The sequence below is a fragment of the Neolamprologus multifasciatus genome, chromosome 12 (genome assembly GCF_963576455.1).
Source record: "Neolamprologus multifasciatus chromosome 12, fNeoMul1.2, whole genome shotgun sequence".
In the NCBI taxonomy this organism is placed as follows: Eukaryota; Metazoa; Chordata; class Actinopteri; order Cichliformes; family Cichlidae; genus Neolamprologus; species Neolamprologus multifasciatus.
Window position 1 is genome coordinate 37,447,193 of NC_140450.1, and position 126,353 is coordinate 37,573,545.

At 43.7% G+C, this 126,353-nt stretch overlaps 4 protein-coding genes, 3 long non-coding RNA genes and 2 pseudogenes across 9 annotated transcripts in view; 4 read left to right on the forward strand and 5 right to left on the reverse strand.

Annotated features, from left to right (window-relative positions):
• Window positions 1-2,965, reverse strand: part of LOC146507508 (nuclear factor 7, brain-like) — a 5,064-nt gene extending 2,099 nt beyond the window's left edge. For both annotated transcript variants that reach the window (XR_014877123.1, XM_085179526.1), the window contains exons 1-3: window positions 2,368-2,965; window positions 1,835-1,907; window positions 1,475-1,558 (exon numbers count right to left, since the gene is read on the reverse strand). Coding sequence is in view for 1 of the 2 variants with exons in the window: in XM_085179526.1 (XP_085035652.1) it covers window positions 1,475-1,558; window positions 1,835-1,907; window positions 2,368-2,871 (661 nt within the window). In the remaining variant the exon portion in view is untranslated. The remainder of the gene's footprint in view (window positions 1-1,474; window positions 1,559-1,834; window positions 1,908-2,367) is intronic.
• The window catches only part of LOC146507506 (uncharacterized), a 138,279-nt gene extending 102,501 nt beyond the window's left edge, over window positions 1-35,778 (forward strand). Inside the window, exon 2 of the long non-coding RNA XR_014877393.1 lies at window positions 35,596-35,778. This is a non-coding gene — a long non-coding RNA (uncharacterized LOC146507506). The remainder of the gene's footprint in view (window positions 1-35,595) is intronic.
• LOC146507509 (uncharacterized) lies at window positions 24,989-36,261 on the reverse strand. Its single transcript, XR_014877390.1, has 3 exons — window positions 36,115-36,261; window positions 25,387-25,567; window positions 24,989-25,288 (listed from the first exon to the last, which is right to left on the reverse strand). It is a non-coding gene; the product is annotated as an uncharacterized LOC146507509 (long non-coding RNA).
• On the forward strand, window positions 33,999-35,253 carry LOC146507510 (uncharacterized). Its single transcript, XR_014877394.1, has 2 exons — window positions 33,999-34,749; window positions 35,001-35,253. It is a non-coding gene; the product is annotated as an uncharacterized LOC146507510 (long non-coding RNA).
• A 22,326-nt stretch (window positions 36,262-58,587) lies between the features above and the next one.
• On the reverse strand, window positions 58,588-60,491 carry LOC146507511 (uncharacterized; annotated as a pseudogene).
• Window positions 60,492-63,576: 3,085 nt separating this feature from the next.
• LOC146507512 (tripartite motif-containing protein 16-like) lies at window positions 63,577-72,010 on the reverse strand. 2 transcript variants are annotated; one of them, XM_085180806.1, is made up of 5 exons: window positions 70,807-72,010; window positions 69,667-69,739; window positions 69,307-69,390; window positions 65,132-65,176; window positions 63,577-64,637 (listed from the first exon to the last, which is right to left on the reverse strand). In XM_085180806.1, the coding sequence occupies exons 1-5, from the start codon at window positions 71,914-71,916 to the stop codon at window positions 64,393-64,395; spliced, it is 1,557 nt and encodes a 518-aa protein (XP_085036932.1). In that variant the 5' UTR covers window positions 71,917-72,010; the 3' UTR covers window positions 63,577-64,392. The 2 variants fall into 2 exon arrangements, 1 of the variants encoding a protein (XP_085036932.1); XR_014877274.1 differs by lacking the exons at window positions 63,577-64,637; window positions 65,132-65,176 and adding exons at window positions 65,251-65,329; window positions 65,417-65,678.
• Window positions 72,011-73,373: 1,363 nt separating this feature from the next.
• On the reverse strand, window positions 73,374-74,351 carry LOC146507513 (uncharacterized). Its single transcript, XM_085180809.1, has one exon. The coding sequence runs from the start codon at window positions 74,234-74,236 to the stop codon at window positions 73,574-73,576; it is 663 nt and encodes a 220-aa protein (XP_085036935.1). The 5' UTR covers window positions 74,237-74,351; the 3' UTR covers window positions 73,374-73,573.
• A 1,124-nt stretch (window positions 74,352-75,475) lies between these two features.
• LOC146507514 (interferon-induced protein 44-like) lies at window positions 75,476-108,213 on the forward strand. Its single transcript, XM_085180808.1, has 8 exons — window positions 75,476-75,640; window positions 76,050-76,106; window positions 76,214-76,247; window positions 78,222-78,423; window positions 93,851-94,003; window positions 95,311-95,479; window positions 107,135-107,235; window positions 107,652-108,213. Exons 1-8 carry the CDS (start codon window positions 75,637-75,639, stop codon window positions 107,832-107,834), a joined length of 903 nt encoding a protein of 300 aa, XP_085036934.1. The 5' UTR covers window positions 75,476-75,636; the 3' UTR covers window positions 107,835-108,213.
• Window positions 108,214-119,748: 11,535 nt separating this feature from the next.
• On the forward strand, window positions 119,749-120,961 carry LOC146507515 (uncharacterized; annotated as a pseudogene).
• Window positions 120,962-126,353: the final 5,392 nt, after the last annotated feature.

Here is a 126,353-nt window from a genome sequence, read left to right on the forward strand (position 1 = left end):
CAGGTTTTAGGTGTGTCCTTGATCCAACACAGCTGATCCAAATGGCTAAATGACCTCCTCAACATGTCTTGAAGTTCTCCAGAGGCCTGGTAATGAACTAATCATTTGATTCAGTCGTGTTGACCCAGGGTGAGATCTAAAACCTGCCCTCAAGGCCTGCAGTTCGACACCCCTGCTCTAAATGGATGACATCAAGCTGTACACAAAGAGTGAACGAGACATCAATTCACTGATCCACACCACGAGGACTAACAGCAACAATACTGGAATGCGATTCTGGCTGGAGAAGCATAGTTAGATGGTAACTAAGAGAGGGAAGGTAGAACTGAGGGGATCAAACTACCAGAAGGCAAAATTGCAGACATTGGGGACATGTTCAAGTACCAGGAAATCCCACAGGACAATGGGAACAATTAAGAGGCTGCTAGTAAAGCTGCAACCACCAAATACCTGCAGAGGGTCAGGGAAGTCCTGAGGAGTCAGCTGAATGGCAAGAACAAGATCCAGGCAATAAACCTACACACTGTCAGTGATCAGATACTCTGCTGGGATAATAAGCTCACTGAAGGAGGAAATAGAAGCCACTGACATGAAGGAAGGAAGCACCTTTCCATGCATGGAGGGTTTCACTCCAAATCCAGAACCATGAGGCTGTATGCTAAGCAAACGGAAGGAGGCAGGGACTAGTGAGTGTCAGTTCCACAGTCCAGGATGAGACAGCAAACATGAGTACATCAGAAAGATGGTCACAAGTGACCATGTTGTCAGTGAATACCTCGGCCAACAGAAACCCACGAAAGAAGAGGAGGAACCATTATGGAAGGACAGGCCCCTTCACTGTATGTGCCACCAAAAGATAGAGGAGGTGGCTGACATTCAGAAATCCTACCAGTGGCTGAACAAAGGTGGACTGAAAGACAGCAAGGAGGCACTAATCATGGCAGCACAGGAACAAATTCCATAGAGGCTGAGTCTATCACACCAGGCAAGATCCCAGGTGCAGGCTGTGTAAAGATCCCCCAGAGACAATCCAGCACATAACAGCAGGGTGCAAGATGCTAGCAGGCAGTGCAAACATACAACGCCATAACCAAGTGGTATCAGCGGTCCCAGTGGTAATCGGAGCACTCGGGGCAGTGACTCCCAAGCTACATGAGTGGCTCCAGCAGATCCCAAGAATGACATCCAAGATCTCTTTGCAGAAGAGCGCAGTCCTGGGAAAAGCATAGATACTGCCCAGGGCCAAGCTCCAAGGCCTCTTCCCAACGTGTATCATACTGACGATTTGTCACGCCACTAGGCGTCTCATGGTAACGCGAAAGGTGCCCTTCCACATCCTTATGAAATGCTCTGGGTTCTCAATTGAATCTAATAGATAGCCGCGTGCAGTGGTAAGACACTTCGTGCAGAGGCACCAGCCTTACATTTCAGGCCTATCGAGAGGGATTTTTTTTAAAAAAACTTTTGAGTATACCTTGCAGTTTCTCTGCAAAAACCTTGTAGAGTTTCAACAGCTCAAAGTGGGAAACTGACTTCGACTTCAGCAACTTTTCAGCATCTACAGAGATGGAACACACACACTTATACATAATCACACATCTCATATATTCAATAACCTTTATATTAGCATTTACAAAAATATTTGTTTAAATCTAGAATATTTTTTAAGACAAAAAAGGTGAGTAAAAAGAAACATTCAGTGCATCATCTGTTAATCATTAGCTGGCTCTCTTCCACCACATGTCTTTGACCTGCTTCCTTTCCCTGAGCCCCAACCAGTCACAGCAGATGGCCCCTTTTTAATAACTAAACAAATATGAATAATTCTACATACATTCAAAACATTCTGGTGGTACCACTGACTTCAGGTTCTTAAGCACTTCCTCTTCATCCCCATCCTCAACCATCTGCATTTAAAACACATGAAAACACAGAAACCAGGTACAGCAGTAAACACACTCAGATTCAGGAGTTGTAGTTTCCCAGCAAACACTTTGATAACTTTGAAAACTGAATATATTTTAAGATCCGCTAAATTATGAGAACAAAATGAAATAAGCTGAATATTCTGGACTGAGAATACATTAAAACTCTACACAGCAAATTCAAACTCCTAACCTCTGGGCTGACTGACTGCATAGTCAGAACCAGAACCTGCAGTTTATCTGTTGCAGGACAAATAACCGTATTTGAGTTTATGAACTATTGTTTGATATTAAACTGAGAGCTGAATTTTAAAATGTTTCTTTTTTAAATGTTTTCATTTTGGTTCCATTTTGGCACTGACCACTCTGGAGTGTCCATTGTGTGGAAAAACCCTGGAGATGAAACTCAGAACGAACTCTCCAGCTCGTTCAGTTGACTCACTTCAGTTTGCTGCTGGGATCTGATCTGCTGCTGCACCTCACAGCTTTTTTCCTCCACCGGCTGGAGCAGCTGGCTGAACATGGTCTGGCTGTCCTTTAGATATTTGCCACAGATGGCGTCCAGCTGCTGCTGAAGCTCCTGGTTCCTCAGCTGGATCTCATCCCTCATCAGCCCGAGCTTTCTCCCACTGCACAAATCACAGGCCACATCTCCAGGTCCAGCATAGGGCTGAGGATGAGGAGCAGCCTCGAGTCTGGTCTTCTTCAGCTCTTCCAGAAAGTCTGCTAACATGGTGTTTTTCCCCAGAACTGGTCTTGGTGTGAACATCTGTCTGCACTGAGGACAGGTGTAGATTCCTCCCTGACTCTCTTCATCCCAGTGTTTCGTAATACAGCTCATGCAGTAGTTGTCCCCACAGGACAGAGTAGTTGGATCCTTCAGTAGATCCAGACAGATAGGACAGGAGAACCTCCCATGATCCAGCTGAAGTCCTCTTTGAGCCATTTTCACTTCTTTCCAGAAGATCAAATCTGAGCCTAAACTCTGTAAACAGCTAACAAGTCGATTCACTGTGGATCTGAACACAGAAACAGGAAATATTGCATACATGAAGAGATGACTCACTGTGTTCGAGAGAAGGCAACAGAGGGAGGAGTCATCAGCTTTCATGTCATTCAAGGAAGAGGAGCGGCTTCAGTATGACGCTGAGCAACAGTCTCAACTGTGAATATAATCCACATAAAACACGTACGTTAGCCAGCTTCTGGCTCTGCAGGTTGTACTGTTTCCTGGTGTTTATTTAGAAAATACTCATAATGAACTGTGATTCTCTCTGTAATGTGAACAATCCTCAGCTGGTAAACTTAAAGAACAGTGCTGTGTGACATTGACAACAGTAAAAAGCATAAGAAATGAAACATCACTTACACACATTCCAAACTATTAAAAACTATTAAAGGATTTGTGAGAAAACACACTGCCTGATGATGAAGTTTAGATCAATTTCATGCTGTACAGATGCAAACCAGATATTGGGAAAGTGTAGCGAAAGAAGAGGTGCAGCTTGAACACAGAGTGTCTCCTAATGTGATCCAACATATCAGGTCTGTGAGAGTCAAATGTACAAATGTTTTCAGATTCATTAGTGTGACGTACACTTGCTGCTGACCTTCACTTTCTGCTATGGTTAACTTAAAATGTTTGCATATTTATTAAAACTCTAACAATTATGACAATTACCTCCTCATGCTGAATTTATTCCTTACAATCTTTAAATCAAAGTCTTATTTATCTGATATTTATATATATTATATACCTATCTAACTCACACTAAACAGAAGGAGCATATAACCCCAGTTTTAGCCTCTTTACACTGACTCCCTGTTCCTTACAGAATCCAATATAAACTCTTACTTTTTATTAAGTCACTTAATGCCCAAGCCCCTTCTCACCTGTCTGAGCTCCTATTTATTTATGTGCCAGAGAAAACCATGAGGTCAATTTCAAAACTGATGTTATCCATTCCATGGACTAAATGTAAGTCTTGTGGTGACAGAGCTGTCTCTGTGGCAGGGCCACACTTTGAAATAGTCTACCCTTGAAATATTATGTCTGCACAAACACTTGATCAATTTAAATCGTTACTTTAGACTCATTTTTTTGGTCTGGCTTTTAACACACTTTGACCTAAAAATTTTGGTTTTAACAGCCTTAGTTGCTGTTTTAGTTGTTTTTATTTACTTATTTTATTCATTTGTTTGTTTTTTATCTATATTTTACTCCATCATTGTTTTACTTTTTTTAGTGGCATTTTACATTGTTAAGCATTTTGTGCAGCATGGAAATGTGCTATATAAATAAACTTGACCTTGACCATGAGCAAATATATTATCTATCTGCTTCTGTTTAACAAACTGGACTGGATCACTGTAGTGTATTATTGGTTACTTTGTAACCGTGGTTCTCTGATTGAGAGACTATCGCTCCACTCCATTACATATTCCATATTTGATTGACTGATTGATTGAATCTTTATTTTGAACATGTTAAAAAAGTACAACAACATAGAATTAAAAGAGACAAATAAACAAAGCAAAACAAAAAAGAAAACGAGCAACCACAACTACAAATATCTGTCATGTTCAAAAAGGAGCAGGAAGAAGCATGAGCTTATTTAATCCCGCCCCTTTTCCACTATCTAGTAATCTATAGACTCCAGAAATGCCTCCTTGCAATCACATTATATGTCATGTGTATTTTTTTTTTTAAATTATTATTCTTTTTTTATTTATTTTTTTATTTTAATATATATACATATATGTTTCTATCTATCCATACATACGTATATACACATACGCACATATACACATTTTCAATAACCCCATTAACACCTCAAAGGATACACAACCTACAGATATATATATACCCATACCAACATACCCGTGCACCCGCACACACATGAAAATATTAGACAAGAACACCCTATCAAATCTCTACCTCTTCCCTGTACCCTGTAAAAACCATCTCCTTAAACCGCTTTTTAAACTGCGCCATGCTCAGACATTGCTTTATATCTTTACTTAGTCTGTTCCACAGTTTCACTCCACACACAGAGATGCAAAAACTTTTTAATGTTGTACGGATACGAGGATGTTTTAAATTTAATTCCCCCCTCAAATTGTGTCCCCGTTCCCTTTTAGAAAACATTTTTAGAATATTGTCAGGAAGCAGGTTATTTATTGCTTTATATATAATTTGTGCAGTGAGAAAATGAACCAGATCTGTGAATTTGAGAATTTTTGATTTTAAGAATAGTGGATTTGTATGATCTCTGTAACCGGTTTTATGGATTATCCTTATGGCCCTTTTTTGTAATATAAAGATTGATGATAGCGAACATTTGTAAGTATTGCCCCACACCTCTGCACAGTAATTCAAATACGGTGCAATCAGGGAACAGTAGAGAATGTGGAGTGATTTGTGGTCCAGAATGTGTTTTACTTTACTCAGGATTGAGACACTTCTTGAAATTTTGTTATGTATATGATTTATATGAGACTTCTAGTTTAATTTATCATCTATAATCACACCAAGAAACTTATGTTCAAGTACTCTTTCAATTTCCACACCATCTATATGAATCTGCACTTGTGCATTTCTAAGGGAATTCCCAAATAAGATTATTTTAGTTTTACTTAGATTTAGCGATAGTTTGTTCCTGTTAAACCATTTTTTAATTTTGCACATTTCTGATGTAATTGTATCCAGCAGCTCCTTTAGGTTCCCCCCAGAACAAAAAATATTTGTGTCATCTGCAAATAATACTAATTTTAATATATCAGATGCCTTACAAATATCATTTATATAAATAATAAATAATTTTGGACCCAGTACAGAGCCTTGTGGAACACCACAAGCAATGTCCAAGCATGATGAGGAATGGACACCCAGCTTCACAAATTGTTTCCTGTCACTTAAATAATTTTTCACCCATTGCAGTACAACCCCCCTGATCCCGTACCGTTCCAGTTTATTAATTAATATGTCATGATTGATTGTGTCGAATGCTTTCTTGAGATCCAGAAATACTCCAGCTGCATACTGTTTCTGATCTATAGCATTCGTAATCTCCTCAATTGATTTGATTAATGCCAGAGATGTTGATCTTTTTGATCTGAATCCATATTGACTGTCAGAGAGTAATTTATATTTATCTAAGAATTTGTCTAATCGTTTATTAAACAGGTTTTCTAGGATTTTGGAGAATTGTGGTAGTAAAGAAACAGGCCTGTAGTTTGTGAAGTGGCGTCTATCCCCAGTTTTATACAGCGGCACAACTTTAGCTATTTTCATTTTGTTTGGCACTTTTCCCGTCTGAAATGATAAGTTGCAAATATATGTTAGAGGTCCTACAATTCCTTCAATGACCTTCTTGACAATTTTCATGTCAATATCATTACAATCAGTTGATGTTTTATATTTACACATGTGTACAATGTCAATTATTTCTTTTTCCTCCACTGATGTGAGGAACATTGAGTCAGGGTTCCTATCAATCAGGTTTTCACTACAGTCTACTGATGGCAGTGACTCAGGAATTTGTTGTGCCAGTTTTGGTCCAATATTTACAAAATAATGATTAAAGCTGTTGACCTTATCAGCAGTGTTTTCCATAATATTGCCATTGTCGATAAAGTATTGAGGATAACTTTGCTGTCCAGAATTATTTTTAATGATACCATTTAAAACATCCCATATTCCCTTCATATTATTTTCATTGTTGTTCAATATTTTACTATAATACTCCTTTCTACATACACGTATAATATTGGTCAACTTATTTTTGTATTTTTTATATTTATTTTCAGCATCTTTTGTTCGTTGTTTTAGGAATTCCCTATAGAGTGTATTTTTCTTTTTACATGCATTTTGTAAACCCTTAGTGATCCATGGTCTATCTGAATATTTGTGCTTTCTGTTGTATTTTATTGTTGGACAGTTTTTATCATACAATTCCATGAATATTCTTAAAAATATGCCATATGCAATATCAATATCAGTTTCTTTGTACACATTGTCCCAGTCGTGATTTAATAGATCATTCTTAAGTGCATTCATAGTTTCTTCTGTCCTTACACGTCTGTATCTCAGTTGTTCTTCATGCTGATTTTTCTTATAATTAGTGTCATAAACTGCAAAAACTGGTAGGTGATCACTGATGTCATTAATTAATATTCCGCTCACAATGTTGTTTTCCATATTGTTAGTGAAAATATTGTCAAGTAAGGTGGCACAATGTGGTGTAATTCTACTAGGCCTGGTTATTTTAGGATGTAAACTCAAACTGTACATAGTGTTTAGGAATTCGTCGGTCATTTTATGCTTTTTTGGATTCAACAGGTCAATATTAAAATCCCCACAGATAAACATAACTTTTTGATTTGTTTTAGAGAACATTTCCTCTATGAAGTCATTAAATACTTGAATACTAGAGCCAGGTGTTCTATATATACAGCTAATTATTACATTTTTCTCTTTTTCCTTAAAAATTTCAATTGTTATACATTCTAATAAAGTATCAATTACAGTTGTCATGCTTTCTACCACCTTGTAATTTAGATTTTTATCCACATACACAGCTACTCCCCCTCCACTCTTGTTCCTTCTATTTACAAAATTCACTTCATATCCCTCCAGTCCAAAGTCCAGTCCTTTCTCCGCATTGATCCATGTTTCAGAAATGGCAATAATTCCAAATGGATTTGTCAACTCATTTAGATATTCCTTTATATTGTTGAAGTTGGCATACAGACTTCTGCTATTAAAATGGATTATTGATCATTTATTTTCCGTGTTGATGGTGTGCTTAAACTGTTCATCAGTGAAGTAGCAGCAGTTACTGCTGATGTTGTAGAAGAAGTTATTTTCCGGGTCTATATCCTTTTCTAAGTCTAGAACATTATGGTCTGTGTATCGAAATGTTTTCAGTTCCAGATTATCATAAAGAGAATTCCAATGAGTTATATTGATATTGTTGTCGGATGCAGATGAAGTTCTTTTGGACTGTGCCATGTGTTGTGTTTTGTGTCACGTCACATGTGTATTCATACCTCCAGAGTAAGTTGAACCTCAGTATTTGTCCAGCTCCTCCATATTTCTGATGACCAACACTTTGGCTTGTTCCGGTGTTCCGTTGAGTTTAATGAATACTTTGCAGTTGGTGGTCCATGTATTTTGAATTTTTCCCTGTTTCTTCAAGTAACGTGCTTTCCTAGCAATGTCCGCATTTCTTTTTATCAGATGTTCATTCATGAAGACATCGGATCCTTTCAGTTTCTTTCCTTGTTTTAACAGTGCTGTTTTGTGTTTTCTGTTTGCAAATCTCACTATTTACAGCATATGACCCTCCCCCACCTTGGGTCATGCTGCATGGATACTTTTTTAAAGACATTCCAGCTAACCTGGCCGTGCCCCACAGCTTCCCTTTAAAACAGCTATATAGATGTGAAACCAGTGATGGTTTTAATTGGAACGTGTCTTAGAGTGACCTGAAGCTGGAGAGATAGTTTCTATCTCAGAAAACAGATGTTAACCCTTTATTGACCAAGCATCATTTAGGCTGCCTGGACTTATTTGGTAAATCTTACATGTGATTGGACCGTTGCTGCTTATCCTTTCTAATGATGCACCATGAAGTTTTGTAAAGCTCGCCTTCTTGTCTTTCAGTAACCATTTGAAATGTCTCTCTAGCCCAAATGGTATACACCAAATATACTCCAAATATCCCCGTAAAGCTCAGCCTCTTTTCTTTCAGTAAAAGAAAACCATGTGAATTTTTTTTCTAGCTCAAATGGTTGGTGAGTTACGGTAGTGCAAACCGCACATGGTAAAGTCTAGGGGGAGTTGACTTTTCTTTTTGCAGAAAGCAGTAGCTTTTCGAATGGTTTGTGCTACCTTAATACACCAAATGTCCCCATAAAGCTCAGCCTCTTTTCTTTCAGTAAAAGAAAACCATGTGAATTTTTTCTCTATCTCAAATGGTTGATGAGTTACGGTAGTGCAAACTGCACATGGTAAAATCTAGGCGGAGTTGAGTTTTCCTTTGTGTTCACACAGCAGTAGCTTGTGAACGCTTTGTGCTATCGTAATTCATTGAATATCCCTGTAAAGTCCAGCTTCTCTTCTTTTCGAAGCCATTCACATCTTCTCTCATGTGTAAACGACAACTAAGTTACAGTCGTTTAAAGAGTGCTTTTGAAAATGGGCCCGTTGGCCATCCTATCATCAATAAAGGGTTCAAATATAACCAACAATTCTCTATCATATCGACACTATCTTTTCACTCCGTCCCACATTGCTTATGTACGGGCTAACTCTTTAAGACACCACGTGAGGAGACAGTGCAACTGAAACCCCACAGTGTTGCAAAGCAAAGTATTTACAAATATACATATAGACACACCAGCCCGGTCAAGGCCTGGGCGAGATACAGAGGCCAAGCCAGGGGTTAGAAGGCAAGAGCCTGCAGATGCACAACTGGCCTCAGAGAAAGCCGCTATGGTTGATCCGTATGACACTAGGCTGACAGAGGAGAGGAAGGCTGCCAATGATGGGCACCAAGCACCCAGTCCCAAAGAAGGGCTGACTGACACAATCAGGCAGTTGCCCAGAGAAGGTGATGCCACCACAGTTGGAGCCATAGGGTCCCTGGTGCCCCGGAAGATGTGCCTATCACAAAAAATACTTAACTCCTGCCCAAGTCTGCCACAGGGCAGGTCGTAGCCTCCTTCGTACTAGGGCCCCAGGCTAGAACGTCAGGACCAGGCTCGAGTGCAGAAACCCTGTGCTCCCTTGCTCTAGAAGAGTAAATGCATAGGCTGCTCCTCATCTCCTGAGCAGTACAGCATCTGTCCCAAGCCTCTTGCAGGAGCTGCCCCTGGGTTGACTGCTGCATCCATAGGTAGCCTTGTCAGGCAGTCCTGGTCGTCTGGCCGGAACTGGGACTGAGACAACCGAAGATGACAATGAACCACCCAGAAAGAGACCTAGGCAGGCCACAGGCTTTGGAGGAGAAGACGAACCTCCAGCAGAACCAGGCTCAAGGAGGGGCGGGGCCATCTGCTGCGACCAGTTGGGGAGAGAGAAAGAAGACCGGATAAAGACATGCTGTGGAAGAGACCCAGAGATTAATAATAAGTGTGATTAAATGCAGAGAGATCTATTAACACATAGTGAGTGAAGAAGAAACACCCAGTGCATCATGGGAATCCCTCAGCAGCCTACACCTATTGCAGCATAACTAAGGGAGGATTCAGGGTCAGCTGGTCCAGCCCTAACTATATGCTTTAGCAAAAAGGAAAGTTTGAAGCCTAATCTTGAAAGTAGAGATAGTGTCTGTCTCCTGAATCCAAACTGGAAGCTGGTTCTGTTAAGTCAAATTGCTGAATGTTGTCATTGTGTTTCTTAAATTTTTAAAGTCTCAGTTCAAACTATAGAGCCAAGACATTACTTTGTCCCTCTCCCCAGCCTCTTGAGGTTCTAGGAGGAGGCTGTAGTGTTTTATCACAAGGACATCCCTTGTGAAGATTCTGTTTGATGTTTGGTAAGCTTCCTGCTTTTATGATCCTTTTGGTGAGCAGGAGGTCACACAAACGCACCCCCATACACACACACACACACACACACACACACACACACACACATTCTCACATACACACACACAAGTTCTTGCACACACATAGTGCCTTGTCTTAGAACCATTGGGGGGGGGGGGGGTGTTTTACGGTGGGAGGTGCTTGTGCTGTGATGGGTATTGTAACTGTCATGTCAATAAAAATGCTACGAGGAGAGCTACTCTTTGAAGGATTTGGGCTAGAAACAGGTGAAGAGCATTGCTCCACTGCCTGGTTCTGACCACAGCCTTTCCTCGTTAGTGAGTAAAAGACCGGTTGAAGATTTTCTGTCTTGTTTTTCTGTGGAAACACAGACCCAACAGGTTCCACAGAAGAGGGGCCTGAAAACTGAAGGCTCTGCCTCCCATTCTACTTTTAAATACTCTAGGAACAACAAGTAGGCCTGCAGAGCGAGAGCGAAGTGCTCTAATAGGGTGATATGGTACTACAAGGTCATTAAGATAAGATGGGGCCTGATTATTTAAGACCTTGTATGTGAGGAGCAGGATTTTGAATTCTGGATTTAACAGGAAGCCAAAACAGGAGAAATCTGCTCTTTCTTTCTAGTCCCTGTCAGTACTCTTGCTGCAGCATTTTGGATTAGCTGAAGGCTTTTCAGGGAGTTTTTAGGACTTCCTGATAATAATGAATTGCAGTCGTCCAGCCTGGAAGTAATAAATGCATGAACTAGTTTTTCAGCGTCACTCTGAGACAGGATATTTCTAACTTTAGAGATGTTGCACAAATGGAAGAAAGCAGTCTTACATATTTGTTTAATATGTGCGTTGAAGGACATGTCCTGGTCAAAAATGACTCCAAGGTTCCTCACAGTGTTACTGGAGGCCAAGGTAATGCCATCCAGAGTAAGAATCTGCTTAGATACCATATTTCTAAGCTTTTCAGCGCCAAGTACAATAACCTCAGTTTGATCTCATAGATAAGATAAGAGATAACTCTTTATTGTCATTGCACAGTTATACCTAATACAATAGCACAACTGAAAATTGGAAAACTGTCTCTCGTCGGCACTATGCACAAACAAAGGTCTTGATTACTTCAAGTTTGTGTTCCAGAGGGCACAACGGTGATTTATGGTCACGGGTTAGGATCTATTTTTCATGGCTGACCAGCCGGTGTGTTTGTGATGCGGACCCAAGAGCAGACATAGAAGAGACTAATCTTAGGTGTAACGAAAAATGAGCTGTTTATTGGGACTGAATATCAAAACAGAAAATACAGCAAGGCGAATGGAGGTAAAACTAAACTAAAATCTAAACTGGGATAAACTAGGACAAGAAACATGAACATGAATCTGAGCAGGTGCATGCGAAACTAAGACATGAAAACATGAAGAGGAACATGGACTAGGACCTTACCAGAATCATGAAATAAACCTGAGACCTGACGAGACATGGAGAGAGGCAAACAAAAGAACCAACTATGAACAGAGGGGGAAGGAGGACTTAAACACACAGGAGGGTAATGAGGGAAGTGAGAACACCTGGGGAAACAACTGACATACCACAGGGGAAGTACAACTAAACCAACTGAACATGAAACACTAGACTCTTCACAATAAAACAGGAACAAGAAAGACATGTAGACAAGAGTACATAGGCTTGAAAGATAGAAAATGGAACATGCAGACAAGAAATACATGGAGAGACACAGAACACAGAAAAGAGACAAACAATGAGACATAGGAGAAGCATAACTAGACCAAAACTCAACTAAACCCTAACTAAAACAACAACAACAGTAGAACTGTACTCAATATACATATGATATATTTCAATATAACAATAAAAAAACCTCAAAATGCTCGGTAAACTGACCCAGCTCCCGGACACTATTTTCTCAAAAATTGTTCTGATTTGTTACACAGATTTGTAAAACAAGGTACCTCTGTTGCAAAACCACTTTTGTTTGTTTTTAAAAGGCACCCCAGGAGGACATGACTCTCACTTTGTGAATAATGGTCATGACAACATTGACTACTTAAGCTGGGCATATACTGTGCAATTTTTTCAGTCACATTATTCATCTCCTTCTCAAACTGTACGATTGACTCGCAGGGGTTAGAAGTTCATAGGTCATGATGCAGGGTCTTACGCTATACGGCTTGATTTTCTGATGTGACCTGAGTGCTCACACTGTGCGTCCATAACATCAAGGCTAAAACACGAAATATCTCTCTCGCTTACACAGACATGCACACCACCCCCATCAACTTTGCTAAATTGCTAATAAAAAACATAGACCAGGCAGCTGTGATGGAGCAGCAATGTCCATCCAACTATTTTCACAGTTGGTGCGGTCGTGATATTTTTGTGAGGCCATGTCGAAAAGGCTCATATGAGCTTGCCAAAGTTCTACAAGTTGTGCGTCCATTGCTTGTGTCCAGATCACATGCTACACTGCCGTGCTATTCCATCTTTTCACTTTCATTTCTGTTTTTGCGCATGCGCAGTGTGAGAGGCTGCGGTGACACCCTCACAATGGCTGACAGGTTTTCAAACAGGTTTGATTTTCTTACGACCAAACGATTGATGATCGGGAGCTGGTCGTGAGGTGTTAATTGCTTCTCGTTACCTAGTGTATACTACATGATGCACGACACACGATTAAGGGGAAACTCGGGCTGATTCCCAAAACAGTTGCACAACTGAAAAATTTGCTTAATATGGGCCAAAAATTGCACAGTGTATGCCCAGTACTAGTCAAGCGCACAGTGTACAGAGAGGGTTCAAAAGAGTTTCATGTTTTGGGTCCTTCGCATGCTGATATTTTTTATGCAAAAAGTTATTGTAAACAATGTTGATTTAAGGATAAAGCTCACCAGAGCAAATGACCGTCTGCATGTTTTAGGTGCATCCTTTTTCATTAAAAAGGTGACTGTCTCCCCTGCTATGCGTGTAGGCCATGCAACTGGATTGATACATGCAATTGCGTTGCACCCCTTATCTCGCATTGATGTGAAAAAGTTTTCCATACCTGAGAATTCCCACACCATGAAAAACTGTTTCTGGGACGTTACCTAGATATCTGGTATGGTGAACCATGAGGCTATTACTGGGAAGTATGATTTATGAGCCCCTTTTAATTTTCAGCATAACGATGTTGAGTTTCTAGCTCTGTGTCATGAGAGTAACCAAATATCCTGATAATAATGAATTACAGTCGTCCAGCCTGGAAGTAATAAATGCATGAACTAGTTTTTCAGCGTCACTCTGAGACAGGATATTTCTAACTTTAGAGATGTTGCACAAATGGAAGAATGAAGTCTTACATATTTGTTTAATATGTGCGTTGAAGGACATGTCCTGGTCAAAAATGACTCCAAGGTTCCTCACAGCGTTACTGGAGGCCAACTTTGCTCTTTCTCAACAATCAGCCCATGTATTAATGCATTGCCTAACTTTCCTGACACTCAGTCACCAGTTCATACAAGGAGAAAACAAAAGCTTGAAATATGAAGATCCTTTGTTATTGTTTTTAGTTTAAACTGCTTCAACAAGCAGCAACTAAAGTCTGTGAAGCCCTGCCCTAAGTTTCTATTGTTTTGATTGTGGCTTAACGTTAGACTGGTGTCCCTGAACTGGTTTTTCATGTTACCTGATTGTCACATGGTTTCTGTGAAGAACTTTTCTGGGAAAACACCTTTTACCTGTGTGTGTGACTGTGTAAAATGGGTTCTTTCCAGCTGAGGACACATGCAGTTTAAATATTTCTGGAAACTTTCCAATGTAACCATTTTAAAATGTAACAATGTGAAGAGTATTTTTAAAATGGACTTCATAGAGTGTGTCAGGATCCTGGGTCTCCTGACCCAGCATTTTCAGTTCTTTGTGATCTTTGGATTATGTCAAGTTCATTTGTGATTTATTCTGTGGTTCCTAGGTTTTGATCCCCTGCCCCTCATGTTTCTCTGTGCCCTCTGTTCTGTGTTTAGTCTTCTCTGCCCGTATGTTCCCCCTGTGTTGTTGCCTTCTGTGTCTCCCTATGTGTGACAGTCTACATAGTGATGTGAGTTATTGTCCTCCCACTCCTTGTGTTCCGTGTTTTCCTCTTCCCTTCGTGTATTTCTTCATGTTCTCTCCCCCTCTCTCTCCAGGTTGTCTCTGTGTACTTCCTTTGTTACGTTTAAGGTCTACATCTTGGTGTCAGCATTTCCAGTTTCGTGTCCTCCCCGTCCACTTAGGTGTAATTGACCTCAGCTGTGTTCTCTGTGTGCTTCCACTTCCCTCCTTACCTTCAGTGGCTGTATCCCAATTCAGGGTCTGCAGCCTTAAAGGCTGCATTTTAAGGCCGATTACGTCACAGTGGCTGAAGGCTGTCCCAATTCAAAGGCTGCTCGAAATGCGGCCCTCAAATGCGTCCTTCATTTCCCTGAATTTTAAGGCTGTGGCGGTGTAGACTTCGTGGCCCAACATATCCCACAATTCATAGCGCGGCAGTCGGTGTGGATAATTTTGCCGCAGACGGCAGAAGCGGAGCGGCCGAAGAGTGAACTGTCAAAAGTAAGTACTGAATATTATGTCACTTATTTATGTGCAAATGTTTAATAATGAGGAACATCAAAACATTACTGTTGGCCACATGTCGGCAAAGTTATTTGACATTAGCGATGTTTGTACGTTTAGCTTTTACTTGCTTTTAAAGCCTTTAAAATATAATAATACAATAGTTGACCTTAATCTTACAGAGAATGTGATGATTTTGTGGATAATTAAAGTCAGTCATATATCCACAAACACAAAAAGCTGAAAGTCAGTGATGCTGCTCAGTTTGCAGTCCTGAATATCACGGCACAAGCAGGATTCACTGCACTGGTAATTCATCCATCCATCCATCCATCTTCATCCGCTTTATCCGGGGCCGGGTCGCGGGGGCAGCAGCCTAAGCAAAGAGGCCCAGACCTCCCTCTCCCCAGCCACCTCCTCCAGCTCATCCGGGGGAACACCAAGGCGTTCCCAGGCCAGCCGAGAGATATAATCTCTCCAGCGTGTCCTGGGTCTGCCCCGGGGCCTCCTCCCGGTGGGACATGCCTGGAACACCTCACCCAGGAGGCGCCCAGGGGGCATCCTTACCAGATGCCCAAACCACCTCAGCTGGCTCCTTTCGATGTGGAGCAGCAGCAGCTCTACTCTGAGCCCCTCCCGGATGGCCGAACTTCTCACCCTATCTCTAAGGGAGATGCCAGCCACCCTTCGGAGGAAGCTCATTTCCGCCGCTTGTATCCGCGATCTCGTCCTTTCGGTCACTACCCACAGCTCGTGGCCATAGGTGAGGGTAGGGACGTAGATCGACCGGTAAATTGAGAGCTTCGCTTTTACACTCAGCTCCCTCTTCACCACGACGGACCGGTGCAGCGCCTGCATTACTGCAGCTGCAGCCCCAATCCGTCTGTCGATCTCCGGCTCCCTTCTCCCATCACTCGCGAACAAGACCCTGAGATACTTGAACTCCTCCACTTGGGGCAGGACCTCATCCCCGACCCGGAGTGGGCACTCCACCCTTTTCCGGCTGAGAACCATGGCCTCAGATTTGGAGGTGCTGATCCTCATTCCCGCTGCTTCACACTCGGCTGCGAACCGCTCCAGTGCGAGCTGGAGGCCCTCACCCGATGAAGCCAACAGAACCACATCATCCGCAAAAATCAGAGATGAGATTCTGAGGCCACCAAAGCGAAAGCCCTCCGCCACTTGGCTGCGCCTAGAAATCCTGTCCATAAAAATTATGAACAGAACCGGTGACAAAGGGCAGCCCTGGCGGAGCCCATCACCCACCGGGAACGAGTCCGACTTATTGCCGGCAATGCGAACCAAGCGGTTGTAATGGGATCGAATGGCCCGTAGCAATGGGCCAGACATCCCATACTCCCGCAACACCTCCCACAGGACACCCCGAGGGACACGGTCGAATTTCAATTCAATTCAATTTTATTTATATAGCGCCAAATCACAACAAATGTCGCCTCAAGGCGCTTCATAGATACAGAGAAAAGCCCAACAATCATATGACCCCCTATGAGCAAGCACTTTGGCGACAGTGGGAAGGAAAAACTCCCTTTTAACAGGAAGAAACCTCCGGCAGAACCAGGCTCAGGGAGGGGCGGCCATCTGCTGCGACCGGTTGGGGTGAGAGAAGGAAGACAGGATAAAGACATGCTGTGGAAGAGAGACAGAGATTAATAACAGATACGATTCAATACAGAGAGGTCTGTTAATACATAGTGAGTGAGAAAGGTGACTGGAAAGGAAAAACTCAATGCATCATGGGAATCCCCCGGCAGCCTACATCTATTGCAGCATAACTAAGGGAGGATTCAGGGTCACCTGGTCCAGCCCTAACTATATGCTTTAGCAAAAAGGAAGGTTTTAAGCCTAATCTTAAAAGTAGAGATAGTGTCTGTCTCCTGAATCCAAACTGGAAGCTGGTTCCACAGAAGAGGGGCCTGAAAACTGAAGGCTCTCCCTCCCATTCTACTTTTAAATACTCTAGGAACAACAAGTAGGCCTGCAGAGCGGGAGCGAAGTGCTCTAATAGGGTGATATGGTACTACAAGGTCATTAAGATAAGATGGGGCCTGATTATTTAAGACCTTGTATGTGAGGAGCAGGATTTTGAATTCAATTCTGGATTTAACAGGAAGCCAATGAAGGGAAGCCAAAACAGGAGAAATATGCTCTCTCTTTCTAGTCCCTGTCAGTACTCTTGCTGCAGCATTTTGGATTAACTGAAGGCTTTTCAGTGAGTTTTTTGGACATCCTGATAATAATGAATTGCAGTAGTCTAGCCTGGAAGTAATAAATGCATGAACTAGTTTTTCAGCGTCACTCTGAGACAGGATATTTCTAATTTTAGAGATGTTGCGCAAATGGAAGAACGCAGTCTTACATATTTGTTTAATATGTGCGTTGAAGGACATATCCTGGTCAAAAATGACTCCAAGGTTCCTCACAGTGTTACTGGAGGCCAAGGTAATGCCATCCAGAGTAAGAATCTGGTTAGATACCATATTTCTAAGCTTTTCAGCGCCGAGTACAATGACCTCAGTTTTATCTGAGTTAAGAAGCAGAAAGTTAGTGGCCATCCAAGTCTTTATGTCTTTAAGACATTCCTGCAGTTTAACTAATTGGTGTGTGTTATCTGGCTTCATGGACAGATAGAGCTGGGTGTCATCTGCATAGCAGTGAAAATGTATGCTATGTCTTCTAATGATGCTGCCTAGGGGAAGCATGTATAATGTAAACAGAATTGGTCCTAGCACCGAACCCTGTGGAACTCCATAATTAACCTCAGTGTGTGAAGAGGACTCTCCATTTACATGCACAAATTGGAGTCTATTAGATAGATATGATACAAACCACTGCAGTGCAATACCTGTAATACCTACAGCATGTTCTAATCGCTCTAATAGAATATTATGGTCAACAGTATCGAATGCTGCACTAAGGTCTAGCAGGACAAGCACAGAGATGAGTCCACTGTCAGAGGCCATAAGAAGATCATTTGTAACCTTCAATAAAGCTGTTTCTGTGCTGTGATGAGCTCTGAAACCTGACTGAAACTCTTCAAATAAACCATTCCTCTGCAGATGATCTGTTAGCTGTTTGACAACTACTCTTTCAAGGATGTTTGATATAAAGGAAGGTTGGAGATTGGCCTATAATTAGCTAAGACTGCTGGGTCTAGAGATGCTTTTTGAGTAAAGGTTTAACTACAGCCAGCTTTAAGGCCTGTGGTACATAGCTGATTATTAGAGATAGGTTGATCATATTTAAGATTGAAGCATTAATTAATGGCAGGACTTCTTTGAGCAGTTTTGTAGGAATGGGGTCTAAAAGACACGTTGATGGTTTGGAGAAAGTAATTATTGAAGTTAACTCAGAAAGATCGATTGGAGAAAAAGAGTCTAATAGTAATAGTAAGCTGTTCTGGCTTTGTGGAGGGCTTTCTTATAAAGCAACAAACTATTTCTCCAGGCTAAATGATGATCCTCTAAATTTGTGACACGCCATTTCCTCTCCAGCTTACGAGTCATCTGCTTTAGGCTACGTGTTTGAGAATTATACCACGGAGTCAGGTACTTCTGATTAGAGACCTTAGTTTTCACAGGAGCTACAGTATCCAGAGTTGTACGTAGTGAGGAGGTGAAATTATTAACAAGATAATATTTGATTATGGACATATTTTTTATGTTCATCCAGCTATTTAGTAAATTCCATCTATTTAGTAATATCTGTCAGCTATAAAATGTAATATAAATATAAAAATATCTAAATATCTCCTGTCCTTTATATTTTAATGATGTAAGTCTGTTATTGTGTTACATTAGCATTCCTCACATATCAATGAGATGCTGTACAGTACAATCCTACTGACACAGCAGAGGGATAACGACGGCTATTCAACATCGTTACACGACACATTCGAGCTGCATGATGCAGACAAAGTGACTAAATCATCTTTTTTGTGGTTTATTGTCTTCAAACCAGCAGACAAAGCCGATGGCAGAAGATGTCGGAGAAGAACTAAAAGCCGTGTACTGAAAAGGTATTTTTTTCTTGTTATCAAAAGACATTTGGAGTGACAGTTTCTACAGCTGGTTGCACTAAAGTAAAGCTTACAGTCTAAGAAATCACAGTGTTGATATTCAGCACAAAGAGAAAAGCTCACTTGTTTGAATTTATTTACAATCATAGTTTTATAAATTCTGACTGTAAACAGCTTTTACAGCTTTGATATTGTTTGACACTAGATATCAGGTTTAATTTAAAGGTTTCTTTGTCCCAATGAGCCATTTACACTGACAGATTCAACAAAGAAATAACTGAATGTAAAAAATGGCAGCCCTCAGGCCAGGTTTAATTGATAGAGATATATGCATGCATTATGAAATTTATGTATCCCAGATAATTGTTATTCATCTAGTCATGGCAGACCCACCCCTTCCTCCCAAGTTAACTGCAACCCAAAAGAACTAGTGGGGGTCATTACACGCTCACAACCAGTGTGGGGTAAAAAGAGCCACCAAAAAGCTGTCAGCCACAGATGTGCTAAAAGAGTTAGAAACTCTACTTATGGAGAAACTTACATATAAGTCTAAGTCTAACAGGGGACAGGTACTCCTGCCCAAATAACATGATATAACCCCACAGGATGTCTGCTGTGTTGCCTGGGATTACTCCTTATCCCCTACCCAACCCTGTAGCTGGTCACGTGCTCTATAATGTTGTACTGTGGACATTTATGTGCTTTTCTGTGCAGAGGAGTTTTTTTGTTTCCTGTTCTCATCCTGTCCTCTATAGCCCAGCATGAGTAGAGGTCTCTTTTTTTCCTCTTGTACTTTCCCATTGTAGTGTACATTTCAGTGTTTTTCTGTAATGCAACCATTCTCTGACTTGTATCCCCATGTGATGTCTGTGTTGTGTGTGTAAGGTCGGGGGGCGGGTTCATTCCACTGCGGGGCAACCTACCTCTGCATGTGGCGAATAAAATTTGAACTTGAACTTGAACACATACAGCCCAGCCATAAAGTGAACCAAGTCATTTAGTTAAAGACAGCATGGGACCAAATGCATGTAACCAGCCTGCACTAACCTGGCATTTCTTCCTCCTGAATTAAATGAATGAATGGATGAAAGTTAAATGACTACAAACCTAAAGCCACTAGTTCCCACACTGGAGCTCCCCAAAACTGTGTGTTAACCGTATTTAGCTTGTATCAACAGTTGTAACAGGCTAAGCCACCTGAGACACTGCATTGAATGATTGTTCCTGTCTTAATGATTTCAGCTGACTGGTTTCAGCTCAGATATTCTGCTTTTTCTTTTCTGTAGATCAAACAGCTCGTGCTCTTTCTGCTTCCATTTTAATGGCAAGAAGAAGAAGAAGAATGCTTCAGCGAAGTGGCGTTCATGGTCTCAGTGAACAGTCATGGTCACACACTGCATGTGGTTTTAAAAGCAACATGTCTGTTCACTACAACGATCGAGATGTGTAATATTAGTGCAGCTATGGTTTGTTCTTGAACATCAGTTCTGTTTTCTACTTTGATCACTTAGACCAAAAAAGTGTTGTTTTCAGATTCTTTCTTTTAAATCTATAAAGCACCTGCTCATTTTTTATTACAATTAGTTTCACATAAATGTTAGTGTTTCCTTTATGATCTTTTAATGCTTACACTACACTGTACATGTCTACATTAGAGATATTTCTGTTACCTGTTTCTGTTGACTCAGAGTTGTGAAATGTTCTTTTATTTGATGCACAATATGAAGTTCATAATTTTCTTACAAATAAAACTCCAATGACGAACATGAACAGCTGTGCTTATTTCTGAGACATGAGTTTTTGAATGTGTTGATATTTAGACAGTGTGCATCTGTATGCTGAAACTGTAATGGTGAACCTGAGGTGATGGTCAACAGAAGGCAAATATATATCAATATAAAACAATATTGAAGTTATGTCTTTACCCTGTGCAGCGTGTGGATGCTGTGCACACAATCACCTTATTCACTGAGGTAAACGTGCGCCGCTAGCTCACGTGACTGACTGTCTCCATGGTTACATCGTATATTATTAGCTATGTAAACAGCTTCCAAAGATGCCGCCATAGCCCTCTGCAGCTGTAACACTTTCACGCTTTGCAAATCATTTCATGTTTTTGATAGTTATGAAGACAGAATATGTTTTTAAGGTCATGCTAGGCGGTTGCTATGGTGGTTGCTGTGGACTTGGGTGGACCGCGTCCGATTCCTGTTATTAGCTGTCCGCCATAGGGAGGCTGTGTTCCATTTACAAGTAGTGACAGTCTGCTGTAACTCGAACTCAAACCCCGCTTTGTTCTGTAATTATAGGCCTTTTATAGCCGTTCATGACACGCACACACACATAAACCACTTTGCCTCACCATGAGAATGCAACTTTACCTAACCTAACCTTTAAAGTATCTGATATAGGATAGAAAAATGAAGCAACCAGAGATTTAATGATGAAGACTCTGGGTTCTGTAGTTCACGTTTTACAGTCCTGAATGACTCTTTGCATATAATTTATTGAAGAGGACTTTAGAATGCACTTTACATTTAGAATGTTGCTGTTTAATTTTTTACATTGTTGCCGTGTTATGTCATGAATAAGGTTCAGCTGCTGGGGGTTTGATGGATCAGCTGGACAATACAGTCAAAGACAGACTTCATTCATCATATGCAAGAATCCTAGTTGGATTTTTGTTTTCACTCATGTTTTTGAACCAAATATTGAAAACAATTCTGACAGACTGGATACCTGGCCAGGTGTACATTACCTTGTACTCAAGCATCCCAGGACAGAGCCCTGCCCCACCATGAGCCTGGGTGGATATGTGGTTATAATATAAAAGGACCGATACTGAATATGAATATTTCATGAAAATTGAATTATAATACAAATTAGTAATAAGGGTTTCTCTGCGCCCTTATCTACCCCATACTCAAAGAGCTGCGGGCAGAGAGGGTGACAGGAGAGGATGGCACTGAAGAGAAGATGCTCGGTTTCTGGAGTCTCCTGGTCCTGTCAGTATTAGTAGGATGCATCTGCTGTGTCTTCTCGTGGATGCTCACCTACCTTGACTCGTTCCAGCCTGGTATGGATTTCCCAACACTGCGGACAGTGGCCCACATCCGAGACATTTAATATTGATTACATATGTCTGAATTGCTAACCCTAACCCTAGCTCAACAGACCACAATGCCCTGGACTGTCAGTATTATTACATGCTGTGAACATAAGTAGCTTTGATCACAGTTTATATTGTAAAAGAGAAGGATTATTGAAAAAAAGATCAACATTGTGATATTATTTCTTCCTAACTGACCAGAAACATGCTTGTCATACTCTCACAGCAAAAGATCAGACTCACTGTGCATGACGGCTCAGGCCAATGATGTCTGTTAGATTGTCAGTTGTTTAGTGCTTCTGTGCAGTTAGGGTCACCGTCTCTATTTCAGAATAATTAATATGCGGAAAACACTAAAAGTTGATTGTCTTCCAATATTCTAGCCTAATTTAAAAAATTAGACTTTGTAAGTACATATTGTTACAGTCCTAATATGATTCTTCATAACTCCTGCTTTGAAATACTGAACTTTAAAATTTACCTGATGAAAGATAATTTACAGTGGCACTCTGTCAGGATCATTCTGACTATAAGATCACTGTATTAATCTGAATCCTTCTGAAATGTGCTGTGAATGAATGCTGATGCAACTCACTGTGGGAAAGCTGTTAATAAAATGAATCTGTGACACATGCAACACATTCACAGAGGAAGAGGACACAAAGGGAGGACACGCAGAGGCTGTGTTGAAGTCAGAAATCCAAATCTTTAGTCAAAAACAGGAAGACAAGCAGTCCATCAAACAGTCTACAGGGTCAAACATTCAGAGAATTCAAACAACAGTAAAAAATAACTGGACACTGAAAAACTTAAAGCAATGTGTGATGCAATAAAAGGAAGCAGCGCAGTATATTCACTGAATTATCATCAATTACAAAAGAGAAAAAGAGAAAAGGAGAAAAACAATGATTTCTAAGAAAATAAACCTTGATGAAAACATACAGAATGTAAACTGTGTGAGTTTGGTGAACTTTGTTAGTAACAGACGAGGTAAAAACCCAAAACAGACAAAACACAGAAAGAGGCTCTCAGTATTCATTAATAAAGAAAGCATCTAAACATTCTGGTCGTGGATTTTTACAGTCTTAGTTCCGCTCGCTGTCATCATTATAATCATCATAATCAATGGCGAGGTCCTGAGGTGGGCGGGACTGTCTCTGGTGATGTCACCATGAAGGAACAGCATCTGGCACGTGTTGGTGAAACATCCCAGTACACTGGTGTAGTTTCCTCTCCAGCTTGAACATTAAGGGGAAGAAGAAGAAACAGTGTTAGGTCAGGTGACCACATGGTTTCTAAAGTAACTGACAGGAAGTAACCAGGCCGTTGGATGGCATGTGTTTAGAGTTACTGGAGGTAACTCTACTTACCAAAACCAGAAGCAAAACGGATGAAGGATCAGATGCTGAATGTTGCAGGAACATGCTCATGTGTGGTGATCATTCAATGCTGCTCCAGCAGGTTAGACAGTCCAAGACTGATATACTGCCCATCTGAGAGTTTGAAAACACACATGCAAAGATTTATTTTGTATTACAGTCAAAGTTGGATATTCATTTTTGTCCCACATATGTTTGTGTATTTGAAAGCACTAACATTTAAGGATGACTTGGATCGTCTCCTTTAAAGGGGAGACAAGTTTATCCACTGATCTACGTCACTTTACCTGGATGATGACTCCTCTCCCCCTCACTCAGAAACACTCCTAATATAACCAAGCAAATATATAATATTGAAGATTTACTCACAACATTACAAAAACATCAAAAACATCTCCCTTTGATTCCATATCTCCATTCCTGCTGAACATCGGGCAACAAATATCTCAATAAATCACAGTAAAATGTAAAGCACATATTTTCTCTGCTTTGTCTAACCTCTGCAGAGCCTCTGTCAAGAAAAACATATCTGTAAGCATAAAACAAATATACATTTCATAACACGTCACTGGACAAACCTCGGCCAGTTGATTTCTTCTGTGCAGTGCAGACAAGCATCGGTCAGCAAGTCAAGGTGGTGAGATGGACTGGTGTCCTTTGTGACTCTGCTGGTTCTTCTGAGGAAACACCACCGTCTCTTCACACCGTCACCATCTGTGAGCACAAACTGCCGCTCTGCTCTGCCAGCATGTAGGAAATCACATATCACACACACAGTTTGGATACTTTAGATCTAAACAGATCAAAGTAGCTCTTAGTTTCAACAATCAGTGAAACTGATAGACAGATAAACAATGATACCATACTGATTCTGTATGAATACAATATAGTATTTTCAATACAGGTGTCAAATTAATTTATTAAAACTAATACAGATATATGTATATATATATATTTTTTTGATAAATTAGTTTGCTAAATTATAAGAATATATTTGTATTTTTTTCATTTAACAATTGCAACTGAAAGAAATTAAATATTGAACAAAAATATATTGTCACATTCTGAGCATGCTCAGCATGCTGACAGACTTGAAGTTGCTACAGATTTTAAGAAGTGATAATTATAGGGAAGAAACTTCTGTTTTTCATCCGTTTAATCAAACGTTTGATGCCTCAGCTGTCTCAGTCCTATAGCGTCCTGCAACTACAACTAACCTGAGGCTTGGATTTGGCTGCAGGTGCCCCTGTAGATCCTTCTCAACATGTGGGTCCCATTTAATCACACTTCTTCCTGAGCTTTACTTCATCACAAGACCAAAGGTGGCATCACGTGTCACAGTCATATCATCATCCAGAAGAAACATTTGAAGAAACATCATGGAGAAGTGACATTTACGCGGCTCCTGGTTTTGTTTTCTGATCCTGCAAAAAGACTGAGGACAACAAAGCCCAGAGAACACGAGATACACAACATCCAACATTCAGACTCAACAGCCTCCATAAATGAAGAGCAGCAGGTTGGTCCAGTTATAGTAGATATAAACATACTTCACATTACTGGGTATGAATAATAATGAGGAGGTAAACTTTGAAGATGCAGAGCATGATGTCCCATCATCAGACTGCAAACAAACATCCACCAGGCTTCTTTGTTGGCAGAGGTGATGATTCTCATATCAGGGATCAGTAGAGTGTATTAACCTGTGGTATAAGCAGCAGTCACTGAAATATTACTGTTTCACATAAGAAATCTAGCACATAAAAGCCAGGGTGGGAGGGATCTCTGCAAACTGACTTACCTCTGCAAGTGTGAAGCTCAACAAAAATCTGACTCTCCAGTCACAGACAAACCAAAAACTCCAGCTGGGAGATAGAAAACGCTGTCTGGGTCTTGCTGGATGTTGCTGGTCAGAGTCCCACATTAGCAGAGTGCTTCTTGGTCCCACTGACCCATGTGGACAGTGACTGTGGAGAACTGTTCTGGAAAATGGAAAAGAGAATTAAAATAACAAAAAGCCAAACAGGATTTCCACAAAGCCTCTCTTGGAATCAGCAATAAAAAAAACACTGGTTCATATTACAATTAAATATGACCAGGTTCCTTAAATGTACGCAGTTCAGATCTGATTTAATTTAATTTCCTTCACACAGCACATTTGTCATGGCTGACAGGTAAACATAGAATTAATCTCAGGTAACATGACTCATAGTAGAGATTCAGTAAGAAAGATTGCAGGCTCTAATACTATTACAACACAATCCAAGGACACACCAACAGCTCAGATTTCTAGAACTATTTAAACAAATGTCTTCTGAATATTCAATTCGGGTTCACAGTTGGAGGGTGGGGTGTGTGTGTGTGTGTGTGTGTGGGGGGGGGGTGTCGTGGAATTTTTTAAATAAAGTCTGCAACACAGAAAGAGCTGTGATCAAGCTATTTATTACTGCGCCAACACACATCAAACATCACAGTTCAGTCATGTCAGCGCTGCCACAGAAGTCCTGCTTCTACTCCCTTATGCATTCCAAGGAAGAGGGAGGAAGCTACAAACTGATCCTACCACACTTCACGTGTCTCGCTATCAACGGATCAATGGTTACGCTGTTTTGTGCCCTTGGCCTTATCAGCACCTGTAAAGGGAGTTGTTTTCTCAAACTGCTGAAGTAAGTTCATCTAGTTTTAGAAACTTTCACTGAACAGTCTATAACAGTGTCACAACTAAGCATATGCATAAGCACTTAAATACTTTAAATGAGAATAACAGAAAATTTCTATTACAGAGGCTGGAGCCTGTCCCAGTAGTCATAGGTAGAGCACACCTGGACAGGTCACCAGCCTGTCAGAGGACTAACAGAGAGAGACATCAGAGTAACAAATCTATTTAAAATGAATGTAAGTTTGCTGCAGCTGTATGTATGAACATGTGTTTCTGTGCTCACAGTCCACCTCTCAGGAATCTGCAGTTCATTTTAAGTCTACTTTAAACAGACCTCACAAAAGGCTGATGTGGCTGGATCAGTAGTCTGATTTAAGTACGATACCTTTGGCCAGGGATTAATCTGGTACATCGCTTCACTGCAGTCTTACATATTTTCCCCACACTTGAATTAAAAAAATATTGATATATACAAATAACAGCTTCAGCTGATGCAGCCTGACTCAATCCTAAATGTTCAGCACACAGAGAGACACAGAGGTGCCGTTTAAAGTTTAGTGTTAACCTGAGTCACTGATCATTTACAGGATTACAGAGTCTGGCAGTCTTTGCATGATGTCGATGTAACGGGTGTATTAGAAAATAATTTATATTTCACCAAAGATCCATCCTGCAGTGTTATCTTGCTTTGTCAGTATTGGTTATGTATATGTGTTTATTTATATATGTTTATTTTCTGTATTTATATTTTGGGAGATTTTATTTTGTTTGTGTGACCTTTGACTTCCCGCGAAGTCACTTCCTGTAGCTGCGCGCTATTTTCCTCAGTCGCCTAGAGGCCCCGCTGAGGAGAGGTGAGCATATGCTAGTGTTCTCAGTTACAGAGCGAATAAACCCAGTTAAAGTAACTAAAAGTAATTCAAACACTGCTCGTTCCCTTTGTGCATTTTGTCTCACAGTTCTGTTTGATGTTTTAGTGTAAATTAGTTTTTCTGTCAAGTACAGCACTTTATTGTAACATGCTAGTTAGCCAATCTCAGATGAGAGCATAGGAGCATGCACGTGGCTTCACATGTGGTCCGCTATCCTTCTCTCTCCCTTGAAGGTGTTCATGCAGAAGTCCAGTAGTGAAGTGAAGTCGCTGTACTGTTTTGTTTTTATTTTAAACAGGTATGTGAGCTCCCTCTTTTATTTTTGTGTCATGTGAATTGGTTATATCTTTTGTCTGTGATTCATGTTCACTGTTTCAACTTGCTGTTAGATGCATGTAACTAAAAAAATATGTAAAATTGCCACTGGTAAATGAAGTCTCCCTAAAGTATAATTTTGTTGATGAGGTAATTGTCACTATATGTTCACGATGCAGTGCATTTTCGTTTGTTATATATGATTATAAATACATTTTAGCAGTATTGTTTGTTAATTGGATTTATTGTGATGTTGCACCTCGGTCGCCTAGAGGCCCCGCTGAGGAGAGGTGTTCATGCAGAAGTGCAGTAGTGAAGTGAAGTCGCTGTACTGTTTTGTTTTTATTTTAAACAGTTCTGGGAGAATAAATCCATCCAGCTGGCAAAGTGAGAGCTGACTCCTCTGGTCATTCGCACAACACAACGCAGAGAATTAACAGCAATAAGAGTTTTAGGCCAGACCGGCTACAGTGGTGCCGTGACCCGGATCCACACCACTTCAGACTTGCTCATCGTGGTTCGTGGAGACGCGATCAACATCAGTTTGGCCACCAGAGGTTGCTGTAATGGACAATGTAATGTAAGCTTTGAACACAAATCCCAAGCATTCTAGGAAACACTTGCACCCTTTTTTTTGGACTGTTGTTTACAAGGTAAATTTAATTGTGCTGTTTGCATTGTACATATGTTAGAGCAATGGATGATGAAAAATCTTCAAGTGACGGGTTCAGCTTTGCCATGGGAAGAGGGAGGGTAATTGAGGGGTTGCCTAGTACACCAGTTCGTAGTGCAGGCTCCCCAGCTTTCTGTTCCACTCGCATACTTGGTTGCACATCTTCCAGTAGTGGTAAAGGTAAATCATTCTCAGACCCGTCAGCCACAGCAGACCCAGCATTAAATGACCTGATAACACACATAGCTCAACAGGTGGGGCAGACCATTAGGGATCAGTTGAAAAAGGAATGTGGGGAAAGGGATGACGGGGCCGCACAAGCTCAGAGCAGTGTAAGCCAGCCACCCAGTGAGCCCACTTACCTTAACCTGACTGGGGCAAAGCTAGTCCTGCAGTCAGATGTGAGAGAGCCTCCAGTCTTCAGAGGAGATGGGTCGGATAAACATACAGTCTGTGAGTGGGAGGAGCTGATGAGAATGTATGTCAAGAAGCGAGCAACACCCCTTCAGGAACAGTACCAAGAAATAATGTTCAAGTTGATGGGCAAAGCTAAGGACATTGTAAGAATAACTCTGAGAAGCACCCCATCGTTAAAACCTTGTGAGAATCCAAATGTTATATATGACATACTGAGGCAACATTTCAGTGACATGACATATTCGTGTATGCCTATGGCCGATTTCTACAGCACAGTTCCAGTGCCAGGAGAAACTCCTGTAGAATATTGGGTCAGACTGAATAAGGCAGTTGATACAGCAGAGGAAAGCCTGAAGAGGCTCTGACGACACATAGAGGATCCCTGCCAGGAGGCAGCCATGATGTTTGTGAAGTACTGCCCTGATCCCACCCTTGCTGCTGTTTTCAAGTTCAAGGCACCAGATAAGTGGACAGCCAGTGAGATTCAGGAGCATGTGAATCGGTACCAGCTTGAGATGAAAGAGCGTATGCTCCCCAGGTCTAAGTGTCTCACACCAGTTAAAGCTAACATCCAGACCCCTGCAGCTGAAGGTCTAGCGACATCAATGCACCCGGGAGAAACACAGGTGCAGGTGGGATCAAATGAGACAGTAAAGGCCCCTTGTAACGACAGTTGCCTGAAATTACTAATCAGCCTTTTTGACCATGCTTTGTCGCAGAATAACCAGGTTGCAGACAAGCAGCTTCCTCCAGGTCAGGCCCGACCCAGATGTTGTAGAGTATGCCAGTCCCCTGAACATTCTACCCTTGCGCATTGTAGGCAGAAACACCTATGCCTTGCATGCTTTGAGCCAAACCATATTAAGAGAAACTGCCCTTGTCGCTCACCTATTCAAAGGCACCCTGCCTCCCAACCTCATGACACCCAGCCTTTAAACTAGCTGGCCCGCATTTGGTGAGGGGATGTGTGGGCACAGATGTTGAAACCCTCGGCAGTGATGATGTTGAAAAGCATTACATTAAAGCATGTGCAGCTGCACCAGATGGTGTTAAGGTGGTAGTACAAAACACACAGAGAGTTGGCCCGTTTGACAAACTGTTTTACACTCCTGTCAGCATTAATAACAGACACCACGTGCAGGGTATGCTTGACTCTGGTTCCATGGCGTGCACACTCAGTGAGCAAGCAGAACAGAGTATGCTGAGTGAGAATATACTGCCAGAACCCACTCCCCTGCCTCAAGAAATAGTGCTAGTAGGCTGTGGTGGCACACTTACCAAGCCCAAATGCATGTATGAAGTTGAAATGAAACTGTATGGAGAGACCTGTATTGTTCCCATCCTTGTAGTGCCAGGTCAACGTGATGATATAATCATTGGCACAAATGTCATCCGGTTTCTCATGCATCAGTTGAAAATAACCAATGACTATTGGCGCCTCCTGTCAGATGGCGGTTGTCCCCCAGAGTGTGAGCAGTTTCTTGACCTCATGGCTAATTCGTCCCGATGGAGAGGTGAAGAACTCCCAGACAAGATCGGCACAGTCAAGCTTCAACAGTCAGTCACCTTGTTAGCAAGACAAGAGCATCTAGTCTGGGGCAAGCTGCCGAGTAATGTTTCTATGTCACCAGGGAGCACAGTGATTGTTGAAGCCACTTCATCAAAGTCCATGCCACGTAACATCATGGTTGGCCGCATCATAACGCCATTGTGGGGTGATAGGTGGGTTCCCATGAAGGTCACTAACCTGTTGGATAAACCAGTCACCCTGAAAAGAAACAGTAAGTTGGCTGATGTGTCCCCTTGTGTTGCTGTTGAGGATTTTGAAGTTTTCCAGGGCACCTGTCGACCCCAGAAATCTGTGCAGGAGGAAGAGAAGGATGATGCACACCTCACTGATCTTAAACAGAGACTAAAACACGTTGGGCTCAGTGAAATTGATATTGACTTGTGCCATGTTGGTCAAGGGGGGAAGGAGAAATTGGTTAAAATGCTTGAGAAGTACAATGACATTTTCTCCAAGCATACACATGACTGTGGCAAGGCCGAAGGCTTTTTACACCGCATCAGGCTCACTGATGAGAGGCCATTCCACCTTCCTTACCGCCGAGTCCCTCCAGCACATTACCAAAAGCTGCCACAAGTTTTGTCTGAAATGGAGGAACAGGAAATCATCAGAAGGTCCGTGAGCGAGTATGCCTCTCCACTGGTGTTAGTGTGGAAAAAGGATGGTAGTTTAAGAATCTGCACTGACTTCAGATGGCTGAATGCAAGGACCCTCAAAGATGCACACCCACTGCCACACCAGTCTGACTGCCTTGCTGCATTGGGTGGAAATACCTACTTCAGCACCATGGATCTGACCTCGGGATTTTATAACATCCCTATGGCAGAGGAAGACAAGAAATACACAGCATTTACAACCCCAATGGGATTGTTTGAGTACAACAGAATGCCCCAAGGACTCTGTAACAGCCCCGCCTCATTCATGCGAATGATGCTCAGTATTTTTGGGGATCTGAACTTCAGTAGTCTGCTGTGCTATCTCGACGATCTGCTTGTATTTGCTCGGACAGAAGAGGAGGCCTTGGAGCGGCTAGAGACTGTGTTTCAGCGCTTGCGCATCCATAACCTCAAACTAAGTCCTAAGAAATGCCACTTAATGAGGTCATCAGTCAAGTTTTTAGGCCACATTATAGATGGCAATGGAGTGGCTGTGGACCCAGCAAAGGTTGAGGTCATAGCAAAGATGACAAAGGCTGAATTGATGGAGGATGATGGCTGCACCCAGTCAGTTAAGAGGATTAAGTCATTCCTGGGGATGATATTCTACTATCAGCATTTCATCCCTAGCTGCTCCTCTATGGCCAAGCCTTTGTTTGCCCTCACTGCTGGACAAAAGAGGAGAGGGAGAGTTAAAACAGGCACCAATGCTGGTGTATACAGAAAGCTGAAGCCCTCTGACTGGACAGATGAATGTGACGCAGCTCTGTCTAATCTGAAAGAGAAGCTGTTGAATTGTGTAGTCCTTACACATCCAGACTTTTCTTTGCCTTTGATATTGTCCATTGATGCTTCATTAGATGGGCTCGGTGCTGTATTGTCACAAATACCAGCTGGACAGCAGAAAGCTCGTCCAATTGCTTTTGCAAGTAAGACCCTGAGCAATTCACAGAAAAAGTACCCAGCCCACAGGCTAGAGTTTTTGGCATTGAAATGGAGTGTGTGTGAGAAGTTCAGTCACTGGCTAAGAGGTCATCCCTTTACAGTGTGGACAGATAACAACCCTCTCACCTACATCATGACAAAACCAAAGCTTGATGCTTGTGAGCAGCGCTGGGTGTCCAAGCTTGCTCCTTACACATTTGATCTGAAGCACATACCTGGTACCAAGAACGTTGTAGCTGATGCTCTCAGCAGAGACCCCTTTGCAACAACAGTCAGCCATAGGCTGATCACAGAGCAGTACAGTCACCTCCTTGCTGAATCTGAGAGTGTCAGTTCTGAGGGAATACAAAATGCATTCCGGTTGAAGGTCCAAGGTCAACGCGTGGACACACCACCTTTCCGCACCACAGGACTGCAGCCGCCCTCGTCTCAGCCTGGGTGTGATGCTATGGATGTTAAGGCAATCCTGGATTTTCACAGTGAGTGGGATCTGGCTGCTGAAACAAGGGCTGTGGAACTGTTCCAGTCAGTTCAGGACCCAGTGTTGCCAGGACAGGAGTCATTTCCTGTGTCCACACTAGAGGAACTCCAGCATAGCCAGGAACTTGATCCCAGTATTTCAAAGATCTTACCATTTGTCACAAGGAGAAGGCGACCTTCCCGGCGTGAAAGGGCAGGATTTGATGCGAAAGCCATGGTGTTATTTAAACAGTGGGAAAGGCTTAGGATCCAAAATGGAGTTCTCTATCGGATCACAAAAGACCCCCTGAGTAAACAAAGGAGACATCAGTTTGTTTTGCCTGACAGTTTCAGAGCAAAGGCATTGAATGGTGTCCATGATATTGCAGGACATCAGGGGCAAGCGAAGACTTTATATCTGGCAAGACAACGGTTCTTTTGGCCGAAGATGGAGTCTGACATAAAAGAGTATGTCAAATGTTGTCAAAGATGCATCCTGGCCAAAACACCAGAACCCTCTGCTCGAGCCCCACTTGAGAGCATCAGAACCTCCGCCCCTATGGAGCTGGTGTGTTTGGATTTTTGGAGTGCGGAGGATAGTAAGCAATGCTCAGTAGATGTTCTTGTCCTTACGGATCATTTCACTAAGCTAGCCCATGCCTTCCCTTGCACAAACCAGACTGCAAAACAGGTGGCTAAGAAACTATGGGACCATGTTTTCTGTGTGTATGGGTTTCCTGAGCGGATTCACTCCGATCAGGGGGCAAATTTTGAAAGTGAGCTCTTGGCAGAACTGCTCAAGTTCTCGGGGGTCTCCAAATCCCATACTACGGCATACCATCCCATGGGAAATGGAGGGACTGAGAGGTTTAATAGGACACTTGGCAACATGCTTAGGTCCTTGCCCCTCAGAGAAAAGAACAAGTGGCCTTAACAAATACAGTCTGACATTTGCATATAATGCAACTGTACATGAGACCACGGGTTTTGCCCCATTTCAGCTCATGTTTGGCCGCATCCCGAGGCTCCCCATTGATGTGATGTTTAAACAGGTGCTCTGTGATCCTGTAGTTGTGGATCAAAAAAGTTATGTGAAAACACTCATGTCACATCTTCATGAGGCAGCTAAGATTGCCCAGACTCATGCCATCAAGGAACAAGACAAACAGGCAAAAGGATATAACAGAAAAGTAAAGGGCACTCATCTGAACATAGGAGACAGAGTACTCATTGCAAATAAGGGTGAAAGAGGAAAGAAGAAACTTGCTGACAAGTGGGATGCAACAGTGTACACAGTCAGAGACAGAAATCTGCAGACTCACACATACAAGTTGGAAGATGACAGAGGCAACATAAAGGTGGTACATCGCAACCTGGTTTTAAATATCAGCTTCCTGCCAGTAGTGGCCGCTGAACTGTGTGACACTGGATCAGAGGGAGGGTCATGTGCGTCAGACCAGTTAGATTCCTTGGATGAGGAGACTGCAGAGGTCAGGACCAGTGCTTGGATCAACTCAGATGATGATGAGAGTCAGGAGACCCTGAGCGAGGGACTCTCAGGATTGGGCGAGACAAGTCAACAAGCTCCAGAGGTGGTTGCAGGGGATTCAACCCAGTGTTCCCTGGTAGGAGAGGACTGCCCAGACAGAGACACAGACTTGGACAGTTTGGTAGCAGAACCTGACTTAGACTCCCCGTCTGTGTTAGATACATTTTCAGAAACTGCACTCACTCACTCGCATCCATCATACACAGATTGTGATGCACACAGCAAGCCCCTACCAGTAGCCCCAGTGAATGTCGCCGGCGCGCAGATGCCTCCAACGGATGTGTGTCATGATGTGGGTCCACAAGGACAGCCACGGGCAGGCACGGACAATGTTGTCATGACACGAGCCGGCCGAGTCAGTAAAAGAGTTAATCGACTCATTGAGTCCATGGTTCAGAAGCCTTTTGGCTTTAAGCGTTTGACAAATTCAGTTAGCAGAAGGTCTCAGTCTCTTCTTACGCTGTTTTAAGTAAACCCAGGTGTTTAGAGATCTTTCTGTATTTTGATTCTAGGGGACAGTATCATTATGGCACAATTAAATACATAGTGTGTTTTTAAGGTATTGATGTGTGTGGATGGCCGGGAATGTGTGTGTGGTGTAAATGGCATCACACTGATCTAAGAAAGGCTGAGGCCTGATCACCTTCATGCTCTTTCTGAACCTATCTGGTAGGTGGCTTATACAGCTGAGACTAGAGCTTATAGCTCGGAGGTTTAAACCCGTGCCCAGGAGCCATAAATTCTGTAGATTTGTCCCTGTGTTCCGATTAGATTGTTCACCTGACTGTTCTGGATTTTGGTGAAATCTAGGAGGGGTGGATGTAACGGGTGTATTAGAAAATAATTTATATTTCGCCAAAGATCCATCCTGCAGTGTTATCTTGCTTTGTCAGTATTGGTTATGTATATGTGTTTATTTATATATGTTTATTTTCTGTATTTATATTTTGGGAGCTTTTATTTTGTTTGTGTGACCTTTGACTTCCCGCGAAGTCACTTCCTGTAGCTGCGCGCTATTTTCCTCAGTCGCCTAGAGGCCCCGCTGAGGAGAGGTGAGCGTACGCTAGTGTTCTCAGTTACAGAGCGAATAAACCCAGTTAAAGTAACTAAAAGTAATTCAAACACTGCTCGTTCCCTTTGTGCATTTTGTCTCACAGTTCTGTTTGATGTTTTAGTGTAAATTAGTTTTTCTGTCGAGTACAGCACTTTATTGTAACATGCTAGTTAGCCAATCTCAGATGAGAGCATAGGAGCATGCACGTGGCTTCACATGTGGTCCGCTATCCTTCTCTCTCCCTTGAAGGTGTTCATGCAGAAGTCCAGTAGTGAAGTGAAGTCGCTGTACTGTTTTGTTTTTATTTTAAACAGGTATGTGAGCTCCCTCTTTTATTTTTGTGTCATGTGAATTGGTTATATCTTTTGTCTGTGATTCATGTTCACTGTTTCAACTTGCTGTTAGATGCATGTAACTAAAAAAATATGTAAAATTGCCACTGGTAAATGAAGTCTCCCTAAAGTATAATTTTGTTGATGAGGTAATTGTCACTATATGTTCACGATGCAGTGCATTTTCGTTTGTTATATATGATTATAAATACATTTTAGCAGTATTGTTTGTTAATTGGATTTATTGTGATGTTGCACCTCGGTCGCCTAGAGGCCCCGCTGAGGAGAGGTGTTCATGCAGAAGTGCAGTAGTGAAGTGAAGTCGCTGTACTGTTTTGTTTTTATTTTAAACAGTTCTGGGAGAATAAATCCATCCAGCTGGCAAAGTGAGAGCTGACTCCTCTGGTCATTCGCACAACACAACGCAGAGAATTAACAGCAATAAGAGTTTTAGGCCAGACCGGCTACATCCACGTTACTGTAAGTTTCTAGCTGACTCTCAGGTGTGACAGGTGTGCCAGCAGGAAAGAGTAATAATAACCTGCATCCTGAGGTTTGTCATGCAGGATTAAAGGAGCCAGGCTTTGTTCACACAGCTAGGATTGTATTTTACACTGACCCTGGGTCAGTATAAGTATCATACAGTTTAAACGAAGCACTGAAACTTGCACATATTTATTACAGATGCACTGAAGCTAATCGAGATATTTGCTGTCAGTCTGTGGCTGTGATTAAACACTTTTCTGGAAACTTTATTAAGTAGTAACTTCATCAGTCATGATAGAAGCTAATATTTCTGTGCTAACATCGTTTAAACAGTAACAGCTTTACTCTAATATAAGCTAACGTTTACACCGTAACTTTAAGCTAGCACCATAAAGACGGTAAAACACGTAATAATATCTACAAATGCATCTTAAAGCTGTTATATTAGCACTCGGTGTATTACTAACATAACCACATTAACATTATTGACACTCGCTGACTTTTAATAGTCATTCTATAAATGCTGTCCGTTTAAATGGTCTTACCTGTAAACACTGCTGTATCCACCGGATTCCAGCCAGAGTGGATTCTGGAGTCTTCCCACTGCTAGTGATCCTCCATCTGGATGGATGATAACAACCTTCTGAACAATCTAGCAGGAGATCGCTGTTAGGGGTTCAATATTGAGGAGGAGAGTAACAACAACCATGGTCCGGAAGAGCTTGGTCAAACAATTGATTTTAATGAAATACACGCGTGGGGGGACCAGCGCCGTACGCAGACAGCGCTAAGAATATAAATGAATAAAAGATAACAATGAATCACCTGGAATAAAAGGTTAATATGATAACAATATGCATAAACATTTTAAGGCCATCTTAAAGCTATCTGTTACATTGTTAAGGCAATGATTATACTGCAGATTATATTGTACTGATTAAATACTTTTGTTCAGTCCCACATGGCCCATATCTATGGGACTAATTTGTGCTAATAACGCCCATTGTATGGACTGATAACAGCTGAAGCGGGTGAATAAAGTCACCCAGTCTCTAGCTGTGCCATTACCCGGCATACACCACTCCCTCCATAAATGCAATAAACCATACAAAAGTATCGTTCTACCTGTTTTTCAGGTAGTTGTTTACATTATATAATTTATTGTGCTCTGTATACGTCTCTACAATGTGATTTCGGAAATATATAAATATACAGACAACAGGCTCTTCCGCTGCAATCTCTTGTCATCAATAAGCAACGTTAAGGGAGCTCTATAGTATTCAATGAGAGGACCCTGCACGTCAATTCTCGATGTGAGGAGGGTACCCTGCACGTCGATAAGTGAAGCAGAGGGAGCCTGATAATGCGTCACACATTTGACGAGTTGGGAGTGAGAACGTGTTGGGGTTTTTTACATCAGTGGTGATCGTCCACTCCTTTAGAGTGGACCTTCCTATGTCGCACCTGGACCTTGAATATATGCCATCAGCAGGAGGGCTTCTTAAGCTTGGAGCAATCTGCTATACCTCGGCAGTTCATTGTGTGCCTTCTGGTAGCAACTAGGCCACTCTCTTGTATTACTAAAACTAATGTCCTTTTCCTTGTGTAACCTTGTTCTCCCTATATGCAGAGGTTGTTGCTTCAAAACTTTCATGTTTGAGTCCACTTCTTGAGCAAAACCGTGAAGATTTATGGCAAAGTAAGATGGGACACAACCTTGTCTCAGTGAGCTGTAAATGATAGTTTTCTTTTGGGTGGCACTGCCACTTGTTTTACTTGCTCTTTTTGTGGTAAGGTTTCCCTTCCTGTTCCTATTCCAATACACAGTAGTGATTTTTGTAAGTCATCTTCGTAGTAAATGAATTAAAAACTTTTAGATAACACATTGAAGGACATGTCCGTGCCACTCTCCTGGAAAGAGCTGAGGAGAGCCCCAGATAAGGGGTCACTCAGCAGCCGCGGAGCAGAAGCCAGGGGGGGTTGCATTGAGGTGCCCGTGAGCTCCGCAGGAAAGCCAGCTGTGCCAGAGTGACCGAGCCCCAGGCCGAGTAGCCGAGGGGCACCCAACCCCCCAAAGGGGCCTAAGCGAGCCCCAGGCTCCAGGCCCCGACAACCAGCCACCAAGGAGTGAGCCGGTGCGTACATGGACGCCCATCCCCGGACACAAAGAAGCACCAATCCACCAATGTCTGAGGGCGTCTGCCACTGGCAGAGGCAGTGGTGGGGGGAGATAGGTCTCCATACCTTGGAGGGCCTGAGATGTCCCTAGAGAGATGACGTCTGATACCCAACCTGACATATAGACACAGACAAAAAGGCACACACAGATACAAACATCCATTCCCACCCTCATGCTCTCATATGCACTTACTCAGCACTCACCCAATGTGGAGACAGACATAAATTGTATTGTATTGTATTGTATCTTTATTTATTTCAGACATACAGAAGAAAAACAATATATATACAAGTACACATACTTGCATTTACAAATATGAATATATATGTAAATACACACACGTATGTCCATCCATCCATCCATCTTCATCCGCTTTATCCGAGGCCGGGTCGCGGGGGCAGCAGCCTAAGCAAAGAGGCCCAGACCTCCCTCTCCCCAGCCACCTCCTCCAGCTTATCCGGGGGAACACCAAGGCGTTCCCAGGCTAGCCGAGAGATATAATCTCTCCAGCGTGTCCTGGGTCTGCCCCGGGGCCTCCTCCCGGTGGGACATGCCTGGAACACCTCACCCAGGAGGCGCCCAGGGGGCATCCTTGTCAGATGCCCAAACCACCTCAACTGGCTCCTTTCGATGTGGAGCAGCAGCGGCTCTACTCTGAGCCCCTCCCGGATGGCCGAACTTCTCACCCTATCTCTAAGGGAGAGGCCAGCCACCCTTCAGAGGAAGCTCATTTCCGCCGCTTGTATCCGCGATCTCGTTCTTTCGGTCACTACCCACAGCTCGTGGCCATAGGTGAGGGTAGGGACGTAGATCGACCGGTAAATTGAGAGCTTCGCTTTTACACTCAGCTCCCTCTTCACCACGATGGACCGGTGCAGCGCCTGCATTACTGCAGCTGCAGCCCCAATCCGTCTGTCGATCTCTGGCTCCCTTCTCCCATCACTCACGAACAAGACCCCGAGATACTTGAACTCCTCCACTTGGGGCAGGAACTCATCCCCGACCCGGAGTGGGCACTCCACCCTTTTCCGGCTGAGAATCATGGCCTCAGATTTGGAGGTGCTGATCCTCATTCCTGCTGCTTCACACTCGGCTGCGAACCGCTCCAGTGCGAGCTGGAGGCCCTCACCCGATGAAGCCAACAGAACCACATCATCCGCAAAAATCAGAGATGAGATTCTGAGGCCACCAAAGCGAAAGCCCTCCGCCACTTGGCTGCGCCTAGAAATCCTGTCCATAAAAATTATGAACAGAACCGGTGACAAAGGGCAGCCCTGGCGGAGCCCATCACCCACCGGGAACGAGTCCGACTTATTGCCGGCAATGCGAACCAAGCTCTTGCAACGGTTGTATAGGGATCGAATGGCCCGTAGCAATGGGCCAGACACCCCATACTCCCGCAACACCTCCCACAGGACACCCCGAGGGACACGGTCGAATGCCTTCTCCAAGTCCACAAAACACATGTAGACTGGTTGGGCAAACTCCCATGCACCCTCAAGTATCCTCGAGAGGATGAAGAGCTGGTCCAGTGTTCTGCGACCAGGACGAAAACCGCATTGTTCCTCCTGTATCCGAGGTTCGACTAGCGGACGAACTCTCCTTTCCAGCACCCTGGCATAGACTTTCCCGGGGAGGCTGAAGAGTGTGATCCCCCTGTAGTTGGAACACACCCTCCGGTCCCCCTTCTTAAAGATGGGGACCACCACCCCGGTCTGCCAGTCCAGGGGTACTGCCCCTGATCTCCACGCAACATTGCAGAGGCGTGTCAACCAAGACAGCCCTACAACGTCCAGAGCCTTCAGGAACTCGGGGCGGACCTCATCAACACCAGGGGCTCTGCCACCAAGGTGTTGTTTAACTGCCTCAGTGACCTCGCCCCCAGAAATTGGCGGGTCATTCCCCTCATCCCCAGACTCTGCTTCCTCCTCGGAAGACGCGTCAGTGGGATTAAGGAGGTCCTCGAAGTATTCCTTCCACCGCCTGACAATTTTCTCAGTCGACGTCAGCAGCGCTCCGCCAGCACTGTACACAGTGCAGGTAGAGCACCGCTTTCCCCTCGTGAGACGCCTGACGGTTTGCCAGAATCTCTTTTTCCATGGCCTCTCCGAACTCCTCCCACACCCGAGTTTTTGCTTCAGCCACTGCCCGAGCCGCATTCCGCTTGGCCTGTCGATACCTGTCGGCTGCCTCCGGAGTCCCACAGGCTAACCAAGCCCGATAGGACTCCTTCTTCAGCCTGGTGGCTCCCTTCACCTCTGGTGAAGTCCTGCCATTGATTAATTCTTCGATCTTATATATGATCAACCTATCTCTAATAATCGGCTATGTACCACAGGCCTTCAAGGTGGCTGCAGTTAAACCTTTACTCAAAAAGCCATCTCTAGACCCAGCAGTCTTAGCTAATTATAGGCCAATCTCCAACCTTCCTTTCATATCAAAAATCCTTGAAAGAGTAGTTGTCAAACAGCTAACAGATCATCTGCAGAGGAATGGTTTATTTGAAGAGTTTCAGTCAGGTTTCAGAGCTCATCACAGCACAGAAACAGCTTTAGTGAAGGTTACAAATGATCTTCTTATGGCCTCTGACAGTGGACTCATCTCTGTGCTTGTCCTTCTTGACCTTAGTGCAGCATTCGATACTGTTGACCATAATATCCTATTAGAGCGATTAGAACATGCTGTAGGTATTACAGGTATTGCACTGCAGTGGTTTGTATCATATCTATCTAATAGACTCCAATTTGTGCATGTAAATGGAGAGTCCTCTTCACACACTGAGGTTAATTATGGAGTTCCACAGGGTTCAGTGCTAGGACCAATTCTGTTTACATTATACATGCTTCCCTTAGGCAGCATCATTAGAAGACATAGCATACATTTTCACTGCTATGCAGATGACACCCAGCTCTATCTGTCCATGAAGCCAGATAACACACACCAATTAGTTAAACTGCAGGAATGTCTTAAAGACATAAAGACTTGGATGGCCACTAACTTTCTGCTTCTTAACTCAGATAAAACTGAGGTCATTGTACTCGGCGCTGAAAAGCTTAGAAATATGGTATCTAACCAGATTCTTACTCTGGATGGCATTACCTTGGCCTCCAGTAACACTGTGAGGAACCTTGGAGTCATTTTTGACCAGGATATGTCCTTCAACGCACATATTAAACAAATATGTAAGACTGCGTTCTTCCATTTGTGCAACATCTCTAAAATTAGAAATATCCTGTCTCAGAGTGACGCTGAAAAACTAGTTCATGCATTTATTACTTCCAGGCTGGACTACTGCAATTCATTATTATCAGGATGTCCAAAAAAGTCACTGAAAAGCCTTCAGTTAATCCAAAATGCTGCAGCAAGAGTACTGACAGGGACTAGAAAGAGAGAGCATATTTCTCCTGTTTTGGCTTCCCTTCATTGGCTTCCTGTTAAATCCAGAATTGAATTCAAAATCCTGCTCCTCACATACAAGGTCTTAAATAATCAGGCCCCATCTTATCTTAATGACCTTGTAGTACCATATTACCCTATTAGAGCACTTCGCTCTCGCTCTGCAGGCCTACTTGTTGTTCCTAGAGTATTTAAAAGTAGAATGGGAGGGAGAGCCTTCAGTTTTCAGGCCCCTCTTCTGTGGAACCAGCTTCCAGTTTGGATTCGGGAGACAGACACTATCTCTACTTTTAAGATTAGGCTTAAAACTTTCCTTTTTGCTAAAGCATATAGTTAGGGCTGGACCAGGTGACCCTGAATCCTCCCTTAGTTATGCTGCAATAGATGTAGGCTGCCGGGGGATTCCCATGATGCATTGAGTTTTTCCTTTCCAGTCACCTTTCTCACTCACTATGTGTTAATAGACCTCTCTGTATTGAATCATATCTGTAATTAATCTCTGTCTCTCTTCCACAGCATGTCTTTTATCCTGTCTTCCTTCTCTCACCCCAACCGGTCGCAGCAGATGGCCGCCCCTCCCTGAGCCTGGTTCTGCCGGAGGTTTCTTCCTGTTAAAAGGGAGTTTTTCCTTCCCACTGTCGCCAAAGTGCTTGCTCATAGGGGGTCATATGATTGTTGGGCTTTTCTCTTTATCTGTGAAGCGCCTTGAGGCGACATTTGTTGTGATTTGGCGCTATATAAATAAAATTGAATTGAATTGAATTGGTGTCCACCATTTGGTTCGGGGATTACCACCACGGCAGGCACCAACCACCTTGCGGCCGCAGCTCAATGCAGCAGCTTCGGCAATGGCGACGCTGAACATGGTCCATTCGGACTCAATGTCCCCCACCTCCCTCGGAATGCTGTTGAAGCTCTGCCGGAGGTGTGGGTTTAAGATCTCGCGGACTGGGGCCTCTGCTAGTTGTTCCCAGCACACCCTCACTACGCGTTTAGGTGCACCAGGTCTGTCCAGCGTCCTCCCCCGCCACCTGATCCAACTCACCACCAGGTGGTGATCAGTTGACAGCTCAGCCCCTCTCTTTACCCGAGTGTCCAGAACATATGGTCGCAGGTCTGGTGATACGATTACAAAATCGATCATCGACCTACGGCCTAGAGCGTCCTGGTGCCACGTGCACTTATGGACACTCTTATGTTCGAACAAGGTGTTCGTTATGGCCAAACTGTGATTAGCACAGAAGTCCAATAACAAAGCACCGCTCGGGTTCAGGTCAGGGAGGCCGTTCCTCCCAATCACGCCCCTCCAGGTCTCGCTGTCGTTACCCACGTGAGCATTGAAGTCTCCCAGCAGGACAACAGAGTCTCCAGGTGGAGCACCTTCCAGCACCCCCCCCCCCCCCCCCAGGGACTCTAAGAAGGCTGGGTACTCCGAACTGCCACTCGGCGCATAAGCGCAGATGACAGTCAGGACCCGTTCCCCGACCCTAAGGCGCAGGGAACAAACCCTCTCATCCACCGGGAAAAACCCCAACGTACCGGCAGCAAGCCGAGGGGATATTAAAATACCCACCCCAGCCCGCCGCCTCTCACCAGGGGCAACTCCAGACTGAGACAGAGTCCAGCCCCTCTCCAGGAGACTGGTTCCAGAGCCCAAGCCATGCGTAGAGGTGAGCCCGACTATATCTAGCCGGTACCTCTCAACCTCACGCACTAACTCAGGCTCCTTCCCCACCAGAGAGGTGACATTCCATGTCCCTATTGCCAGTCTTGGCAGCCGGGGATCAGTCCGCCAGGGCCTCCGTTCCTGGCCGCCACCCGACACACAATGCACCCGACCCCTATGGCGCCTCCTGCGGGTGGTGGGCCTGCGGGAGGATGGGCCCATGTCTCCTCTTCGGGCTGTGCCCGGCCGGGCCCCATGGACTAAGGCCCGGCCACCAGATGCTTGCCCTCGGGCACCCTCCCCGGGCCTGGCTCCAGGGCGGGGCCCCGGTAACCCTATCCCGGGCAGGGTAAACTGTTCCCTCGGTGTTCTCTTCATAAGGGTCTTCTGAATCGCTCTTTGTCTGGTCCCTCACCCAGGACCAATTTGCCATGGGAGACCCTACCAGGGGGCAAAAGCCCCCAGACAACATAGCCCCTGGGTTTCCTGGGACACACAAACCCCTCCACCACGATAAGGTTGCGATTCACGGAGGAGTGCTCAGATAAAACAAAAAAAGAAAAGAAATAAAATAAAACAGAGTCTAAATGACATGAAATGACAATTATTAGGTCTGAAATGGAGTAGGAAGAAGTATAACATACTTATTAATCCCTACCCCATGCTCAACATTCTATTGAATCCCACTATTCACTAGTGATGGTAAATTCGATTCCTTTTAGTGAATCGAGTTTGAATGAGTCACTAACCAAAATAAATCGGGTGTTTTGAGTCATTTGAGTCACTGAGTCAGTTGCTAGGAGAGTGCAAAAAATGTACATTTTCATGCAAACTTAATTTGTTTCTCTTTTCATGTAAACCCTATTGCTAAGACGAGTGATTGAAAAAGAAAAACAACTCTTTTATAGAGCAAAAAATAAAGATTTGTAAAGGGAACATTTATTTTTATTTCAATAGAATATCAATGAAATTTCTGACAGATGGAAAATGAAATGTGAATCCAGAAAAACAAAATCAAAAATATAAATAAAAATAAATACAATTCACAGATTAATGTGTTCAAAAGTACTAGTCCGCTTCAAAATTAATTGTCCCTTACAGATTGGCATTGAGGAAAATAAGCTCCCGAACTTTTCCAGGGCTGAGACGGTTCCTCCTGTCTGTAATTATTTGTCCTGCCTTTGAAAAGATCCGCTCTGATGGAACGGAAGTTGCCACTATGCAGAGTCTCGTCTTCATAATATCGCAGGTTTTTTTGAAGACAGTGGCACGGGACTTCCACCACTCCAGGGGGTCAGATGTTCGGGGTAGGAGTGGCTCTGACAGGAATCCTTTAATCTCCAGCATTGCCTCTGTGAAAGGGTTTTGGACTCCTGGCCTCAGTGATGCAACCCGCTCCTTAAAATCGGCCCAAATCATAGGCACTGTCTCAGTGGAAGGATTGGCCTGTGGGGCACCCTCTTCTTCCTCTGTGCTGGGTGTTGCCAGTGGCAGTGGTCTTAAGGACCTCGATGCAGCTCCCACAACTCTTGTTACAGCATCTTCTGCATGTCTATCATGTAAAAATGCATGCTTCTTGAACCTGAGATCCAAAAGTGTAGCATCTGCAAGCAGGCTCACTTGTTCGATCCCCCCCAGCCGTTTGACAATTTCTGCCATGAGGATGTCTACCGTGTTGCGGATTGGCTGATAGATGGAAGGACTTCTCTGTCTGTGTGCAGTAACCCTCTGCAGCCCTCTTGCCATTAAAATGGCTTTTGATCCAGTAACAAACCTGTTGAGGAGAAATAAAGGAAAGACTATAGTTCCATGCGTTTTAATGCAGTTACAGCCCCTGCAGTGCAGTGCATTAAGCACTTATGCATTAAGCTTATGTCTCCTGAGGGGCACCAGGCAGGGATGCCCACTCTCCCCTTCACTGTTTGCAATTTTTATCGAACCACTAGCAGCAGCAATTAGACAGAATTCAGCAATTAAGGGCATAAAATGCAAGAACGTGGAACATAAAATCAGCCTTTATGCTGATGATGTGTTACTCTTTCTCCAAAATTCACAAACCAATATCTCTGGGGTGATTGAATTGATAAACTCTTTTGCAAGAATATCAGATTACTCAATTAACTGGTCAAAATCTACAGTCCTTCCTATTAATTGCTGCTTCCATAATTCCTCTTCTACTCCACTGCAATCGGGAAATATAAAATATTTAGGTATTAATATTTCTCCCAAGCTTGCAGATCTAACTAAATTAAACCATACCCCACTTTTAAAGAAAGTAGAAGGTGATCTGGCTAGATGGAAATGTCTACCCATATCACTCATGGGAAGGGTTGCTGCTATAAAAATGATGGTATTACCAAAAATAAATTATTTATTCTCAATGATCCCAACTAAACCGCCGCAAGATTGGTTCAGATCTCTAGATTCATATATGTCCAAATTCCTTTGGAAAAATAAGCCCCCACGTATAAGCTTAAAAACACTACAAAAGACCAAGGATAAAGGAGGATTAGAACTACCTAACTTTCAGCACTACTTCTTAGCCAACAGGCTTCAGTTTATCTCAGGATGGCTAAAACATACCCTTTTAGATGAACCTTGGCTAGATGTAGAACAAGCACTTTGCAATAATCTAGAGATTTCAGATCTACCATTTATCAGCTCAAACATCCAACGACATGAATGCTTCAAAAGGATCAACATCAGCTCTTCTCTGACAGCATGGTGGGAGTTTCTGAAGTTGACAGAGTCTTCATTAATCCCATGCAAACGTACACCTATCTGGAACAACCCTGACATATTACAAAACAATAATATGATAAACTTTTCAGATTGGAATGGTAAAGGAATCAAATATGTAGAACATATACTAGAAGGAACAGAATTTATTTCATTTGACAGACTAGTTACACAATATGGGATCAACAAGAAAAGATTTCTAGAATATCAACAAATTAAATCCATAATAAAAAAGAAATTTAAACCGGGTCAAGTTGAACTACAAACACCACCAAGTGTGGTTCAATTTTTTACTCTTAAAACCCCCAAATTACTATCCAAAATATACAGAATGCTTTCTAAAACAGATGAATCAATATCACTTCCTATTGCAAAATGGGAAGCGGATTTATCAGTTAACTTAGACCAAAACTTCTGGTCTCAGATTTGCTTAAAAACCTTTCATCTAATCAAAAATCCCAGTCTTCAATTAATTCAATACAAAATACTACATAGAGTGCACTATACAGGTCATCGGATGTTCAAGATGGGCTTTGCATCTACCAACAACTGCTCACACTGCCAAACCAATTCACCGGACAATTATATCCATGCTCTTTGGTTCTGTCCACCAGTTCAGAAGTTTTGGCGCGAGATATGTGAAGACTTATCAAAGTGTCTGAAATGTAACATTCCAACTTCCCCCTTAGTGTGTTTGTTGGGCAGCTTAGATAATGTCACTTCAGAAAAGAATATAGCCCATATGGTTTTCACTGCCCTATGCATAGCCAAGAAAACAGTCCTCATGAACTGGAAAAATAAAAACAATCTTAATTCTAACCAATATAGAAATTATCTATTAGATTACATTAGTCTTGATACAGCCTCTGCCACCACATCAGATCAATCGCTCTGGGCTCCTCTGATCAGCTCCATCACCTAGTGGGGGTGGGGGGTCATATTTTGGTCTCGCCTTCACTGTTGTGATTGGTGTGGGGGTAGGGTCAGGCTTAGGGCGTCGGGGGGTTCCCCGGGAGCATCTTCCTTGGGGGGCTCAACCCGGGGTAGCGGTCATGGCCAATTAGGGGCTCTGTTGGCTCTTAGGTGACGGTTTCCTCGTGGCTACGTGCAGCGGGGCTAGGGGAGGGTCTGTGCTGACGGACGGGGGTTGCTGACCTGGTAGCCTGGCTGCCCCTGGGTGGGTCCGGGACGGGCGTGAGGTTCTGGGGGCGCTCCGGCTCTGGCCTGGGGCCCTGGCCGGGCCTCGGGGGCCTGGGTCCTGGCTGGTGTGTTGCCGGGGTTGTGGGCCGGTGGGTATATGGGGGCCCACCACTGGCGCGGGGTGCCGCCGGTGCGCCGAGCCACCTGGGGGGCTCTTCAACTGGTGGGGGGGGGGGGGGGGTTGTCACATCTTGCAGGAGCTTTCCTCTCTCAGGAACTCTCTCTGCAAGAGGGGGAGATACAGGAGAGGTGGAGGAAGATCTCAGCCTGGGCGTCTATTGTCTTATGTAGTCTGGAAGATGAGTGGATGATGGGGTGGGTGCAGTTTTCTCTGTGGTGGGGTTGGGTGGACTGCCCCGGGCTCTGTGGGGCCGGGCGGCGCCGCTGCACTGGGCCCCGGTTCGGATGGGCCTGGGCCCCCCTTCCCTGGCAGGTCGCGGAGTATGGGGGTGCCTACTGGGGTCAGCGGGGGAGCTGGCCCCAGGGAGGGGTCACTTGCCCCTCCCTTCCTTCCCTCCCCATCTCCAGCTGCCTCCCTCTTCCCGCTCCACCACAACCACCCACACATGCAGGGCCTTGGAGTAGGGGTGTGTCACCAGGGTGCAGAGGAGGTAACCCCCCCCTCTGTCCCCTTCTGGCTGCCTCTGCCTCAATTTTATCCCGCAACTTAGACATTCACATTACTCACACTCTCATTACACATACATATAGGATCTTGGGGGTGGGCACGCTACACGGAATCCCAATTACCATCAGGGTGTACACCTCACCCCTGGCGTCGTTGCCCACCTCTCAATTTTAAATACACGTAGACATTGAGGGCTAGCAGGAGGGACTATGCGCTTACCTGCTGCTCTCTGGCAGGTAGCTCCATGCCCTCCTGGGTTTTAAATGCACCTTAGAACACACATACATCAACACTACAATGAGCGGGTGGAGGGAGGTTAGGAGTCTTCTCTCACCCTCGTTCTCTGCGGTCTGCTGGAGCAGGGGGGCTAGGAGGAGGAGTTAGCCGTCCGACTGGGGTCCGGAATGTGGGGCCTCCCTGCTGCTGTGGAGTCGGGGCGGTCTGCTTCTCCCCACCGCAGGGAAAAAGGGTAACACAACCTGGGTCTGGGTGCGGTTCCCCCCTCCAGGGGCAAGGGTACCTAGACCCGGTTTGTAGAGTACGCTTGGGGAGTGTGATTGTGTGTACAGCGTCTCTTTATGTCTGTCTCCACGTTGGTTAAGTGTGGAGTAAGTGCATATGAGAGCATGAGGGTGGGAATGGATGTTTGTATCTGTGTGTGCCTGTATGTCTGTGTCCATATGGCAGGTATCAGACGCCACCTCTCTGAGGACAGCTCAGGCCCTCCAAGGTTTGGAGGCCTATCTCCCCCCACCACTTCCCCTGCCGGGGGCGGACTCCCTCAGACATCGGTGCGTTGGTGGTTCTTTGTGTCCGGGGGTGGGCGTCCGGGTACACACCGGCTCACTCCTTGGCGGCTGCTTATCGGGGCCTGGAGCCTGGGGCTCGCTTGGGCCACTTCGGAGGTGGGGTGCCCCCGGCCTCTCGGCCTGGGGCTCGGTCACTCAGGCACAGCTGGCTGCCGGCGGAGCTCACGGGCACGTCGCTGCAACCCCCCCTGGCTTCTGCTCCGTGGCTGCTGGGTGACCCCTCATCTGGGACTCTCCTCAGCTCTTTCTGGGACAGTGGCACAGCTGCCCCTCTGTTGGTCTTCCTTGGTCTCTTGTGTTCTGGGGGCCTCTGGATGTCTGGAGTTTTGATCTCCTCCATACCTGCTTCATGCCCTGGAGGACGGGGCAGTGGCCCCCCACACCCTCTAGCAGATCATTACATGAGGGAACCTTTTAAGAAAACAAGCGCGTCCATGCTCACAGGTGTACACACGGGTGATCACACACACAAACTACACCCTTTTTGGCTCCTACCTCAATGCACACTGTGCTGTCGATCTTACGTGCTGCACAATAATGTTTAATATTTAGTATTTACTGTCATATTCCCATATATCATTGTGATGTTGTTTATTGTATTACTCTCGTTTTCTTCTGCTTGTTTTCTTTTTTCTTTCTCAACAGGTGATCCAGGTGATCGATACATGTATTTTTTATTTTTTTATTTTTTTTTGCTTATTCTGTTGGTTTTTGTTTTTCGCCCTTCTCCCCCGTCCCTCTTCTCAACTGTTTTTCTTTCCCTCTTTCTTTCTCCCTTTTCTTTCCCCCAGTCAAGTCTGTCCCGTATTCAGCAAGTGAAAATAAAATAAAGAATAAAAGGTGAATCAAATGGACCATTACGGCAAAACTGGGATGGTCAATTTGGTAAAGAAAATCCGTTGGGCATCTTTCTTCGCCTTTAGACAATAATTCTGATGGCAAAAGAGCCAAACGGGACAGGCAAAAAAAAAAAAAAAAAAAAAAAAAAAAAAAAAAAAGCATCTTCTGCATGTCTATCATGTAAAAATGCATGCTTCTTGAACCAGAGATCCAAAAGTGTAGCATCTGCAAGCAGGCTCACTTGTTCGATCCCCCCCCAGCCGTTTGACAATTTCTGCCATGAGGATGTCTACCGTGTTGCGGATTGGCTGATAGATGGAAGGACTTCTCTGTCTGTGTGCAGTAACCCTCTGCAGCCCTCTTGCCATTAAAATGGCTTTTGATCCAGTAACAAACCTGTTGAGGAGAAATAAAGGAAAGACTATAGTTCCATGCGTTTTAATGCAGTTACAGCCCCTGCAGTGCAGTGCATTAAGCATACATTGTCATATAAAACCATTTTACAGTTTACATTTAATTATAAGCTGTTGTAACAAACATCTTAAATGCTGTTATCTGGGAAAGAATTGAAAAATGTTTTTAGGCAAATGTAATGACACAACATGAAATATATACATGTATTATGACACTATTTTAACATACCTTTCGGCACTCAGTTCCACAGTCACTTCCTCAAAAGGCTGCAGGACCTCACAGGTTTCCTTGACCATCTCCCACTCTTCAAGTGACAGGGTTTGCAGCTGTGGATTTACCAAGGCCAGGGTGGAAATGAGGGGATCCTTCACTTCTGCAATCCGCTTCAGCATGTAATAAGTGGAATTCCACCTGGTTGGCACATCTTGCTTCAGTTGTAATTGGGGCTGTCCCATCTGCTGTTGTGTCTCTCTCAGTTTAGCAGAAGCCACTGTGCTGCAGCGTGTGTATTCAGTTATTGCTTTTACCTTTCTAATAATTTCCAGTGCAGAATGTCACCTACAGCCTTCTTGACATTGGCTGCATTGTCACTTACACATGCAACTACTACTGTACTTCTACTGGGAAGAACATATGAAGGATCAAGTGCCTTGGTGAATTCCCTAAATCCTCTGTCATCAATGATTGAAAAGGGCTGAAAATCTTGGGCAATCATTTTAACCAGAGCCTGGTCAACCTTGCTCTGCTGAAGTGGCATCATGGGCCTTGACACAAATGCTCCCATGTAAGACTGCCTCTGTTTTCTTTTTGCTGATTGTTGTCCTTGCCCTGCTGTGTGTGTGCTTGTATTTTCTTGCTGAGTACTTGTTGATGTGCTGCTGGAATAAACAGGTGATGTGACCGCTGTTGATAATGCTGCTGTTGAAGATTGTTGCTCCTGCTGCTGGCCGCTAGGTTGTCCGATGGTAGTATCTGGGTTTTGACTGTGCTGTTGTTGTAGCATAACTGTGGGGTGCTTGCTACTGAGATGTCTTCTCATATTTGATGTACTTCCCCCTCGAAAAGACAAAACTGTCTTGCAAATGTTGCATTGTGCATGTGTTGCACTTTTCATTTCAAAATGCATCCAAATATCACTTCTTCGACAACTATCCATTTTTCCTTCATATCATTAACTCGCACTGCCGGCAAACAACACCGTAGTACCGCCCCCTTGCGAATCGGGAGGGAGGGGGTGAGTGAGTCAGTGATTCATTCACTGACTCAGGGAGTCCTGAGTGATTCGCTTACTCTACGATTCAGCACAGGAAGGGAGGGGATTAGTGAGTCCTGAGTGATTCGCTTATGCTACGATTCAGCACAGCAAGGGAGGGGGTGAGTAACTCAAATGTGCTGTTAGCATGTTAGCTGAGCGATGCTACAGTGAACCAAGGAGCTATTTTCTTGATGTGAGGTTTCTACTCAGGGTTTTTTCTTCCAGTTCAGAGCAGAAATGCTTTTGTTAAGAAACTGGCTGTTGTTTTTTTCCACAATTTTAATTATAAGCTAGATATATTTCTACTAATGGAATTAGTTTGCTAACAGCAACAGGGATGAGTCAGTGAGTCAGTTGGGCTTGTGAATCATGATTCACGAGTCAGTAAAGTGATTCTCGCGTATTGAACGATTCGTTCACGAATCGAACCTCACTACTATTCACCTAATTCCCATCATCACTTACCCCACACAATAAACAAGGAGAACATGTATAAACATAGCTACAGTGATAGATATAATTTAGATACAATTTAGCATAGTTATATATACAATGGGTGATCAACTTTATCAGTTTCATATTCTTCCAAAATCAGTTTACGAAACATCTTTATAAACTGACTAATGCTTGAACATTGCTGTAGGTCCACAGTAAAACTGTTCCACAGTTTTACCCCATAAATAGTAACACAAAAGGTTTTGACCTTTGTCCGTGCTTTAAGAGTCTTCAGATTTAATTTTCCCCTCAATTCATAGTCCCCTTCTCTGTCAAAAAACATCCTCTGTACATTTCCTGGTAACATATTGTATCTGGCTTTGTACATAATTTTTGCAGTTTTATATTTTATAAGATCCATAAACTTCAGAATTTTTAATTTCAAGAACAGGATGTTAGTGTGGTCTCTAAATCCTGCTTTAGTAACCATCCTGATTGCTTTTTTCTGAGTTTTACATAGTGATTGAAGTGAAGTTTTGTATGTATTTCCCCAGATTTCCACACAGTATTCTAAATATGGCAATATAAGTGAACAGTAAAGTACCCGGGGTGATTTGGAAGGCAACAAATGTTTAACTTTACTCAGTACAGAGATGCTTCATGACAGTTTAGCTTGTATATGCTTTATGTGAGGTTTCCAGCAGATTTTGTTATCTATTATCACACCCAGAAATTTGTATCTGAAACTTGCTCTACTTCAACATCGTTTATTAACAATTTTGCTCCGGCATCTTTTTTACAATTTCCAAATAACATAAATGTAGTTTTATTCAAATTTAGTGATAACTTGTTTCTGTCAAACCATGTTTTCAGTTTAATCATTTCTTGTGTGACAATTTCCAAAAGCTGCTGTGAATTCTCTCCAGCACAAAAAATATTTGTATCATCTGCAAATAAGATAAACTGTAACATATCAGATGTTTTACATATATCATTGATGTAGAGGATAAACAGCTTTGGTCCCAATACTGACCCCTGTGGAACTCCGCAAACAATGTCCAGGCACTCTGATTGATATTCACCAATCTTCACAAATTGTTGCCTGTCTCTCAAATAACTCCTGACCCACTCTAGCACCACTCCTCTAATACCATAGTACTCCAGTTTATCAAGTAATATTTCATGGTTAATTGTATCAAAAGCTTTTTTTTAGGTCAATGAAAACACTAACTGTGCATTGTCTTTGATCTATATTGTTGGTGATATTTTCAATTAGTTCCATTAATGCCATAGATGTTGATCTATTTGGTCTGAAACCATACTGACTGTCCAATATTATTTTGTGTTTATCTATAAATTTGTTAAGTCTATTAATGAAAACTTTTTCCAGTATTTTTGAAAATTGTGAAAGTAGAGAAACAGGCCTGTAATTTGTGAATTGGTGTCTATCTCCATTTTTAAACAGTGGTATTACTTTAGCTGTTTTCATTTGTGTTGGGAATGCACGAGTTTGTAGAGTCAAATTGCAAATGTGTGTTAAGGGTTTGGAGATGCCATTGATCACTTTCTTAACGATTTCCATGTCAATGTCATCAGAGTCTGTAGAATTTTTTGTTTGTGATTTCCCAACAATATCAATGATTTCCTTTTCTTCTACCACCGTTAAAAACATTGAATGAGGATTACAGTCAATGAGTTTAGTTTCTTTCTCTGCAGAATCTATTATATCAGGAATTGTATCAGCCAAATCTGGCCCAACACTTACAAAGAATTTATTGAACTCATTAACCACATCACTCATGTTACTAATATTTCTATCATTGTTAACGAAATACGAAGGATAATTTGACTGCCTAGAACCATTTTTAATGATGGTATTTAATGTTTTCCAAATCCCTTTAATATTATTTTTATTCATATTTAATATTTCTCATAATATTACTTTTTACATGACCTCAAAATGCTAGTTAATTTATTTTTTATATTTCTTGTATTTATTTTCAGCTTCTGTACTTCTATTTGTTATAAATTCTCTATATAAGGTATTTTTCTTTTTACATGCATTTTGTAATCCTTTTGTGATCCATGGGCACGCTGCATATTTTTGTTTTTTACTATATTTCTTTACTGGGCAACAGCTATCATATAACAGTTTAAATTTTCCTAAAAAAATCTCATAAGCTTTATCAATATTTTTTTTCCTTATACAGCATAGGCGTCAAACTCTGGCCCGCGGGCCAAATTTGGCCCGCGAAGCCATACCAAATTATTATTAGAGCTGGCCTACTGGTATTATACAGCTAATATATATATTGTTTAGTATTAAGCTTTGCTTGTTCCATATTCAGTTTTTCAGCAAAACTTATTTGAGTCCATAAGAAGAGATTTATTCTTATATCTGGAGGAAGATTTTTTTTTCAATAAATATTAATGTTAGCCCGCGACCTTGTTCCAGTTTTGAATTTTGGCCCACTGTGTATTTGAGTTTGACACCCCTGTTATACAGCATCTCCCATTCTTGCTTAAGTAAATAGACACTGTACACACAATCACACTCCCCAAATGTATTCTAAGTCCCAGGTCTAGATACCCTTGTCCCTGGAGGGGGAAACTGCTGTCACGGTTCTGGGTTGGTTCGACCCAGCATCTTGAGTTTATTATGTTTTGATTTATTTTTGAATGATCGTTTTGTTACTCTTGTGCTTTGTTGATTATTATTATTATTATTATTATTATTATTATTATTATTATTGGAATTCTATTCATCAGTAGGACCTGTACCGCCCGTCAGAGGATGAGATGCAGGTTGTTTGCACTGAATAAATGGCTCATATCAGCATGTACTGACCACTCAGTGCATTTTATCAACAACTTTAATATTTTCTGGGAACGCAGGCATCTGTTTAAAGCAAATGGATTTAATTTTAACAAGTCAGGGGTGAAACTGTTCACCTCCAACTTGTTTTATTCCATACGTCATCCATCTGTGCTTGGTACCAAGGCTGAGATAAACGAGGAGTTATCTCATAAAGAGGAACAAACAGTACTCCAAGAACAGACAAAGCCCAGCAGAAACCTTGAGGAGGAGCTCCATCTGCCCCCACCCAGGATGAGCTTCAGAAAAGAGAGTCATCTGAGTGAAGAAGAGGGGTCCCTATTTGCCTCCAACTCTCTCAACAACACCAACGACCAGGACCAGGGACCACGACCTTCCCCAGTCCCCCAAACCCCTGACAGGCCATCACCCTCCTCCCCCTCCCTTTCTCCCTCCTCCCCACACCTGAAATTCACTGAGGAGATGATGGAGCTGGTCAATGCTGGGCTCAGATCTACCCCCCGGCCCAATCCCTTGTTGTCCCCCATAAACCCCCCACCAGAGCAGCCAAAGGTTCGCCATCGAGCCCCGCCCCCAACAGAGCAATCGAAGTTACATTGCCCAGCCCCGCCCCCCTTAGTTCCTCCTTACCACATTCATGCTCTGTCTCCACAGTCTGATGTGTGATGTGTGGAGGGTCCGGGCTGCGAGGATTATGGCAGTGGTGACTTTTCCCAGGAGAAGCTGGGACCCTGTTTACTAGAAGGTTTTAACATTTCTGTAGTTTTAGGTGAGAGAAGGAGACATGTGGCCTGGTCGAAACACAGAGAGCTGCACTCTAAAAGATCTTTAAATATAGTAAACATACCTCGTGTGCCACAGACTGCTCCCAAACACGAGGGGACAAGTAATACCTCTCAAACACTTAAGTTGGCTTTATTAAATGTTAGATCTTTAGCTGGGAAAACATTTTTAATTAATGATTTAATCACTGAGCACAGCCTTGATTTTATGTTTTTAACTGAAACTTGGTTGGACCAAAGTAACAGTGGAGCTGTTCTCATCGAGACGACCCCTCCTACAGTTTTATCAGTGAGGCCAGGGTGAGGAGGAGAGGAGGAGGGGTTGCTGTCTTATTAATGAATCATTTCAATGTAAGCCGCTATCTCCTGGAAGTTTTCAGTCTTTTGAATATGTGGCTCTCCTCCATACCTGCTTCATGCCCTGGGGGACGGGGCTATGGCTCCCCACACTCCCTAGCAGATCGTTACATGGAGAAACCTTTGGAATACAAGTCATGCTGATCCACACAGGTGTGCACACAGGTGTACACACGGGTGTCCACAGACGCGGACTACACCTTTCTTGGCTGCTGCCACAAAGCACATTGTGTGCTGTCTATCTTGCATGGTGCACAATAACATGTAATATTTAGTATCTACTGTTATCTACTGCTAGCTAGTTTATTGTGATGGTGTTGTTTTTATTATGTTGCTCTTTTTTTGTTTGCTTTCTCTTCTCTTTCTTTCTTTCCTCCCCCCTTTCTCACCGTCTCTTCTCCCCTTTGGTTTTCTTTCTCTCCCTCTCTTTCTTTCATTCTTTCTCCCTGTCCTATCCCCCAGTCATGTCTGTCCCGAAAATGAAATAAATACATAATTATAATAAAGGTCAATCAAATGGACCAATATGGCAAGGCCATGATGATCCACTTGGTAAAGTAAATCCGGCATCTTTCTTGGCCTTAAGACAACAATTCTGATGGCTAAAGATCCAAACGGGACAAAAAAGAAAAAGAAAAAAAGAATATGTGGCTTTACAGCTGAAGGCCCCACCCAAAGTTGTGTTTCTTAATGTTTACAGGCCTCCCAAATACTGCACAGACTTTTTTAATGACCTCAGTGAACTGCTGTCTGTGATCTGTGTTGATTTCGACTCTGTAATTATTGTTGGGGATTTTAACATCCATGTGGACAACCCTCAGGACAAAGGGACTAAAGACCTGAGTAACACTCTGGACAACTTTGGGCTGACTCAGCATGTAACAGAGGCCACACATAATAGAGGACACACTCTTGACCTACTGATCTCCAAGGGCCTGAGCATTTCAGAGGTTACTGTGTCTGATGTGGGCCTGTCTGATCATCACTGTGTTTTCTTTGAAAGTAAAATCTCAGCCCACACAAATATATCAACAGCAGTGATCACAAAACGGTGTATAACTGAATACAGTAGTGAGATTTTTAACCAGGTCTTCCCATTAACACCTGACCTGTCCAGAGGTTCAGTCAATGAGCTCGTCAATAGCTTCAATGCTAACATGTTAAATCTCACGGACACTATTGCTCCCATTAAGGTGAAGGTTATCTCTGGAAGGAAAAAGTCTCCATGGAGAAACTCCACACTGGTGAAAAATGAAAAAAAGAGAGTGTAGGAAAGCTGAGCGCAGATGGAGAAAAGCAAACCTCCAGGTTCATTGTGACATCTATAGAGAGAAACTTCACAATTATAATTTACAACTGAGGAGTGCAAGAAGGTCCTACTTCTCTGACATCTTCACCAAAAACAGTCATAATGCTCGGGTCTTATTTTCTACAGTTGACAGGCTAACAAACCCTCCTGTGTCAGTGGCAGCTGAACTTCATTCGACCATGGCCTGCAATGACTTCGCCAAATTCTTCACAGAAAAAATCCAAAAGATTAGACAAGCAATTGGTACATAAACAGCAGATCCAGAATACATACTGTGTCCACCGAAAAACTGTTTAAACTCCATGAAACAGTTTCACCCGATTAACAGCAAAGACCTGGAGGACATCTTAGGTCAGCTGAACTCCTCCTCTTGCTGTTTAGATGTCCTGCCAACAAGTTTTTTCAAAAAGGTCTCAAAGACTTTGGAGTCAGACCTGTCACAGATCGTCAGCTTTTCTTTAATGTCAGGTGTGTTTCCAGAACCACTAAAAACTGCTGTAATTAAACCTATACTGAAAAAGGACAATCTTGACAAGACACAAATGAACAACTACAGGCTGATCTCAAATCTCCCATTTTTAAGTAAGATCATTGAAAAAGCAGTTTCTCAACAGCTCAATTACTTCTTAAAACAGAATAACTGCTATGATGCCTTCCAGTCAGGTTTTAGACAGAACCACAGCACTGAAACTGCTCTGACCAAAGTGTTCAATGACATATGTCTGAATACAGACAGTGGAAAAATGTCAGTCTTAGTTTTACTGGATCTCAGTGCAGCATTTGATACAGTTGACCACAACATATTACTCAAACGACTGGAGAACTGGGCAGGTCTTTCAGGAACTGTACTAAACTGGTTCAAAACATACTTAGAAAACAGGAAATACTTTGTATCAATAGGTAACTTCACATCTGAGCAGACAAGTATCACATGTGGAATTCCCCAAGGTTCCATCTTGGGACCTCTTCTGTTTAACATTTACATGCTCCCACTGGCACAGACTATAAAGAACAACAAAATAGACTACCATAGCTATGCAGATGACACACAAATATATATCACAATGTCACCAGGAGACCGAGGCCCTGTACAGGCTCTTGGTAAATGCATTGAGGAAATTAATGACTGGTTGTGCCACAATTTTCTCCAGCTAAACAAAAACCAAACGATTACAGGTCACCAGAGAACTTCAATCTATACACCTAAAAACCACAAACCAGGCGATAAATGTGGGTGTAGTGATGGATGCAGACCTAAACTTAGAAAAACACATTAAGACAATAACAAAATCAGCTTACTATCACCTCAAGAATATTTCAAGGATAAAAGATCTTATGTCTCAACAGGACCTGGAAAAACTAGTCCATGCATTCCTCTTTAGTAGGCTTGATTACTGTAACAGCATCTTTACAGGTCTACCTAAAAATCAGTCAGACAACTACAGCTCATTCAGAGCTCTGCTGCTCGAGTCCTCACTAAGACCAAAAAAGTGGACCACATCAGTCCAGCTCTGAGGTCTTTACACTGGCTACCTGTCCGTCAGAGGATAGACTTTAAAGTTCTGATGCTGGTCTATGAAGCTCTGAATGGTTTAGGACCAAAATACATCAGTGACCTCCTGACCCAGTATGAACCTTCCAGATCCCTCAGGTCATCTGGATCCGGTCTTTTATCAGTTCCCAGAGTCAGAACCAGACACGGAGAAGCTGCATTCAGCTTTTATGCTCCTTATATCTGGAACAAACTCCCAGAAAGCCTCAGATCAGCTGAAACACTCAGTTTATTTAAATCCAGCTTGAAGACTCACCTGTTCTCAGCTGCATTTGAATAAAGCAACAAATCCACACTTAAGCTTAAATTTCAAAACTTACATTTTAACTACTGATTTTATCTACTGTTCTGATTTTATCTGTTTAGATTTTTGATTTTATATACTGTTTTGTTTGTTTTTTTGTTTGTTTGTTTGTTTGTTAGTTAGTTAGTTTGCTTGTTTTAATCAATTTTAAATCATGCTTTTTATTTGTTTTTGTTTCTAATGTCTCTGTAAAGCACTTTGAATCACCTTGTTGTTGAATTATGCTATACAAATAAACTTGCCTTGCCTTGCCTTACATTAGAGATCTGCTATCATGGTACAAACCATCCAGATCAGTTAGGTCCTCCAGCTCTAGTTTACTGACTGTCCTTAGAACCAGAACTAAACATGGAGAAGCAGCTTTTAGTTTCTATGCTCCTCACATCTGGAACACACTATTGGGAGAACACAAAGCTGCAGAGACTCTGAACTCTTTTAAGTCTAAAATAAAACTTATTTATTTAGACTTGCTTATGAGTAACTGATCCTATTATGGCTTTCTGCTTGCTTTTTTAAAAAAAAATTCATATAAATTATTGTCTTGATTATTGTTTTATTGTAAATGCTTTCTTGTAAATGTTTTCTCGTATTTTTACCTTTTAAGTGATTTATGTTCTATTTTATGTGTTAAATTTTTATCATGTAAAGCACCTTGAATTGCCTTGTGCTGAAAGTGTGCTATACAAATAGAGTTGCCTTGCCTTGCCTAAAACCCAGGAGGGCATGGAGCTACCTGCCAGAGAGCAGCAGGTAAGCGCATAGCCCCTCCTGATAGCCCTCAATATATACGTGCATTTAAAATTGAGAGGTGGGCAACGCCGCTAGGGGTGAGGTTGTACAGAAGACCTTCAGGGTGTCTTCTGGATGCCGTGTAGTGTGCCCACCCCCAAGGTCCTATATGTATGTGCTGTGAGAGTGTAAGTAATGTGAATGTCTAAGTTGTGGGATAAAATTGAGGCACAGGCTGCCAGAAAGGGGGGGTGCCTCCCCTGCACACACCTTTACCCCAAGGCCCTGCATGTGTGGGTGATTGTGGTGGAGCGGGAAGAGGGAGGCAGCTGGAGATGGGGAGGGAAGGAAGGGAGGGGCAAGTGGCCCCTCCCTGGGGCCAGCTCCCCCGCTGACCCCAGTAGGCATCCCCTTACTCTGCAACCCACCAGGGCAAGGGGGCCCAGGCCCATCCGCACTGGAGCCCAATTCAGCAGCGCCTCCGAGCCCCACAGAGCCCGGGACAACCCATTATATTGTGCATTATATTGAGAATCACCTTCAGCCCATTTCTGCACATCGGCCACCCATTGCTGCACTGTGTCGTCATCCACACGTAGCTCATTTTTGGTCGCATTAGGGTTCTCCAAAAAATTACCTTTAGATATCTCTGCCTCAAAGTGCGGCCCAGTTGCTCCACTTTCCTTTTGTTCCACCCCAAAGCCAGAAGGGTCAGCATGTCTATTCACCCTGCATTTAAGTTAGTATACAAATAAGAATTAATGAGCAGGAGACTGAATGGAATCTCACACACGGACACATACCTGCTTTAGACATGTACTTTGTTGTGATGGCCCGCCCTAGACAGGAAACTGTTTACTTGTTCCACCTCTTCTCCAACTGTTGAACCGGCCCCATCCTGAAGCGCACCTCCCCATTTGAGCTATAGAAAGGAGGTCACAATACATGACTGCTAAATTCATTCAACCTTATAACAAAATGTCTGAAACTAATCCAAAACTACAAGCTGCAGTATACATATTCAACTGTGAGCCTTTGCATGCATGACAGAGAGAAAAGGACGCATTGACAAGAAGTTCCTCAGCCCAGGGCACTGCTGAGCCACCTTGGTTAAATATGGGAAATATTTACAGGCCACATCAGAGCAAAGGAACATAATATGTCCTGGGATGCTAGCTGCCAACTTCCTCTGGAGAAAAATGGGGTAAGTAAAGATCTCCCCTCGAAACATGTTCAATGCAGCTAGGAGGACTCTGTGGCGACAAACAGCTATTTCCATGCCCTCTTCATCCAACTTCCTAGTGGACTTTTTGGATGACTCATTTGCTGCAGTCCAAGATGAAGATCCGCACAACCCTTTCCCTGGGACCTATACACTCAAAGACATGACATGACATGACATGATTAAGCACTATCAGGGACAAACTTTTTTAACACAAATGCATAAGAATTAGCTGAACTAGCCTTAACTCACATTCACACCAGACCTCATATCTCCCCAGGACAGCACTGATAAAATCATGTTTTTTTGTTTTGTTTTTTTGTTTTTTTTTTAAATACACATGGTGACAAAATTAAGTATACATAAAGATAAAGTAAAGTAAATAGTATTACGACAAATAAAATAAATATACACCCATCCATATACGTATACACACACACACACATGTATACATATATATATGGTTATGGTGTTAACGTCATTTTAACAAGATTTGTGTATCTCTAGATGTATTTAACAAACTCAGCAACTTCCTCATCTTTTTCCAATGAATACACCTTCAAAGTTCCCCTGCTTGGAAGTGCTGAAAGAACACAGTGACAGTTGTTTGGAAAGAAACATTAAAATACATTTTTCTACAAATCCATATTTCATTTATGTACACAATGCATAACGTACATTGCATTTGATTGAAAGCAATAAAGCTTGTGGTTTCCATCAACTGACACGGCGAGCATGTCTGGAGTGCAGGCAGGGCAGCTAAAGCATGGCTCCTTGCACATCCTGTCCACCTCAAACTTTACAGCACTCCACTCCAAGAATCTTTTAGTGAAGGCATCAGCTGATATTCTGCCAGTCTTTTAAGTAGAGGACAAACAACAGAAAAATCACAGACAGTCATCATAAACATTGATTTGCAAAAATTCCTTAAACTCGGCAAATTTAGAAACTAACTCTTCCAAAATGGGCTGTTCTTTCATACAGCATTTTGACAAATGTCTTAAGTGACATCCCTGGTGCAGCCTTCTTAATGTTATACAAAGACTGAAAGACATCCATTGAAAAAAGGGTGCAGAAACTTAAGGTGCCAGACCAATATCCACTACCCAGGATGTCCTTAACTGAGGGGGACCACACTAGGCCACAGCTGGTGCAGCTCACCACTGGCAATGCAAGGTTATAACAGCCTTTAGGAAGGATAAGGATAAATTCAGTCATGGCTCAACAAAGACATTCATTTTTTTCATGTTGTAAAGTTTTCATGTTGTTTTCAAAGCAGTCTGGTAAATCCAAATGGCCTTTGAAAGGTGCCCACATATACTGTGGGCCAAGGGTAATTCCAAACAAGATAGCAATGTACAATTTGCAATAAAACCTGCAAACATGCCTATTGTGTATGTACTGTGTGACAAAAAGGCAACTTACCATTTATGGTTACAAGAGCCACAGTTGCGCTGGGTGAAACCTCAATGTTACCTGCTGGGCAGTCGCACACATGTTCTGGCTTTTGCACAGGCAACAGCTGAACTAACATTAAAACACACAATATATATATATAAAAAGAACTGGAAATTAACTGATACACAATAAATATACAATAACAGCACCCACTCATGGTACATAGCAAGAAATGCATAGGACTTAAAAACCGTACCTATTCACTTGTGAAACTCTGATGAAGGCTGCAAAAACCCTCCTGTTACTGCCTCTCTGTTGTGCAGGACAAAGCGTGTGTGAACTGCAATATCACAGTCAGCACAAAGAGACACCTCACAACTAGGGTGATAGTGGCTCAAGAGTTGTCAGTTTGTCTTGTAATCGGAAGGTTGCCGGTTAGGGTTAGGGTCTCGGTCATTGTGTCATTGTGTCCTTGGGCAAGATGCTTCACGCGTTGCCTACTGGTGGTGGTCAGAGGGCCCGGTGGTGCTAGTGTCCGGCAGCCTTGCTTCTGTCAGTGCGCCCCAGGGTGGCTGTGGCTACAATGTAGAGACAGTGTGTGAATGGGTGGATGACTGAACGTGTAAAGTGCTTTGGGGTCCTTAGGGACTAAGTAAAGTGCTATACAAATACAGGTCATTTACCAACTACTATTTGCCACACTGACACACACGGTGTGACGGTGGATCCAGAGTACCTAACATATTGTCTATAAGACAAGGTCAAGGTGAATAAAACTATAAATGTGTTTTACATGTGAAATAAAAATCTAAACCTAACAAAAGATTATGTACATTAAATCTGCGCACTTTCAGATCGTGAATCACTTTGGAAAACACTGTGTGATGGCCACATCGCAAAGTGCGATTTTATTGTTGAATTATCAGTGACATTTTCATGTGTTTTTGTTGAGAAATGTTAACTTTGTCATTATAAGAAATCCTAAAAAGACTGGAAGACTACACTGCTGCTTCCTGGTCCCAACTCTGGATAGTCACATTTTGGACAGATGTAAATCGATTTTTACAAATGAGAGATGCTCCATTCAAAGTGGGATGGATACTGTCTCCCCAAACAAGAACAAATATCCTCCAGAAAGTTTCCCAATTATCTATAAAGCTGCCTGCTAGTTTGTGCTTGCTCATACGGGGTCATATGATTGTTGGGTTTTCTCTATTATTGTACGATCTACTGTACAATATAAAGCACCTTGAGGTAACTGTTGTAGTGATTTGGCGCTATGTAAATAAAATTGAATTGAATTGAATTGAAAAACTGATGGACGACACACACAAAACGTCTATGTACTATCCAATATGAATACATGACCTTTCATGTCCATTAATGGTACCTAAAGGAGCTTTTTGTATACAAACTCTGAAACTTCTGTCAGTCTGTACGAACGAAAAAGCCATCATTATTATTTCTTGTCAGTCATCAAAACTGAATATTTGTAAAAAAAAAAAAAAGAAAAAAATTCTAGGTTGTTTTGTGGCTGAAAATTATACCCATTCATTTCATGTATTTTTGACTTTTGCTGCCATGATGCTACATCTGTCTTGGAAATTAGGTTATTAATCTCAATGAGATTTTTACCTGGATAAATAAAGGACTAATGAAAAATTTCCTGCAAAAGAACTCAACTTACTTTTGTGTTAACACTATTACATACTGATATTTCTGATTAATGAAAGCTGTGTTATTGATTGTGTCAAGGAAAAGCTGTGTGGCAGGAAGACTCTGGACCCAAAGGCAGGACTCATGAGACAAAGAATAATCTCAAAATTCAGCCTTAATTCCAATCACTCACAAGAAATATATTTCAAAATATTGGCAGTGCAGGTAAATCGCAGTATCAGGAAACAAGGCACAAACAGATAAACACCCATGAGGGATGAAACGAAAAGGATGAGGGGAGTCACAGACAATATATATATATATATATATTTATATATACACTCACTAGAACACAGGAGAGATGACAGGTGGGAAGACAGTGAAAACTAATCAAGAACAAAAGACCAAAGGAAGTAAAACTTTACACAAAATGCAGAGAAAAATAAAAACAAACTGAACAGGAATAGAGACACAACTGAATGTGGAGACAATATTTACTTGACACAAGACAAAAGTCAAAAACAGAGAAGACTAAAGGAACACAAAAGGGAATTTACCAACCTAGTAATCTAAAAGTAAGCAAAGAACTAATGGCAAACTCAAAAGCACCAGGGAATTTAAAAAACTGACACCATTAACAGACACTAACAGACTATAATACACTGTTTAAAACATAAATCATTCTTCAAGAACAAAAGAAATTATTAACCCCCCCCCAAAATTCACAATGGACAATGACAGACAATTTGCTATACTGCTAATCTCACAGTATTTTTTATATGTATTTCACAACAAAGCTGCATTTAAACAAACAAATAAACCCATCTTTATTTTTTCTATGTTAGAATTCTTAATTATCCCACACAGTAAAGGTGATAAGGATTATAATAAATTTCAGTATTTTTCCTGAGAAAAACAGACTGACTGACCACCACATGTTTACATGATGAACATCTATGATAAAGCTTAACATTTATGAACATCTCATTGATCAGCAGGATCAGTAACACACAGAAAGATAATCAGTTTCCTCACTCTAATTATTTGGTTTCATTTTCTTCTTACTGCTGTGTGTTGCTCCAAATCAGAAAACATTAATCACAAAACCATTAAATCACTATTGATGTGATTTGGACCACAGTCCATGTTTACTGTGGTTCTGTAACACCTTCTGTATTTCTTTGATAGCCTCCTTGTTTGTGTCACACTCCAGTAATCCTTCCTGAGTCTCATGGAAGAGAACAACAACCTCCTTCACAACTTTTGGATCATTTTGAGCCCATTTTCTTCCTCCAGTTGAATAATCAACATCTCGGGTGTGATGCATCAGCACCAGAATGACAGGTTTATCACTCGATGACACTAAAAGACAAAAGAGAGAAAAAGTTTATAGATTCATTTTTGAGAACATGGACATCCACTTAAAACATATGTAGAGGTTCAGTTCACTAAATATGTAAAAAAGCTATAAGCCTTGTATAGCCTTATATTTAAACTTCAATGAACTTCAGTGAAGTTTGTGTATTATTTGTATTCCTGTTTAATACATGAGAAAAGAGATGCCTGGATATGAACATCTAACAGGTTGTCCAAACTCAGGAAGAATGTTATAATTTCCTGCATCTTCTGTGTTTACATATCCTGCATGCTAAAGACGTTGATTGGCTGATTGTTCTAAAACTGATGTGTTTGAAATTGAGACCAAACAAATGCATATGTGTTTTATGAACATTCATTTTATTTGTCACAACTGCAGAAACATCTGTAGTCACTTTGTGGATTGAGTGGGCATAAATCATCTGCAGAGCCTCCACTGTCAGCATTTTGCAAAAAACAAAAATGTTTTTTTCTTTTACCTTCCTCTCTTCTCAGGGCTGCCTCCACATCTGATCCAACACGGGCTATAATTGGACAGAAGACTATGATGATGTCACATTCCTCTCTGCGTGTGATCTGCACTTTTTTCAACTGTGTGGCCATTTGTTTTATTATATTTTCAGCACCGAGGGTATGACCAGTGGTGAAGCAATAGACCTTGACTTTGGATCCAAACACTAAACGTAGTCATGAAGATGGTTAGTTTGTTGCTCAGAAAGATTAAATGTTAATTATTTATTTATTGTTGTTTAACTTACAGGAACCTGATGAAAAGGAAATGCGAGAGCTGTGACTGGACTGTGTTGTTTGTCTGGATATTCTTCCTTTTAAGAAGAGATAAAGTTCAGAACTGATACTGAATGTAAAAATATCAACATTTGATTACATTTGACTTACCACCTTCACGGCTGATACAAGAAGGAGGAGCCATAATGGACGGAGAGGACCCTGCATAGTATGCACCACTGGCAGATAGAGGAGGTGGCTGACATTCAGAAATCCTACCAGTTGATGGGTAAAGGTGGACTGAAGACAGCAGTTTATTAAAGCTTATATTAAACAAATAGTTATAATAATTTTTATGCACACATATTGCAAATGTGCCCATGAGAGTTGGCACTCAGTCTTTTGAGGGTCATAAGCTTCATCTGGCGTGTCGGTCCAGACTGATATATTGTGATAGGTGACTTAGAGTGCAGAAAGGTCAACGCAAACATGCTTACAGACACAGACAACACTTAGATTCATGTCTCGGTCAGAGATAAGATACATTTTGCTTGTAACTGCATTTGTGCCTGCACAGCAACAGTTTGGTACAGGATGTGCTAATGATGTTCCAGAGATGAGTACAAGGAGAACAGAACAACGGGAAACACCTGGAGTTTAAGACAGTTGAGACAGCTCTTAAAGTATGTCAAAGGGTTGTCAATAAAGGAAATATCTCTAACTGTCACTAACTGTAACTGTTGCATGTTATGTTATCTGCTGACACAAGAAAGGACTTATTCCCTGACATACAAAACAATTTGAAGTGTGCTTTCTAGCGGAGCTCTATGCTGATGATGCCACTGTGTACATCTCCCCACGTGTGTGTTCAATAAATCATTGTCTTGACTGAACCCATCTGGACCATTGGTTGTTTGTTCTCACACCTCAAATCAAAGAATCGGGCACAGCACAGGAACAAATTCCATAGAGGCTGAGTCTATCACACCAGGCAAGATCCCAGGTGCAGGCTGTGTAAAGATGCCCCTGAAACAATCCAGCACATAACAGCAGGGTGCAATATGCTAGCAGGCAGTGCAAACATACAACGCCATAACCAAGTGGTAACCGTTTCCGTATCTGTATGCCGTCCAGACCTGGAGCTACTAGCCGTTAGCTTACGGCCATATTATCTACCTCGGTAGTTCAGTCATGTGATCTGTGTGTGTGTTTACATCCCTTTGAGGGCTGACGCAAGAGCTGCCTGTGAGAAAATACACACAGTCACAGCAAGATTGCAGACACAACAGCCCGAGGCTTTCATCATTATATCTGGAAACTTTAATCATGTCACACTGGATTCTACTCTGACTGCTTTTCACCACTTTGTGAATTGTCCCACACAGAGCAACAAGACAATTGACCTACTTTATGCTAATGTGAGAGATGCATACAGAGCCACTCCCCTCCCCTCATTAGAGAAGTCAGACCACAACCTGGTCTACTTAAAGCCACAGTACACACCCCTCATCCAAATGCAGCCTGTGACAACACGCTCCATTAGGAGATGGACCCCAGAAAAGGAGGATGCTCTGAGAGACTGCTATGACACCACAGACTGGGATGTGCTTCTGAGCCCACATGGCGAGGACATAGAAGGCGCGACCAACTGTCTGACAGACTATCTTAACTTTTGTGTTGACACGGTTGCCCCTGCTAAGACGGTACAGTGTTACCCTAATAACAAACCGTGGGTAACACAGGAAGTCAAAGCTGTCCTCAACATGAAGAAGAAGGCCTTCAGGAGCAAAGTGAAGGAGGAGATGAAAGCAGCACAGCGGGAGGTGTGGGGAAGAAGTTGGAGAGGAACAATATGAGGGAGGTCTGGAATGGTGTAAAAACCATCACAGGCCACAATATCAAGAACAGCACGTGGGGGGCGGGGGGAATGTGGAGAAGGCAAATGGACTCATCAACCTCTTTGACAGGTTTGACCAGCCCACAACTCCCCCACCTTCACCCTCACCTTTACCACAGAGCCCTCTCCCTACTCTAGTCTTTTAACATTTGCAGGAGGTTTCTGAGGATGTTTTACCAGTCGGTGGTTGCCGGAGTATTGTTCTATACTGTTGTGTGCTGGAGGAGCAGCACAACAAAGAATGACTCATCCAGGCTGGAAAAACTAATAAGGAAGGCTGGTTCTGTGGTCGGCATGAAGCTGGACACTCTGGTGACAGTGGCAGAGAAAAGGACACCAAAGAAACTGTTAGACATTGTGGACAATGCTGGGCATCCTCTGCACACGGTCGTGAATAATCAGAGAAGCCTATTCAGCAACAGGTTGCTTCTCCCAAAGTCAAGAACCAACAGACTTAAAAACTCCTGTGTCCCACAAGCAATCAAGCTGTTGTTCTCCTCGTTGGAGAAGAGAGGGAGGGGAAACAGGGGGACAAAGGAGGGTGGGAAAAACAGCAATCCACTGATATTCCTATTTATCCCTATTATATATTCTGTATTTATATATGTGTATATATGGCATATTTATATTTGTGCTTATATCCTTACTCTCATTCCCCTTTATAGGGCTTTGGAGAGTGATGTCGCGGGGGTGGGCGTGGAAAGGATTTTCGCCTGATGCGCCATTTTCCGGGTCCAAACAAAGCGCAAGCAAAAAGGTGCGAAGGCACACACAACAGCCATGGTTCATACTGCAATGTTCGATCGCTCGACCGTCCCAGGAATAAGCTTAAAAAGGATTTGTCTTATTATTCTTTCCCAACCTGGAAGCAACATGAGGGAGCTCATATGGCGGACTTATCAAACGAAGGTGTCTAGCCTGGATAGCAGCCGTGAGATGAGCTTATATCCAGTTCGCTTTCATTTCCAGATATCTGTTGGTGTGTTCCAGACATTTTCATTCCAGACATAAGTTCCAGACATAAGTTCTATATATGTTCATATCACTCTTTTTAGCTTAATAATATTATCGTTGGTGGTCTCGGAGGTTATAGAAATTGCGAACAAACATCATATTGAGTGACTGTGCAGACATACGTGCTATGTAACGATTCGCTAATTCTTTCGCACAACTGTAGGGAAGCCTGCCAATGAAATGTATGTAATATCTTGCCCGATTATCAATGTGGTAGTTTGCATCAACTTTACAATTATGGACACATAATATGACAACGAGATTTTAGCAGTTCATTGATAAATGTATAACATTAATTGTGGTAGGGGGTGAACAGTGGCTATTACACTTGATGCATTCCAGCTGACTTACCTTGGTTTGAATGACGACGTACTCAGAGTTTGGCGGCTTGAAAATAGCCAAATCTTGCACCCAGCCAATAGTAAATTGGATGTGCGGCTCCAGCAACTTGTAATTACGGAACTGGTTTGCAGTGTAAGCGCTTACTCCACAAACAACATACGTAAAGATATCGGGGTAGGACAATGGCGGTAAGCCGTTGGGTTCTTTACTCCACTGCTGTATCTCATATGGGTCTACATTTGCGATCAACTCTATTTTTTTCAAGTACCACCGCATCGCCTCTGGACGCAATCGGTCTCTATACCATCCGTTTTCTTTTGAGCGGCTTTTAAGCATGTTTCTTGTGGTCATCGTTCCAACACAGTGTGTTTGTTTTGATTTGTGGACCCGGAAGATGGCACCACGCTCCCACAATACATTGCAGCGTGACTTCAACTCCAAAACCCTATTGTATCTGTAACATGCAACTTCTGTTGGTGCTCAGCTACTGGAAACTGAATTTCCCCGAGGAACCCACAAAAGGTGCCCTTCCACATCCTTATGAAACGCTCTGGGTTCTCAATTGAATCTAATAGATAGCCGCGTGCAGTGGTAAGACACTTCGTGCAGAGGCACCAGCCTTACATTCCAGGCCTAACGAGAGGGATTTTTTTTAAAAAACCCCTTTGAGTATACCTTGCAGTTTCTCTGCCAAAACCCTGTAGAGTTTCAACAGCTCAAAGTGGGAAACTGACTTCGACTTCAGCAACTTTTCAGCATCTACAGAGATGGAACACACACACTTATACATAATCACACATCTCATATATTCAATAACCTTTATATTAGCATTTACAAAAATATTTGTTTAAATCTAGAATATTTTTTAAGACAAAAAAGGTGAGTAAAAAGAAACATTCAGTGCATCATCTGTTAATCATTAGCTGGCTCTCTTCCACCACATGTCTTTGACTTGCTTTCTTTCCCTGAGCCCCAACCAGTCGCAGCAGATGGCCCCTTTTTAATAACTAAGCAAATATGAATAATTCTACATACATTCAAAACATTCTGGTGGTACCACTGACTTCAGGTTCTTAAGCACTTCCTCTTCATCCCCATCCTCAACCATCTGCATTTAAAACACATGAAAACACAGAAACCAGGTACAGCAGTAAACACACTCAGATTCAGAAGTTGTAGTTTCCCAGCAAACACTTTGATAACTTTGAAAACTGAATATATTTTATGATCCGCTAAATTATGAGAACAAAAAGAAATAAGCTGAATATTCTGGACTGAGAATACATTAAAACTCTACACAGCAAATTCAAACTCCTAACCTCTGGGCTGACTGACTGCATAGTCAGAACCAGAACCTGCAGTTTATCTGTTGCAGGACAAATAACCGTATTTGAGTTTATGAACTATTGTTTGATATTAAACTGAGAGCTGAATTTTAAAATGTTTCTTTTTTAAATGTTTTCATTTTGGTTCCATTTTGGCACTGACCACTCTGGAGTGTCCATTGTGTGGAAAAACCCTGGAGAAGAAACTCAGAAACAATAAACCTTAGGATTGGTTTGTTTATAATCAAGCTCAACACCAGGTAACATATAGAATGAGGCTCTTTAGCATAAAGTAAAACCCATTAAGCCTGACAGTGATATGCATGTGCAATGGATAAGGACAAGAGTATAGTACGCAGATTGTGACAACAGGGGCCAACATGAAACATTCAGTTGTCTCTTTCACGTGTATGTGCGTGTGTGTGTATATGTATATGCATGTATACGTATGTGCATATGTACGCATTAATACACACATGTATGGACATTTGTATATAAGAATTTGCTTGTGTGTATATACATGGATGTTTTGTAATCTTTTCTTCCTCATTTAACTTAATTCTTTATTTTTTTTGGACTACATTGTTCCTTTGTTCAGCAGTTTTGCCGACACTTGATGTCATTTAAATCAAATAAAGCTGACTTTACATGTATTAAGTCATGTGAGATTCATGCTGATGTAAACATGCTCTCCTTCACCTCCCAGTAACAGCATTAGCGCTGTGCTCATAGCCTGACAACTGTTAGTGAATCTGTGATCAGAATGTGAGGGCACCTGCACATTTCACCTTCTTGTCCCCTCAACTAACTACTCTTTTTTTTGGGCCCAGATTTATTTTTCTGCTCTTACCTCCTCGGACACTCCTGGTCTCAGTAAAGCCTTCTGTTCAGTCATTGAGATCTGTGTGTGGTCCTGACTCAGGATGCTTTGGAGTTTCTTGGTGAGCTCAGAAACAGCCCCCGTGACCTCCAGAAAGCAGCCGGGAGGACAGTCATTGATGCTGGCTGAGCGTGTGGGTTCACTAAGAGCTGAAAGCGAGGAGTACTTGAGAAGAAACTGGCTGTGCTCCTTTGTGTGTGAGAGCTTCTCCAGCTCCACATCTCTCCTCCTTAGCTCACTGATCTCCTGCTGCAGCTTTGTCTCCAGTTCTTTGGCCCGACTCACTTCAGTTTGCAGCTGGGATCTGATCTGCTGCTGCACCTCGCAGCTTTTTTTCTCTACCAGCTGGATCATCTGGGTGAACCTGGTCTGGCTTGCCTTAAAGTCTTCATCAACATCTCCGTCAATGGCCTTCACCTGCTGCTGAAGAAACTTCACATCTCTCTGTGCGTCCTGGATCCTGAGCTGGATGTTGAGCCTCATCGGCCTGAGCTCTCTCTGCCTTTCGGTCCTCTCTGCTGCAGTTGACACTGTGTCGTGGCCTCGGTGTTCATCCATAGCACAGAGGAAACAGATGCATTGCTGATCACTGCGACAGAACACCTCCTTCACTCTGCCGTGAACGGAGCAGATGATCTCCTGGAGCTCTGCCACCAGCTGGTGTTTGTAAAAATCCGGGGTTTCGTTGTGAGGCTGGAGGTGGAGTTCACAGTAGGAGGCCACACACTGCAGACAGAACTTCAAGGCTTTCCGCTTCTCCCCACTGCACACATCACAGGCCATATCTCCAGGTACAACATAGGGCTGAGGATGAGGAGCAGCCTGGATTGTGGTCGTCTTCATCTTCTTTATTATTTCTGCTAACATGGTGTTTTTATCCTGGACTGGTCTTGGTGTGAACGTCTGTCTGCACTGAGGACAGGTGTAGATTCCTCCCTGACTCTCTTCATCCCAGTGTTTCATAATACAGCTCATGCAGTAGTTGTGCCCACAGGACAGAGTAGTTGGATCCTTCAGTAGATCCAGACAGATAGGACAGGAGAACCTCTCATGATCCAGCTGAAGTCCTCTTTGAGCCATTTTCACTTCTTTCCAGAAGATCAAATCTGAGCCTAAACTCTGTAAACAGCTAACAAGTCGATTCACTGTGGATCTGAACACAGAAACAGGAAATATTGCATACATGAAGAGATGACTCACTGTGTTCGAGAGAAGGCAACAGAGGGAGGAGTCATCAGCTTTCATGTCATTCAAGGAAGAGGAGCGGCTTCAGTATGACGCTGAGCAACAGTCTCAACTGTGAATATAATCCACATAAAACACGTACATTAGCCAGCTTCTGGCTCTGCAGGTTGTACTGTTTCCTGGTGTTTATTTAGAAAATACTCATAATGAACTGTGATTCTCTCTGTAATGTGAACAATCCTCAGCTGGTAAACTTAAAGAACAGTGCTGTGTGACACTGACAACAGTAAAAAGCATAAGAAATGAAACATCACTTACACACATTCCAAACTATTAAAAACTATTAAAGGATTTGTGAGAAAACACACTGCCTGATGATGAAGTTCAGATCAATTTCATGCTGTACTTCAGCATGAAATTGATGCTGAAGTACAGGATCAGCATCCGGGCCCTGCAAACCAGATATTGGGAAAGTGTAGAGAGAGAAGAGGTGCAGCTTGAACACAGAGTGTCTCCTAATGTGATCCAACATATCAGGTCTGTGAGAGTCAAATGTACAAATGTTTTCAGATTCATTAGTGTGACGTACACTTGCTGCTGACCTTCACTTTCTGCTATGGTTTACTTAAAATGTTTGCATATTTATTAAAACTCTAACGGTGTGTTCACACCGAACACAATAGAGCGTCAGGTTTACAGGTAAAGTCAATGGAAAAAGCGCGATGACACGCAATTGCGTGTCCCGTGAAAATTTGGAATCAGATTTGCATCGCGAAAACGTGTGAAATGGGTGTCAGTGTACCGCGTCTGGCGCATTTGGCTCAGTTTTTGTGTTGCATTTTGTGCATACGCGCGTTTTGCATCTAACGCTGGAGTTGGAAAAATCTGAACTTCAGCGTCAAATCGCGCCGCGACAACCAATCAGGAGCCTGGTGATGTGGCTCTGACCTAGGTCAAAGGGGCAGATCCAGCCAAAGCCCTTCATTCTTCATTCAGTATGGAGGAAAAGCTCATCACTGCCGTGACTAATTATCCAGAGCTGTATGATGCCAGCTGCTACTTCTACCAAGACAGGAATAGTTGGTTGTTACAATAAAAATTGTCAGTTAAATATATCATGTAGGAGACACACACAGTGATATTTGAGAAGTGAAATGCAGTTCACTGGATTTACAGAAAGTGTGCAATAACTGTTTAAATAAAATCAAGCAGGTGCATAAATTGCAACACAAAAAAAGAGAAATGAAATAAATATTTAGTGTATATCAATGTGTGTCTCCTATATGATATATTCTAGTGACATTTTTTATTATAACAGCGATTCATACAGGAAAATAATGACTATTAATAAGGTTGTCCAAACGTATGCATCACACTGTATACAGGAACATAGTGAAGACAAGTTATTTAAGAGAGTAAAGAGAGGTTAGTTTATTTTGGAGTAGAGCTCCATTTATTAAGAAAAATTTAAAAAGACAGGAACGCTCTTTAGAGGTTTGTGGGTGGCTCTTAAAAGAGCCGTTGTGGGGAAGTCACTCAGACTTCAAACAGGCTACTCCTTTGGTTGCCAAGACACAGCTCCCTCAGCCAGGAAGTGGGCCATGAATTTCTCCCTCACCAGGACAGCCTCTCTGGAGGAGTTGTTTGCTGCCATACGACCCAGGCCTTGCAACGGTTCCACCACAGCAGGTGCCACACCCCTCACAGCAGGTGCCACACCCCTCACAGGAGGTGCTCCTCTCTCGTCCAAACAGCGCAGAAAATTGTGGAGAACACACGTTGCCTTCACACACTTCTCCGCAATTTCAGGACGGAGCTCCATGGAGCACCGATACAACCTCCACTGTGAGGAGAGGACACCGAAGGCATCCTCCACTATCATCCGGGCCCTGGAAAGGTGATAGTTAAAGATCCTCTTCTCTACAGGGAGGAGGCGTCCAGGGAAAGGCCTCATGAGCTCACGCCGCAGCGGGAACACTTCATCAGCCACAAAGACATGGGGCTGGGCTCCACGGTGTTCTCCACCAGTTAGAGGCTGGTCAGGAGGCAGATGGAGAGTCCCAGCCCAAAGAGCCTGACCAAAGGTGGAGTTGGCCAGAATACCACCGTCGCTGGTCCTCCCGTACCCCCCAACATCAATAAAGCGGAAGCGATACCTTGCATCCACAACCGCAAGGAGAACAATGGAAAAAGTTCCCTTGTAGTTGTGGAACATGGATCCTGAGTTGGGGGGTGCCTTTGTCTGGATGTGCTTCTCATCCAGAGCTCCACAGCAGAGAGGGAAGTTCCAGCACTCCTGGAATCCCTCTGCAATGGACTGCCAGTCTGCAGTTCAATTCAATTCAATTCAATTCAATTTTATTTATATAGCGCCAAATCACAACAAATGTCGCCTCAAGGCGCTTCATTGAAGGCACAGCCATGAAATCATCCACTAGACAGTCCCAGATGGCCATTGTTACCTGGGGGATGATCTGGCTCACCGTGGACACACCAACTGGAAAACTGAATGCGATGGTCCTGAAGGAGTCCCCGGTGACAAGGAACCTGGACAAAATTGTTTAAAATTAGTATTATGTGTACTGCAGTTACAAATATGGATGGATATCGATGGATTTTTCTTGGACACGCGTCGAGGTGCAAATGTGCACGCGTCAAATTAGGGGCGTCTGGGGCATTTTCGCTCGCGTCTATCGCGTTTGGTGTGAACACACGGTTAAGGTTAAAATCTGTCAATTATCTCATTTATCAGACTGTTTGGCTCCTGTCTTGGTGACTCTCTCCTCCGCTTCAATCTTAATATCGATGCAAAATTATTTTTTCTCAGCTAAATGATTCAAGCAGTATGATGAGCCCATCATTCAGAGTGAGGGTCTTCAATGAGATCTCGTCACTGAGCAGCACCTCCTCATGCTGAATTTACTTCTCACAATGGGGTGGATGTAGCTCAGTTGGTCGAGCGGAACACCTACTCTCTGTTCGGACTTGTTGGTTCGATCCCAGGCTCCTCCAGTTTAGATGCCAACTATTCTTGGGCACGATATTAACCCCATGTTGCGCTCCGATGCATCCATCGGAGTGTGAATGTTAGGTAGCACTAAGACTTTAGTGCTTCTGTAAATGGGTATGATTGGGTGAATGCACGAGATGCATAAAGCGCTTTGCTCATAGGGGGTGATTTGATTGTTGGGTTTTTCTCTGTATGTATCATTGTAGGGTCTACCTTAGAATATAAAGCACCTTGAGGCGTGACTGTTGTTGTGATTCGGCGCTGTATAAATAAAACTGAATTGAGCTTGTGTGTGTGTGTGTGAGTGAGAGACAGAAAGAGAGAAGTATCTATCTACCTTTGTGAGACACACCCTTCAAAGGAATGTTTGGCTGTTTGAGGTGAGTTTCTCTTTTAGTTCCAGTTAGACAAGTGAACACTGAACATTGTTGATTATAGTGTCAACAGACTGCAGCCCTCAGTAGATACATCACATGAAAGTTACAGGAAGGTTTGTCTGTGGTTTATAAAGGCAGGACAATATTTCAAATCATTAGCTTGTCACTGGTCTTCCTTTAAATTGGAGCTGAAATACATCCACAGGACACAGGGTTTTTTCTGAGACCATGAGTAAGTATCTTCATATTACAAATGTTTTGTCTGATTTATGGTTTGTTTCTATAGTTATTTTACTGCCATTTCATTGAATATTATAATGTTTGAAGAAGGAGGTGGGAGACAGTTTGAACTAAAGTTTTTTTGTTAATTTCATGAAGATTTCAACATTTTTATGCAAATTTTCTTAGAAACTTCAGAGTTCAGTAGTTGGAAACAAAGATTAACTTCTGAAGCTGTGGAGTTGTCTATAAAACCAAAGTAGATGTTTTGTGAATTAGGTATTTAATTATAGGCAGTATACCACAGACACCTCTGCTTGATGGAGTTAATATCATTCCAGACATGGTAAATTAATGGAAAAATTTAATCGATATTTAGGTCAGTTGACATTTAATTTTTTGATTATCTGACTTTTTCTCAGTACGTCAATTTCAAATGCTTCTTCGTGATACTCCTAAAGAGACTCCATCTTCTCCCAGTAAGTTAATTTCAGAACATTATTTAGACAAACATAGCAATGATCTTGATAAGTGATGTAATTGAATTTATCCAATCTTCTTTTGATATTTACAAATTTGTCTTCAGTTCTGGATGAACCATGGAGGAAATTTACCTGGGAGTAAGTCTAACTTTACTTTAACTTGATGGTGGCATTTTGCTCAAATAGAATAGAATTTTATTGCCAGTTATTGTCATGTACAAGTACAAGTGCTCAACGCCAACTGTGTAGGAATAAAATATGAAAAGTAAGACAGAAGAAATAATAATAATAATAATAATAATAATAATAATAATAATAATAATAATAAAAAATTGTATTTATGAGCGCCTTTCAAGTCACCCAAGGACACTTTACAATAGGATAAAACACATAGTAAAACAATTGCAGAATAAGAACAATAAAACAAAAGCACAAGATAAAATTAAAATGAACAAACAGTGGATTCACAGTGAATATGTGAATAAATAACAAACAAAATGAATATATACAAACAAGAGGAATACAGTGGTTCTTCATTCATTGCGGGAGTTACATTCTAAAAATAGCCTGCGATAGGTGAAATCGGTGAAGTAACCAGCTTTATTTTTTAAAATTATTCAAGATGATTTAAGGTTGTAAAACCCCTCACTACCCACTTTATACATTTTTCTCAGACAGGGATGAACATTTTCACACTTTTCTATCTTGTTTAAACACTCCCAAAGTTCAAACTTTACATGCAAAATTGCAAAACAAAAATCCGCGAAACAGTGAGGCCACGAAAGGTGAACAATGTTCGAGGGACCACTGTATATACAAAACAAGAGAAAAGCACACATTGGAGAGCAAAGTGCTTTGAAGTAATGTAAAGGACTTGGTCTGTGTAGAGTCTGTATATGATTGGACTGAGTGTTGGAGGTTACTCAGACCATGGCTCAGACTGGTGAGGTGGGTGGGCAGGGGTGGGAGGATAGTGTTTGTTAACAGTCCGGATGGCCCAGCAAAGAAGCTGTTAGAGAGTCTGGAGGTGTGGGACCTGACTGGGACCTGACTGACTTGTGATGGGCCTGGTTTACCTGAGACAAGAGGAGGAGGTAATGGCCTCCATGGTTGGCAGCCAGTGATTTTTTGGGATCTGATGCTGAGTGACATGGCTTTAATTAGTTCTTATTGAGCTTATTGACTGAGGCCCATTGGTGAGGAAGTCTTTGATCTAGGAGCAAGTAGTAGAGTGGATCTGAAGGTGGTCCAATTTGGTGGTGAGGATTTCTGGGATTTTTTTTTTTAAAGTTCAAGATAAGATAAGATGAGTCTTTATGTTATCTCAATGCCCGAGCCTGTAATTGATGCCCCAGCCAAGTCTCTGTGAGCAGTATAATACTGTACTGTGAACACTTGACTGAAGCCTGTAATCTAAGTTCGTCACTGTTGCTGGTTATGTATCTAATGTTGGAGAGGAAAAAACTCGGAAGCTTAAATGGTGGTTTCTTTAGCCGAGCAAGCTGGCCCACCCTCAATTTTACCTCCTTTGTTAATGTTTCCTCTTGGGCTTGCTGCTGGAAAGAACCATCCACTGAGACCCTGGAGTTCTTATTATGTGCTGTGATAGGGGTGATAATCTGATGTAATGTCCCTTGCACAGCGTAATCCCAATATCAGAAGGTCCTGATGACTGTAAGTATATTCTACCCGACGTAGAGTAGTAAAAAACACATACACCCACATATACATACGTAGAACATATAGAAAACAAAGCACCGAATGTCAAAGCAGTAAGCTGCTTCATCTATGCCTCACACCTAAGTCTGGGTGCAGGCTGGGGTTGATATCAGTTCCTAATGCCTGAAAGTGATCAGTGTAGGTAGGACGTAAGGAAAAGGCACAAAAAACTAAAAAACTCATGAAAAGGTGTACCGTCGTGTGATGGGTTGTGCCACTTATGTTTGTACGCACCAACAGCTTAAAAGAAAAACAAAGACTCTTAGTATTGTGATAGACAGGTGAGTCAAACCTGTTTCAGTTTGTGTCTATTGATCGCCATGTACACTGTGTCTGTTTATGGTTTCCTTTTTGGTTCTGTTTTTATAGTAGCTCTATTGTTTTTTTAAACAGAGACAAAAAAAAGAATCTTCAGTTTGTCCAGGAATACAAGCCTGAAAACAAAGATGTCAAACACCTCAGAGTTCTTCTATATGGGCCGGTTGGCGCTGGAAAGTCCAGCTTCATCAACTCTGTCAGCAACGTCCTACAAGGCAGAATTACAATTCCTGCCGCAGAGAGTTCAATCCAGTCTGATACAAGTTTCACTAAAAAAGTAAGAAAACTTAAAAGCTGCAGTTCACTGTTTATTTTCAGTTGTACTTCATTTCATTCAGTTGCTAAGATCTTGTTTTCAAGGGAAAGATGACAAGAAAGATTCGTAGTCAGAAAAGCCTCAAATGAAAACAAATGAAAAAAAAAAAAAAGATTTCCAGGATAATAAACCATTGAATTCTCAGCTTGCTTAAACAACAGATATTCATGATGGCTTCTGGCTCCTTACAATGGAATCTTTTAAGACTTAAGCTGTCATGGTCCCTGGATCTTGGACCAGTGCTTTTGAGTTTTGGGATATTTACATTTCTCTAGTTTTGTATTTTTCTGATTCAATTTAATTCAATTTTCAATTCAATTTTATTTATATAGCGCCAAATCACAATAACAATTGCCACAAAGTGTTTTATATTGTAAGGTAGACCCTACAATAATACATATAGAGAAAAACCCAACAATCAAATGACCCCCTATGAGTAAGCACTTTGGCGACAGTGGGAAGGAAAAACTCCCTTTTAACAGAAAGAAACCTCCGGCAAAACCAGGCTCAGGGAGGGGCGGGGCCATCTGCTGCGACCGGTTAGGGTGAGAGATAGAAGACAGGATAATAACATCCTGTGGAAGAGAGCCAGAGATTAATAACAAGTGTGGTAAAATGCAGAGAGGTCTGTTAACACATAGTGAGTTAAAAGGTGATTGAAAACGAAAAACTCAATGTATCATGGGAATCCCCCAGCAGCCTACGTCTATTGCAGCATAACTAAGAGAGGATTCAGGGTCACCTGGTCCAGCCCTAACTATATGCTTTAGCAAAAAGGAAAGTTTGAAGCCTAATCTTAAAAGTAGAGATAGTGTCTGTCTCCTGAATCCAAACTGGAGGCTGTTTCAATAGAAGAGGAGCCTGAAAACTGAAGGCTCTGCCTCCCATTCTACTTTTAACCCTTTAAAACCGGTCGGAGCGGGCACGATCTGTTTTGCGTAACTATTTTTAAATCCCGGTAGCTCTGCAACCACGTGAGCTAGCGCAATAATTTTTTTTGCATATGAAGTTGTACTTACATCTTATGCCATCAGCTTGTCCTCGGTCACAGTTTCCTTCCACATATAACTTTGCAAAAACTGCATAAAAAGCGCTTGCAGCAACAAAAACATAATATTCCAGAAACACGCTTTGCCGATCCGATCAGTTGTTCATAACACTTCCTACATTGGATTAGACGTCAGCGCGAACTATCGCATGTCCGCCATGACCCGCCCGAAACCGGAAGTGACGTCATTTTCGCGGAAATGTAGTTTTTTACCATCCGGGCCTCAATGAGCCTATACTGGTGTTTTTAAAAGTTAGGTTTGACTTTATGACTTTCTGTGTCGTTTCTGGGATGCTTAGGACTCATATTGCACTGCTGGAAATAGTTTATTTTGATGCATATGCTGCTTTTTTGGAAATTTGCACTATAATATTTATTTTCGTTTTTCCTGCAGTGTATAAAAATTGGTGTATTTCAAAAATAAAACTATAAAGGCACTCAAAATAAATTTCCTGTGGTGGGAAACTATTTTGTGCAACTTTTTTGTATTTACAGTTTTGAGGGATAAGCCTCTTAAATTTCTCTAACTAGAAATATATGTTAAAAAAACAAAAATGATTTTCAATTTTTTTGTAGTTTATTGCACTTTTTTGCAATTTATGTAATCACTATGCACTTAATTCATACAAATTATTACACTCTAGGCTGTAATGGTTGTATTGATGTATAGCAACTTGAAATGCTCCCAAAAATGGCACTACAGCATGTAAAAATATAATATAAGCTCTGGTGGACTTGGTTCTATGGTAGGTCTTAAAGGGTTAAATACTCTAGGAACAACAAGTAGGCCTGCAGTGTGAGAGGTTTAACAGGGAGCCAATGAAGGGAAGCTAATATAGGAGAAATCTGCTCTCTCTTTCTAGTCCCTGTCAGGACTCTTACTGCAGCATTTTGAATTAAATGAAGGTTTTTCAGGGATTTTTAGGACATCCTGATAATAATGAATTACAGTAGTCCAGCCTAGAACAAATACATGCGTGAACTAGTTTTTCAGAGTCACTCTGAGACAGGATATTTGTAATTTTAGAGATGTTGCACAAATGGAAGAAAGCAGTTCTACATATTTGTTTAAAATGTGCATTGAAGGACATATCTTGGTCAAAAATCAATCAAAGGTTCCTCATGGTGTTACTGGAGGTCAAGGTAATGCCATCCAGAGTAAGAATCTGGTTAGATACCATATTTCTAAGATTTTCTAAATCTTTGTATTCTGTTTCGTGTTTTGCCATTCTTTTTATATAGATAGTTTGCTTTCCTTACCTTTATTACACAGTTTTCTGTTCCTTTAGTACATTAGTTGCTTGGTTTCGGTCTTTGTCTGTTGTTACAAGAGATGGCTGTGAGACATGTGCAGTAGGATCTGCCAGAAGAGACAGCTGCGCTTCCCTGTAGTTTTGGCCATCATCGTAATCCTGGGTGTTCTAAGCCAGAGTTTCTGCAGTCCTAGTTGTCATTGTCCTGGGTCTGTGACCCAGTGTTTTTTGTTGTTTATTATTAATAGTCTTTTCTTTTGGTTTCTATGTTCCATGTTTTCTCTGCAATTCCCTTTCAAGTCTGTGTCTGTATTATATTGCCTGTTTTACTTTGACAGTCTGTGTCGTATGTCAATGTTTCTAGTTTTGCTTCCCTTGTCTCTTCCTGCCTAATCTCTCCCAGCTGTGCTCTCCTTCTATGTCTCATTTCCCTCGTTATCCCTCAGTGTATTTAAGCCCTGTGTTTCTCTTTGTCAGTATCGTGTCCTCTCTCATCCATTGCCGTGTGTCTCTCTGTGTGTTTCCCCGTGTACTAGTTTATAATTTCCCAGTTTAGATTGTATCGTTTTGTTACCCAGCAATACAACTGTGAATTTTGAGTTCATACCTGCCTTTGTGAGTTTGCGATTGGGTCCTCATCCTGTTTGCACACAGCTGCATTGTGACAAAAGGATGCAACCGGACAATGGACCAGCAGCTTTTAATCCCTCATAATCATAAATCCACTGAGCTCTGGGAGGACATGATTTGTGGAGTTTCTATGCCAGGAGTGGTTTGTGCTGCCTATTAAAGAATACCAGGACAAGTTAGCTCTCCATTTACAGCGAATGGTTTCTGGACTCCCCTGGTTATTTGGCTCGCTACGCCCTCTAATCCAGGACTTCCTCATTTCCACCGCTCCTGTGTGAAAAGCAAGAGGATTTTCAGCCGAGTCCGCTGGAGGATTTGCGGCGTGGCCCAGCTCGTCACGTCTCCTCCCCCTTTGAAAAGAAAGCACTGCTTGCACTGCCGTCACTCCGTGGCTGCTGAGCTAACTCCGAGTGTAAGTAAAAGTGACTGTTTGCAACATTCTGATTCCAAACCTTCTTCCATTTCATCCACGATTAGTCCTGCTGCTTCTAGAAACACTTTTTCACGTTTTTCAACTGGCTCCTCTGAACCTTCATAGTCCTGCTCCTGTATCTGAGACTTTCTGTGGTGCACCACTAGTATCTCAGTTATTATTTCTGTGCCTCAGCTGGAAAATGTAAATAGTAGCAGAGTGCCACGTGCTATACTTAAACTGGCTAGGAAGCTTGGACTTAGTGCCTCAGAACTAGTGAATCAAGTTGAGTTTTGTGTTTCAGAGCCATTTAACTTTGAACCTGCTGACCATGCTTTTGTGTCCGTCCCAGTGAAAACTGTTCAGGCAATACCTCAAGAGACTGTTAGTATGGCTTCACCTTTAGACTGTACTGCTCACCATCCCGCATATATGGAGACTGTTAGTGAAAATGCTCCTGAGCTCCGCTCTGCACCTCCTGTCCTTGCGCCCAGGACAGCTAGGGCTCGGCCTTCCTTGGCACCTGTACCAGTTCCTCGGGTGAAGGCTGATGTCCAGCAGATTCCTGTTCAGGCTCCCAGGGTGAGGCCTGCAAAGGCACAGTCGGGCTCTGCACCCATGCCTATTCCTCGGGTGGGAGTGGCTAGTGTCCAGCAAGAGCCTGCACCCATTTCTATTTCTGCTGGCGGCTCAGTTAAGCCCATCCAGCAGTTTTCCCCATGGTTTGGAGGCTTAGGAGAACAGCTTTCATTACAACAACCACCACTACAACCTTTACTTCAATCTTTAGCTCAGTCTCTTGCTTTGTTGACTGCTTTGTTACCTCCTCAGGCGTCTGTTTTGTCATTAGCTCAGTCTTCAGTTCAGTTACCAGTTCAGTCTCTAGTTCTGCTCAGTCAAGTGCTCAGCTCTGCGGCTCCCACGCCGCCGCCTGTTCCTGCTGGAGGACCAGAAGAGCCACTCCAGCAACCTTCCTCGTCAACTGGGGGTTTGGATGAACCGCTCCAGCCTCATGCCACATTAGCTGGAGGACCCGGAGAACCCGTCCAGCCTCATGCCACGTCAGCTGGGGGCTTATGGAGAGCCCGTCCAGTCTCATGCCTCATCAGCTGGAGGGTCCGAGGTGCCCGTCCAGCCTCATGCCACGTCAGCTGGTGGTTCTGGAGCACTCGTCAAGCACCCCTCCGTGTCCGCTGATGGCTCTGGTGAGTCCATTCCGCCACCTCCTGTTCCACCACCTGCAGCTTCCACAGCATCGCATGCAGCACCACCACCTGCAGCGCCACCACCAGTAGCTTCCACACCATTGCTTGCAGTGCCATTGCCTGGTCCTGCCTCGCCTGGTCCTGCATTTGCTACATCGCTGTCTGACCCAGCTCAGCCTGCACCACCTCAACATTGCCAGCCACTTTCTAGGCTGGACATGATCGCCATCGTGGGTGGCCTCTTGAACTGCATCGCTGCTGGCTCCGCGGTCGGCCTCCTGAACAATGTCTGCACTGCCGTTATCCACATGGCCGCCCTCCGGACCTGCTCCGTCCCCACCGCTGGCTCCGCTGTTGACCTCCGGGCCAGCCCCCTGAACTTTTGAACTATGGATTGTTGTACTCTCAATCCCCGGGTCGACCTCTGAAAATTTTGAATTATGGACTGTTGTGCCGTCGCCCCCTTGTTGGCCCCCTGAACTCTTTGTGAATTGCTCCCTGTGCTCCAGTGTTTTTTTTTTGTTTTTTTTTTTGGACGTTTTGGTTTTGGACTCAAAGTTGGCTGTGGTCCATGTGAATCAGCATTTATGCTACAGCTTCATTGTATTTATGTTATGCTAACATAGCTGTGTCGCTAGTGACCACATAGCACATCATTATATATCCAGGCCAAGTACTGTCCTCTATCACTCCTTTTAAGATATCTGAACTCTGCTGTGCGCATACTTCCTCAAGGCATCCCTTCACTTCTTATGTGCTTTCGCTAGCATCAGTAAACCCTCCCTCCTTGACACAGTCATTTGAGACAGGCCTCCAAGCCTACTCGCGTTTCTGACAACATCCCATATGGCATTATCAGAATCAAGATATTTTATTAATCCCTAAGGAAATTATCATCTCCTTTGAGGTTTAGCTGTCCCAACTGGTGGTATTCTACTTGGCTCTGCCGGTTTTGGGGATCCTGTAATCAGTGTTTCAAGTCAGCCAACCCTTCCAAAACTGCCCACCTTCAACTCTGTTTGTTTCAGAAACTGTCACAGTAGTTATTGCTACCCTACCCAAAGTAAATTAACCAGCCAGGCACTGCTTCTCTATAGTCTACTCTAAGACAAGCTCACTTAAGCATTTACGAACTATCATGCCATTACTCTAAGTCTCAAAATCCAGGCAGGTGTCACTGTCAAAGCTTCAGTTCAGAGTCAAGCCACGTGGCTACCAGATCAAGAGTTCCCCTCATTCATCTATCAAGGTCTTTTATTTTACGAAATTTCCTTTGATGTCTTCTCCTACCATTCCTTCCTAATACTGGGCTCATCCGCTTCAACTCTACAGAACCCTCGACCACTTTATTTAGGCCAGGGTCTACTTATCTTTGCTAGCCTGCCTACTACTTATATCACTGCAGAGGTCCTTGGCCTTCATAACGCAAAGTTATTACTGGTTCTAGGGGATGCCTTCTTTGGTGATCTGCCATGACTGGGAGCTGCCGCCAGTCCCCATCGAGGCTTTCCCCAAACCACAGTTCAATTCTTAATCAAGCCATTTGCCTTTATCTATTAAAAATGCTGCCAAACCTAAAATGTAGATGTGGGCCCAGCTAGTTAATCGCTGAAATAAAATATCACACATGTGTACGGTGGTCCCTCATTTATCCTGGGAGTTACGTTCCAAAAATAACCCACGATAGGTGAAATCCGTGAAGTACTCAACCTTATTTTTTACAATTATTATTGATGTTTTAAGGCTGTAAAACCCCTCACTACATGCTTTATCCACTTTTCTTAGACAGACATGAACATTTTCACACTTTTCTCTCTTGTTTAAATATGCTTAAAGTTCAAACCTTCGTGGAAAAAAAGAGTCCAGTACTATAGAATGAGACCAAATGCACCTGGAGGTGCCTTTGAAGGGTGGAAAGTGTTTCATTGACATTTTTGTGTTTTTTTTGGGAGAAAACTTACAAACACACAGTACAGCACTTCAGAGTCACACTGCTAGTGATCAAAGATTTATGTAAATGAACGCATTCTGTACTGTACAGAAGACACAGCACAAGATTGATTGACAATGGTTAATCAGAACGCAGAACACAATGTGCTGTAAAAACATAAAAAAACAGCATGCAAAATTGCAAAAAAAACCCAAAACAGCGAAACAGCGAGGCTGCAAAAAGTGAACCGCGTTATAGCGAGGGACCACTGTATGGGTTTTCACTTTTCCCCAATGGATGCATTGGAGAGGTGTTAGTATTTTGCCAAAGGATATCTCTGGAGCAGACGAGAATTAAAACTTTCCAATTAGTAGTTGTGCTGATTGACTAACTGGGCAATGGCCACCCCAATAATGGTAGAACTTCACTGAGCAGTTGAGAGCACGAATTGGATCTAAAGGAGCTTTTAGATCCTATTCCTGCTCTCAACTGCTCAATTGTAGGGTCCACATTATAATATAAAGCACCTTGAGGTGACTTTTTGTGATTTTCCACTGTATATATTAAATTGAATGGAACTGAAAAAACATGTTGATGGTTTGGAGGAAGTAATTACTGAAGTTAAATCAGAAAAATCAATTGGAGAAAAAGATTTCTAAATAAATATCAATGGTACAGAAAGTTACTATGCATAATGTTAAAATAGAACGCGTTGTTACAGAGCTCTTACAGCAAGGGAAAATAAAACATAAAAGGAAGCCACAAGGTGGTCCTATAAACATAAACAACCGAAGTTCGTAAATTTATTTACAGGCATATACAGGTAACAATTTGCAGAATAAGTATAGAAAAAATACAAAAATGTAGGGATATATGTATAAAATGTACAAGATTATGTACAAAATCTACAGAGCTATGTATAAAATTTAGGGTAAACAAACAACCTGGTGAGTAAGAGGACCAAAAGAAGGTTAAGCTGCATTAGCAGAGTCTGACAGCTGCTGGTAAGAATGACCTGTGGTAGCGTTCCTTCCAACACTGTGGGTGTAAAAGTCTACTTCTTAACGAGCTGCTCAGTGCTCGTACAGTCTCATGCAGATGGTGGGAGGTGTTGTCCATGATGGATGTTAGCTAAGACAACATCCTCTCTGTGGTGTGAATGAGACACGGTGGGTCCAGGGATCATAGGTTTGAGCAATTTTATTCACTATTTGTCACACCACAACACACCCCAACCCCTGAGTCCCCGTGTTTTTAACTAGGCGGGCGTGATTAAGGATGCCGTGCAGGTGCGTCTACCCTCCCTGCATGGCACGGCAGACAGCGCCCCACCACATATCCCCATCGCCTGATTGAGGCCAGGGAGCCATCCAGCCAAACCTACTCCCCCACCGCGAGTGGGAGAGGGAATCAGCCCGGACAGCTGGCGCCCCTGGGCCCCGGCCAAGCGGCGGGGAGGTGCGAGTTCAGGTGGCCGCCCGCGAATCCAGCAGCACAGGCGAAGCTGGTTCGGAGGTTGGCCGCGTGGCAGGTGCACCCGGCGTGGTCGGCACAGTCGTGAGCCCAAGCTCACAGGCGGCTGGGCAGACGTGCGGCATGTACCGGCTTCTAGTGGTGGTGAGACCGGTCTGGCGAGCACGGCGATCTGAAGCGTGGCGCACGCCTCGCTCGCCAGCTCCAATGGTGCTCACCAGTCCCCTGGCACGGGGACCTCTGGCTCCTTGCACAGCCCCTCCGTCACCACCGTCACTCCCCGCTGGAACAGCCTGTTGCGCGACTTCTCCATCACTACTACTGCCGCCACTCCCGGCTCGAGCAGCCCCTCGCATGGCTCCTCGGTTACCACCGCCGCTGCTCCCGGCTTGAGCAACCTCTCGCACGGCTCCTCTTCCTCCAGCCGGTGCAGACCTTCGCGCGCCTCGTCCGCCGCCTCTGGATGGAGCAGCTCCTCCACAGCTCCCAGCAGGAGCAGCCCTTCTCCCGGCTGATCCCCCTCCTCCGGCAGGCGCAGATCCCCCTGCTCCTCGTCTGCCACCTCCAGCTGCTGAGGTGCCTCACGAGGCTCCTCCACGTCTTCACTGTCCTCTGGACACACGTGTGGGGGTGGCGCCAGCAGCGCCGCCAGCTCCCCAATACTTTCCAGGTGGCGCTCGGTCTGGTCTCGCAGCTCTTCCTGCTGGCGACGCACCTCCGCCGCCTGCTCCCGCTGGGCCCCTCTGGGCTAGCTCGTCCCTTCCCTGGCTTCGATAAGGACCCGCCGTGCCGCCTCCTGGGTTTCGGCACAAGTGTGGCGTGAATGAGACACGGCGGGTCCAGGGATCATAGGTTTGAGCCATTTTATTCACTATTCCTAACACCACACCACAACACACCCCAACCCCATGCCATCCCCATGTTTTTAACTAGGCGGGCGTGATTAAGGATGCCGTGCAGGTGCGTCCGCCCTCCCTGCAGGGCACCGCAGATCACGCCCCACCACACTCTCCTCCCCAACCTACTCGATGGACTTCAGCAGACACTCCAGGACAGAGCTGACCAGTTTGTTGAGTTTCCCCTCCTTATCTCTCTCCTTCTGGACTCCTCATTTCCTCTCTGTTTCCAGATCTGAAAGCCCTCCTTTTCTGCTCCAGCAGGGTCCTCAGATCTGGAGTCAGCCATGGCTTGTTATTGGAGTAACACCATACTTTCCTGGCTGGTACAGTGTTATCCATGCAGAAGTTGATATAGTCTGTTATGCAGGTGGTTAGTGTGTCGATATCCTCCCCATGTGGGCTGCATAGCACCTCACAGTGTGTAGTTTGGAAGCAGTCTTTCAGTGCCATGCTCGCCTCTTCAGACCATGCTCTCACACACCTTGTGGTGGGGGGTTGTTTACACACAAAAGGTATATGAGGGAACCATATGGACCAGGTTATGGTATGAGCGACCCAGTGGGGGGAGGGGTTATGATGTATATGCATCCTTAGTATTTGCATACAGGAGAATCTCTATGGTTTAAAAGATTTAATTTGCTACAGCAGGTAAATTTACAACGATACAACAATAACAAGAATTATTATGGCTATTTTCTTCCAGAAGAGACGCGGCAGTCCTGGTGTCTCCCTTTTTTGGGAAAGTTTGGGACATTCTTTTCGGACTCCCTTGGCCCACAAAATATCATCCTGAGTTTAACTAGTTATGTTAGGCAAGCATGTTGCAAAACCCTCCACTCTACATGTCAATCACGATAATTCAATTCAATAAGGCTCTTATTGCCAACTCTTTAATAAGCACATAGCAATGTGTATATAAAAATCATGAAAAAACAGCTTTATTTGATCATTTTATTCCTAATGTTAGGTAGAGTCCAGGAAAGGATAATAATAAGTATTGGTGAGGACTGGATTTACATACATAAATAGTCATGGGAAATTCTGGTTCTTTTTTAGAGAACCGGCGCTTTCAGCTCAGACCACTAAAAAGAGCCGGCTCTCTTGCTCCCAACTGGCTGTTCAGGTTGTTTTGCTGCTGGTTAATTAAAATTATGCACAAAAGGAATTAGTAATGGTAAAAACAATGGTTTTATTTATATGTTTTATATATAAATATATACGGTGGCCCCTAGAGACAAAGCAGAGAGAGAAAGAGAGCCAAGGACGACAACAAGAGACAACATCATCACATTAGAAAAGGTATAGTAATCATCCACAATTATTTTCAGTTGCAGATGATAAAGGATGCACTCTCCCAAAAAATCATCCCAGGCCTATATCACAGTGAATTTGCATCTTCTCTTTGTTTTGCATATTTTATTTTATTGTGTTATGGTTTGCAGTGTTTTGTTTTTTGTTTTGTGTTGTTTCACTTTAATTTTTTTTCTGGTCGTGGTCTGGTTCTCTGGTCCCCTCCCCAATCAGACCAGGAGTGACATGTTTAGCCGCATGTTCTCCTTAAATTGGTGGCTGTCTGAGTGGTGTCCCAGAAACGATGTGGGCTTCATAGATAATTGGCAAACCTTCTGGAGGAAACCTGGTCTTGTTAGGAGAGACGGCATCCATCCCACTTTGGATGGAGCAGCTCTCATTTCTAGAAATATGGACAAATTTATTAAACCCCCCAAAATATGACTATCCAGAGTTGGGACCAGGAAGCAGAGTTGCAGTCTTACACGCCTCTCTGCAGCTTCTCTCCTCCTGCTACCCCCCCAAAAACCCATCTCCATAGAGACTGTGTCAGCTTCCAAAAAGACAAAAAACAAACTAAAAACCAGCAACAAACAACTTAAACATTTACAAAGAAAGAACAATACAGTATCCACACCTGAACCAAAGAGTAAAACAGTGAAATGTGGATTATTAAATATTAGGTCTCTCTCCTCCAAGTCTCTGTTAGTACATGACTTAATAATTGATCAACAAATTGATTTACTCTGCCTTACAGAAACCTGGTTGCAGCAGGATGATTATGTTAGTTTAAATGAAATCTCGAAGCACAGGTCGAGGGGGCGGTGTGGCAGCAATTTTTCACACCAGTCTATTAACTAATGAAAGACCAAGACAGTCTTTTAATTCATTTGAAAGCCTGATGCTTAGCCTCGTCCACCCCAGCTGTGAAACTCAGAAACCAGTCTTACTTGTTATCATCTATCGTCCACCTGGGCCTTACACAGAGTTTCTGTCTGATTTCTCAGACTTTATATCTGATTTAGTTCTGAGCTCAGATATAAATAATTATTGTGGGTGATTTTAACATCCATGTAGATGCTAAAAATGACAGCCTCAACATGGCATTTAATCTGTTATTAGACTCAATTGGTTTCTCTCAAAATGCAAAAAAACCCACCCACCACTTTAATCACACTCTAGATCTTGTTTTAACATATGGCATAGAAACTGAACATTTAACAGTGTTTCCTGAAAACCCTCTCCTGTCTGATCATTTCCTGATAACATTTACATTTACAATAATTGATTACACAGCAGTGGAGAGTAGACTTTATCAAAGTAGATGTCTTTCTGAAAGCGCTGTAACTAAGTTTAAGAATATAATCCAGCCACTGTTATCATCGTCATTGCCCTATACCAACATAGAGCAGAGCAGCTATCTGAACGCTACCCAAACAGAGGTCGATTATCTTGTTAATAATTTCACCTCCTCACTACGTACGACTCTGGATACTGTAGCTCCAGTGAAAACTAAGGTGTCTAATCAGAAGTACCTGACTCCGTGGTATAATTCTCAAACACGTAGCCTAAAGCAGATGACTCGTAATCTGGAGAGGAAATGGCGTGTCACAAATTTAGAGGATCATCATTTAGCCTGGAGAAATAGTTTGTTGCTTTATAAGAAAGCCCTCCGCAAAGCCAGAACATCTTACTATTCGTCACTGATTGAAGAAAATAAGAACAACCCCAGGTTTCTCTTCAGCTCTGTAGCCAGGCTGACAAACAGTCAGAGCTCTGTTGAGCCAACCATCCCTTTAATGTTAACTAGTAATGACTTCATGAACTTCTTCACAAATAAAATTTTTATCATTAGAGAAAAAATGACCAATAATCATCCCACAGATGTAATATTATCTACAGCTACTCTTAGTACCATTGATGTTAAGTTAAGACTCTTTTTCTCCAATTGATCTTTCTGAGTTAACTTCAATAATTACTTCCTCCAAACCATCAACGTGTCTTTTAGACCCCATTCCTACAAAACTGCTCAAAGAAGTCCTGCCATTAATTAATTCTTCGATCTTAAATATGATCAACCTATCTCTCTAATATGTACCACAGGCCTTCAAGCTGGCTGCAGTTAAACCTTTACTCAAAAAGCATCTCTAGACCCAGCAGCCTTAGCTAATTATAGGCCAATCTCCAACCTTCCTTTCATATCAAACATCCTTGAAAGAGTAGTTGTCAAACAGCTAACAGATCATCTGCAGAGGAATGGTTTATTTGAAGAGTTTCAGTCAGGTTTCAGAGCTCATCACAGCACAGAAACAGCTTTAGTGAAGGTTACAAATGATCTTCTTATGGCCTCTGACAGTGGACTCATCTCTGTGCTTGTCCTGCTAGACCTTAGTGCAGCATTCGATACTGTTGACCATAATATCCTATTAGAGCGATTAGAACATGCTGTAGGTATTACAGGTACTGCACTGCAGTGGTTTGTATCATATCTCTCTAATAGACTCCAGTTTGTGCATGTAAATGGAGAGTCCTCTTCACACACTGAGGTTAATTATGGAGTTCCACAGGGTTCAGTGCTAGGACCAATTCTGTTTACATTACACATGCTTCCCTTAGGAAGCATCATTAGAAGACATAGCATACATTTTCACTGCTATGCAGATGACACCCAGCTCTATCTGTCCATGAAGCCAGATAACACACACCAATTAGTTAAACTGCAGGAATGTCTTAAAGACATAAAGACTTGGATGGCCGCTAACTTTCTGCTTCCTAATTCAGATAAAACTGATGTTATTGTACTCGTCCCTGAAAATCATAGAAATATGGTAACCAGATTCTTACTCTGAATGGCATTACCTTGGCCTCCAGTAACACTGTGAGGAACCTTGGAGTCATTTTTGACCAGGACATGTCCTTCAACGTACATATTAAACAAATATGTAAGACTGCGTTCTTCCATTTGCGCAACATCTCTAAAATTAGAAATATCCTGTCTCAGAGTGACGCTGAAAAACTAGTTCATGCATTTATTACTTCCAGGCTGGACGACTGCAATTCATTATTATAAGGATGTCCAAAAAACTCCCTGAAAAGCCTTCAGCTAATCCAAAATGCTGCAGCAAGAGTCCAGACAGGGACTAGAAAGAGAGAGCAGATTTCTCCTGTTTTGGCTTCCCTTCATTGGCTTCCTGTTAAATCCAGAATTGAATTCAAAATCCTACTCCTCACATACAAGGTCTTAAATAATCAGGCCCCATCTTATCTTAATGACCTTGTAGTACCATATCACCCTATTAGAGCACTTCGCTCTCACTCTGCAGGCCTACTTGTTGTTCCTAGAGTATTTAAAAGTAGAATGGGAGGGAGAGCCTTCAGTTTTCAGGCCCCTCTTCTGTGGAACCAGCTTCCAGTTTGGATTCGGGAGACAGACACTATCTCTACTTTTAAGATTAGGCTTCAAACTTTCCTTTTTGCTAAAGCATATAGTTAGGGCTGGACCAGGTGACCCTGAATCCTCCCTTAGTTATGCTGCAATAGATGTAGGCTGCCGGGGGATTCCCATGAATCCCATGCATTGAGTTTTTCCTTTCCAGTCACCTTTCTCACTCACTATGTGTTAACAGACCTCTCTGCATTGAATCATATCTGTTATTAACCTCTGTCTCTCTTCCACAGCATGTCTTTTATCCTGTCTTCCTTCTCTCACCCCAACCGGTCACAGCAGATGGCCCCGCCCCTCCCTGAGCCTGGTTCTGCCGGAGGTTTCTTCCTGTTAAAAGGGAGTTTTTCCTTCCCACTGTCGCCAAAGTGCTTGCTCATAGGGGGTCATATGATTGTTGGGTTTTTCTCTTTATCTATGAAGCGCCTTGAGGCGACTTTTGTTGTGATTTGGCGCTATATAAATAAAATTGAATTGAATTGAATTGAAATTATAAAATTAACAAAAACAACTATTTACATTTCAACTATTTAAATTTTCAGCTTTTTCCTTTTTAACAAATTTAAAGTGAAACAACACAAAACACTGCAAACCACAACACAATAAAATATAAATGAAAATATGCAAAATAAAAAGAAGATGCACATTCTCTGTCATATCGGCCTGGGATGAGTTTTTGGGAGAGTGTTTTCCTGCTTAGAATTGCATACATAGGATTCACTACGTGAATAAACTTACTGAATCCTTTATAGTAATAGTATAGTATAGCAATCATCCACAACTATTTTCAGTTGTGGATGATTACTATACTTTTCTAATGTGATGATGTTGTCTCTTGTTGTCCCTGGCTCTCTTTCCCTTCTGCTTTGTTCTTGTGCTACTACGAGTGAAACTCCCCCCTCTGCTCAGCGCAAGCACAAGGCTCACGTGTGGAGCAAAGTGGGAAAAAAGTGCAAAAGAGAGAGAGTGAGAGAACGAAAACATGGCTCGTTCACTTCAAAGAGTTGGCTCTAACAGCTGTTTCGTTGGCGACCGATACATCACTAATACTAAATACTAGATCCAAACAATTCCTTTGCAAATTACCAGTTAACTGTTTGACAACTATTTTTTCCAGAATTTTTAAAATGCATTTTTTCAAGAAGTCTTGTAGAAATGGGGTCTAACAGAAACACTGATGGTTTGGACAACAAATTAATTGCAGAGAGTGGACTTACATAGCACTTTTCTACTCAAACTGAGCACTAAAACCACAGTTTACTACAAGCTTCATTCACTCAATCAGACATATTCACACAAGCATTTTCGTCTAAGCATGCAGGTGGAGGGGCTGCAAAGTGAACCAATGACCCTTAAATTGGTTAGAAACCCACCCTACCTCCTGAGTCACCGCCTCCAATAAAGTTAACTCAGACAGCTCAATCAGAGAGAAATTAATTAAATATCCGTCATAAGCAGTGAGGATGTAACACTATTAACAAGATAATTGACCTCTGTGGGAGAGATTTATAGGTAGAATAGAAAACATTTAATTTTATTATCATTGTATGTACACATGTACAATGCGATTACAAATATATAAAAAAGTTTCTTTTTACTGTGTTGGTCTGTTGTCTCACAGAAAAAAGGTTCCAGATTTAAACCAATTAGATGGCTTTAATGGAGTGTATTTAAAAAAAGGAGGAACACCACCCACCCCCACCCCCAGAAACAAAAACAAAACTATGAAATACAGATTAAAGAAAATGAAAGAAAAGTATAAAAAAGCCTTCAGATAAAGCCAACATTTAATATTTTGTGTTTCAGTATAAAACTCATAAATTAAGAAGTGGAAGAGGAGACACAGCTGCCTTTTACCCTTTGGTCTTCAGTGACATCATGGGTCTGGAGGAAGGGGCTGGAATTAAACCTGAAGATATCAAACTGGCCATGGAAGGACACGTGACAGATGGACACAAGGTACATTAGTCATGTTCTTCTTCTTTCAGCTGGTTGATTAAGTGGTTGCCACAGATGATCATCTGCCCCATCTGCCCCTAACCCTCACGTCCTCCTCTGTCACACCATACCTCTGCATGTCCTCCTTCACTAAATCTATGAATTTGCTCTGAGGTCTTTCTCTTTTCCTCCTGCTGGGTAGCTTCATCTTCATCATCCTGTGTCCAGTAAATTCTCTCCCTTCTCTGCACATGTCCAAACAATCTCAGCCTCTCTGACTCTGAGCTGTCCCTTTGATGGACTCATTTTTAATCCTGTCTATCCTGCTCACTCCTTAACGTCTTCGGGTCAGCCTCCATCATCTCCAAACCATCATAGCAAGTCTCACCATCAGTACTCCATCCATTCCTGCACCAACCAAGCCATCTCACATCGGCAGAATCAGGCTCAGGGGTAGCATCATTATTATCAAGTATAGTGCCAAAATATTCCTCCACCACCAGGATGAAATGTTCTTACAGACATCAATAACCATCTTCTTTGTTTTATACAGATAAATGTAAAGACAGTAATCTCCATGCCATGCTATAAAACCATCTACTGGGCCATGGTCATGATCTGTGTCATAATGCAGAGAAATGATCACATATACAATATACAGTGATGTAAAAAGAAGTTTCCCCCCATTCCTGTTTTTCTATTTTTTTTTTTTATTATTTAAATATTTTATGACTTTTTATTTGTTTAGTGTTTACATTTTTGGATGTGGGGTTTTTTGCTCTTAGATTATTTACATTTGTTCCCAATTCCTAGTTAACAGAAACCCACAAGGAACATGAAATGTCAAAGTAAAACAGGAAGTCAAATAACAATGGGAAGAAGACAGATACATGAATGAACTAAACATAGGAGACTAAACACAATGGATTACTGAAGGAAGTTTTTTTTTTTTTATAAGTTTTGCTTCCCTGGTTTCATCTTTTCTTATTTAGCTCAACTCTTTGTCATTCTCCCCAGCTGTCTTCACTTCCCTTATTTGCCCTTCAATTTATATAGTCACTGTTCCCACCCTGTGCTTTATTAGTGTGTCTGTTCCCTTTGCTTTAGTGTGTTCTAGCCCCCAATGTTAACCAATCATTATTTACAATTATATTGTTATGATCTTTAAAACAAAACTTTAAACACTAACTGTGAAACAATATTTATTAACAAAATTTGTCTGTAACTACAAATATCCTCAAATCATGATGCAGATCATTAGACACACAAACCATTTTTTAAAAAGATCATACAATGTTTAACTGGCCTGAATTTTCACTGTTTTCCAGTTCAACCCAGTTACTTCTCTGTCAAACACAGACACCGACTACAACAAAAACCCCACTGAAGACGACAAAGTTCATCTTCTGGTCTGTGTTATTTCTGCAAATGCAACAGAAATTAAGGAGTCAGTTTTGCAGAAGATGAACAGTGTCAGAGAAACAGCTTGTGACCTGGGTAAGAGCTCATTTCAGGAAGTTCTCAAAGAGCAGGAGCTCCCGAGTGTTCATAATTCAGTCATATACTGTTTCACAACGCATACCAAGTTTGATTAATTTCAACAAAACTTTGCTAGCCATTGTTGAATCCTCCCAATTCTTTCGATCTTTGGGCTGAAGGAAGGACAATACTCAGTGTATAAATGCTCAATCAACAATTACTTTATTACATACAATTCAACACTTTTGAGCATAAACCATCTGGATGAGGAGACATGCATGAAGAGGGTCACAGCAAGATCTCAAAATGGTGGAGGGTTACTCAAACTCTTATAGCCTCTGATGGCCCCCACCTAGTCATAAAAACCTAACATTCACATGTTTTCTAACTCCTAGCTGAGCCTGACTTATGAACTTGGCTCCCTGTCTCTCTGCTTACAGAGGAAAGGGGGGTGAAACTCCTGTGGAATGTGATCCGTCTCCTGTATTATCAGAAACCAAGGCCCTCTGCACACAATATTCTCTCCTTAACTCATCAGTATGAAATGTCATGAAACAGTGTAATTCATTCACCGTAAATCAACAGCATAGGGCAATATAAACCTATCTAATAAATCTAATAATTTTTCACATTTTCTTAATCCAGAAGTGTAATGCAAACTAAAACTACACACTGATCATATTCTCTATAATAAGTATGATGTGGCTTACAGCAGTATAATAATTCACTCATTTCAATTACAGGCATAAGATGACATATGACAGAATAATAATCTCACAATTCCCCCTTTGATCTCGTTTTAAAGAGATCACTTAGAACATACAATGCAGGGTTGCAAGGTCCAGTTCTTCTTGGTCGTGAGGCCCTCCCCCCAACAGAGGCATCATAGGCCGTGCATCATAGGCCCTGAGGCTACGGCCCTGTCAATGAGGCAAACCACAAGCGCTCTAAGGCAAGGGATAAAACAACATCCACATGTAGTAATAATTGCAATGAAAACAGACAATGAGACCATAATTTACATAATAAAACTTTTCCATTGCCCTAACACAGAAGTCATCCACTCCTCCAGCAGATTCTCAATTCCTGAGTGATCATGCATATTTTGGGCCAGTGTTCGCAGCCCCTCCAGAGCTTTGGGATATAGAGCCATGCGGAGCAGTGTTGTTGGGAATAAATATACAACACATCTGTCCAAACATCGCACGCCTCCTTTTTCTGCTAAAACCATGTCGAGTGCCATCCTGTTTTGCACTGCCATCAGAGAGGTGGGACCTAATTGCTCTGCCAACCCCTCAATAGCATCACACGTTAAATTTGCCAGTCTGAGCACATAATTAATCCTATCTACATTTTTGTTGGGAGTGATGGGAAAATTGATGGGGATGTTTTCAAAACCTGCTGCTATCTGATCTATACTCGTTTGGGACACCTCGGGGCACCCCTATGGAGTCTATATAAGTCGGTGAGTTAGCAGTTAAATCAAATGACCAGGATGCTCTTTTAAATAAGACATGACGTCTATGCCTAACCGTGAGCTGTGCATTACCATTCGTTGCCGAACGTTTATCTTTTTCCCCTATTAGCAGCAGAGGTGCTCCTAATCTAACCATGGCACAAACACCAAAAGCTTCTTTTGGTATGCGCATGTGCAGACTCCCACCTCCACAGTAATAGTACAAACCAGCTCGAGCCCAGGTGCCAACGTATGTGGCACCTGCATGAGAGGCATTCCCTCTTCCTGGATACGTCACCGTACACCAGTCAGCCGGGATCTCTCCAGCGTCATACTCCTGCTCGTCAGGGCCACCTGCGGTAAAATTAAAACAAGTGTAATTAGCTTTTCTGGGTTTGAATGGTCCTGGCACGGTGTTGTTATCTATGGGAGGAAACAAAACAGACAAAGGAGCACATTTTCCGGACGACACTGCCCTACGAGTAAGCCTAAGCATACAGTCAAAACCCCAGTGGTCCTCTGGATACAGAGGGGCTGGTTCAGTGAACAAGTGTGGACGTACAGTTGCACATGCCACACAATCAGACACATTTTGCTCTTTTGCATTCACGATCAGCCAATCCAGCCACAGGTTGCTATCTACATAACCAGTGGCTCGAGACATCAGCTGCCGGGGTTTCAATTTTGTATAATCTACCTGTATTACCTTAAAGTTAGAGGGGGCGTCTCTCACTGTCGTGGTTTCCGTCCGGGATGCATTACCTGTTGGTGGTGGATTTTTGAAGTTGATTTTTATTACACCTGCCGGGTCTTTTCCCGAACCATCAACTCCCAACAGTAGATAGAATACTTTATCCGCTTTATTATACCGTTGAGGTGTAACCCACCACCCACCGATGGACATTGTAATTGGATTATTACGGTTACTGAAATCACGCTGGATGGCAAACCCCTTCCAGCTTCCCCGGGCACCCAACCTTGGCCTGTGTAGGCTGTCACCATGTCCCACGCGGGGCACGGCCTGAGTGCGGAGGGATGACCTGAACGACAGGAGGCAGTTACTAACAGGTCATGACACGTCCAAACCTCATAGTCACACCAACTAGCATTATCACCCTCACAATTTTTCCTGGAACAGAGGTCAAAGGTGAAGGCTGGGGTGGATCCTCTAACGTAATCCACCTCTATACCTCCATAATATAACAAACAGGGATCAGTTCTCTTACCTACGTCGCGCTTAGGTCTGGTCATCTCAGGGTCCGCTGAAGGAAGAGGGTTTGGTTGAGTTCTGAAACTGGGCAATTCATAAACAAGAAAAATGACAGTTACCATGACAACAGTGATTACAGCTAGCACTCCCATCACCCTCCAGTTTTCCCACAGCTTTATTCTTACATTATAATTTCCCACCCCCATCTTGGAGCCGCCTTGTACTCTCAAATGTACTTAGACTAGAACCTCTGTCTAAGGAGCTTTTAACCTCTATTTTATTGCTGCAGCTACCAGTATCTTCCAGTCGGGTGATTCTCTGCTTCTTTCTTCGTTAGACTACCCTTTGGTCTTTGCACAGATCAGGGGATTATTCTGCACCTTTCTCAAACAATGATCTGTGTGTTTCGGGGCACAGCCGTGTCCCCCTTTTTCACTAAGAGCCTCTCGGAGCGCCTAGGCTCTTCCGCCGATGCGCACTGGGCCCAGTGATACCAAGTATCGCCTTTGTCTGTCAATTGGACCGCGTGAGACGTCCGAGCAGTCACCTCAAAGGGTCCCGTCCACCTCGGTTCGTCCCACTTCCGCTTATACACCTTCAGCCACACCCACTTCACCTCTGGCGTGGTCACCTCCTTTCTAATCGGGTCTCCAACCTGCGTAGTGAAACTTGAGACAAGAGCTTTTAGTGCTTTAAACTGTTTAACATGTTCTGACACATTTATTTTCTCTCTCAACTCTCTTACTCCTGCTGCAGGTCCTGGAAATTTTCTCCCTGTCAGCAGTTCATATGGTGTGAATCCAGTGCTCTGATTAACTGAGCACCTCACACTCATCAGGGCTATAGGCAGCGCATCAACCCAATTCATGTTTGTCTGCACAGTCATGAGGTTCTCCCACTCCCATCTGATCTGCCATATTGATTCCTTCATGTGTGAAGGTCAAGTTTAGAGACTCCAGAATTTTAGTCAGTCTCTGTTGTCTCAATGAAGTCATTGTGAACGCTTGCGAGTTCACATTGGCCACCACACTGTGGCCACCACCTTCAGTGGGTGTCCTCTCACTATGTGAGCCACTTTCTGAATTATTTTTGCTACCCCCGCTGCATGCTGTGTGCATGTAGGGTGTCGCTTTTCCATGTTATCAAGACCAATGCTAATATACATCAGCACCTGTCTCCCCCTTCTTTCTGAAATAACACTCCATTCACCAACCCATTTGTTTCAAAAACATCCAAAAAGAAGTCTGAGTGATATTCAGGGATTGCTAAATCCGCTGCACGAGCCGGAGCTTGTTTAAGTTCAATAAACTGCATCTCAGCTTCGGTGGTCCAGTTCAAGGTAGCTGTGAGATCGCTCATTCCATGTTCTTTCACCAAATCCCTCAGGGGCTTGGTTTTCTCCACATAATCAGGAATTTAGTGTCTGCTGTAACCTGTGAGACCAAGAAATGACAACATTTCTTTCACTGTTCGTGGCTGTGGGTGGGACAAAATTGTTTCTCTCTTGGATGCCAACATTCCCACCAACCGCATTGCCACCACACGACCCAAAAAAGTAACCTCAGTTCTTACTAGCTGGAGTTTTTCTCTGCTTACTTTAAAACCAGTTCTCGCCAGCTGTCGGAGCACAGTCATAGTTGCCTGAAAACAGGCATTAGCTGTGGGAGCAGCAATCAGCAAATCGTCCACATATTGGATCAGTGCGCATCCTTCAGGCAGATCACATGGGGAGAAGGCATTTTTCAGTACCTGATTAAAGATCCCAGGTGAAAGGGCAAAACCCTGAGGCAAATGAGTGTAACGCAGCTGCTGGCCCCTATACGTGACCAAAAAATGTCTCTCAAAGATGGATGTAGTGGGAGACAAAAGAAAGCATTCGCCAGGTCAATACAGGTGAACCACCGTTGGTCTGGAAATAAATTAGTCAAAGCTGTGTATGGATTTGGTACAGGTACTGTAGGCGTCTTAAGGACAGCATTGATTACCCTGAGGTCATGCGCCATGCGATACTTGCCCGTTCCATGTTTCTCCACTGGGAGGATAGGAGTGTTCCACGCAGAGGAAGACGGCTCCAGCACACCCACCTGCAAAAGCCCTGAGATTGTTTCTGCAATTCCATTCTCTGCCTCTTGGCTGTGTTTGTATTGTGTGCGCCAAATTGGTGTGTGGTCTTTTAACTGAAATGTGACAGGAGAACAATTTGTTAAGCTCACATCATTGGGGCCTTTAGACCACAAAGCCTCAGGGAGGTCAGTTAAGCCTTTCCCGGCTACCTCATGATCTGATTTTTCCCTCCCGTGTGTTCGTTTTAGATGTTTGTGTTCTAAAATGCTCTGATCAGTGGCCATCAAAGAAATACGATAAGTTTTGCAACTGGGCGAATAGGAGACATCAGTGAGCTGTGTTTGTTGTCAATCTGTGGCCCTTTTGGTTGTTCTCACCATCGGGCCTAAATCTTTTGCTTGATGACCCACATGTATTGCCAGCGACACGTGTGGAACTGCTTCATCCCCCATTCTATACCAGCTCATTCGGTCTTCAGGAAGCGCCACATACGCTGCCACGCCAGCCGTGCCAACGTAAATCTCCTGAGAGTCAAGCTCCCTAGTTTTTTTCATTTAAGCACTCACAGAATAAATCCTCGTACCACTCAGTGTACTCGCGGTCATAAAACAAGGTCATGTGGTAAGGGTCACTCGGGGGTGAGTAGACAGACATGGACATTATCCAGGGGCGCCAGAGTTGGTACTGTGCCAAGATTCCATCTGATGTGGTCAGCCTTGCCCAGTAGATCTGTGCCGTGCGTTCACAGTCCTCTGATAACAACCACTGTCCTTTCATGCCTGACTGCAAACATGTCAGCTCAGTCCCATCTATCAAAGTCACTGTTAATCCATCTGCTCCACACATGATCGTAGCTCCAACCTTAATGAGCAGGTCCCGGCCCATCAGATTCACTGGAACTTGTGAAGAGACAATGTAAGAGTGTGTCAAGGACTGCCGTCCTCATTCAGTTTTTAATGGGGCGGTTACTGGCAATATCATTGGTACCCCAGAGAAGCCAACCACACTGACGCTGATGTTTGACAGTGGGATGTTTTCAGGAGCAGTTTGAATGGTTGAGTACGTTGCTCCTGTGTCCACTAGAAAGGGCAGGTCATGTCCTTGGACCCTCAGTGGCACGAGGGGGTCTGCCCCTGCCCCTTTGCCAAGGCCTCTCTGTGGGGTGTGTCAGTATTGTTCTTGTTGCCAGTCTCCCGCTGAATATTGTCCAGGTGGAGACAGCTATGGGTTCAGGACCGAAAGTTGTCCGAGTGTTGTGGTTTGGAGGAGGACTCAAGCGCAGGACTCCGGTTTTGATGCTCACAAGAAGGGTTTATTTACAATTCACCAGGTGTATATACAAGAATGTGCGGGGGGGGGGGGGGGGGTGCTATATACAGCTGAGTGGGGGGAGAAGGGGTCTCCAGGGAAGTCCAGGGGAAAGCACGCGTTCTTCAGATTATCCACTCACACGATCACAGGCTCACACTCCGACACTGCCGCACGGGAATCACATGGGGGAAAATCCAGGAAGCTCTGTAGACAGGGAGACAGGGTTAAGTACGACGCACAAAGGAAAACACTCTTAACTAAACTTGCTGTAGGTTGACTTCACTAACGCGTGGTAGACAACAATCCAGCGACGAACAGCAGTCACCTCCTGGCTTAAATGCTGCTCCCCTTAATGAGACCCAGGTGTCTCATCTCCCGAGGGCGTGGGCCGAGGGCGTGAACCCACAGTGAGTTCCGCCCCGGCGAGAGAGAAGAGGAAGAGAGAGAGAAACAGAGAGCGTGCTGATCAGCGTGCAGCTGATCTGCCTGGCCGTGACACCGAGCCCCCTCACCACAGGTCATGGCCTGTAATACTGTTGAAGCGGTTTAGGGCAGTCTCGGGCCCAATGTCCAGGCTGACCACAAATAAAGCAGCACTCGCTCCTTGGCGCACCCCTTCGTCTGCCCCTGCCGCCGCCTCCTCCTCCTGGTTGACCACCACGTGAACCCAAATTCCCTCTATTGACCCCACGGCCTCCCCAATTTGGTCCCCGAGCAGTTCCCCCGTGTGTCAGCTGGGAAAATATTAGGGTCTAATCCCCCCCCCCCCCCCCCCCCAATGGTGATGACCCTGGGCTAGGGATGCAATGATACCAATTTTTTCAAAGCGATACGATACCGATACTTGGATCGGAGTACTTGCCGATACAGAGTACAAAAACCGATACTTCTACCACACACACAAATACAATTAATTGGAAGACAGATTTTATTATATTCCCTGCCGATAAAAAATAAAATCTTAATAAAAATGACCAAAAAAAAATTTCAAGTGAAAAATAAGCACTTCTGTTAAATTATTGCAGAGTCTCCACATTGTAATTTTACAAAATATCACTGAACTATTGGCACTGTCTCGAGCTTTCAGAATAATAAATAAACACTTCTGTTTGGAATAAAATAAATACAAATTAGGTTTGAGAATAAAATTAACGTTTAAATTGTTGCAGAGTGTCCATATTGTAAACAAACAAACAAAATAACGAAAGTATTTGGCATTGACGAACAAACTCCTCATCAGTCCACTGTGCCGTTAAACCGAGGACTGACATCGCACACACACTGCTTGTCTTTACCTCTTCAGACAGTTTTGGCACCATTATCTCCCTGATGTATGGGCGGTTGGGAATTTCATATCGCAGATCGAGTATGCTGAGAAGACGGTGCAATCCTATGTTTTCCACAACCGGCATTGGCTGGTCATCCAGAGCGATAAAATGAGTCAGAGCCTCTGTTATTTTAACTGCCCGTGGATTTTCTCTTGACATTTTTCATCGCTTTTCCAAAACCTGAGTTAAAGTTGGCTGTTCCGGTCCACACTGCTGACATTTTGCTTAACCTAGCTACAGCAGCCTCCAGTTTCTCTTTTTTATCTGGAACCGCCAGTCTCACTCGCCTAACCCTGTGCCTGTTTAGCACAGGATGTCCCCCTAATGGCCAATCTAAAAAACGACAACAGAAATGACAAGCCACCCTCTGATTAATGAGGGTGGCTGGTATCGATACCGATACCAGTATCGGTATCGGTGCATCCCTACCCTGGGCCACCATTACCTTTAGTGTTGTCTTCTTTCTTTTTATCATTCACTTTCTGTCTCGCCTCACCCAGCTGGAATCGTAATAATTGTTCTTTCATTTTATCTGTCTCTTCATCTTTACTTATGGCTTCTTCCTATGAGCTTCCCCACATTTCCAATGGCAATTTTGGAGCTCTTTTCTAGATTTGACTTCAGGTTCTGGACATACTGTGAATGAGTGGGCTGATTGTCATTCACAGGCAGTCCAAAGACCAGGTCAATCGGGAGGCGAGGTTGTCAACCAAACATGAGCTCATATGATGAGTAGCCAGTAACATCACTCTGGGTGCAGTTGTATGTGTAGACCAAGGGCTTAACAAAATCTTTCCAGTGAGTTTTCTCTTCAGTGGTGAGTGTTCCGTGCATATTCAGGAGTGTTCTGTTAAAACGCTCAACTGGATTACCTCGTGGATGGTATGGCGTAGTTCGGATTTTGCGAATTCCAGGAATTTTGCAGAGTTCTTTTATTGTGCGTGACTCAAAGTCTGGTCCTTGGTCCTTCTCCAACTCCATTTTCATCTGGTTCCTCCACCGCCGGCCGGGCTTCATCTCCACACGGACATCGCATTCCTCCCTTGCCGAAAGTATATTCATCGGAGCTTTCGCCTGATATTTTGTCATGATAACTCTAAACCAATACATTCCTTTTGGTGCACTTCTTGTCATTCCCCATGGAACTCCGATAGGGCCATTGACTACAGGTTTTTAGCCAGCCTGACCAGGTCGGCTGACATTTTTCTCCAGTCTGACACCACCTGTGTCAACTTCGGCCTGCTTAACATCCGGTCGCACGAGCAAGGGTCACCTAGTCCAGGATCTCCTCCCTGACAGTAAGTTTGACTTTCTCTGTTTGACTGAGACGTGGCAACAGCCCAATGAATTTTCGCAGCTCAATGACTCCACTCCCCCGGGGTTTGTTTACACCGGCCAACCACGTGAGTCTAGCCGTAGTGGAGATCTTGAGGTAATTTACTGTGAGGATTGGAAAGTCTCGCCATTGTCTGTACCTGTCTTCAGTTCTTTTGAATCCATTGTTTGTCAACTGTCAGGATCTTTTCCAACTGTTATAGCTGTTATCTACCGCCCTCCAAAGTCTAATTCTGCTTTTATAAGTGACTTTGCCGATCTGCTTACCCACTTGGCTACTGCTACTCCTAATATAATACTCCTGGGAGACTTTAACATTCATATGGATAACAGTGATCATCCTCTTACCAAATACTTTTAATCCTGGTTTTAAACAACATATAAACTTTCCTACTGATACTAAGGGCCATACTTTGAGCCTAGTTTGTTGTGCTGGACTTACTCCTTTTAACTGCAAAGCTAATGAATTGCTAATTTCGAATCACTTGCTTCTTTCTTTCAATGTCAAAAGACCTTTTCTATAACCAAGAACCCTTGTACCATTTCTTTTCGGAATATTTAGAAAATCAATCCTGATAATCTTTGTTTTGCTTTCTCTAGTCATTTGCATTTTAATAACCTGCTCACTCAAGAGGATTTAGTTCCCTATTATAACTATAGCCTCAATAGTATTTCAAAACTCTGTTGCTCTACTCAAAACCATACCTGTATCATTCTCTCAGTCAGCACCCTGGTCTGAATTCAGGCTTCTGAAAGCAAAAGTTTGACAGCTTGAACGTCTCTATAAGAAAACTGGTCTTACTATTCATAAGGAAAGGTTTAATAATCATGTTTTGTATTATAAGGAGTCTATTAACCAAACAAAATCTGCTTATTATTCTACCATTATTTGTTCAAATTAAGATTGAACCAAAACATTGTTCTCATTGTTCAACTCTTCTTTCAGGTCACCAGATTTTCTACCTGCTCACCTTTATTCGTCTTTCTTCTGTGATTCTCATGTTATTTTTTGTTGAGAAAAGTTCACAAAATACATCAAGACCTGGTTTCCAATGTTCCATGTAGCTCTTCCTTTGTAATCCCACTCCCATCAAACTTTTTTTCTGCTTTCCAACTTCCCTCTGTCACTGATAACTCAGATCTCATCTGTAAGTCAAAACCTCCTACAGCTAGATCCCATTTCTAAAGTTTTGGGCAAGGTGTGTCTACCCTCTTTGCTTTCTCTCATGTCTGCTATCATCTATCTCCCAGTTACCACTGGAACTGTTCTTGCTTCTTTCAAAGTTGCTGCCATCACCCCAATATGGACCCCCCCCCCCCCAAAAAAAAAAAAAAAACAGGTCTAGATCCCAAAAATTTAGATAATTTTTGTCCTATTTCCAATTTACCATTCCTCTCAAAAATTATTGAAAAGGTAGTTGCTACACAAATCCACTCATATTTAACTAATCATGATCTGTATGAACAGTTCCAGTCTGGTTTTCACCCCTCCCATAGCACTGAAACAGCCATTGTAAAAATGGCAGCTGGCAGCTGACTCTGGTCTACTTTCCATTCTTATTCTTCTTGATCTGACTGCTGCTTCCGATACTATTTCTCACTCCCTTCTCTGTAGTAGGTTAGTCTCCATCTGTCTCTCCCATGCTCCACTAGTGTGGTTTCAATCTTACTTGCCAAGTCGCACTCAGTTTATTCAACTTAAATCCTTTATTCTCAGGCCTTTCCTCAGTGATGTGCCCCAGGGATGTGTCCTGGGGCCCCTTCTTTTCATTGTCTACCTTCTTCCCCTTGGACACATTTTTCGTAAATATAATATTCAGTTTCACTGTTTTGCTGATTGTCGCCGGTTCGATTCCCGGGCTCTCTGTCCTGGTCGTTGTGTCCTTGGGCAAGACACTTTACCCTACCGCCTACTGGTGTTGGCCAGAGGGGCCGATGGCGCGATATGGCAGCCTCGCTTCTGTCAGTCTGCCCCAGGGCAGCTGTGGCTACAACTGTAGCTTGCCTCCACCAGTGTGTGAATGCGAGAGTGAATGAATAGTGGCATTGTAAAGCGCTTTGGGTGCCTTGAAAAGCGCTATATAAATCCAATCCATTATTATCCAAAACTAATACCTTTTCTATTGCTATCAATAACTCGCCAGTCTCTATTTCTCAATGTGTGAAAAGTTTGGGTGTCATCCTCAACAGTACTCTATCTTTTAACTCTCATATCAATAATGTCACTCGGTCTGCATATTTCCAATTGCCCAACATTATTTGTCTCCGTCCTTTTCTCACTCCACATGCCACTGCCATTCTTGTTCCTAGCCTTGTTACTTATTGGACTACTGCAATTCACTTCTCTTTGATCTTACTCAAAAATCTATCCATAAGCTTCAACGTGTCTAGAACTCCGCTACCCGTGTTATCACCAGGATCCATTCTATTCACCACATCACCCCTGTCCTGCAGCAGCTTCATTGGCTTCCTGTCAAATACAGCATCAATTATAAAATACTTTTTTATACATTTAAGGCTTTTGATCTTCTCTCCCCACCATATCTCTCTGATTTGGTTCAGATTACCATCCCATCTCAGTGTGTTAGATCCTCTTCTTCTCCTTCTCTTTCCGTCCCCTCCCCCGTCTTGCCACCATGGGGAGCAGGGCTTTCAGCTGCTCTGCTCTTTCACTTTGGAATTCCCTACGACCCAATATAAGAAATATCACTTTCTTTTCCATTTTTAAGTCCAGACTCAAAACTCACCTGTTCAAAATAGCTTATCCCACATCCTACACCTTTTCCATTCTCCTATTTTAAATCTATTTTTATGTTTTACGATTTTGTAAACTGCCTGTTTTTATGCTTGCTTTGTTCTGCTGTGTACAGTGTCCTCGAGTGTTCTGAAAGGTGCTTTTAAATAAAATGTATAATTATTATTATTAGACTGCAAAGACTTCGTCTGACATGAATTTTCTGTTTCTGCAGGAATTCCTCAAATTGCAATCCTTACCAAAATCGATGAAGCCTGTCCTGAAACTGAAAAGGATCTCAAGAAGTTGTATAAGAGCAAACATCTGAGTAAAAAGGTAAATTGTTGTGATGTCCTCTGAGCAGTGGCATTTTCTCCTGAAGACCCAAGAATAGAAAGGCAGGCTTTCTGTGTGTGTGTGTGTGTGTGTGTGTGTGTGTGTGTGTGTGTGTGTGTGTGTGAGCGTGAGAGAGTGAGTGAGTGAGAGAGAGTGTCTGTGTGCTCATGTTTGATACTTTCTGTGAACATGAAACTTCAAATACACTCTGACTACATTGGAAATTAATGCTTATCGTTAACTGTGTGTGTGTGTGTGTGTGTGTGTGAAAGAGAGAGAAATAGTGAAAGAGGGCTTTGTGTGTTTGTTGGATAATGTATCTTTATGAAGTTATTTAGTGTAAAATGTAAATCTATACACACAAACGTGGTGATATAGCAGAAAAGCCTGAATAAAATACCATTTTGTTTTGTTAGATGAAGTATTTCAGCTCAGCAACTGGGATTCCACAGAAGTGCATCTTTCTTGTGAAGAACTACAGTGATGAATGTGAACCAAATGAGGATGTTGACACGCTGATTCTGGCTGCACTCAGAAAAATGATTGAGTTTGGAGATGACTTCATTGAACATATGAAATATCAGGTGGACAAAAACTGAAGTTGTACTGAAATGTTGTGAGCTAGAGTACAAAAATATCTACTGGAAAAAGGAGGGGGTTATAAGTGAAAAAGGAAATATATATTAGCAGACCATAAACAACTGCAACTTTTTTCTAATGTGATGAAAATTCTTAAGTTTGATGTTCTCTCTATTTTGTTACAATGTTCTTATGGCTAATAAAGGCTTCACAATTTCATGTTTTGTCTTTATATAATCCCCCATTTTAAGATTTGCTGGATTGTTCTGATTGTATTCTGTGACCATGGTGGGTAGAAAAGTTGTTCCAATACATGATTCTGTACTTAATATTCTTTGTCAAACACCCTGCACAATAGTGCTGTACTGTGTATTGTTATTTGACCAATTAAAATCTCATAATGACAACTTTTCTGTGTAGATCAATTTATTCAAGATTTCCATGACAATTTGGTGTCAAAAATGACGGGGACGCATCTGTTTTCTCTCTCCCTCCCTTATCTTTCCTGCTTGGCTTCTATGTCCTTGTCTAGTCTCGTCTAAATTTAACCTTCAGAGAGTCTCTCAGTCTTGTTCTCTAAAACCTAAAGAATTATGGATTTGATCAACTGGTCCCTTAGCAAAATTGACACCTTATTCTCGATGAGAAGCCAGGGCTCAGGAGAGTCCGATTGTCCTGCAGAGACCTTTGCTGTCTTTTAACAGAAAGAAACCTCTGGTAGAAACAGGCTCTGGGAGGGGCGGCAGGCTCATCTGCGGTGAACGGTTGGGGTGAGAGAAGGAAGACAGGATAAAAGACATGCTGTGGAAGAGAGCCAGAGATTAATAACAAGTATGATTCAGTGCAGAGGTTTATTAACACATAGTGAGTGAAGAAGAAACACCCAGTGCATCATGGGAATCCCCCAGCAGCCTACACCTATTGCAGCATAACTAAGGGAGGATTCAGGGTGTGGGAAATAAAAGCTTAAATGGCAATATATGAAGCATCATTAAACCCAATAAAGTGTTATATTTCAGTAGTATCATACCAAATGAAGTACTAATCTTAGGAAGATTGTTTTGCTTGTAACTGCATACGTGCCTGTATGAACAGTATTGTTGAAATCTCCCAATTCTTTGAATCTTTGGGGTGAAGGAAGGACAATACTCGGTGTATAAATGCTCAATCAACAATCCTTTATTTCCATATAATTTTCACACAATGAGCATAAAAACCATCCGGATGGGGAGAGATGCATGAGAGGGTCACAGCAAATCTCAAAATGGTGGTGTGTTACACAGCTTTTTATACTTTCTACTGGCCCCCACCTGGTCGTAAACCTAAACATTCACAGTCCCTTATCTGTCATGGCGCCTAAGTTATGACCTCGGGCTCCCTGTCTTTCTACCTCCTACAAGGGTGGGGGCACAGAATGTTGTCTGCTTTTGCTATTACCGGCCCCAAGGTCCTTCGCACGCAACATTCTCAGAAATGATTTAAGCAGTCTGACATGACAAGAAAACAGTGTAAAACATTCACAGCAGATAAATGGTGGCGCCCACCTGTCTAACAGAACCCAAAGATGGTCACATTCTTTTAATCCCCACAGATATACTGGAACATTTGTCTAACGCACTACAAAACGCACTACCACTGCGAAGATGGTCATGTTCTTTAACCTAAAAATATAAGGAAAACTAAGCTACATACTTTGCATACAACTTAGACTAAGGAATATATTTATGTTCTACAGCTGTTTAACATAATTCGTCTACCTTGACTATGGGTATAAGATAACATAGTTTGAATGATGATCTCACAGTATGTACTCAGATTGTGCCACTTATGATCATGGGGCCTCACAACAAGAAACAGGAAACAGCTGGGGGTGAAAGAGCATTGAATCCATTGGTGAGGGATAAAAAAAAAACATCGAAACCAGACAAGGGGCTGCAGCTAACTGTCGCTGATGGATGATAAAAATACTCTGCTTACGCATACATGGTGTGTGTGCTTCCTGTTAAACAGTGAAGGTTGTGTATTTTCCTTTTTGAGATCTACTGGACTGCGCTTTGGGTGGTATTGTGTGGATCTCCCACATATATGTGGTTAATAAATAATTGTTGTTGACTGGACCTGCTCTGAGTATTGGTTGTTTGTTCTCAGTCCATCATTAAAGTATTGGGACAAGGGTCACTTGATCCAGCCCTAACTATATGCTTTAGCAAAAACGAAAGTTTGGAACCTAATCTTAAAAGTAGAGATAGTGTCTGTCTCCCGAATTCAAACTGGAAGCTGGTTCCATAGAAGGGAGTTCCACAGGAACCCAATGAGGGGAAGCCATATAAGATAAATATGATCTCTCCTTCTAGTCCCTGAATTAATGAATGTCCCACTAACACAGCAACACTTCCTGCTGAAGTTCCTGCCACAGCTCCCACTTCATTTCCTACTGGACCTCCCACAATTCCAATACTAACCCCAGCAGCAAATCCATTAAAAGTAACACCTCCAGAAATACTCCCTCATAAAACTTATAAAGACACAATACCATCCTTTATGATCATGGATGAAGTCACCAAGACCTGGAATGTTACCAATAAATATTTGTATGATGACTCAATCTGACCCTTATGAAGAGAACACCGAGGGAACAGTTTACCCTGCCCGGGATAGGGTTACCGGGGCCCCGCCCTGGAGCCAGGCCCGGGGAGGGTGCCCGAGGGCGAGCGTCTGGTGGCCGGGCCTTAGTCCATGGGGCCCGGCCGGGCACAGCCCGAAGAGGAGACATGGGCCCATCCTCCCGCAGGCCCACCACCCGCAGGAGGCGCCATAGGGGTCGGGTGCATTGTGTGTCGGGTGGCGGCCAGGAGCGGAGGCCCTGGCGGACTGATCCCCGGCTGCCAAGACTGGCAATAGGGACATGGAATGTCACCTCTCTGGTGGGGAAGGAGCCTGAGTTAGTGCGTGAGGTTGAGAGGTACCGGCTAGATATAGTCGGGCTCACCTCTACGCATGGCTTGGGCTCTGGAACCAGTCTCCTGGAGAGGGGCTGGACTCCCTGCGCCTTAGGGTCGGGGAACGGGTCCTGACTGTCATCTGCGCTTATGCGCCGAGTGGCAGTTCGGAGTACCCAGCCTTCTTAGAGTCCCTGGGGGGGGTGCTGGAAGGTGCTCCACCTGGAGACTCTGTTGTCCTGCTGGGAGACTTCAATGCTAACGTGGGTAACGACAGCGAGACCTGGAGGGGCGTGATTGGGAGGAACGGCCTCCCTGACCTGAACCCGAGCGGTGCTTTGTTATTGGACTTCTGTGCTAATCACAGTTTGGCCATAACGAACACCTTGTTCGAACATAAGAGTGTCCATAAGTGCACGTGGCACCAGGACGCTCTAGGCCGTAGGTCGATGATCGATTTTGTAATCGTATCACCAGACCTGCGACCATATGTTCTGGACACTCGGGTAAAGAGAGGGGCTGAGCTGTCAACTGATCACCACCTGGTGGTGAGTTGGATCAGGTGGCGGGGGAGGACGCTGGACAGACCTGGTGCACCTAAACGCGTAGTGAGGGTGTGCTGGGAACGACTAGCAGAGGCCCCAGTCCGCGAGATCTTCAACGCACACCTCCGGCAGAGCTTCAACAGCATTCCGAGGGAGGCGGGGGACATTGAGTCCGAATGGACCATGTTCAGCGTCGCCATTGCCGAAGCTGCTGCATTGAGCTGTGGCCGCAAGGTGGTTGGTGCCTGCCGCCAGAGGTGAAGGGAGCCACCAGGCTGAAGAAGGAGTCCTATCGGGCTTGGTTAGCCTGTGGGACTCCGGAGGCAGCCGACAGGTATCGACAGGCCAAGCGGAATGCGGCTCGGGCAGTGGCTGAAGCAAAAACTCGGGTGTGGGAGGAGTTCGGAGAGGCCATGGAAAAAGACTTTCGGACTGCCTCGAAGAGATTTTGGCAAACCGTCAGGCGTCTCAGGAGGGGAAAGCAGTGCTCTACCTGCACTGTGTACAGTGCTGGCGGAGCACTGCTGACGTCGACTGAGAAAATTGTCAGGCGGTGGAAGGAATACTTCGAGGACCTCCTTAATCCCACTGACGCGTCTTCCGAGGAGGAAGCAGAGTCTGGGGATGAGGGGAATGACCCGCCAATTTCTGGGGGCGAGGTCACTGAGGCAGTTAAACAACTCCTTGGTGGCAGAGCCCCTGGTGTTGATGAGGTCCGCCCCGAGTTCCTGAAGGCTCTGGACATTGTAGGGCTGTCTTGGTTGACACGCCTCTGCAATGTTGCGTGGAGATCAGGGGCAGTACCCCTGGACTGGCAGACCGGGGTGGTGGTCCCCATCTTTAAGAAGGGGGACCGGAGGGTGTGTTCCAACTACAGGGGGATCACACTCCTCAGCCTCCCCGGGAAAGTCTATGCCAGGGTGCTGGAAAGGAGAGTTCGTCCGCTAGTCGAACCTCGGATACCGGAGGAACAATGCGGTTTTCGTCCTGGTCGCGGAACACTGGACCAGCTCTTCATCCTCTCGAGGATACTTGAGGGTGCATGGGAGTTTGCCCAACCAGTCTACATGTGTTTTGTGGACTTGGAGAAGGCATTCGACCGTGTCCCTCGGGGTGTCCTGTGGGAGGTGTTGCGGGAGTATGGGGTGTCTGGCCCATTGCTACGGGCCATTCGATCCCTATACAACCGTTGCAAGAGCTTGGTTCGCATTGCCGGCAATAAGTCGGACTCGTTCCCGGTGGGTGATGGGCTCCGCCAAGGCTGCCCTTTGTCACCGGTTCTGTTCATAATTTTTATGGACAGGATTTCTAGGCGCAGCCAAGTGGCGGAGGGCTTTCGCTTTGGTGGCCTCAGAATCTCATCTCTGATTTTTGCGGATGATGTGGTTCTGTTGGCTTTATCGGGTGAGGGCCTCCAGCTCGCACTGGAGCGGTTCTCAGCCGAGTGTGAAGCAGCAGGAATGAGGATCAGCACCTCCAAATCTGAGGCCATGGTTCTCAGCCGGAAAAGGGTGGAGTGCCCACTCCGGGTCGGGGATGAGTTCCTGCCCCAAGTGGAGGAGTTCAAGTATCTCGGGGTCTTGTTCGCGAGTGATGGGAGAAGGGAGCCGGAGATCGACAGACGGATTGGGGCTGCAGCTGCAGTAATGCAGACGCTGCACCGGTCCGTCGTGGTGAAGAGGGAGCTGAGTGTAAAAGCGAAGCTCTCAATTTACCGGTCGATCTACGTCCCTACCCTCACCTATGGCCACGAGCTGTGGGTAGTGACCGAAAGAACGAGATCGCGGATACAAGCGGCGGAAATGAGCTTCCTCCGAAGGGTGGCTGGCCTCTCCCTTAGAGATAGGGTGAGAAGTTCAGCCATCCGGGAGGGGCTCAGAGTAGAGCCGCTGCTGCTCCACATCGAAAGGAGCCAGTTGAGGTGGTTTGGGCATCTGACAAGGATGCCCCCTGGGCGCCTCCTGGGTGAGGTGTTCCAGGCATGTCCCACCGGGAGGAGGCCCCGGGGCAGACCCAGGACACGCTGGAGAGATTATATCTCTCGGCTGGCCTGGGAACGCCTTGGTGTTCCCCCGGATAAGCTGGAGGAGGTGGCTGGGGAGAGGGAGGTCTGGGCCTCTTTGCTTAGGCTGCTGCCCCCGCGACCCGGCCTTGGATAAAGCGGATGAAGATGGATGACTCAATCTGCATCTAGATTGTCCACATAGATAAACAAAGTATAACATGTGGATTCTTTTTCAAACAATTTCTGGATAGTTTTCATTGTTTTCGATCTTCTTTCATGAATCTGCTTGTGTGGATCACAACCAGGAACACATGAGGAATAAGAGCAGCTGATGAGATGCATGCAGTGATCTCTGCTTGAGACTGGAGATAGTAAGGGTCTAAAGAAAGAGTTTGAGTATCAACTACAGCCCAGGATTTTACCATCAAACTCAACTGTTTTCTTCTGACCCTATGCTTTCCTGGCCGCTGTGTCTGTGTGGATGGTGTTCGCTCTGTGTTGTAGCGTCCTGATGACACCCAGTTTTTGCTCCAGTGGATGGTGAGAGTCAAACCTTGAACACTGATCCATATCTGTAGGTTTACGGTACACATCAGCTGCTAGATGTTCCCCATTACTGATGGAAATCTCACAGTCTAAGAAGGTTTACCTGACATTTTTCATATCATCCTTGGCGAATTTGATTTGTCGGTCCCCCGAGTTAATGTGATCCGTGAATTGTGGTATGTCCTGAGATTTGATTTTCACCTAGGTGTCATCCACATACCTGAACCCATGACTTGGTGGTGTTCCAGGGTAGGATAGCAAAGCCCTCTTTTCCACTTCTTCATGTACAAATTGGCCATGATGGATGAAACTGGGGAACCCATGCCACAACCATGTTTCCGCCTGTAGTACTGACCCTTGTATGTGAAATAGGAGGAATAAAGACACAGTTACAAAAGCATATGTCTGTGAAGGTTCTCAGTCATCCAGGTCATCGTAGTCAAAGGAGCTTGCAAAGAAAAGCGTCTGGACTTCTTTAAGTTGCTTGAAGACTTTTCACCTCTCATCCGAGAAGCTTCTTCAGTTCTAAGGTCAAATGGTGGAGAGTCCCAGATTTAAACCTAGTGGGAGTATCCCGCCACAGAGGGACAAAAAGACCCCCTGATGATCTTCTAATCGACTGAGCCAAGGTGTGAAACTGGGTGTGGGTCCCAATCAGCCAGAGTTTTGGGTGAGCTCATTGTGAAACCTGGCCCCACCTTATCATGCAAATTCCTGAGGACAGATGGCCCAGGATGTGAGTGGGCGTTAAGGCGTCTGGGAAGAGAACTTAAAACTGGATTATAGATGGCAGACAGTTGGTGTCGTAAACCACCGCCTCTGTTCAAAGATGGTTGTTCACAGTGGACATATGGCTTCTTTCACTCCTCTTTCAAACCATCTGTCCTCTCTGTCCAAAATGTGAACATTGGCATCCTCGAAAGAGTGTCCTTTATCCTTAAGATGCAGATGGACTGCTGAGTCTTGTCCTGTGGAGGTGGCTCTTCTGTGTTGTGCCATGCGCTTGTGAAGTGGCTGTTTGGTCTCTCCAATGTAGAGGTCTGGGCATTCCTCGCTGCACTGTACAGCATACACCACATTGTTAAATGTGTGTTTTGGAGTTTTGTCTTTCGGGTGAACCAGTTTTTGTGTGAGCGTGTTGCTGGGTCTGAAATGCACCGGGATGTCATGCTTGGAGAAAACTCTCCTGAGTTACAGTTACAAAAGCAACCACACTTGGTCGATGCTGAGAGTGGTCCTGTTGCTGAGGTTATGGATCAAAGTCAGAACGTTGGAGAGGTTATAAGTGACTGAGTTGATCATATGCACAATTGGTCTAAAAGGTGCACCCTGTTGATTGTAGTGAAGTAGATTCTGGGGTAGGATTTTACATGATGTCCACAAATGCACCACTGACATCCACACCTTCCCAGCTGATAATTAGCAGGCTTATAAGAAACAGCTGTGCTTCACTACCAGAAGGAGGCATTTGGTAGTCTTGTCCATCCAAGGTGGCTGAGAGCATTAGGCAGTTAAGCGCTGCAGATCTCTCAAGGAAAGCTACTCTGTTTAGTATTGCCCTTTAGAGAGTGGTTTGCACTATACTGCTGCTGTCTTGTCATATGCTGTTTTGTTTGTTAGGTGATGCTTTTATAACGAACAGTAATTTGGGGTGTATTTGTTTTATGTAGATCTTTTATTAATGTGTGTAATGTTTTATGCTTTGTTTTATTGCTTTAGTGGAGGTGCGGCTGCTTGCTGAGGGGCTAGGCACGTGAGGTGGAATCCCCCTTCCCGATGCATGCGAGTGTACACACCGGGCATAGGTAGATTGCACCATTTAGAATTTAGTGTGAATGACAGTGAGGTCTGCAGTGAAGTTACACGGGTGACTAATTGGCTGCACCCTTGGGAACTCCTCCCTGTAGGTTGCCTCCTCAAGTGGCCACTTTCCACTATTTTGTTTGGTTATTCTTTTATCATGCTGTGATTGTTTTAGGGTAGCATCATGGTAGGGAGTCTGGTCATTTTAATCATCGTTTGTTAATAAAGTGTTTTAATTAACTATTTTGCCGTCTCAACCCTGCTACCCTAGGTGCCTTCCTGATTTTATAGTTATATTTTTTTAGTAGTTCATCTTAATAAATTTTGATTTGTAAACTTCCTTTGTCTCACCTCTGTCGTTAACAACGAGTCTGTGGGCTTTGGTAGCCAGTGCAACACGTACATTGGCTAGAGAAATCTTTCCTGGGGTGTAACGCCCTCCCCCAGGTGGCGTTGTCAATATCTTAGTTACCGTCCCCGGTTATTCCTCCTTCGCGACACCACATTATGTATCTTTGGTAAACCATATAGACTTGTTGTCGATTCCCCTGGGTATAGCCTGTGGTATGAGGTCCGGTCAACAGCATTGTCTTTTTCTAACTGCTTCAGACAGTCTATCACCCTCTTCCTGTAACCACTTCCCGGGTCTCGTTTCAGTATTTTTGTCACTGAGCAGTGACAATATTTCCTCATGATAGTCTTTCTGGCAGATAGTTGTCCCTCCCTGAGCCTGGTTGTTCTGGAGGTTCCTTCCTGTTAAAAGGGAGTTTTTCCTTTCCACAGTGGCCAAGTAGTACTTTTACCCCAATACTACTTGGCCACTTAAATACTACATGTTGTCTTCATATTACATAATGTTCAACAAAGTCTAGAGTCTGGTTACCATAAAAATAGAATGGATCTACAACAACTACCATCCTCCTATCTTTACCCTGGTTGCAGGGGGGCTGGGAAGTCATAGGTTACAAGCAGGGTACACCCTGGACAACTCACAAGTCTATCACAAAAAACCATTTGCACTGACATTGATAGGTAATTTAGGATCTCTAACAACTGCATGACTTTTAACTGTGGGAACAAACCAGAATACCCAGAGAGAAACCAGTGCAAACTAGCCAGATTGTGGATTTGAACCCAGGATCTTCTTACTATGAAGCAACAGCACTAACCACCATACCACCAATCCAGACTTAACAAAAGTAGGAAAGCTATGATTTCAAGGCTTGATGCAGAATTTTTTTGTATGTTTTTGTTCTTGACAGGTTAAACCACAATAAATAGCGATAGCATACACGTGGTGCGTGTGTAGTTGTCTGCCTCTTATAACTCCAGTGATTTTCCTGCAGTTTAACATCTCGTGCGATCTTGTGAATTTCATGAGTTCAGCAACTAACCACTCTGTTGGGTCTAAAGTCAGACCCCGCTGATCCCAGAACTTATTCCCATGAAAGAAAAACAAGGCAACAGCGATCTATCTTTTCACTTGCAAGGGAGGCCTTGTCGGTATCTCAGCTCATCACAAATGACCTCTCCGACGGACCCCTCTCGCTCCCATTTATTGACAACGTTCACACAATAAACAATAGTACCTTCTCCATCTAATCCCCCTTGGTTACAAAGACAAGGCACCGTGTGTGTGTTATGTGAGAATGTGTGTGTGTGTGTGTGTGTGGCAGATCAAAGGGTCCTATAACATAAAAGCAAGAGGAACATCCTTGGTCATAAAGAGGGTAGTCTCCCCCACACCCTAGATAACACAGTGAAGCCATACAAAGGGGAGGAAGTTTACCAACATCAAACAGACCTTCACAAGGTGTCACGATCGGGCGGACTACACACAGTAATTCGGCGTGCCCGTGTGGCGTGCTGGCTAGACCCAAACGCGGGGAAGGCTAGCGATGGGTTGGAACAGACACGCAGTTAATCTAGTAACGATCAGTGCACGAAGCGTGGCTTCGGACTGGCGTTACAGACGGAGAGCGAGCGGAGCCGGGATGAGAAAAAGAATCGAGAGGAAAAACACTCACGGTTGCTGAATCAGACGGACACTGACGTCGGCAAAGAGTTGGAGCTTCTGACATGAGGAGAACGATGTCTGAGCGGCGAACAGGTGGGTGGCGTCTGTCTTTTAAACCCGGCCCCGTGATCAGCTGGTGATCAGCTGATCACCGGCTGACAGGACCCCCCCCCCTGACGACCGGCACCCGACGGTCCAGGACGGCAGCGACGGAAATCCGAGATGAGGGAGGGATCCAAGATGAAGCGGGACGGCACCCAGGAGCGCTCCTCAGGACCATAGCCAGCCCAGTCCACCAGACACTGGACCCCCCGACCCCGGGGACGGGAATCCAAGATCCGCCGGACAGCGTAGACAGGACCCCCATCGACGAACCTGGGCGGGGGCGGGGCCGGGGAGGGGGGCGCCAGCGAGGAAGTAACGCGCCGCTTAAGCTGCGAGACGTGGAAAACCGGATGGACCTTCATGGCGGGCGGAAGCCGGAGACGGTAAGTCACGGGGTTGAGCCGGGCAGTGATCTCGTACGGACCAACGAACCTGGGAGTGAGCTTCCTGGACTCGGTGCGGAGCCTCAGGTGCCTCGTGGAGAACCAGACGCGATCCCCCGGCTGAAAAGGATGACCCGGGCGATGGCGGCGACAATGCTGCTTGGCGTACAGAGCGTTGGCTCGGGAAATGGCCGCCCGCGCCTTGATCCAGGCCTGACGACAGCGGCGGACCATCTGTTCAGCAGCAGGCACGTCGACCTCCACCTCCTGATGGCCGAAGATAGGGGGATGGAAACCATAACAGGTTTCAAAGGGCGAGAGACCGGTGGCAGAAGAGACGTGAAGGTTATGAGACAGCTCAGCCCACAGCAGGTAACGAGGCCAAAGCGACGGTTGGGCAGAGACGAAGCACCTCAGAAGCGCCCCAGCTGTTGATTGGTCCGTTCAACCTGCCCATTGGACTGCGGGTGATAGCCGGACGAGAGGCTGGGAGAGGCTCCAATCAGGCGGCAGAAGGCTTTCCAGAACCTGGTGGTGAACTGGGGCCCCCGGTCGGAGACGATGTCCTTGGGGAACCCGTGAAGCCGGACGACATGGTCCAAGAAGAGCTCGGCCGTCCGTTTGGCAGAAGGGAGGCCAGCCAGGGCGACCAGGTGCACCGCCTTCGAAAACCGGTCTACAAAGGTGAGGATGGTGTCAAGACCGCCCACGGATGGGAGGCCGGTAACAAAGTCAAGGCCGACATGGGACCAGGGACGTCCCGGCACAGGGAGAGGGTGAAGGTCGCCAGTGGGAGGCTGAGTGGAGGACTTGGCCCGAGCACAGGTGTCACAGGCGGAAACGAATTCACGGACGTCCCGGGCAATGGAGGACCACCAGAAGGCACGACGGAGGAGTTGCAGGGTCCTGTCAGGCCCCGGGTGACCAGAGAGCGGGGAGGAGTGAGCCCAGAGCAAGGCCTCCTGACGGCACCGGGAGGGTACATAGAGCCTCCCAGCAGGGGTGTCAGGCGGAGGCGGTTCGGCGGTCTGGGCATCCCGGATAGAGTCCTCCAGGGGCCACCGAAGGGGGGCCGCGAAGCACTGAGAAGGTAGGATAGGTCCAGGGTCTGACGTGAGGCCGTCCTGGGCGAACTGTCTGGAGAGAGCGTCTGCCTTAGCGTTCTTGGAACCAGGGCGGTAGGCGAGGTGGAAATTGTAAGGCTCAAAGAACAAGGCCCAACGGGCCTGCCTTGGGTTGAGCTGCTTGGCAGACCGAATATGGATCAGGTTCTGGTGATCGGTCCAGATCAGGAAAGGGTCTTTCGTCCCCAGGAGCCAATGCCGCCACTCTTCTAGGGCCCACTTGATGGCCAGGAGTTCTCGGTCCCCGACTCCGTACCGTTGCTGCGTGGGCGAAAACTTCCTTGAGAAATAGCAGCATGGGTGAAGTTTTCCATCCGGACCATGTTGAGAAAGGACGGCGCCAGCACCGACATCGGAGGCATCCACCTCCACCACAAAATCTCTGGCAGGATCGGGGTGGAGCAGGACGGGGGCCGTAGTGAACCGGTGGATGAGGTCGCGGAACGCCCGTGTTGCGCCGGGGGAGAGGCAGAAGGGCTTAGGCAGGTTAGCTGGTTTGGTGAGGGATGTCAGTGGGGCGACAACGGTGCTGAAATTCCGAATAAAACGCCGATAGAAATTGGCAAAGCCCAGGAAGCTCTGTAGCTGCTTAAGGCTGGAGGGCTGAGGCCACTGGGTCACGGCTTGGAGTTTTTGCGGGTCCATGGTCAGGCCATCAGAGGAGATGGTGAAGCCTAGGAAGGAGGTGGACCGCTGATGGAAAGCACACTTCTCTAGTTTGCAGAACAGCTGGTACTCGAGCAGCCTGCTCAGCACGGCCCTCACATGGCGAACATGGTCCACTTCGGTGCGGGAGTAGATCAAGATGTCATCCAGATAGGCAAACACCCACCAGCCTAGCATATCCCGCAAGACGTCGTTGATTAGATGTTGGAAGACAGCAGGGCTGTTGCAGAGGCCGAAGGGCATCACCAGGTACTCCCAGTGCCCGTGAGGGGTGATGAAGGCCGTCTTCCATTCATCCCCTTCCCTAATGCGTACCAAATTGTAGGCGCTGCGTAGGTCCAGTTTGGTGAAGACGCAGGCCTGGGAGAGGGAATCGAGTGCGGTGGATAGCAGAGGAAGAGGATGGCGGTTCTTGACGGTGACTTTATTCAAGCCCCGATAATCTATACAGGGGCGGAGCCCGCCATCTTTCTTCTTGACGAAGAAGAATCCAGCAGCAGCAGGAGAGGTAGAAGGGCGAATAAAGCCCTGTTGGAGGGCCTCAGCAACGTACTCCTCCATGGCCTTATTCTCCACGGGAGACAGAGAGAACAGGCGACCACGAGGAGGGACCGCTCCCGGGAGGAGCTCAATGGCCATGTCGTAGGAGCGATGAGGCGGTAGAGCAGAGGCTCGCCTCTTACTGAAGACCTCAGATAGGTCATGGTAAGCCGGAGGGATCTTATCCAGATCAGTGGGCTCCGGGGGTGAGGCCTCTTCTGACTCCGGGTCCTTTTTGGTCCAAGAGAGAAGGCAGCGGCGCGGACACTGGGGACCCCAATCCAGGATCTGGCAGGAAGACCAGGAGATGTGGGGGTCGTGTTGACGGAACCAGGGGTATCCAAGGATGCGAGGAGAGGTAGTGGCCGAGACTACAAGAAACCGGATCTCCTCCTGATGATCCCCAATAGACATGCGAACCGGCTGGGTCTGGAACTGGATCGGGTAGGGTTGGAGGGGTCGCCCGTCTACTGAGGTCACCGGGAGAAATCGATCAACAGGAGTTAACGGAATGCGTAGTCGGGAGGCTAGTGTTTGGTCGATGAAGTTCTCAGCGGCTCCGGTGTCCAGGAGGGCTTCAGAAGAGAACTGGCGGTGTTTCAGGTGGAATGTTACTGGTAACAGAAAACGAGAGGGGCCAGAGAAGTGTGAAGGGCCAGGTGGGACTCCCCTGCAGCCTACCTGGCGTCGTCGTTTCCCGGACGTAGCGGGCACTGGGGACGACGGTGTTGAGCTGATCCACAGTAGGCGCAGAGGCCCTCACGCCAGCGTCTCTCTCTCTCTCCCTTAGGGAGTCCACCCAGCTGCATGGGCTCCCCGCTGGATGCACTGCTTGAACTAGCAGCGGCTCCTTCAGAGGGGGGAGGAGACTGCGACGACGTGGCCCTCTGAGGCTGGAAGGGTTTGAAGGCCCGTGTGGCGAGGCCGCGACATCACTCGTTGGTCGATCTTCAGGGCGAGGTCCACGGCCTCATCCAGAGTCTTGGGGGCCTCACGGCCGGTCATCTCATCTCGGATGTAACCAGCCAGTCCCTCCAGAAAAATGGAGCGTAGAGAGGCATCACCCCACTTCAGCTTAGCGGCCAGGGTACGGAATTGGGAGGCAAAGTGACAGACAGGTCGACTGCCTTGGCGTAAATGAAGCAGCTGTGACTCCACTTCCACTTCACTGCTCGGGGGAACAAATGTCTTTTTTAATTCCTCCACGAACAGGGCATAATCATTGCAAGCCGCTGATTTATTGTTGTAGAGGGCCGCGGCCCATTCCTGAGCCTGGCCAGACAAGAGAGAAGTCAGCATTGCCACTTTTGCACGGGCGGTGGCATATTTAGTGGGCTGACATTCAAACAGCATGTCCAAAGTGGCAAGCAACCCATCGGGCCGGCCATCAACTCCGTTCCACTTATCTGGTAATCCGATCCGGGGCTCCGCGCTCACCGGCGCTGGCTGATGTTGCAGCTTGGTGACGGAAGTGGAAAGTTGGAGGACATTTTCGGTGAGGGACTCCATTTTCGTGCTCATCCGATCTACCACACCGCAAAGATATATCACTTCAGCTTTCAGCCGTTCGAATTCCGCTGGGTCTATATGCGGCTCAGACATCCTGTCACGATCGGGCGGACTACACACAGTAATTCGGCGTGCCCGTGTGGCATGCTGGCTAGACCCAAACGCGGGGAAGGCTAGCGATGGGTTGGAACAGACAGTTAATCTAGTAACGATCAGTGCACGAAGCGTGGCTTCGGACTGGCATTACAGACGGAGAGCGAGCGGAGCCGGGATGAGAAAAAGAATCGAGAGGAAAAACACTCACGGTTGCTGAATCAGACGGACACTGACGTCGGCAAAGAGTTGGAGCTTCTGACATGAGGAGAACGATGTCTGAGCGGCGAACAGGTGGGTGGCGTCTGTCTTTTAAACCCGGCCCCGTGATCAGCTGGTGATCAGCTGATCATTCATGATTTAATTACGTTCATAGAAACATGAAATTATTGTGTTTAAATTACAAGTTAGACTTTTTTAATGTAACAACCACCCAATTGACTTTTTTCGGTATACCAAAAAAAGTAGAGGCGGCTGCTCGATTTGACTGAGATGGATGCCTTCCTGAAACGACAATCCAAAGCACGTGAGACTGAAATCCCGTGCAGTGTCGCAGAAAGTTATTGACTTACTTCACTCAAACATGATATGAACAATTTAATCTAGCCTCTCTGCATATCATGTAGTTTCTACACTATATAGTTACACTTAACTTTAAAGCATGAGGCACTTATGTTAAATACACGCAAGATGCTTACGTAAATCCAAGAGTTCGCCAATCCCTTTTTTTCAGTGTGTGCCACTGAGCTGTCAATCTAGACTTCAAAAAATATGAAAGCTATGATTTTAGTGTTTGATATAGAATTTTCTGTATGTTTTTGTCCTTTACAGGTTAGACCACAATAAATAGCGAAGGCATATACATAGTGTTTGTATGGTTGTTTGTCTCTTCTAACCCGTGATTTCCCTGTGGTTTGAACTTTTGTGTGATCTTGTGAATTTCGTGTGTCCAGGCAACTAACCACTCTTACTAGATTGTATCAAGAATAAATTAATTTGTTGCATTTCATGCAAATCCTACAATCAGTCCATTTACTGCATTTTGTTTTGTTTAATATTTGACTCGTTTGGTGTGAGTCTTAATGAGGGCTGAGTTTGCTAAATTAAGCTTTTCACAAGTTTTTGATGAGTAATTAAATGGATTGTGTTTTTTTATCAAGGGGCCTAGCAGATGCATAACACACACATCTCACGGTTTTCTGTCTTTATCATAGGAATGGAAATGTTTTTATGTTCTGGAAATGTGTCTTTCATCATTTGTTCTGTGCTAAAGGATGAGTTTGTATTTTACATGTTTAATGCTGTCTGTCAATATGGGTTTAGTGGATTTGAGTTTAAGGATTGAATTGTGAATTTTTGTTATATTTCAAAGCTCCAAAATCTTTGATTCTGGTGTTCAATTTACATTGGCTTGATTCATTTGAATTTTAATTTAATTGTTTAACTCATTTATATTATTTTTCTAAGATTTTTCAGGGTTGCTTCTTCAATGGTAAATTATTTTGTGGGGTTTTTTTTTATACTTTGGTTGTCTTTTGAGAGCCAGATTTGAGATTTTAAAATGATCAGTTTGTTAATGTTTTTGCATTATTGTATTCTGTCTATAGCTATTAAATGAGGGACACAGGTCTTTCCAGCATGGCTGGAGGGGAGCTGGCCATAGCAGTAGCACAACACATGCAGCTCATGGTGATTGACACTAAGGAGTCCAGAGATCCAGTACTGTCTTCTGCCTCATACTTTCATGGCAGAACACCAAAAGGCATGACACACACACACACCGGTGACATAGCCAGTGTGTTTCAAAGATATCCTTTGGATTATTATTTGATCTCTCAGTGAACTGTGTATTAATTATCTCTATGAGTAACCCCTAGTGTGGTCTTGTTTTCCTTTAACAATTATTGATCATTTTGCTGATCGCTATGTGGGACAGTATGAAGCATGGAGACAGCAAAAATCTGTTACACAACTTCTAGTAGATTCCTGCAAGTCACAAATCCAGAGCAGAGCCTTGAGGCAAAGTCAACTGTTTGATTTTATTGCAGTTTCTGTCAATTTAATTAATTTAAGTTATTTTTTCATAATTACAAGACTTGTAAAGACAGACTGTATGAAGTCAATTTTATAAATAATGTTTATATTTTTAAATGTTTAAATTCCCAGAAATACTTGAATTGCATGTGTCCTCGAGCTGGAGAGAAAACATTTTGCATAGTGAGACACACAGGTAAAAGGTGTTTTCCCACAAAGAAAAGCTCTTCACAGAAATCATGTGACAATCAGGTAACATGAAAAACCAGTTCAGGGTCACCTGTCTGACGTTAAGCCACAATCAAAACAATGGAAACTTAGGGCAGGGCTTCACAGACTTCACAGAGTTTCTGCTTGTTGAAGCAGTTTAAACTAAAAATAATGACAATGGATCTTCATATGTCAAGCTTTTCTTTTCTCATTTGAGTTGTTTTTGACCAGGATATGTCTTTCAATGCACATATTAAACAAATATGTAGGACTTCTTTCTTTCTTTTGTGCAACATTTCTAAAATACGAAAAATACTCTCTCAGAGTGACGTTGAAAAACTATTTCATGCATTTATTACTTCCATGCTAGACTACTATAATTCATTATGATCAGGAAGTCCTAAAAACTCCCTGAAAAGCCTTCAGTTAATCCAAAATGCTGCAGCAAGAGTCCTGACAGGGACTAGAAAGAGAGAGCAGATTTCTCCTGTATTGGCTTCCCTTCAGTGGCTCCCTGTTAAGTCCAGAATTTAAAATCCTGCTCCTCACATACAAGGTCTTAAATAATCAGGCCCTAACTTATCTTAATGACCTTGCAGTACCATATCACCCTATTAGAGCACTTCGCTCTAACACTGCAGGCCTACTTGTTGTTCCTAGAGTATTTAAAAGTAGAATGGGAGGCAGTTCTTTTTCAGGCCCTTTTTCTGTGGAACCAACTTCCAGTTTGAATTCAGGAGACAGACATTATCTCTACTTTTAAATATTTCTTTTTTATAATGTATATAGTTAGGGCTCGATCAGCTTTATACATCACTACTGTGTCTTTAAATTTTCTCTTCTTTCTCCTATAAATTTTCTTCTTGGTGTGTTGATCATGGTGGTAACAGAATAAAAAAGAACCTCCTTTCAAAAGAAAGATTTCTAAGATGTAGAAGGAATCTTGTCCTGCCTTGAGCAGATTAGTTACCAAACAGTTCAGAAAATTGATAAACGGTGATTAAAGGTGCAGAAAAATGTTCTTTTCTCTTATGTAGAAACAATTTTTTTTCGATTTTGATCTTAACAAGATCCAAACCTTAGGTCTAAATGGTTTCGAGGGCAGTTGTTTAAGGACAGAGAAAGCATCCACCATTTTGAAGGAGTCACACAGCAGGTTTAACATGGCTGATACATCAAAGACTTCCCATGAAACGTTCCTCTTCATAGAAAACAGGTGACGATGAGTCAACATGTAACGCAGGTCACAGCCTATTTGGATTTCTTTTGAAAGCCATCAAAAATATTTGAGCTCAGTTTCTTTAACAGACGTTACTCGGCAGCTTTGTTGTTTCTATGATTTTACTCCTGATCGAGCACTACCTGACAAGTTTTAGCTGTTAAATAACAGCACAGCCCCTAACGGTCTGAGTTCAGTCATGAGTAATCACCCCATAAAGTCATTATTTGGATTTCAAACTCCTGCATTTCCAGCTGTTGTTAGGGTTCAATATTGAGGAGGGGTAGAGGAGGTAATCAACTTTCATAATAACAACCCTGGTCCGGCCGGGTGGAGTCAAACGATGATTTTTAATGACACGCGTGGGAAGACCGCCACTGTACGCAGACAGCGCCGATCCCTGACTTACAGACCATAAGCAGGTGTTTTATACCTTTCAGGGCTTAAATTTACTGACGCCCCCTAAACGTCACTCAGATACAATTCATACATAGGATTCAAAACCACAATGACTTAACACAGTTTAAAATAACATTGTCTCCATCAGCACGACAGATGCTTCCTGTCAGCCTTCTGACTTTCACTTCTTGTCTGGAAAACCAAACTGTTCCTCTTTTTGCAGACACAGCAAGAAAGTATTTCTCTTTTACAGAGACAATTTTAGAGTTACAAGCAAACATGATTAACCTCTCACCTATAAATGAGATAAAGTCTACTGTGTGAGTGTGTGTGTGTCAGCATGAACTGCACTCAGTTTCACCTCTCACTTCACCAGCTGAACCTTGTAACCTTTTCCACCAG

Bases quoted from the DNA above. Each gene is read 5' to 3' on its own strand.
- LOC146507512 (XM_085180806.1), bottom strand. From the start codon at position 71,916: ATGGCTCAAAGAGGACTTCAGCTGGATCATGAGAGGTTCTCCTGTCCT. The intron at 69,391-69,666 runs GTATGTAGAATT...CCATCTCTGTAG, and splicing joins ACCACCAGAATGTTTTGAAT to ATGCTGAAAAGTTGCTGAAG. The intron at 65,177-69,306 runs GTATACTCAAAG...GTCCAATTATAG, and splicing joins TTTGGCAGAGAAACTGCAAG to CCCGTGTTGGATCAGATGTG.
- LOC146507513 (XM_085180809.1), bottom strand. From the start codon at position 74,236: ATGTTCCACAACTACAAGGGAACTTTTTCCATTGTTCTCCTTGCGGTT.
- LOC146507514 (XM_085180808.1), top strand. The intron at 78,424-93,850 runs GTAAGAAAACTT...TTTGTGTTTCAG, and splicing joins ATACAAGTTTCACTAAAAAA to TATAAAACTCATAAATTAAG. The intron at 95,480-107,134 runs GTAAGAGCTCAT...CTGTTTCTGCAG, and splicing joins AGAAACAGCTTGTGACCTGG to GAATTCCTCAAATTGCAATC.